Raw genomic sequence first — 138,887 nt, forward strand, 5'->3', positions numbered from 1 at the left:
ACCTATTTGAATTACTATTTTTGAACTTAAAATTGAAGTAGTTCTAGGCCCAATGAAATCCAAAGAAGGCCCAACTCGAAAACCCAAATTTCTGACCCATAAGTTATAAGGAAAATGACGGCGGATGACGTGTTTTGATAATTAATACCCTCTAAGAACATGCTAAAAACAATTGTTAATGCTGTAAATGTTCTTGACGGGCATTAATTATCAAAACATGTCATTGGCCGTCATTTTCTCTAAGTTATACGTTGAGGCCATGAGGTTGTACTTGGTGGTTTGCGGCCAAAGCCTAATTTTGCGGTTTTAGTGCAAAAGTTTGCAGACACAATGTGAAAGTACGAGGTCATAGTGTCAAAAATTGTAGTTGTAGCGTAAAGGTTTGCAGCTATAATGTGCAAAAATTTGCAGGTATGACATAAAAATCTGCGGTTAGAATGCAAAAATTTGCAGCCACGATGATGTATTAAAACGAGCAAATAGGATCTAAAATTTGACTCAAATCTAAGTAGGAATTTAGTCGGGGGCCTGAACCAAAAAAAACAAACGTTCCAAAAAATTTTAGACTGGTCCTACGGTGCGGCCCTCCATTTTCTAGTCTCTGACTCTCTCTCTCTCTCTCTCTCTCTCTCTCCTCGCAAATTCCAACCGACGACTCTCCTCAGCTTCACCAAAATCGATCCTTGATCATCTCTTCTCCTTCGCTGATAACCGTGTGTTCCTTCTTCGCAAAATGGTACCCTCGATTGCACTTTCCGTTTTTTTTTTTTTCTTTTTGAAGAATCTCTTAAATTAGTAATTTTGTTTTTTCCTTTTTTGTGAATGAGGCAGATCCGGTTCATACTGCTGCAGAACAGGCAAGGCAAGACTCGGCTGGCGAAGTACTACATTCCTCTCGAGGAATCCGAGAAGCACAAGGTCGAATTCGAGGTAAAATTCGTCCTTATTGGATTTTTTTGTCTTTCCTTAATTATTTGTTTTTCTTGGTTCCAAGAATTAGGGTTTGAGATTTCTTTTCTTTTTGTTGGTAGGTTCATCGGTTGGTTGTCAACAGAGATCCCAAGTTCACCAATTTCGTTGAGGTATGTTTTGAATGACTGTGTTAAGCATAGGACTAATAAATGAGCCGAGCAATGGATTTTCAGGCTTGGTTTGAAAACTTAACAAGCTTGAAATCTATGTTTAAGCTTGCCTTGTTTAATTGATGCACAGGTTTTGAACGAGTTTTATTATCGAACCGATCAAAATTCACGAGCTGATCTCGAGTAGCTTCAATTTCGTAAACATCCTAAGTCAAACGAGCCAAGTAGTAGCTTGCTTAATTGATGCACAGGTTTTGAACGAGTTTTATTATCGAACCGATCACAATTCACGAACTGAACTTGAGTAGCTTCAATTTCGTAAACATCCAAAGTCAAACGAGCAGAGTAGTAGCTTGATTAAGCTTGTCTTGTTTAATTGATGCACAGAACGAGTTTTATTATCGAACCGATCACGAGTAGCTTCAACTTTGTAAACATCCCAAGTCAAACTGTGTCGAATAGTAGCTTGTTCATTCTTGGTTTGTTTAGGTTGCAAGCTGATGTTGGACAAAATTTTAACAAATCGAACACAAGATTGTACTCGAATGGCTTGATTTGGTTATCAGTCGTGGTTAAGCAGTGTAGTTATGCAAGCATTCCAGTAAAGTACATATATTCTACCTCAAATCTATCTTACACCATAGTTTCACAGCTAATACCTCGTCCATTTTTCTTGAAATTGAACACTAATACCTTGATTCAAAATCCACATCTATCCATATAGAGCCTCAGTTTAAATCTGAAAATGAAGCAATGATTGGTTGTCTTATAATCTCGATATGATCTCTCTTAACTCATTGGTTGGATTATGCTTTGGATGGTTTCAGAAGTACATTGGCTGCTGAGTTAACCAGTGTAGTGACTCTTTTCTGAACTCACTTCCTCTTTGCTTTTTTGGCTCACATAGTCATCAGTGCTATGCGGGTATACTCATGGAATGAAGTATAGGTTCATGCTTTATGAAGTACCATCGTTGGTGCTGTTTCTTCACTAGGATTTTAATTTATTGCAAAAGGTTTCCAGCATTTGTTTTTTTTATAAAAGTGTACATAATGTTTTCACTCAGGTGCTTCTTGTTAGCTATGTAAGTTGTGTTTAATTTTTGTTGCAGTTCCGTACACACAAAGTTATCTACAGGAGATATGCTGGATTATTTTTCTCATTGTGTGTTGATATAACGGATAATGAGTTGGCATATTTGGAGTCTATCCACTTGTTTGTGGAGATATTGGATCACTTCTTCAGCAATGTCTGCGAGCTAGATTTGGTATTTAATTTTCACAAGGTTTGTTCCTCTCTTCGATTTTCGTTCCATGCTTGTGTCATAATTTATTTTTATATACTGTGATCAATGTCGTGATTTCTTTTGCATTCCCATATGCTACTGAATTGGTGCTTCTTATTGAGTTTCTAGATAATAAGTTGTTGCCACAATGCCACTTTAGCAATTTTTTCATGACCTGAGCTCTTGTTTTGTTTTCTAGGGAGCGTATTTCCCAAAATTTCCCCAATTATGTTTGTCAGAGGTCCAAACTATGTAATGACGAATGATATCTGAGTTAAGCTAATTTCTATCCTGCATGTGTGTGTGCCTTGTATTGGCCCTACTCCTCTCAATTTTCATGTTAAAAATTTATTTCATGCTGCTGTTTATTTGCACTTGTTGTGGCTCTTTGCAAAACTTGTTCCTTAGCCTTAGATTCCATTTTTGTCTGTCTGGATTAGACATGCAAGTTGTATAAATTTACTAACTTGGAATTTGATATTTTGGGTGTTTAGACAGTAAGAACCAGCATTGGCTGGTGTTCCCTGATTTTGGGGGATTTCTTATGGCTTAACATCTTTTTTTTTCAAGTTGCTATTACTGTTGTATACGTACTTTCCGGTAACTTAGCCAAACAAATTTGACAGTTGCTCATGTTGTATGAAGAATTATTTAAAGGTTGTAACAAACATGAATTTGAAATTTCGTTAGTAAATGGCTTGATCACGGTGGTTAGATTTGTGTTTCACCAATGTGAGTGGATGGTAGCATGACGTTGTGCGTAAGCTATTTGTGGCATTTTTCTCTACTGTGGGCTTAGATTACGCGATTTTCATGCAACCGAGGGAATTACTATCCTGCTGGAATGGAACTGCTGATGCTGGGTCGAAGACTTAGTTATATCATTATATATTGTAATTAAAGAGCTCAATTTGTGCGCTAAATTTCTGTTTAATTCTGCATTCTGTTTCATGTGTCTGTTTTTGCCTTGGCTTCTTGTTCTGATCCCCGGCTCTTTTGAAATAGGTATATCTGATACTGGACGAGTTCATTCTTGCCGGGGAGCTCCAAGAAACAAGCAAGCGGGTATGTGGTTATCGTGTCTGTAATTGCTTATTGATCGTCAGTTACTATTTTGATTTCAATTCACCAATAGTTTGTAAAGGGGAGCAGAATGTCTATCCTATGTCTGTCTCAAAAGTCGGGAAGGCTTTTGATTGTAAAATACCAATTTTGGAATCATCGGGGCTGTGCTTTGTTTAAAACTGCAGGCAATTATAGAGAGAATGGGAGAGTTGGAAAAGCTGGAGTAAAGAATTCTAGCAGCAGCCATATCATGTTCGTGGACCGACGTTTCTCGATCTTCCATCTTTTGTGCCTCGACTTTTGTATTTCTTTCACTACATCTGCCATAATTGTTTGATTCCTCTTATACATGGACAAGATTGTTTGCGATATGCTTATGATGTTGAGCTTTTTTTTAATCAGTTTTGTTGTTGAGTTCATATGATCACATTGTTTACGAATTCTCTGTTTTTCCCCCCTCACGGATTTAGTACTCTTTCTAGCAGCATTTCTTCTGGAAAGGATACTGAAGTTTGAGTTGGTTTAACTCATTTGTCATTTGAATCGTCTCTACTGTTACACTCTCTCAGTAATCTACTTAGCAGGGAGGATCAGCGGCAAAAGCTGGGAATTTTGGCTTGAGAGAGAGAGATGTCCAAGTGCAGTTTTATGAGAGAGAGAGAGAGAGAGAGAGAGAGAGAGAGAGAGAGAGAGATGTCCAAGTTCAGTTTTATACCAACAGAGAGAGAGAGATGTCCAAGTGCAGTTTTATACCAACTTGTTTGCGTTTCTGTTTTTTATTGAACTTATAACTTGTTTGGTTGTGGTTGACCAATGATTGGTAGTAGAAGCTGGAAGGGCTATATTCAACTATACAAGCTTTTAGCTCCCATGCCCAGGGTTTTAATAGACCAAAGGTGACTCATCAGAAACTTACTGTCAAAAACTCATTTTCAAACTTTTGGGAGACCTAAAAATGTTTTTTGAAAATTGGGAGACCTAGCTGTTTTACTCGTAAACTTTCTTCAACCTTCATCCCATCCGTCACTCGTCAAAGAATGTGCAATAGCTCACAATAATTGCCGATCAGAAAAAAAATAGCTCGCAATAATTGGGAACTGCTGCATTAAGTGCTACTATTTTCCTTCTGAATATGTAACCAATGCAAGGGTTTGTGAAAGAAATCTGTTCGGTTTTGGTTTTGAAGGAGGTTTTTGAGAGGTCAATCAAAAAAAAAGAGGAAGGTTTTTGAGAGTAATGAGTGGAGGTATATAAATGGAGAAAATTTATTGAACACCATGCACAGGGGTTTTGAGACCCCAAAACGAAGAAGTTAATAAACATGTGTATGTCTCGCTTCTATTCCTTGCCTTCTTACTTTTACTGGGTAAGTAAATTCCACTGATGTCATTTGCTTTAGAACAACATGAAATTGTAGCTAGACAACCTTAAACGAACCTGAGCCTAGCAAAGATTGTTAAAGATTAAAATACACATCCATATTGTATGCCTCTCTGTATATATCAGTAGGAGACTTCCACACCTAATGGCGCAGCTAATCAATCCTTCGATGCTGAAGATGCTAAATGATCAGACATCATAAAACTGCGACATCAACTTACTGCTCGGAAAGTCATCATATGGAGCTCAAGCATCTCATATTCTACTATGAAAGGATGTTACCCATTCTTCGGACGTGAAGCATCGTCAGCCCCCTTAACTGTGATAGTCCCGAGTCCTTACTTAAAGGTGCTCATGGCACAGTAATTGCTGTTGAGAGATGGGCGAATACTTGGGGCCGAGTACTTCTAGTGAAGAAGAATGTGAAGGTGGGAGGATGAATTGAGCATAATGTAATCCATACGGGTCGTATCTTCCATCATGCCAATTCGGAAAATGGGTAGCAGCAACTCCCGTGGGCCTGTACTGAGTTGCCCAAATCCGTTGCTGCTGCTCTTGTTTTGGTGAGGCCGAGAAACCCAATCTATGACCCAAAAGTGGGGTGCCCACATGTGGAGTTGGTGGTATCTGGACCTGTTATCAATGAAAGAAGAATTTCTTGATGTTACATAATGGTGATGGTATGCAGTAGAATGGAATGCATGAATTGTAGATAATAATGCCTGAGGTATACTAATTGGAAATTGTAAATGCCTGAGGTACTGATATAGAGTCCTTAACCCATACAGACAATAATGGCTGCGAAACTTAAAAGTTTGGTATCCCATCAACTTTTGTACTGAATCTCCCTAATTTGGATAATTCATTGAACCACATCGACATATGTAAATTATTGAGTACAGGGATGAAGCAAGGATTGCCAAAGTTGCACATGATTTCCTATGTCATGAACATCTAAATGCAAAATACATGCCAAATCTTTCCTTCAAGAATACGATACACCGAACCAACCCTTGGGTATGAAAATATAAAGTTTCTGATGTTCCCATGCCAAAGCCAAAATTTGGCATCAAGAATGGGAAAAACCCTCTCCACCCTTGTTCCATTCTCAATGCCAAAATTTGGCAATGCCATTCTTGGTGCCAAATTTGGCATCTAATTTGGTAATTGCCAAACTTGCCACATCATCCAAGCCATTTAATTTTCATCGAATAATGAGATGGGTTTAATTCAATGGTTTGGAGTTGGCTAAAATAGCATCAAACCGGTGTAGCGACAATGCTATTTTTTGGCCTTTTGACATTGTAGCAAGCCATAAAATCACTTTGGCAATGCAATAAAATCACTTTGGCAATGTCATTTTGGCACCAACGGGTGGACGTGCTCTAAACATGTTAGTGCAAACTAATGCCAAATATCAATAATTCTAGATGCTAAGTACTCATTCGATGAGGTTGTGTGTTCTAACTCCTGTAGAGAGGCAGTTGATACACTTATTCATGGGTTGGGAACTTGGGATGGAGTCAGTAGTTTAGATTCTTCTAACATGTGACAATAAAAAAGCCTTTATTCAATGATTTCCTTCGAAAGTGCAAATCTCAAATTATGAGTGGTAAAAGGGCATTAACCCTAAATGTTGGACAACCACTATATTAAACGAACGAAAGGTTTTTCCGCGCTATATAATAGATTAACAGATATACTTGTATGAATATTCCAAGATCAAGGGGAGCCATGGACCCCCTCTCTCCCCCAAAAAGGTTTCACTGCAGTAGGATGAGAGATACAAAGAATAGACATTGCAAAACCATGCTTCAATTCCATGGTCCGTGAAAATTAAAAAGCAGCTAATATAGCAAGAATGGAGAGAAACCAAATCACCTGCTTTGTTGCAGCCGATGGAGGGTTGTCAGCAAAAGGAGTGGAGCAAAACCGAATTTGGGGCATAGAGAAAGGCAGTACAGTTTGATTTTGCACAAGTGAGTTCAGGTAAGGAATATGAAACTGTGTCAATGGCTCGGGCACATTCCCCACTTTGTTAGTACTATTAGACGCTTCCAATCCACCACTTCCAGTTGAGAGTGACAAGAAATCAAAACACTGCAAAAAACAAAAATTTCAGATTTAGACGAAAGAACAAATTACCAGCGATAGAAAAATGAGCTCACCTGTTTCTGTGTAGGACCCTGTTGCTGATCTTGAAGGAGCCTCTTGTGCAAAAGAATGGCATTCCATATTTCGTTTGGATTTTTCTCAGCAATTACGGTGTGTGAAGAAACAGCTCCATTCGAACCACTTTCTTTTGATCCTTCGTTTGGTGTTAACAGAGTAGGCTGAAAAGGTGACCCATCTTCTCTCCCAGCAATTTCCAAGTCCTTTATTAGATGACAAATGTACATATGAGCTGAACATCCCGTCCATGTCTTCTTTCCACCAACTGGAGCTATAGAATCCTGTATAATCAACAAAAACCGAGGACCCCGTCAATATCAGACAAATGGTGAAATGTTTTGACTTGATATTATTCGTTAGAACAGCCACAGGGTGAAAGAACTGTAATCCATTCGAACCTCTGGGAAAGAGAGAATATAAGAAAGATTTCAGGACTTACTAAACTAACAGGGAATGAAGGAAGGGAAGCTACCATACTACAAGCAGGAAAGAAAGAGATACATAGAAGGGATCATTAGGCATTATATATTGCTCTAAACCTAAAATAAGATGCAAAGACGAAAGATGAGAAGACAAAAGAACGAGCGTATTATCTTGATATAGTAAACACAGGAGGATAGAATTATATTCACATCAATAGCAGAATTGACTTCTTAACCTCAAGTAAGTAAGAAAAACCTCCCTTACCTTATCTGTCAAAACACCATTATCCAAGGAACCAGGTTGGGCTAAAGAAGAAGCCACATGCAAACAGCCAGGAGTTTTTGCAGTTGATGACCTAAAACAGCAAACAGTGAAACCCAGATTTAAAGAACAGGAATTAAGATTACCCAAAAGGTCTAATACCATTAAGTTAAGAAAATTACTCCATGGTAGGTCCCTGGGGGAAAGAACCAGGCGATTGTGCTGAAAGTAAGCCTGGCCACAATGCAGAACCTTAAGACCAAAGAAACAAGGTTAATAGCTTTTCAAGGTATTAATAGATGGACAATAATAAGATTCTATATGCTACGCAAGTATCATTCTATATGAAGCAAAAATATTACATTCAGGTGAGAAGTATACCACTATTCTTCCTCCCCTGGAGGGTATATTGAACTTCGTGTTTGGTGCTGACAGCAGTAGTCTGAGAATAACCTCAAAAAAAATTACCCCTCCTTAAGTCATGGGTTATGCACTAGAGAATATATGTGACCAGTGACCTGCATTTAGAAAAGAAACTCACCGGTTTTGAAAAGAAACCCACTGGTTTTCCAGTGGAAATCGTGGCTTCCTCGTGCTTGGGATGTTTAGAGCTGTCAGCAGATCAATGTCGTGTAAGAAATTAAGAAAACAAATAGTAGGAAATATAGAAATTTATTCACATAAGCCGAATGCTACCCACCCACTTCCCAGGCTTAGGTCAGATTGAACCTTGCAACCAACAGAACTCCAGGATGGTTTCCCGTCAATGTTTTCACTTTTTGATAAGAGAGACAATGGTTGGAGATTTCTTTGAGAAATGGTATTATCTAACTTGTTCTGGTACTTGGTCGAACATTCAACTTGTAAAGTTTCTAGAGCTGACCCTTCCAGTAACGAAGAATTTGCAGCCTCTGCAGCAGTTGAGGGACAATTTGAATTTGAGTCCTCTTCCTTTTCAGGAGCTGTGGGATCTGATAAAATAAATACTTTAGCATACCCGAAGTCCACAAGAAGGGAAAATACTGTAGAATGTAACAACATATACTGAAAACCTTGAAATGTAGGCCTTGGGATATCTCCCTCTAGCAAAGGCGAAGATTTTTCATTAACCAATTTACAGTCAAAATCGTTCTGCTCATTGGTAGGAAAGCCAAACATCGCAGACAAAGCACTCAGAGTCTCTACTACTTCCTCCTCATCTTTCGTGATTGGCCCTTCCATTGTCTGACCTAGAGATCCTTCTAAGTCTCCTTGTTGCTGCAATTGCAATCCATTATCCTCACTAGATGCCTTAAGGAAAAACCGTAAAAGAACAACAGGAACTTGGAGAAAATATATATTTTTTATCAGTAGGAAGTTGGAGAAAGAGATGATCTACTACATGCGATTTTTTGCTTTTCTTTATGGCATCCTTTCTAGGTAATTGGACTCCAATGATCACACGGTCCTTCTTCTTCTTATGTGATAATGGTGGAGAAATGGATGCGTGATTGCGCTTCTTCGTGGCTGTAATATGAAACAATACATTCCGAGCATTAAAATCTAAATGAAAACAATTTACCAAGCATTGAGCAATACGACTATGAAATCAATCAAGCATTGTGTTTTCTCTTGTTTCTTCCAAACCAAAACCTTTCTCATTCATTAAAAGCTCAAACATCCTTTAGAAAAGTGAAGTTTATCAAATTCAAGAAAGGCAACATTCTACATACACATCATGAAAATCGCATCAGGCAAATAGTGAGAAAGAAAAAACCCATGATAAGTACATATTGGGAAAAAAAATTAAGAATCTTTCACCCGCGGAAAGAAGGAAAGGAAAAGGCAAAGGCCTCACTCAGTTTTGTCCCACCATAGCAAAGTACTATAGTACAATTATAAACATATCCTCCATATAGAACCTAATTATAAACTGTCAGCTCAAACTAACTGCCCCGCAAAATCACACACACACACACACACACTACATTTGACAGGAATTAAAGGAGAGTTCCAAATTCCATTTTTTTACCCAATTACACACCTGAACGTAGCTTCCGAGGGATGGAGGCATGATCAACTGTGTTGCAGTCATCGAAAAACTGCTTTAAAAAGAAAACAAAAACAGGATTAGCTCCAATCCAACATCGAAGACAAGTTGCTCTAATTTACAAATAAGAATGTGAAAGCAATTACCTTTCTCGGAAGCTTAAATCTCTTGCTAATACTAGCAGTGGGACGTCGAAGCTTATCTTCACCGTCAGACCCACCAAAACCCATTTCGCAATTTTTGTTGCTTGAACTTTTTCTATGGATCGCACTCAATCTTTCAGTCTCTTTCTTCGAATCATTCATGCCAACAATTTGGAACTTCAAGACATATGTCTATGCACTATCATAGTTGAAGAAACTTTTTGTGCTCAACCAACGCCGAATGACGGTTAGCATTTTCCTATTTTACAAAACCAGACAAATTGATGTCAAGAACAATCCAAAAATAGGGAAGATAATAAGAAGACACGCTGCAAATTCTGATCACAAACCCAAATACCAACAAATTTTAGAGACAACCAGATAGATGGGTTTTGTTCTTTAGTCAACAATAAAGTAAATTCAATGGGAATTCAAGGACGACTTTGTCAATTTAACATCGCCTAATTATCGGATTGCCTTCACAGGTGTTCCTCCACACCTCATGATGTCTCAACTCTTGTCCATATTTCTTGGACTGCATACACGTATATCGAATAGAACCTAAAATGGATCATAACCCACCCCGAGAAATCCTTTGATCTTTGGTTTGTCTCAGCAATTAGACTTTGTGCAAAAAGATAGAAGGAGAAATCCAGGGTTTAAGAAAGTAAACGTTCTGCTAATCCCAGTCCACCAGGCAGTAGATAATGCACACAAAATGTACACACAAAAATAGATATTCAAGACATTTTCTCAAATAATACGCTTTTAGAGATATACAACACTCACATATATCCATGGACTTTTTACATTAATGACTGTCTAATTAGCGGTGATTAGCATTTTCCATGAAGCAAAGAGTACAGAGAGAGGATATAAGAACAGAAGGCGAGTTGGGAGGGGAGAAGATCGATTGGTTGGAATCAGCATTTTGTGTTTTTCGTTCTTACCGTAAAGTCGGCCGGAAAAGAGGAGCGAGAAAGAGGGGGCCGGGGGGTATTCCTCTATTCTTAATTAAAGGGAGTAAAAATAGATAGTTCAATTTAATTCCCAGATATTTCTGCGCCTCTCTCTCTCTCTCTCTCTCTCTCTCTCTCTCTCTCTCTCTCTCTCTCTCTAATGGAGCTATCTGATATCCCCGGAAAGGAAAACGAAACAGAAGGTGAAGGAACAGAGAGAAAGACAAAAGTACGAGTATTAAAGAGGTTAAAAGAGGAGAAAGAAAAGCTGATTCGTCCTTTTATGATCAGGGAATCAGGTTCCTCACCAAAAAAAGCGCACCCACATACGAGAGAGAGAGAGAGAGAGAGAGAGAGAGAGAGAGAGAGAGAGATGAACAGAATAAAGCAGAGAAGAGACCATGGAAAAGAAACTTGAATTCAGTGGATCTCGTTCATTCAATACTACCACCTTATTCGTATAAGGACTCCTTATTAAGGAGTGTTAGAATATAATTGGAAATATACCCATGAATTCAGGAATCTCGTAGAACTAGATCATTAAATTCATAGTCACTCAAAGTAGATATTCCCACAACATATTTTTTTTATTAAAAAAAAAAAAAACTGCTTTGTTCTTCAATTGATTGGAGGAGAACAAACCCAGTTGAAAAGCAATTGAAACTTTCATTTTCTTGTGAAGAACCGTAATCAAGTTTTGACTGAAACCCATTTTTCGATTGAAAAAGAAAACATTGGAAAATTTGGTGAGAATCTAAGGCATCAGAAGATAGAAGACAATTGGAACAAGTAATTAAGCAAACAGTCTTTGCTATTACCCCTTATCAAGAGTATTAGTACTAACCTTCAATGTTCGTTCCAATTAGAGTGAAGAAGAATCATGAGTTAAGCAAGAGTTGTGTGAAGCTCAATTCTCTCTCTCTCTCTCTCTCTCTCTCTCTCTCTCTCTCTCTCTCTCTCTCTCTCTTTTCAGAATTTGCTAACTGTCATAATCACTCCCACAACAGACGTAAAAACCGAAGCTTTTGTTCTGCAAAATGAAATGAATGCTTCCCAAAACGGCCTCTCTCTCTCTCTCTCTCTCTCTCTCTCTCTCTCTTCACATTTACACGCCCAGGGAGACCCTTTTCTCGTGTCGTTGCACGATCGACGGTTTTGAAGCGGTTGTTGTTCACAGCCGTTGGATCGTCGCGCCAAGTCCTACGGGGAAGCCAAATCAGCAAAGCCACTACTTTCCAGCGTGTACAATGTCCATGTCATCCATTTTTTAACTCAAATGTTTGCACTAGCTCACGCAGGGACTGAACCAGAATTTTGTAAACGCGGGGGCCGAACTATGGATAAGATTTTGAAATTTCAAGGTTCGGAAATCTATAGTTTGTTTGGTTTAGATTTTGAAGGAGGTTTTTTGAGTAGTATGTAGGGAGGGATAAAAAGAGAAATAAGATAAATAATTGAAGGAAAAACTTATGGGAGACCGTGACGCAAAAAGAAAAATTGGGTTTTGGATCCAAAACGAACACATTTTTAAAGAATTTAAATGTCTAAATAGCACTTAATACAAAATACAATATTTAGGTGTTACTAACAAAAAAAAATGCTAATATTAATATTAAAATTAAAAAAAAAACTCACCCGAAAGGACTCGGGGGCCGTGGCCCCCATATGACCACACATAGATTCGTCATTGAGCTCACGTGCGTCTCGATTAATTCTGTGAGCTCAATCCCACCGCTAATTTGCGGGGAGCCCATTTGAAGCTGGAGCATTTGCTCCGTATGGACTGATCTTCAAAAGAATTAATAGCACGAGAATCGAAATTCGTTCTCAATCAACAATCTTAAACACGTGGCACGGAAAATAAAAATGTGGGCCAGGATTAAAGGAGAGAGAGTCATCTATGTTTGGTGGCTCTCTACTTCCTTCCACTTTCAATTAGGGAGTGTTCCATAACCAACAAATTGTGGATTAGTACAATTTTTTGGTTCTATTTTTATTTAATTTTTTTTATATTTGTTAGTTTTGCGTTAAATTTTTATGTATCATTAATTCGTCTAAACGAGAGGAGTAGGAAAAGTAAAAAATTATGACTTTTGCATAAAGATTTTTGAAAATATTTGAAGGAAAAATCTCAAAAAATTGACTCTCAAAAAACTTGTGTAAAAGTCATGATTTTCTATTTTTTCGGGTTCTATCGTTAAAACGAACCAATATTACATAAAAATTTGGAACAAAATTAACAAACACAAATAAAACTTGAATAGGACAAAATCTAAAAATTGTGGTCCACGACTTGTTGATTAATAGAAACATCCCTAAGTATAGTCGAATTTCTCATTTTAGGCCTTCATTGAAGGAAGAAGACAAGTGTATAGGTGGGAAAATTATTAGTGTATAGGTGGGAAAATTATTACTTGTTCTGGGATTACTGTCACGTCGTACTCCACGGGCCTTCTTGACCACTAAAGTGTGGCTCCAACTCCAATGTGTGTTTGAAATCCTTGGAACTACTTAACAGTGCTCCAAGGGCTCGATTGGATACAGTATTAAATTTAGAGGTATTATTTAAGAAGGGGGATTAGATAGTATGGGTATTATGTAAGAAGGGTGGGCCTACATTGATATGATAGAGGGATTAAATAATACTTAGTTTGGATGAGAGAAAAAATGGAGGGATAATGTTTTGTAGTTGAAATGGAAGAGAGATGGGGTATTAGGAGGGGAGATTCCACAATGCCAGCTCAAACCCTAGCCATATGTAAGCTCCCCTCAGGGGGTATTCGGGGGGGGGGGGGGGGGGTGGTTATGGAGGAGGGGGTATTATCAAATCTCCCCGGTTTTTGTCTTCCCGAACCACGCCATAGAACCGGCCCCACGGATTAGAAGGGGGATTGGACAATACCCCTTCATAGTGTGGCATCCAAACGAGCCCCAAGAGCACTAAATAACCACTCGTATAAGTGGAACCATAAGAGTGATATACGAGATGGTGAGATTATTTTTCCCTGAAAAATCTATGACCACACACAAATTCTTTGTTTGGTTTTTATTTTTGAGAATTTTTTTTGATGTAATGAATGATAATGAGTACAGAGAGATAGATATAGAAATTTATTGAGAATCATGCAAAGAGTAAAAAATATTTCTTAAAACTTGTAAAAGAATATAAAAGAATAAAGTGAAAATGCACACATTTATAAAAAAAATAAATACCACCACCAGTGTGTGGTCCCACAAGTTTATGTGTGTTATTATTTATTTAAATTGTGTGTAATTTGGATGTGACTGTGAATTTTTTTTTAACATGAGGTTTTGGAGGATTTCAGGTTGGTGCTATGCAGTGAGATGCACAGCACCGTGCTGCACACTTCCGAGCCGTCCAATCGTGCATCCGACGGCTAGGATCTCATCTCGGCAACCAACGATCGAGAGCCGTTCATTGCTGAGATGAGATCCGAGCCTTCGGATGCACGATCCGATGGCTTGGAGATACTCAGCACAGTACTGCGCACATCACTGCACAACACTGTCCCCTAATTCGGTTTTGGATCCTCATACCAACTCATCAAAAAGAATATCAACTCCTTTAAGAATTGTAATAATCACCAACCAATAAATGTATTCTAAAGTTTCTCAACCATGTGGCTAGCTATATATGAATGGTTGATTAACTTGAGTTCTTACAATATTGCCTGGTCGACGAGCCCAAGTGCCCAACACAATAAACACTTTAGATGGAATCAAATGCAACCGATTGAGCTCGTCAATCTTAACTCACTGAAGTGCTTCGCGCGCGCGATGTTCCTGCTCAACAATATGTTCGATTGTCGATTGTTGATGTCCTACCCATCTACTATGTGATTTGTCTAACATTACCGCGTGAAAATGTCGCATGATAATTCGAAAACGTTTAATATATAATGGCCATGAGGGATGAGTTATGGGTTGGAAACTTATGGCGGACCCTCAACACTTGGAAAACCAGTGGGAAACAAGATGGGCTTTTGACCCACACAACGTCAAGTCGAATCCCGTAACGCCCACAATTTTTTTCATAACGGAATGTCTGAATTAGCTTGCGCATTTTCAGAGCCCTAAAATATTACGGGACAAATCATCCCGTGACCCTTGGGTTTAGAATGTTGGACCTCTATAAGATATAATGCCCACAATTTTGCTTGTTGAAATAGTTTCTCTTCACTTCAGGTTGGGCATTTTGCTTTTGAGGTTCCTAGTAACGTTCTTGTTTCGTGTTTCGGTTTGTTTTGGGTTTTCCGTGTTGGAGGTTGCTTCTTTTCATCTTAGGCTATTTGGTTTTGAGGTGCTGGTTTAGGAGGTTTGGCTTGGGTGGTTTTTTTGTAGGATTTTTGCTTTTGATTGGCGTCTTATCTTCTTGGTTTTTTCCTCTGGGCTTCGGGTGGCACTAATCGTTGTGTCCTTAGTCCATTTAATCTTTATATCTCTTTTTCAAATATTAGTAAATTCCTTTTGCCGGGAAAAAGAAAAAAAAAAGTCTTTACCCATCTTTCAATGTTCTCTGTTTCGGTGTATTTTTCAGTAAAAAAAATTTGTTTAGAGATTGCCGCGTGATTTTGTGACCGAAAATTGCACCGATACATAAGTACATGTTTGACGATTTTCTAGTCCTAAGTTAATGGGTTACCCCGACGTAACATAATATCCGGTAAGACCGGAGTCGAATCCACACTTTTCTTTTTATAGTGCTACCAATTACTTGGCAGCCCTAAAATTCCCGAAAGAATTATTAATTCTAAAAACAATTCATTGACGTGGCCCACTGCCAAGTCATATGGCCAATTTCCAGATTCCAGTGCATCTCTATTGCAGTTAGGACTTTTATACGGTGCATCTCTTTCATTTATCTAGGAACTTGCATTGATAAATTTCATCGGCCCAATTTTACTTTGACACCAAATAGATTTCAAATTTGCACTTTAGCTCTAAATGTTATCCATCGGCATCGAGAGTCCTAAAACGCAATTAACAAATACCAAACCCCAAGTAACGTGCTAAACGGACACAACAAGCTTAAGTTAGGGGGCGTAAATAGACATATTTACGCACCTATCAATACACTGCTAAAATTTAGGTATAGAAGATTGGCCTATTTATTAAAAAAAATAAAAATAAAAGAGAAGAAAAAGATTGGCCTCAATTATGTCCCCTTCCGCTAAGGAAAATAAGTACTTATTTTTTGAATTAAATTGTTATATATTGTGAGAGAATGACATGTCTCGTAAAATAAAAAATAAGTATTTACAAAATAAAAACCTTAGCGAAACGGGATCTTTACTCTTGAGAAAAAAGAACTATAGATGGGTAATAAAGTGATAAACCAAACCAAACCAAACCAAACCGAGCCTTAAGTCTCAATCACTTGGGGTCGACTTCATGAATCCTTTTCAAAAAAAAGAGATCAAAGCAAGAAAATTCACTATCAAATTACATCAAACATATTTTATTCAAGTTACATCAAATACAAAGCCCACAAATTTGTACTTATTACTACAAAATAGTTTGATTCACAGTACAGTCAAGCATCGTACAGAAGTGCCATTTATTTTATTTTATTTTATTTATGATCGATTGATCGATCATATTTTTCTTTTGTCTCCACACCCTTTATTTTGTTTTTACCTGTCATTAATTAATTTTCACAATCAACTGAGTTCAATTATATAAATTACAGTAGGTTTCTAAGGGCACTTGCGCCTGCCGCCATGGGTAGTCATGTTGTAATAGCAGGGACAGAGCGCTTGGTTGCCAGAAGTCCCCGGCGGCACGCAGCTGCACCGGTAGCAGCAGGTCCCGCATGCCCTCTTGCACATTTTCTCCCTCGACGCTAACCGACACCTGAGAGCACATGCTTCCGTGCAACCTGAAGCCGTATAGTTATATGTTACTACAGTATATCCCTAATAGTAGCACATTTAATTATTTAACATAAAAGGGAGGGGTTGTGAATAAAATAATTAAGAACATGTAACGAAGATACTAAATAGAAATTATAAGAATACGACTTCTCGACAATTGGCACCCAGACTTCACGGTGAAGTCTGGCTGCCTAGGTCTCCCCCTGAGTCATCAGGGTCTCACCCTGATCCTGTTTGAATGACTCGAGAGCCATCTATTTTGTAAGACATAGTGAGTACGTATTTGTGCAAATTAACAAAAAGTCATTCCAATATGATATTGCTCATCACTTGATCCAATACATTAGTATTTCGAAGATCCAAACCGTCACTTTTTAGTGTGTAATTCATAATAGACACAAACTCATCCTGATCGCATGTTGTTAGTCTGATTATCATGCATGTTTGTCTTGTCGTACCTTTCATGTTTTTAAGACAAGGGTATTTGAATAAGTACTTAAAAGTATTCGATAAGGATTTAAGACAAGGGTATTTGAATAAGTACTTAAAAGTATTCGATAAGGATGATTTTTCGTGTCCTTGAACTACATAACTAGTCCGACAAAAACAGACGGCTCAACTACTCTAATAGGATCAGAGTGAGTCCGTGGAGTAATCCAAATGTCCAACTGTAAAAAAGCCGTGTCCTAGTTACAACTGCAAGAGATCACTTGGGAGTGTGAAGAAAATGCAAACGTACCGCTTCGGGGAACATAGGTACTCTGGGAAACGTTGGTGCTCGCCTGCAAACGTACATTTCATGTTTTTAAGACAAGGGTATTTGAATCAAGTACTTGTGTTCGATAAGAATGGTTTTGAAGGCTTGAAAGAAAAAGTTTATGTGAAAAACACGAAAAAATAAACTTTGTTCATAAGGCTTACTGTTATCGTAGACCTCTTTAAGACTTGGGCCACCTTGGTACATAATAAATGCAGGTTTTTTTTTGTTTATTTATTTTTTGGAATATAACTTTCAATTGTAGAAGAAGGATGACGCCGCGCTTACCGTTAATTCATCAGCTTCAACTAGGTGGAGAACAAGGAGAGACACGATGATTGAAGCAATTAGAACCTTAGAGATGGCCATGGTCTGAAGAATACTACTATAGGAGTACTTATTTTGTTTGAACTTGAGAGTTTGATGTGTAAAGTGCAAGCAATGAGTGTTCTATTTATAGAGAGAGAGAGAGAGAGAGAGAGAGAGAGAGAGAGAGAGAGAGAGAGAGAGAGAGAGAGAGAGAGAGAGATAAACAGGGTAGGTGGGAGCTGGGAAGGGAACAATTTCTCAAAAATGGGATCGATCGATCTGATCTAGACTAGGGGCTGTGGGAATATTTGGTGGAGGAGAGTTCGAAGAATTATTAGAATGATGATCATCTGGAAATATAGGATAATATATTTTGAACATCCATCTTGTAGTGTATTCATCTAATTTTAGTTTAGTGTGAAAAGTTGTGTTATGTTTGAAATTTGGAACACTGAATTCGAACTCTTTTTTGAAACTACATAATATATCAATCGATATTCTACAAGCATCATTTTTGGTGCGGAGATACTAGTCTAGAGTTTAGATAGAATCTTAAAAAGCGAATGATTCCAATCGTCTAAGTTCATGGACTCGAGAAAGACCCATACTGAGAGACCGAAGAGAATGCCAAATAAATATATAACCAACTTTCCTTGCACAACTTTGCTAGTTGTATGATGGTGAGTAGAGAAAGATTAGAAATGGTTTTCATGCCGCTCTCCTTGATTCGTTAATCTTTGTATCCTGTTCAAAGATTAATAAAAAAAATTTTGCCGTTCAAAAAAAAGAAAAGGTACGTATTTAACTAGTTGAGTTGTGTTTGCTCACTCACCTAACCTTGAGCTGTATTCGCTTTTATTAAAAAAAAAAAATGGAAAGTAAGAAAAATACACTTCAAACAGAACTTGAATCAAGATTTAAATACGAAATGAATGTGTGCGTTCATTATCCATGCACCAAAATAGGATACTGTCTAGTTCTCGAGAAATGACTCGCAGTCTTGTCCAGTTAGTTTATATTAAGAGAAATTGGTTTCAATATAGTAATATTTTAAGCTTCATTTTTTCAGAATAATGATTTTGAAAACATATCACTCGATCGATCGATACTTGAAAAACAAGATTTTGGCATGATTGATTTTCTCGACAAGTCAGCTAAACAGAACCTCGATCATCAAAATAGGCTCCAAAATGACCAGCAAACGAATAGAACAAAACCATTCAGCTACCCAAAAGCCCTACGAAGAACTGGAGAGCATTCCATATTAATTGAAAGTTTCATAACAGAAAATGACCTCTCCACGACTCATTAGGGTGCAGATCGATCTTCGAATTATGCTTGCCACGAATCTCCTGTCGATGACCCGAGCTAGCTAACCAACTATGCAAAACATCCAATTGATTAATTACTTGTTGATAACTACATGACTAGACGAACATTTGTCCTAAACACATTGAACGGTCTCTTAATGTTGATTGTCTACTATTCTCGAGATAAGTTTGTATAACGTGCATTACTGCAAATCGATATACAACCATCCAGATTGTCTCTCCCCAACAACGTAACATTTTGTAAAAACAAATTGTTAAGTTTATCAACATGGAATAATGCACGTACGGCTCAGATGATTTTCCTGGGCTTAGTCCCTTTTGGTATTTTATATCAACCTTTGGTTGATTTTCCTTTCCTCTCCTCCCACTTGATGTGTCTATTGTCAAATTTTCCTAATAAAATTTTGCCGTTTTTAAAAAAAAGAAAAAGAAAAAGGTATGGCTGCCGATATTCGACCATTTCCATTGACTCTATTCAAAGAATATGTCAAAAGAAATAATTCAGTTCATCAATTTAGAATCGCGATAGGATAGAAAATCGCCCCTTCAAATTTCCAACTCGGGAGAGGCCATGCACGTCCTTAAAATATCGGACATCTTACTTTACAGACAATGTACTTTAATAAAACCACGAACTAGCATGGGTTAGGAACCTGAGAATTATTAGTGTTGAGATGAGAATAATAAATGTAAAGGAAAATGCTAACCAACCTCCGCCCATCAGGCGGAGGATAATGTGTGCGGAGGATAATGTGTAAAAAATATATCGATATCCGAAATAAGTATGTTAATATCCGAAAAATATGTATTAATATCTAAACTTATTTTTTTATTACCATTCACTTATTATAATTCGCCTAACGGATGAAAATTAGCAAGACCGAATTGTAAATTATGTTCACGAGGACGATCTGGTGTCGTGGAGTTGTGTGTGAAACGAAGCTGTACTCCACTCATTCAAAAGGACAGGGTAGGCGGCCAAAACTAAAAGAGAGCTATCCTAGGATTTTTGGGAGTGCTAATAATTGTCTTCTTATGAATAATATGGGCCAACTACTTTGGGGTCCACGGTTTTTTGTCCCTCAGCCAGCCGAATAGAAGACGATCAGATCAGATCAAACCACGATATCATCTCTTGGGCTAGCTTCGAACACTTCGATTAATTCAAGAGCAATCAATTTCTTCGTTCGCTAACTAAATTATTTAAAGTCAAAATAAAAACCGTTGGAATTTGCCCCACAAGAGTTGATTGCAATTGGAGGATTTTGAACTTGAAACCTTAACAGCGAGCAAACCCCGAAGTCTAAGATGTCTCGCAAGATTTCAGACTTATTTTGATGATTTCAATAATTTGCAGCAAAATTAATTGAGGTTATGAACGAAACCATAAACACTCATACAAGGCGAAAATTACAAAAATACAGCTCAGCCATAATTGTTCCAAGCAGGGGCAAAGCTATGTTGGGGCCGGGGCCCCAGCTTCCCGAGTGTTCGAGTTTAAAAATTTTTATTTTGTACATATCTAAATTTGAATATTATTGATAATTATTCGTGTATTTACTTATAATCTTAATAATTTTGGTTTGATTTGATAAAAAACGGTTATTTTACATTCTTATTTCTCAATTTCTTTTATAAATAAAAAAATAAGCACATAACAATTAAAGTAGCCTAAAGAAAAAAAATAAAATGATTAGTATACTTTAACTACATTAGGCTATAATCATTTTGATTGGTATATATTCGGATAAAAAATATATATCTATTAAATCGGTCTCCCGATCCTTCGGAGTTCAAAATCCTAGCTCCACCACTTGTTCCAAGTGATGCGATTAATTGGAGAGATTTTCTAACCTACAAAACAAGCCTCTTGATGAACCTTGTCGATGGAAAAATAATTGCATGTTCCATTGGTAAGGTTTTTACTTGCTTTTAGCTTTACCTTCTAATTTCTTTAATGATGCTTTCAGTTTTCTATGTGCTTCAACCACTAAAGGCCAGTCAACCCAAGCGGTGAGAAAGCAACTAAAAGGCCCCGTTCCAGAAATTTTCTTAAAAAATAAATAGTTTATTTAATATTTTTAATTAAAAAATAATATAAATAAAAAATAATTTTTCAATTTTTTTTTGCATTGTATAAAAGATCTTTCAAATAAGATCCATATTACATACTTTTAGATTTTAATAAGTCTATAATTTTTGAGCTTGAAATTGCCTTCTTAAACAATAAAGACTTTTTTTGCGTTCTGAAATGAGTCCTAAGGCCTTGTTTGATAAATGTATTGGATTAGTAAGGAAATGGGATTGAGATGAGATTCGTAAGGAGATACGATTATGGAGTGGGATTCGTAAAGGGATGGAATTAGTAATATTACGTTTGTTTCCCACACGTAGGATAGGATTGGAAGATTGATGTTCCAACATTACCCTTGCGCAAAAAATGTACGAAAATAATGGATATTTTTAATTTACTCTTCAAAAATGGACTGATGCATTAATAATCTAATTTTTACACGGCAAATATCATACTCATTATATTAGTGGTAATTTCCGGTAGTTTTTTGGTGCACGGGTGAGATTTCAAGGGTAATTGCATAATTTATCCAAATGACCAAAGGTAATTGGGTCAATGTAATTAAATTTCATGGGACAGGATTATTAATATCTAGTCCCCCAAGGTATTACTAATCCTCCTTAGTGAGGGGATTGCCCATCTCATGGGATTACTAATCCCCTTTCATTTTGTGCAATCAAACCTAGAATTAGGGGACCCATAGAATTAGTAATCCTATCCCACCCTCTAACTCACTTGTCAAACAAGGCCAAAGAGTTGTCTACCAAGATGTCGCAAGTTCAAATTTTACGAATGCCAAAAATAAACGTTATGGCCACATGAGATTTGCTCGGCCATTAATTTCAAGACCCTGAAATAAGTTGAGGTGCGCGCAAGCTGACTCGGATATCCGAATATATTTTAAAAAAACACACACGCTAAAGCCGGTTTGACTACTACTGAAGTTCGAAGATAATAACGGTCTTGTTATTGTCAGCCTATTGGGCTGACGATAAGTACACTAGAAAACAAGAAGGGAAAATGACGGCCAATGACGTGTTTAGATAATTAATACCCACTAAGGACATTTTCAGCATTAACAATTGTTCTTAGCATATCCTTGACGGGTATTAATTATCAAAACACATCCTGGGCTGTCATTTTCCCAAACAAGAAAAACACGTAATTCTGTGTATTTTTTGCACCATTTAATATACATTCATACACTTATTATTGTCAGCCCATTGAGTTGATTTAAAAAATTTTCAAAAAATAAAAATTTATTCAGCCCAAAGAGATAAAAATTAATTGGAAGGTAAAAGTACCGACCGAGTTAACAGAGGAGTCAACTCGGAGAGGGGACCTGCGGAGCGTGCGACTCGCCTGCGAACAGCCACTTACCAACACACTCGGGGTGAAAACAGAAATGGGAGGGGCTATAGATGCACCTGCCGCACTACACCATAAAAACAATGTCTGCAATTCGGCAACACCGTTACTTTCTCACCATCCCCAGTCACTCCTAGGCATATACAGCACTCCCGGCCATTCATCGACAGCTTTCATTGCCGATGACCATCATGACCTGTGCGGGTGCGGCACAGCCGCAAGCAACACAATTGAAAAGCTCCTCCCTTCCTCTAAATTAAGGGGGTGTTTCCGGTAGGCAACAGAATTGAAAAGCTCTTCGGGCTGAGACGGCGGCGCGTGGGTAATGTGGCGGGATGGAGTGTGGGCGGCGTGGCCGTAGCGGCAGGCGGCAACGGGAGTAGAGGAAGAGGAAAAGTGATTACGAGAGGATGGCGAAGGATTCGGTTCCGTGAGATCCCATAATAACATTGGGTTTGATACAGTATGATCAAGTCTATTTTCATAAAAATAAATATATTCCGACCGCCTCTGATTATAAACTAATTGGTGTTCGATTGACATGAACTTCACCATGATTTATCTTCTCAATAAGCTCTACTACTTGAACAGTTTCGATCGTAAAAGTAAACCTGAATGAGCTCACAATTTATGGATTAAACTCGGCAGTCCGGAGCTTTAATTGGGCCGATGTCGTTTCGAAGAAAAAATGCGATTTTCCAATAAAACAGCTCCGCTCCGGTGCGGCCAAGTCTATTTTCCAAGAAAAAAACTCACACTGATCATCTCCGATTACAAGTCAATCAGGAATCGATTGATATGATCTTTTTCCCAGTTTATCTTCTCAAAACTATCTACATTTTGAACAGTTTCGATCGTAAAAATAAACTGAAATGAGCTCACAATTTACCAATTACGCCGTTCTAAGGACTTCTCAGGTTGAAGATAAGAAGTCACTATGAAACCTAGCGACGTCGTTTTCAGGTACCTCGCGTCTCTTAAGCGCGAGTTTGTTATGGGTACTTAACCGAACACCAGTCGTCGTCGTCTTCATTTGCCCCGAGATTTATCAAACAGAGCTACTGCTCCGGCGACGATGGGCGGCCGCCGATAAGAACAGGTACACTTCATTTAACATAACTCATCTTTACTTGTGGAGGTTCGGTAATGAAAATGAAGCACTTTGCGTTGAAGTGATCTGAACGAGAGAATTGCTGGTTCCCTCAGCTACCTCAGAATGGTTGAACTTCAGCCGCGTAGGAAGATATATGCTCCATAAGCAATCAAAATTCAGAATTGGCACCTTTAGTTTTGAACTGTTTATTGGTAAAGGTTAAGAGCAATGTGAACCTGTTTAAAGCGAGCTAAAAGAATCAGCCAAAGGTAATTATCTTAGCAAGATTTACTAATACCCCCTTTGAAATGGAGTGATCTCATGAGAAAAGAGAAGAAAGGGTTGTTGTTTCTAGCCCAATTACTCATTTGGATTGAGTATTTTGGCGAAAAAAAGTACAAAATTACCCTTCCCTCTCTCACCCAATCTCACAAAAAATGGTGAGATTTGGGGAGAAAGGGCCCCGTGATGCGTGCGCGGGGGTCTTTGATATAGCATGTTTAGAAACAATTCCTTTCTTATCTCATCATTTTCTAACCATCCAAAGGGGCTGTAAGTTCTATGTTTGTCGGAACATTTCTTAAAGATTTGCTATCTATTGATTTAATAATTAGTTTATATAGTAGACGTAAGCTAGGTATTTTATTTTCCAGAGACATAGGATGTTAAATAACAAAGTTCGAAATTTCTCTTGATGACCTTTTGATTTCACCAGCTGAATGTTGGCCATGCACAATCACTCGCTGAATCTTGGGTTTTTGATAAGGTTGCACGTCATCAAGGCTGCAACACATGTCAATATCAATTGGCTTTTCCATGTAGTTGTGTCCTTGTGGAGGGATCAGTAAATTGTCATGTAATGGCTTTAGGTAATGGCTGCAACTGATTTTAGAAGCATGAAACTTGCAACTAATCCCATGGTTTTAAAATGGATTTGTTGATGGTTACCGCTCGACTCCCATGTGGAGGTGGTGTGGCATTTGATGGAGCACAATGTGTTTAAACTAAGCTTGACATTCTAAATAAACCAGTTCTATGGCGAGACATTCTCATCAACTCTAGAGTCTAGATACTTCAGTTCAGTTGTGCTTAGATTATGAAACTTATGTACTGTTGATTCACTTCATGGGGTGAACCTAAATTGTGATGTAATGGCTGCCCCTATTTTTAGAAGTATGAAACGTGCACAAAATAGATTTTGAGGGTTACCATTTGACCCCCACTTAGAGGTGGCATGATATTTGACAAAGCACAATGTATTTAACCTAAACTTGACACTCTAAAAATCAGTTATATGATGCTACATTCTGCTCAACTCTGGATACATCAGTTCAGCTTAGAAAATTTAGTTTGTGTATCACTACAAGGAGTGAGCCTTTGTGTTTGTTGATAAGCAAGGGGTTCCCGATCTAAAATTAATTCCTTTATCTCTCCCTCCAAATATGGTTTTTTCTTGTATCACTTCTGAAATTTTTTTTAGCTGGTAGTGGCTTAGACTTTAAAGAACAACTTTCTGCATGATTCAATAAATTGCTTGGGTGGTTTCCCATGTTTTCTTTAATGTTTTGTTGGACACATTGCATGAAGTATAATGCTAAGGAGGAACATAAACCTTTTCTATCTTTGTTGCCTTTCAAACTGTGATTTGGACTATCCAATGGTAGTTGATCAATGGTTGGCTTTATGTTGCAATTTATGCCAGGGACTATCCAATGGTAGAAGAGGGGTTGTTTGATTTTGCTGATTAACAGATAGTTTGTTTTCAGGGGAAAGTTAAGCAAATTGTGGGGTCTACCATTCAGGATTTGAAGGAGGGTAGTTCCACTCTAGTAACCAATTTTGAATCAGATAAGTCAGCCGCAGAGTATGCAAACATATAAAGACATATACAAAGAAGATGGGCTTACTGGTGGTCATGTCATCATGATTGGAGCTGATCCTTTGAGCAAATCTGCAGCCATGGAAGCACTACATGCTTATCCTGGTAGACAACTACTGCTTTCTTCGTATGTATTATTCTTCGCATTGAGTGGTCTTGTTATATATTCTCTCTATGTTTTGCATGGCAGTTACAACAAGTATAAAGCTACACACAAGAAGTTGTCTTACTCATTGAGTAATACAAACTAGTGGTGGAGAGTAAGAACCCTATGCATCTGGGTTATTTTCATAGTTTCCATTGAAAAAACATCTATCAAAAAGTTGGTTATAAGTACAGAGTGGAACATTGGAATGTTTCGTAGGACTCTGCTGGTCCTATAAGCAATACTTGTTAGCACATAGGTACATAGTAATCGAGATTCTTAATTTATTGGGGATTCCCAATTATGCGCTTGTATTTCGGTTTCATCCTTGAAGTGAATTGTTTTAGTTTTCTTTACTGTGATCTTCACCTTCCTTCTGCTCTTCTTAATCATCAGACTGCATATGTAGTTTGATAATGCACCTTATTTGCAATTTATATAGGCCCGTATAGGAGTATGTGTGCTTATACATTTATGTTGAGACTTGAGATATATACCAATAACTTCTGGTAGTAGTTAATCCATCAGTACGCTACGGATAACCTTCTTGTAGTCCAAGAGGCAGGTGTTGTATTAGTCCCATGTTGTCTTTCCTATCACCCAAAGTTCTATGTTTAAACTTATAGACTTCCTCTGCTGAACTTGCCGCGAGGACCGATTACATCCAGGCGGTTTTCATATTGGAGGTGGGATCAATCCAGAAATGCTTTGAGCCACATTGAAGAAGGAGCCAGCCATGTCATTATCCCATCAATATGTTTTCAGTTTTTGCTTTTGTCAAGATTCGTTAAAAGTAGCTCAGCAATACTTAGTTACTTACATAGGCATGTGCTTCGGTCTGTGACTTTATGTGACGTATAATCAGAATAGTTACCAAGTTAACTGTCATCCTTGTTCCCCTATCTATCCTCAATCCACACTCACCCCCATATTCTTGGATTTTTGTGAAATTTCCTATAAATCCAGCAATATGATTCGTTACAACTCAGACTACTTCTAGATTCTCGATTAAGATGCTGCTTGTTCCTGTACAGTGTGCTAATCCAAAAAGTCTTCTGAATGCCATATAATTTTTTCACTAGGGAGTTGGTGAGGACCTTCAGTAAGTCTTGCAACTATCAAACCAACTAGTATTATTTTTGTTATTTTGTGATAACCAGTTATACTGACATGTGATCCTATGATAATAGACCATCTTGCTCAAATATCTGTGTTTTGAGCATTTTTCTTTCTGATTGCAGTATGTAGTCAATAATGGCCAAATGGAGCTTTAGAGGCTTAAAGAACTTGCCCATGTTGTTGGAAAACGGAGGCTTGTGTTGGATCTAAGCTGCAGAAAGAAGGCATGGAAGTTTTTGACATTCAGTAGCATGTACCATTGGGAATTAGAGAGGCGCTGACTATATTACGTTCCTTTACAGTGGTTTCTGTTATGTACAGGCATCTTCAACCCTTAAACGGAGCTAAACTGAGTTGTTTCACCCTACAAATTAAGAAAACATACATACCGATATTCGTTGGAGCTGATTTTTTACAAGGCCCCATAGAAAATATTATTTTTAAATTTTTGGATATTTTTTGTGTTTTGTGGGCCCAGAATGGGCCCAATAGGCGTGCGGTGGGCGTAGCATTATTTTAAAAAAAATATCTTTGGACTAGCTTTGAACACTTATGATCACCGCATGGGATGCGGGGTACTGGTGTGAGGAGAGTGGAAAGCCGAGAGATAGGAATGATGTTGCGTTTGAGGTTTTTGCTGAGAGGAAGAAGTGGATGAGGTGCCCACACTGTCACCATTGTGTTGAGCTCATTGATGGTTGCTCCGTTGTTAAGTGCAGATGTGGGAGCAGCTTCTGCTACAAGTGTGGAGGGAATCTGCATCGACAACAGCGGTATTTGCCACCATAAAGCTCTGTGTGCAGACAAATCATATTTTGTGTATTGGGATGTGTGCTTGTATAGCTTTCCGTATTCTAGTGTTTGGGACCACAAGAACTTGCCCTACAAGAGCCGATGGCAATTGGAAGATTTCGAATTTGAAACCTTAATAGCGAGCATTAATAGCAAACCTACCAAGTCTTAGATGTCGCATGTCGATTGGGAGGTTTCACGACTTATTTTGATGATCCCAATAATTCACTTTGCTAACAATCATTGGGTTAGTTATAAATTTGCAGCAAAATTAATTTGAGGTTATGAATGAAACCTATAATTGTTCAAGTGATACGATTGAATTGGAGAGATTTTCTAACCTTCATAACAGGCCTCTTGATGACGCTGTCTACGGAAACATAACCAATTATGTTCCATTGTAAGAGGAACCAAAGAGAAGGTGTATTTTGCTAAAACATTAGCCACCCTATACGGTCACGGGGAACAAAATTAAACAAACACAAATTGAAAGAACTTCCTGAATGAAAAGAACTTGTTTTCTTTTGTAGCATCCTAGTCACAGATTGTGCATCTCCATCGACGATGAGATTTCCTTCTGGTGGAAAATGTTGGGTCGAGACCCCGACCCCGATTCACACCTCCAAGCACAAGCACGAAAATAAACCAAGCACAAAACGAGAGATATCCGAGGAAAAACTCCACTATGTATAAGTCACATATACAAGTATGAAAAAACCTCTCCGGGATAGCCACAAACCGGCTTCCCCACTCCTCTCTCTCTCCCTCACTCCGGTGGCTCTCCGACGGAGTATCCGAGCATCTCCGAGGAGCACCGCTCCCCCGGACGGGGGAGCCTCACGCTCACACTCTCTCTGCTCTCTCTCACGTCTCTTGCACACACACACTCAGTGCACACAGTGCACTCTTTATACAAGGGGAGTGATCCCCTACACTCACACCCACCACACGAGGGTGTACCCCAACAATCACCCCCTACACCCGAGTGGGGTAATCGCTGAATCCGCAGCGCTGTCCGGCTGCAATCCGCCACTCTAGCACCACAGCTATCCCCTGCTCACACCAGAGGCTCCACTCGCCAGATAATTTCACACATCACCTGCGAGGAGGCTAAAACAACCCAGCTAGATATCCGTGGCTCATATCGGCAACACCGCCGATACACCGCACCCCCTCAACCGAGTGCTCCGCATCCAAACCCGGATGCTCCACATCTCAATCCCGAGATGTCCGCAGCAAAGTCCATTTCTATCCGCGCTCCTCTGCTGCCTGAGCGCCCGCATCACCCCCTGGATGCTGTAATCCGCGTCCATCAATTCTGTTCTGCCCCTCTAGTCAAGCGCCTGTGTCACTGCTAGCCATCAGAAGTTTCACCACCCCCACACCGGAAGTGTATCTACCAACTGACCGAGTGTCTCCTTGCAAGACCAGATCTTCCGCGGCTGAACCCCGAACGCACCGTGCCCAATCACCGGACACAATCCGTGACTCCATCTCTCCAACTCATGTGGCCACATATCCTGGAGAGGATCCAGTCACCAAATCCCAGAAGGAAGAGAATCCTGCGATGCGTCGTCGCGTCTCCATCTCAATCCCCCTGTCCGGAGCTCCAACGAACACCCCCGCAAGCAGTAGCAATCATCACCCAGCCGGTATCCCGCACACATCCTGATTCGTATCCTGGCACACACATCCGTACGTATCAGGTCGCGACTCCTCGTACTTCGTGCCTATCCCATGTGCGTCTGCAACTGCTGCTCATCCTGTTCATTGTCGATAAACCCATACTGCTTGTTCCGTACCAAGCATCAGCTCCATCTGCTTGTACGCTCCACAAGCCCGTATCGGTTGCCCGTCATCCATTAGATCGGAAGTCACATCCGATCAGCTCATCCTGCAGCCCGAATCACAAACTGCATCTCCGGATAATAGGACTTCGAACCCGATTGAACCAGACTGCCTCCGATCACTGTCAATCATCTCCGCAAACCGATGCACTAGTGAGCGCCTGTGTCACTACCAACCCGAGTGTATCCTTGCTCACTAGCTTCGCGCATGTTTGCCCCGATCAACCTCCGATCTCCGCAAGTCTGCTCCGTCAATCGTCTTTCTGCCACTTTCCGTCAGCTCCCTGCACTCCCGTCAGCTCTCCCCGGGTCTTCTCCCTGCCACTCGTCCATTCTCGTTCCATTCCCGGCTTTCCCCAGCATCCTGGATCTCCATCGGAATCGATCTATCACTCCAATAAGCGCCTGTGTCATTACCAGACGAGCAACCCAGCCCGAATGTAATGTATCCTTGCCTACCAGCTCCGTAACAGATTATCACCGACTGTCCTTGCTGCAACAAACCGTAAGCGCCTGTGTCATTACCAGACGAACAAACCCGCTCGAATGTAATGTATCCTTGCTTACAAGCCAAGCCTCCGCGCAACCCAAACCGCCCCCAAACTCGCGTTTTCTGCTCCACTAAGCACTCGCACCGGCCTAGGAGCACCCGATCCAAAAACGAAGAGTGCGATTGCGTCCGGAACGTCGAGATAGTCAAAATCGACTACTCATACGCGAAAAACGGAGTCCGAACGGCCCCGAAATCGCAAAAAACCAAATCTGGCAGTTTGACCGTTGACCAGCCACTGTACCACTGACTGGACTGCCACGTCATCGTTGACCGGCTGACGTGGACAGTTGACCGATGACGTGTCACCAAAATTGGGACCCTTTCCTGCTGACGTGGCACTGCCACGTGTCCATAACGTGGCATGCTGACTGGGCCGCTGACTCATCGCCTAGTCAGCGTTGACCGCCCATGTGGCGTTGACCGGCACACGCTCTCCACACGCCAGCGTGTGCTCTCCGCGTGCCAGCGTGCGCTATCCACGCGCGCGCGCAGATCTGACGCGCTCCGACGCCCCACCTTTGACCGGCGCGTGCTCGCTCCTCCGGCCACCTCCGGCGACGTTCCGACCACCGTTGTGATCGTCTCTTCAAGCCCCATCCGACCCTGTGCTCCAAACTTCAATTCGAGCAACCACCGCCTCGGGCTTTTCAAAACCGTGCTCGCCGCCATTCCGCCGCTTTTGACCGGCCATTGCCGCCACCTCCGAGCTCCTCCGGCGACGTGCTACCCCAATCCGTGATCGTCTCCTCGAGGTGAACACAACCCAGTGCTCAAAACTCGTCTTCGATCATCCACGACCTCGGGCTTTTCAAAAACAGCCTCTCTGCCCGTCGCCGACTCCGCCCACTGCGATCGAATGGCTCCCGAGCCTTCATCCGGTAACGAAACTCGACCCCGTCACCTCCTGTAGACTCGTCTCAGTGAGGTACACAACCCTTACTGGTCCGATTGAGTTTTCAGACGGCTCAACCGAGAACCCAGCTTAGGCCATGCTCCGTGCTTTCCTTCCAACGGGCTGTCCGTGCTTCTCCGGTGACCCCGAACCAGCAACTCCGGCTCTGATACCACTGTTGGGTCGAGACCCCGACCCCGATTCACACCTCCAAGCACAAGCACGAAAATAAACCAAGCACAAAACGAGAGATATCCGAGGAAAAACTCCACTATGTATAAGTCACATATACAAGTATGAAAAAACCTCTCCGGGATAGCCACAAACCGGCTTCCCCACTCCTCTCTCTCTCCCTCACTCCGGTGGCTCTCCGACGGAGTATCCGAGCATCTCCGAGGAGCACCGCTCCCCCGGACGGGGGAGCCTCACGCTCACACTCTCTCTGCTCTCTCTCACGTCTCTTGCACACACACACTCAGTGCACACAGTGCACTCTTTATACAAGGGGAGTGATCCCCTACACTCACACCCACCACACGAGGGTGTACCCCAACAGAAAATCCACTCGGTTTCTCGCTATCCAAATATGCCAACAAATTGTTACGAGTCTTGAGAACAGCCCACATCCCGGCCGGAGAAATTATCCCTCCTTGCTGCCTCATCCCATTCCATTCGGTCATAAGTGTCCAGCACATCTTTTATTTCTTCGCATTCCTCCCTTGGCCTTGCAAAAAAACCAACGAATCATCTGCAAAAAGAAGGTGTGATCGATACAGCAGGACCATTATGGCAAATTTTAGTTCCCTTGAGTTTCCCTTGTCTCGCTTTCTTATTCAATAGGCTCGAGAAACCTTCAGCGTATAGAAGGAACAAGCGCGGGGAAAGAGGGTCTCCCTGCCTTGTTCCCCTTTGAGGTTCAATAAACCCATACTGTTGGCCGTTGATTGTGACCGAATATGAAATCGTCGACACACAATTCGTAATCCACTGCTATCCATTTCAAGTCAAAACCCATTTGCATCATCACTTTTTTCCAAAGAAATCCATTCAGACTCGATCATAAGCTTTAGCAATGTCCAACTTCTACGCCATGTAACCATCTCTCCCACTCCTTTTATTCTTTTAAGAAATGCACTATTTCATGAGCTATCGAAATCTTATCCGAAATCTATCTTGTACAAAGGCACTCTGATTAAGACTTGTGATATTTGGGAGGATCTTCCTTAATCGATTTGCCATGGCCTTGGCTACGATTTTATAAAGCACAGAGCATAGAGATATGGATCTAAATTGGGATACCTGCAATGGTGTAGCAATGGGGCAGGGAGAACTTTATGAATTTGCCCGTACAAGAAAGCAACTAATGGGTTGTCTCCCAAGATGTCGCATTGACAAGAAATCTCAGCAGAGTAACGAGATGGGTATTTGGTGTTTTGATCCAAAACCAGAGCCCAGGAGGAGCAAATTCCATTTAGTTTAGTAGAAGCGCACACTAAATTTCGGATGGATCTAGCCCTTTGGGTTGAGACGGCGGCGCGTCGGTAATGTGGCGGGATGGAGTGTGGGCAGCGTGGCGGTGGCGGCAGCGGCAACTTGAGGAGAGGAAGAGGAAGGAGATTACGGGGAGGATGGCGAAGGATTTGGTTCCGTGAGATCCCATAATAACATTGGACTTGATCCAGTGTGATCATATCTATTTTAATAAAAATAAATTTACAGCGATCACCTCCGATTATAAACTAATTCGCATTCGATTGATAGGAACTTCAACAAGATTTATCTTCTCGACGAGCTTTACAACTTGAACAGTTTCGATCGTAAAAGTATACTTGAATGAGCTCAAAATTTACCGATGAAACTTTGCAGTCCGGAGCTTAATGGGTCCGACGTCGTTTCCAAAGTCATCGCATGTTCAAGATGCGATGTAAAGTCGCTCCGGTGCGACCTGGTCTATTCTCTGAAAAAAAAACTCACATCGATCGCTTCCGATTATAAACCAATTCGCAATCGATTGATATGATCTTATTCCCATTTTATCTTCTCAACAAGATCTACAATCTGAACAGTTTTGATCGTAAAAATAAATCGAAACGTGTTTACAATTTACCAATTACATGGCCAGTCCGGAGCTCTGAAGACTTCTCATGTTGAAGATGCGAAGTCTTAATGAAACATGGCGACGTCGTTTTACTGCACCTCCGCTGTTCAAGCTGTGCGCGAGGTCTCAGACTCTCATCAGTGAACTCCGCTGGAAGTCGTTTGCTGAACCCAATTCCCTTTCTCTCTCTCTCTAAAAAGCTTCGTGCCACTGCTCCGGCGACGATAGGCGGCCGCCGATAAGAAAAAGGTACCTCTCCCTCGCCTCTCTATCTCTGATCGTCTATTAGTTGTTTTCTATGGGTAATTTATATGCCTATTGTTTTCGGGGGTCAAGTAATATTATTGTTGAATTGAACCAACAGCAGCGAAGCGGCATAAATATGCGGTTCGATTCCACTTACCTCATTCCTCTGGGGGATAAAAAGAAGTGGTGGAGGAGGTTTGGTAATGGAAATGAAGCTTTTTGCGTTAAAGTGATCTCAAATAAATTTGAACTAGAAGTGTTAATTGCCTCAAAATGGTTGAGCTTCAGCTCCGTAGGAAGATATATGCTCCATAAGCAAACAAAATTCAGAATTGGCTAATGCCATGCCGGAGCCGAAATTCGGCATCAAGTATTAAAAACCCTCTTCACCTTTGTTCTGCAAATTTGGCAATTTTCAAACTTGCTCCATCACCTTCAAAGTGTTATACCAAAATGGCATTACAGTGGCGGAGCAACCCTGACATTTTCATTGACAACACGACACTGTAGCTAGCCAGAAAAATGGCTTCGGCAATGCCATTTTTGCACCAAAGGGTAGACTTGCTCTAAGTTAGGTTTCCAAACTAAATTTAGGGAAGATCACTAGGAACACATAATCCACATCAGGATATTGTTATTCTATCGTGATCATCAACAAGGTGAGCTTGATGTGCTCTTTTCTCTCGACAGATATATGGAACCTATCAAGTAGACATCATCTTTATAATCTCCAATTTGTGTTTGACAAGTTCAGCTACATCATCTTTTATCATATTCCAACATTACAGTTTGGGATCGAGTCCGTTTAAAGAAAAAGGGCTTATCTATTCAATGCGGAGTGAAAGAAGTTCATTATTGACGTCAACAAGATAGCAGAAAGGAAACCGTCCGATACACAAGGCTACAGACCTGCTGAATATGGAAAAGCCACTCAAGAAGACTGCCTTGAAAATTCTCCCCTAGCTAGTTAGCATTGCCATTTTGTTAACACTCTCATGCATCTGATTAAGTTAGGTATCTCGTGCGTAAATTGCTTGACTTTTTGGTTGGATTGAACATGTTTGATACCAAGCTGATTTTATTTTTAGACTCCTTACAAACTCTGGAAGTGTTCAAATACATCATAATTCGGTCTGGTAACTTAATAGAACATATAATTGATTATCATTGATTCATTGTTGCGGAAACTGACAAAGTTCACTTTCGCTACCGTGGTATTGAAATAGCAAAGTTACCATTTCGGCGACTGGACCTTTTCGAAAACCTTGTAATCTGCTTTTATGGCATTTTTAATTTTCATTAAGTGATTCTAATTTATTTGTACAGGCTGGGAATTGATGAAGAGCTCGTGACATTGCTTGGCAGCCATTCACCTGTATGTAACACCTTATCTTCTCCGTGTCCCTATGTTTCTACATGTCATTTTCCTCGGAGGCTATCAACTTTTTGTTTTTTCTTACTCATTAATTTCTTATCTACTTTCTGGCAAAAAGAAATTTAGTATTGGCATTCACCCTTCACATTTTACTACTTACACTCCACCTTGTCAATTAGAAAAAGTGGCGTGTCAAAAGGGGTTCCCAGCTGTGTTTTATCTAGTCTATATCTCATCAAGTAGGGCAGGCTGAACTTAAACACAGCAATCAGCACTCTTCGTTAGTATTACTAATTTTTATTGTGATGATTGAGAAAACTTTATGGAAAGCTATCCAAGAACATGATTGATGCAACCCTAGGTTTCCAGTCATGAATTATGATGACTGTAATGGAGAATTTCACTAAACAAGCATCGAAAACAGAAAATCCAACCAGCATAGCATACCTCCACCAAATGGACGCAAATAAGTCAATTAAGATCCTCAGATGTCGCAGAATGTGTAGTAGATAACAAGCCACATGAACTTAATTCAGAATGGAGAAGGATGCAGTGGAGAGAAGAAGAAAGGAACTCAAGCGATGTAATCTGCAGAGACTGAAATGGAGAAGAGCAGAAAGGTGGCGGAGAAATACTTGAAGATATTTAGAGAACAGAGCGTTAAGATGCAACAGTGAAGCGCCAGTAGAGAAGCAGAAAATCCAGTGAGGGGAGAGAAGAACCAGCAGCAAGGGCTTTATATTCATATGGTTTTTCAAAGAAACTGCAGGATGGGTTTTTATTGGGAACATCAAGTAGCCCTACTGCTCCCTTGCTATGTTTCACCTTTATATTGGTGGTGAACAAGTGTGGGGGGACAGTGAGGAGGTCGGTGTGTCCGATTTGTAAGAGGCTGTTTTGCTCCTTCTGCAAGTTGCCTTGGCACACAGGGTACTGGTGCGAGGAAAGTGGGAAGCTGAGAGAGAGGAATGATGTTGCGTTTGAGGTTCTTGCTGAGAGGAAGAAGTGGACGAGGTGCCCACACTGTCACCACTGTGTTGAGCACGTTGATGGTTGCTCCATTGTTAAGTGCAGATGTGGGAGCAACTTCTGCTACAAGTGTGGAAGAAGGAAGGTGCATCGACAACCGCTGTATTTGCCACTATAAAGCTCTGTGCAGATCATACTTTGTATTGGGATGTGTGCTTGTATAGCTTTCCCTGTTCTAGTGTTAGGGACCCTTTTTTATCATTGTTACTTAACTTATTATCCGTAAGTAATTTTGAGCTTATCGTTTTAATAACTTGTGACATGTTTCGATGATACGTGATGATACTGTCATCAACACTCTACTCTTTTCCTGGAGCTTCAGACCTTGTGTTTTGGTTTTATAACAAATAAGAGGAATCAATTCCATAGTCCATAACAGGAGTTATTTAAAGTCGAAACAAAACACCACATAAACTAGCCCCACAAGAGCCGATGACACCTAGAAGATTTCGAATTTGAAACCTTAATAGCGAGCATTAATAGCCAACCCCAAAGTCTTAGATGTTGCCTGTTGATTGGGAGGTTTCACAACTTCTTCTTTTTTTTGATAGGCAGGTTCACGACTTTTTTTGATGATCCCAATAATTCACTTTGCTAACTATCATTGGGTTAGTTATAATTTGCAGCAAAATTAATCTGAGGTTATGAACGACACCTATAATTGTTCAAGTGATACGATTGAATTGGAGAGATTTTCTAACCTACAAAACAAGCCTCTTGATGAATGTTCTCGATGGAAACATAATTGCATGTTCGATTGATAAGGGGTTTTTTTTTTTTTTTCCCTGTGTCGCGGGTTTGAGATAATAAAACATCGTCGATCCAAAATCGTAGCCCTTCGCCCATCCGCAATCCACCCTTGCCAACCTCTTCCCACCACTTCTTTACTCGCCAAAGAGCTTTGCCATGCCCACGAAGAAGCCGGCTTAGCTTGGGCTTCCAAAAAGGACGTATTGCGGAAGTACTTTGCCTTGTACAATCTGTAGAACAAAGAATTATCACCATTTAGAAATCGCCACCATTGTTTAGCAAGCACAGCAAGGTTGAAGGCTTCTAAATCTCTTAACCGGCCCCAACCCTCCTTTTCCTTTAACTTCTGTCATTTTGCCCCAGCTTAGCCAATGAATTTTCCTTCGATCCTCAACACCACAATAGAAAAAATTCGCAATCGTGGATTTAGTTTTTTGCACATACCTCGTGGGATTTTAACACAAGCCATAGCATAAGTTGGCATCGCAAACAGTACAGACTTGATGAGCACCTCCATTCCAGCCCGGATTATTGAAGCTTCCTTCCAATTGCTTTATCTTGTTTGTCACACACTCTTCAACAAACTTAAGGCTGCTTTCTTTGACCTCCCAATAACATACGGCATCCCCAGATATACACTTCCCTCCTTCGGCACTATTCATGAAGCCTACAATCGATTCTCTGCGATTCCGGAGTATTGTGACTAAAAAGTATGGATGATTTTTAGACATTTACAAACTGCCCCGACACCTTCTTATAAGTGTCCAGCACATCTTTTATTTCTTTGCATTCCTCCCTTAGCCTTGCAAAAAAACGCAACAAATCATCTGCAAAAAGAAGGTGTGATGCAGCAGGACTATTACGGCAAATGTTAATTCCCTTGAGTTTCCTTTGTCTCGCTTTCTGATTCAATAGGCTCGAGAAACCTTCAGCGCATAGAAGGAACAAGTGCGGGGAAAGAGGGTCTCCCTGCCTTATTCCCCTTTCAGGTTTAATAAACCCATACTGTTGGGCGTTGGTTGTGACCGAATATGAAACCGTCGACACCAATTCGTAATCCACTGTTATCCATTTCAAGTCAAAGCCCATTTGCATCATCACTTTTTCCAAATAATTCCATTTGACTCGATCATAAGCTTTAGTAACGTCCAACTTCAACGCCACGTAACCATCTCTTCCACTCCGTTTATTCTTCAAGACAAGAAATGCACTATTTCACGAGCTATCGAAATGTTATCCGAAATCTGTCTATCCTGTACAAAGGCACTCTGATTTAAGACTTAAGATATTTGTGAGGGTCTGTCTTAATCGATTTGCCATTGCCTTGGCTACGGTTTTATAAAGCACAGAGCTTTATGAATTGGGATACCTGCAATGGTGTAGCAATGAGGCAGGGAGAACATTATGAATTTGCCCGTACAAGAAAGCAACTAATGGGTTTGTCTCCCAAGATGTCGCAATAGCAAGAAATCTCAGCAGAGTAACGAGATGGGTATTTGGTGTTTTGATCCAAAACCAGAGCCCAGGAGGAGCTAATTCCATTTAGTTTAGCGGAAGCGCACACTAAATTTCGGATGGATCGAGCCCTTCGGATTGAGACGTTGGCGCGTGGGTTATGTGGCGGGATGGAGTGTGGGCGGCGTGGTGGTGGCGGCAGCGGCAGCGGTAACGGCAACGGGAGGAGAGGAAGAGGAAGAGGAAGGAGATTACGGGGAGGATGGCGAAGGATTCGGATCCGGGAGATCCCATAATAACATTGGAATTGATCCAGTGTTATCATATCTATTTTAATAAAAATAAATTTACTCCGATCACCTCCGATTATGAACTAATTCCCATTTTATTGATACAAACTTCAATACAATTTATCTTCTCGACAAGCTTTACAACTTGAACAGTTTTGATCGTAAAAGTATACTTGAATGAGCTCACAATTTACCGATGAAACTTTGCAGTCCGGAGCTTAATGGGTCCGACGTCGTTTCCAAACTCATCGCATGTTCAAGATGCGATGTAATGTCGCTCCGGTGCGGCCGAGTCCATTCTCTTAAAAAAAAATTCACATCGATCGCCTCCGATTATAAACCAATTCGCAATCGATTGATATAATATTATTTTCGTTTTATCTTCTCAACAAGATCTACAATCTGAACAGTTTCGATCGTAAAAATAAACCAGAATGAGTTCACAATTTACCAATTACACGGCCAGTCCGGAGGTCTGAAGACTTCTCACGTTGAAGATGCGAAGTATTAATGAAACATGGCGACGTCGTTTTACTGGACCTCCGCTGTTCAAGCCGTGCGCGAGGTCTCAGACTCTCATCAGTGAAATCCGCTGGAAGTCGTTTGCTGAACCCAATTCCCTTTCTCTCTCTCTCTAAAAAGCTTCGTGCCACTGCTCCGGCAACGATAGGCGGCCGCCGATATGTGAAAGGTACCTCTCCCTCGCCTCTCTCTCTCTCTCTCTCTCTCTCTCTCTCTCTGATCGTCTATTAGTTGTTTTCTATGGGTAATTTAGATGCCTATTGTTTTCGGGGTCAAGTAATTTTATTGTTGAATTGAACCAACAGCAGCGAAGCGGCATAAATATGCGGTTCGATTCCACTTACCTCATTCCTCTGGGGGATTAAAAGAAGTGGTGGAGGAGGTTTGGTTATGGAAGTGAAGCTCTTTGCGTTAAAGTGATCTCAAATAAATTTGAACTAGAAGTGTTAATTGCCTCAAAATGGTTGAGCTTCAGCTCCGTAGGAAGATATATGCTCCATAAGCAAACAAAATTCAGAATTGGCTAATGCCATGCCAAAGCCGAAATTCGGCATCAAGTATTAAAAACCCTCTTCACCTTTGTTCTGAGAATTTGGCAATTTTCAAACTTGCTTCATCACCTTCAAAGTGTTAGAACAGAGGGGAAGAAGGGTGGTTACACCAAAATGGCATTACAGTGGTGGAGCTACCCTGACAATTTTAATTTTTTTTGACACCACGACACTGTTGCTAGCCAAAAAATGGCTTTGGCAATGCCATTTTTGCACCAACGGGTAGACAAATGGCTGGGTGAAAATCCAGGTTTCCAAACTAAATTTAGGGAAGATAAATGGCTGGGTGAAAATCCAGTCAACTTAGATTTCCCGGAACTTCAATTTCTACACGGGAGTGGGTGAATTTATGTTACAATAAGCAAATCAAGAACTGAAATTCAGAAGAGCTCCATTTGCATTGGAAGAACAATTGGAAGTGCTAAGGGAGAAGCTATGGGTCTCTACATTATGTCTTCATAAGTTTTCCTCCTCCAATAAATGTGCTTCGCAAACGCAAGGATACATTTTGTCACCTTTTCTTATAATATGTAATGACTTGGGCCATCTGACAGTTGTTGCAGTTTTAGTATTGTAGTAACTAGATTTTCTTACTTAGAACATATTTGACAATCAAGATAGTTATATTAAATTGCTGGTTGCCGATAATTTGACGTAAGGTGGGGAAGGTGAGGGGGCTCCAACGAGAGAGTGAGGAGTTCGATGGTGGGAAAGTGAGGAGAACATGAATATTGGAGTACATGTGTAGGTTGTCCAAATTTACGATGACGAGTACTTGGTTTAATGATCTAGGTTTCCAACCTGTGAAATATCTTTTCAGCTGTCAAGCTACTCATTCTACGTTATCCATTTACATGGTAGTTTCCCATTAGACGTCATAAGCTGAAATAGACTCCTCACTCTGAGGATATAATCTAGGTCACAGAATCCTCCAGTATGACCCTCCACGCCACTCTCAATCCTCGCTCTATGCACTATGCTCCGGCTCTTAGTCCTCGCTCTCATGAATCTTAGTAGTTTGGAATGTTTTCAAATGGCACTTTCATGCTCTTGCTCCCGCTTTTATCATTTCCATGCACGCTTAGATCTCCCGCTTTCATCATTTTCACACACACATTATGTGGTTTAGGACAGAAGATGAAATCATTAGTTTGAGAGCCAGATAAAGAAATTTTAAGTGATTCGAAAATAGACCCAAAAACTGAAAAATATTCGCCCCGGTGTAGATTCCGGGTCAAGAGTGGGTTGCCCAAGTCTGAGCCTTCATATGAAGCCATAACTAATGCTTTGTACTTTGTAGTCTTTGTCTACCAAATTGTGATCACAACAAGCAGTTTGGGAATTGTTGACCTAGAATGAGAGTTCACAGCCTCAGAGCCACCACATCCTCATCAGGCCTCAGTTCGTTTTCTGCAATCTACAACGGCAATAACAACAATCATCAAAAGTATCTGGGGACTGTACCTTCATCTATCTCCAGTATGCCTGCTTCCATTTCGTTTGCTTCATTGGTGCATCTAGATATGTATGTTTATATCTTGTTGAAGGATTTTGTTTTATGCTTCATGCAGGACCTCGTCGTGGACTGTGCATCCAATGTGGAGTTCGGTTCCGCCCTTGTATTGACATACACAAGGTTGGACTTCTTCACAAGTACCATTCGTGTTTTCATATCTCTTTGTGTTCATTTGTGTTTGAGAGTTTCCCCCCTTTATTTACCATATGTATCATGACATATTGACATCCATTCCATCTTATTAAATTCCTGCCTTTTAGCCAGTGGGTTTAATTGAGACATGGAAATGTGAACCTGTTTAAGTAGGGCGAAAAGAATCAGCCAAAGTTAAGTATCCTAGCAAGATTTACTAAGCTCTATGTTTCATGGAACATTTGTTAAAGATTTGCTATCTATTGATTTAATAATAAGTTTAGTGGACTTAAGCTAGGTATATTATTTTCCAGAGACATAGGATGTTAAATAACAAAGCTTGCAATTTCTCTTGATGACCTTTTAACTTCACAAGCTGAATGTTGGCCATGCACAATAACTCGCTGATTCTTGGGGTTTTGACAAGGTTGCAGGTCACCAAGGCTGCAACACATGACAATGTCAATTGGCTATTCCACTTGGTTATTCTTCTGGAGGAATCAGTAAATTGTCATGTAATGGCTTTAGGTAATGGCTGCAACTGATTTTTAGAAGCGTGAGCCTTGCAACAAACCTCATGGTTTTAAAATGAATTTTTGATGGTTACCACTCGACTCCCACTTGGAGGTGGCATCGCATTCACAATGTGTTTAACGCAAGCTTGACACTCCAAATAAACCAGTTCTATGACGAGACATTCTCATGAACTCTAGAGTCTAGATACTTCAGTTGACCTTAGATTATGAAACTTATGTACTGGTAGATTCGCTTCATGGAGTGGACCTAGATTGTGATGTAATGGCTGCAACTATTTTTAGAAGCGTGAAACTTGCACAAAATCTCATGCTTTTAAAATAAATTTTGAGGGTTACCATTTAGCTCCCACTAAGAGGTGGCATGTATAATTCTGAAGTACCAAAAAAAAGAAAAGAAAAGAGGTGGCTTGATTTTTGACGAAGCACAATGTATTTAACCTAAACTAGACACACTAGAAATCAGTTATAGGACGCTACATTCTGCTCTAGTCTGGATACATCAGTTCAGCTTAGAAAATTAGTTTATGTATCACTGCATTGAGTGGACCTTTGTGTTTGTTAATAAGCCAGGGGTTTCCAATCCCTCTTCCACCTGATATGGTTATTTCTTGTATCACTTCTGAAACTTTTTTTAGCTGGTAGTGGTTTAAACTTTAATGAACAACTTTCTGCATGATTCAATAAACCTTTGTTGCTTGGGTGGGTTTCCCATTTTTGCTTCAATGTTTGTGACGCATTGCATGGAGTGTAATGCTAAGGAGGAGCAAAAACCTTTTCTATCTTTGTCACCTTCAAACTGTGATTTGGATTATCCTATGGTAGTTGATCAATGGTTGGTTTCCGTGTTACAATCTATGCTAGGGACCTACAGTTTTGATTCATGGGTTTGATTTTTTTATTTTATTTTTGAACCGCAAGGCACTTAGAAGAGGGTTTGTTTGTATTTTTCGTCATTAACAGAGAGTTTATTTTCAGGGGAAAGTTAAGCAAATTGTGGGGTCTACCATTCAGGATTTGAAGGAGGGTAGTTTCACTCCAGTAACCAATTTTGAATCAGATAAGTCAGCCGCAGAGTATGCAAACATATACAAAGAAGATGGGCTTACAGGTGGTCATGTCATCATGATTGGAGCTGATCCTTTGAGCAAATCTGCTGCCATGGAAGCGCTGCATGCTTATCCTGGTAGACAACTATTACTTTCTTCGTATGTATCATTCTTCGCATTGCATGGTCTTGTTATATATTCTCTCTTAAGTTATGCATGGCATTTGGAGCAAAATAAAGCTACACACAAGAAGGTGTCTTACTCATTGAGTAACCGATCTATTTTGTTGTGAATTCATATCTAAATGGTGGAGAGTTACAACCATATGCATCTTGGTTATTTTCATAGTTTCCATTGAAAGAACATCTATCAAAAAGTCGGTTATAAGAAGTACAGAGTGGAACATTGGAATGTTCCTAGAAATTATTACCTCTGCTTGTCCTGTTAGCGATACTTGTTTGCACATAGGTACATAGTAACCGAGATTCTTAACTTATTGGGGATTCCCAATTATGTGCTTGTTTTTGGGTATATATCTTCACCCTTGAAGTGAACTCTTTATGTTTTGTTTACCGTGATCTTCACCTTCCTTCTGCTCTTCTTAATCGTCAGACTGCATATGTAGTTTCATAACGCACCTTATTTGCAATTTATATAGGCCCGTATAGATGTGTGCTTGTACATTTTTATTGAGACATATACCAATACCATCTAGTATTTAACCTTCTTGTAGTCTACGAGGCAGGTTTTATATCAGTACAATGTGTTCTTTCCAGTCACCCAAAGTTCTATGTTTAAACTTATAGACTTCCTCTGCTGACTTTCTGCGAGGACTGATAACATCCAGGCGGTTTACATGTTGGAGGTGGGATCAATCCAGACAATGCTTTGAGTTACATTGAAGAAGGAGCCAGCCATGTCATTATCACATCAGTATGTTTTCAGTTTTTGCTTTTTTCAAGTTCATCAAAAGCAGCTCAGCCATATTTACATAGGCATGTGCTTCAGTCTGTGACTCTGTCAGGTGACGTATAATCAGAATAATCACAAGTTAATTGTCATCCTTGTTCCCCTATCTATCCTCGATCCACGCTCACACTCACCCCATATTGTTGGGTATTTGTGAAATTTCGTACAAGTCCAGCTATCTGATTCGTCATAACTCAGACTACTTCTAGATTCTCAATTAAGATGCTGTTTGTTCCTGTGCGCTAATCCGAAAAATCTTTTGACATTGGATGCCGTGTAATTTTTTCACTAGGGAGTTGTTGAGGACCTTTAGTAAGGCCTGCAGTTATCAAACCAACTACTATTTTATGTTATTTTTTGATAACCAGTTATACTGACACCGAGTCTCTTCTAGATTTGTGTGATCCTATAGTAATAAATAGCTCAACTATCTGTGTTGAGAGCTTTTTTCTTTCTGGTCGCAGTATGTATTCAATAATGGCCAAATGGAACTTCAGAGGCTTAAAGAACTTGCCCGTGTTGTTGGAAAACAGAGGCTCGTGTTGGATCTAAGCTGCAGAAAGAAGGTAGGGATGTTTTTGATGTTAGATACTATGTACTGTCGAGATTTGGGAAGAGACGCCGACTGAATTTCATTCCTTTACAGTGGCTTCTATTATGTATATTGTATGGGCATCTCCGAACCTTAATGAAAGTCAACGTTAATGAAAATTGGTAAAAGTAACTCCAATCCTTTCATCAAACTTGTATCAAATCAAGGGAGAACCAAACCCCTCAGCGAATCAAGGATGAACAGGATCCTTTATCAAATCTGTAAATGCTTTAATTTTCAATCATAGCTGATGAAATCTGTAAAAGATTAATGTCTGGAGATGATTTTCTTTCATATAATTTGGTTTTCGGGATAATGTGGGAATCTTTTCAAGAAGATTCAATGGGGAAAACAGAAAAGGATTGGAGTGCTTCATTCAGATAGAGCTTTTAACCAAGTTTCCTTCCAAATCAGATGAAGAAATAGAGTACAGATTGGAGATGGCCCAAGTTAAAGTGCTATCAATTATTTGTTCTCAATATATTTTAATTGAATCTAAATTGTACTAAGAATCTAGTGATGTTTTGAACGTTTCAATTGGGAACATGACATTGTAACCCACCTTTTCTCTACTAGTTATTGAGCGGAACAGATTTTTAGCACTGATATCTTGTGTATGACCTCCCTTGTTCTTTTAAGTCTCGTGCTGCTCATTCATGGTGGTGCATTAACCATGGTTATGAAATCAGAGGAAAGAAAGGGGCTTTTGAAAGGGCGGACGATATGGGAATGTACTGACATGTTATTAAGAATGAAGACCAGTCACTCTGTGAAAGTTCTCTATTGCCTCTTTTCTTCTTCTCTCCTACTAATTCTTTTAAGTACCGTGACATGCAGGAAGGAAAATATGCAATTGTCACTGACAGGTGGCAGAAATTTACTGATGTATTTCTTGATGAGAAGATAATGAAATTTCTTGCAACGTATGCTGACGAGTTTCTTGTCCATGGTGTTGACGTTGAAGGGAAAAAGTAAGTTGTAAGACTGTCTTTTGTTCTTTCTTGTTGCGACTTTCGTATGTGCATTATGTGTTGATGTCCACAAAATGTTTTGTTTTCAAGTTCGTTCATTTTTAAGAAAAAATCATTGATCCAGTAGGATGGGACATTGATGCTTTAACTCATTATTTCAAACCATCATGAGTTCCACTCTTTGTCGAGGCGGGTTTTTGTTTTCTCAAGTTAATCTTCTTCATTCAGTTCTCCCATTCCCTTATTGTGCTAACTGCTTGGCCTTATACCTCTCAGATTTGATTGTGTTGCATTTGTTTGATTTTACTAATGTGGCAAGAAAATTAGTACCTAGAATATTTACAAATGAAATAGTACCTAATACCATCAGAGGACATTTGGGTGCTTTGTCATGAAAAAGTAAGTGTTTTCCTTTGGTCTATTTTTTCATAAAATCACTCGGAACACATAATCCACATCAGGATATTGTTATTCTATCGTAATCATCAACAAAGTGAGCTTGATGTGCTCTTTTCTCTCGACAGATAAATGGAACTTTTCAAGTAGGACATATATTAATTCTCAAAGAATTGAAATAAGGTTTTCTTTATAATCTCCAATTTGTGTTTGACAAGTTCAGCTACATCATCCTATATCATTTTCCAACATTATAGTTTGGATCCAGTCCATTTAAGGAAAAGGGCTTATCTATTTAAAGTTCATTGTTGAAGTTAACTAGATAGCAGAAAGGAAACCGTCCCATGCACAAGGCTACGGACCTGCTGGATATGGAAAAGCCACTCAAGATGACAGCCTTGAAAATTCTCCCCTAGCTAGTTAGCATTGCCATTTTGTTAACACTTTCATGCATCTGATTAAGTTAGGTATCTCGTGGGTAAATTGCATAACTTTTTGGTAGGATTGAACATGTTTGATACCGAGCAGATTTAATTTTTAGACTCCTTACAAACTCTGGAAGTGTTCAAATACATCAAAATTTGGTTTAGTTACTTAATAGAACGTATAATTGATTATCATTATTGCGGAAACTGAAAAAGTTCACTTTCGCTACCTTTGTATTGAAATAGCAAAGTTACCATTTCAGCGACTGGACCCTTTCGAAAACCTTGTAATCTGCTTTTATGGCTTTTTTTAATTTTCATTAGGTGATTCTAATTTATTTGTACAGGCTGGGAATTGATGAAGAGCTCGTGACATTGCTTGGCAGCCATTCACCTGTATGTAACACATTATCTTCTCCATGTCTCTATGTTTCTACATGTCATTTTCCTCGGAGGCTATCAACTTTTTGTTTTTTCTTACTTATTAATTTCTTATCTACTTCTTGGCAAAAAGAAATTGAGAATTGGCATTCACCCGTCACATTTTACTTCTTACACTACTCCACCTTGTCAATTAGAAAAAGTGGCATGTCAAAAGGGGTTCCCAGCTGTGTTTTATCTAGTTTATCTCATCAAGTAGGGCAGGCTGAACTTAAACGCAGCAATCAGCACTCTTTGTTAGTATTACTATTTTTTATTATGATGAGTGAGAAAACTTTATGAAAAGTTCTCCAATAACATGATTGATGCAGCCCTAGGTTTCCAGTCATGAATTCTGATGACTGTAATGGAGAATTTCACTTAATAAGCATCGAAAACAGAAAATCCACCCAGCATACCTCAACCAAATGGACGCATGGTGTTTCTTAGTAACCCTGCACTTCGTGCCATATAACATAGCTTGCCTTTTACTATAGAATTTATCCTTCAACTTCGCAGGTATCCTATGGTTGCATCGACACTCGCGAAGCACTGTTTCATGTGCTATCCATCCAACAGTATATATTGGTCCAAGAACATAACAAAATATGTGGACCTCTCCCCCACATTATAGGCAAAATAAACCCATAAACATGATCCAAATAAAATGGAACAAAATAAGATAACTAAATGTCAAAAATATCTTTGAACTACATCTTTGATGCTACTGGTGGCTAACATCAACCCTAATTGAGATCACAAAAATCCTCTCCCATTTGGGTTCCAATTGTAAAGTTGATTTCAAACCCTGCCAATATGATGCACATCAAACAAGATTGATCAACTTTCCAGCTCTTCCTTCTACCCCGTCCCCACTCATTCCAGTCCAGCAATGCATAAGCTCTATCACCTTCTCGGGGACACCCCCTGGAAGCCAATTGAAGACAAAACCAAAGATCATGTTTTTAGTACCCGCCTTACATGGATGATGACGTGGTTAACTGATTATGCATCTGCTCTGCACGTATCTATTCACAGTAGACTGCTTATAGTCATTCAAATGTAATGATTTTTGCATGAGCCACTGCCTACGAAAAAGGCGTATGTTATTTACATCTGGTCTTCTATTGCTGAAGGTTTTCTTGTGTTCTTCTTTTTGCTTTTCTTTACAGTTTGTTCCCTTTTCCTCTTTTGGTATGTTGTTGCGGGTAGAAGCTTGTGGATCTTATACTTCACTGCAAGCTATAGGTTTAAAAGGCCCCGGTGGACATGATGCTGGATACTTGTTAAATACTTAAATTTATAGCATGCAGAAGCACTCTAATTTTTGTAAAGATACCTCTCGTGGAAGTAACTAGGCTGGTTTATGTAGCCATCCACGCATATAGCTTGTTTTTCATATTGTTGATTCACTGCCGTTGGCTTGTCAGATTCCGGTGACTTATGCTGGTGGTGTCACAGTGATGGCCGATTTAGAGAGGATAAAAGCTGCAGGGATGGAGCGAGTCGATGTCACTGTGGGTAGTGCTTTGGATATTTTTGGAGGCAACTTGGCATACAAAGATGTTGTCGGGTGGCATGCCCAACAGCAGGCTCTGGCAGTTTAGTGCCACCCACCTTGCCTCTTGTATGTTTTTCTTAAACTGTCTTCAGTATTGTTTATGACTTGATTCGTCTACTCATTGAGGGATTGGAATTGAATTTTACCTCATGTTTAACATGCAACTTCTAACAAAAGGAGTAAAATGCTGATTTTAAAATGTTGGAAGTGTCTGTTGTTATGTGCTGCAGTTGCAGCAGGCAGCTGCTTAGGCCCTTGAAAACTATTAGGTTATTTTTCTTGAGGCTTTTGAATTAGTAGACTATTACATTGTTAGATTACATACTAGACTCGATATTGTATATACTACAACTATAAGGTTAGTTCTTTGTTGGGCAAAGACTGCCTAATATTGTCACATCAATGTGTTAGTTAGAGGGGTCTAGGGCACCATAGTGTCCCAGGAGCAATGGATTGTTTTGTCAGTCACACCCTAACGCAAACCCAAACCCTCACCTGACCACAGCAATTATCGTCATCAATGGCCGCCTGTCAACCTCACCTCCAATTTGGACGAAGAGCTTGGGAGTTTGCTTCCGTCTATTCGAATCACGAATTGAGGGTTTCTCGAGTCTCCGACTCCGGAGTTGTAGCCACGACCAGCCGCTGAGGAAATCAGCTGCCAGATCCAAAAGGTGATTATCCTGTCTGTTTCCGAATAGTTTCAATGCCAATGAGTCGAATAAATTCGGAAAGCACTTTTCAAAATATTTGGAAATCACTAAACTCGTCAAAATTGAGATTGAGAGTGGGAGCATAGAGTAATAATCAAAAGTGGGAGCAGATAGGCCAACCGGAGAGTGCCCATGTTTTCTTCATCAGATGAATACCATATGGAAACATACAGATGAGTTTTGGCTCGTACTGATGGAGTGTTTCCACTAACCAATAAATCAATTTTATTGATTCATGGAAACATGCTGTTTTGACTTATTGATTAGTGGAAACACTGATAAAAACTTCAGGCTTTCATGCCCGTCATAACCCCACGCTATTACTAACCATAACATCTACTTCATCGTCTATCAGTCAATGCACGTGGTTGTCGGTTGAAAGATTAGCTACCCTCGCGTGACATGGGGGATGGGAAGCCACTAGCAGCCGATACAAGCGAAAGACTCTCCGTTTCTACCAAACCCAATAACTCATCACCTTATGAGTATATTTATCTTCGGATCATTGTTTCAAATGGATTGCAATTCAGTGTTACACATTTCTCCTCTCAAACTTAATGCATTTCAAAATTGTATCAAACGATATCTGATTAATATGATTTTTGACGTGATCAATGTTCTCAACGAATTCTAAAAGATTAACTGTTTTAATCATTTTTGTGGGTCCAGAAAGAGCCCACAAATGATCCAAATTGGTTGCAACTTGGACCCTTGTCCAAAATCACTCACATGCAATCAACTCTTTCAAGTCTAATCCGTACAAAATTTTGCTCTTATTCTAATTAAGATTCTCGCAAATGGACGGTGAGATTAATTTATAAATTTATTTGAAATGTGCTTAAACTATCTCGAACCTAATTATAAATAATAATAATAATAACTTATGTTTTTGTAGTGTGAGAAAAACTGCCCGTACGGTGGAGGGAGGGGTAGTTGCAACGAGGGGTTGTTGAGTACCCACATGAAAGCACTGCACCACACCATCTCCCCTTCCCTCCCCCCGGCCGCATCCTACAAATACCCCACACCATGCAATCTTTCTCTAAGCCCCAACTAAAACTGTAGAGAGAGAGAGAGAGAGAGAGAGAGAGAGAGAGATGGCGCCAACGACCACCACGCTGACTGCACTAGCAGAGGAAAAGACCCTTCAGACGAAGTTCGTGAGGGACGAGGACGAGCGTCCGAAGGTGGCGTACAACGAGTTCAGCAGCGAGATCCCGGTGATATCGCTCGCCGGGATCGACGAGGTCGAGGGCCGGCGGTCGGAGATTTGCCGGAAGATCGTGGAGGCGTGCGAGGACTGGGGGATATTCCAGGTGGTGGATCACGACGTGGATGCGGGTCTGATTTCCGAGATGACGGGGCTGGCCCGCGAGTTCTTTGCGCTGCCGCCGGAGGAGAAGCTCCGGTTCGATATGTCCGGCGGGAAGAAGGGTGGGTTCATCGTTTCCAGTCATCTTCAGGTAACGTCTTTTTCATTGAATTCGGCAGTTGGCGAGGAATACTAAATGAGTGGATATTAATTGCTGTTTTTACCTATTTAGACCGTTCACGCCTAACATTCTGGGATGACGACCCTGGTTGAATGGAAGGTCAAGATGGGGAGACTTTAGATTGAATGAGAAACCGAGGTTGGTGAAGTTGGTTGTGTCATGTCCTCCCGTGAAAGCCTGAGTTCTCCCGTGAAAGCCTGAGTTCGAGCCCAAAGAGTGAGATTGGAGTTCAGGAATATGGATAGCCTCTAAATCTCTGTTAACTAACATACTAAGACTCCGCTAATTCCAATTGATCTATAAAGTGGGGGAAAAAATTGTTACAGAAGGATGCGTTCTCACTAAACTAAATAGATTATAGGTTAATGGTAATAGTCAAGTTGTTTTCGCTAAATCCTATTTTAGATAATTTGTGAACGGAAATACACCCTAATATGACAACCCTAAGTTGAATGGATGGTCAAGATTCGAGAGATTGAATATTTTTTTACATTTTTGGTTTCGGTATTTTTGTTCAAGTCTATTTTGAATTTATGTTAATTTTTTGTTACATTAGTCATTCGTCTTAGCATTAGATATTTTAAGGAATTAAAATTGTGACGCGAAATCACGAAAATTCTCAAAAACAAAAGAATTCTAATAAGGATTTAGAGAGACAATTGTGATGTTTTTTGTCCATCTTTTGTGATTTATTCTAAATTTCAATTCATACTTTTACACATTTCTGATTTCTCTTGTCGGCAATTCCATAACCTCCAATAAAAAAGCATCAAAAGCAATTGCTTAAACGTTGAATAGACCAACTGCCTTTGTTAGTAACTAAATTTAGGAAAAACTCCCTTTAAAGATTTGCTCCCTCATTACGCTTGAAATTTTGTGAAGTCGTTCACTATTTTGCACCGACTTTAAATAAGATTCTTGTGGGAGTTTCAATAATTAGGTGTTGTTTGTGTTAGCTAATCCGAACTTCCTGATTTATTAAAAATATGTACAATAGAGACCTGAGTGAAAATCTAAAATATCCTCAAGAATGGGTCAATTGTAATTGGAATGAAGTAGGAGGTCCAAGCAACCATATTGGAACTTGAGGGTCCAGAGTGAACTCTAACTGTAACAGCGAGGTCCAATGGTGTAATTTACCCAACACTTGGAATTAAAATAACTCCCGTTTAATTGTACATTTTGATAGGCTCTTTGGCTCAATATTTTGGGGCTTTATATCCAATAATCTCATCATTATACGCAGGGGGAAGCAGTGCAAGACTGGAGGGAAATAGTGACCTACTTCTCATACCCGATCCGTGCCCGAGACTACTCAAGATGGCCCGACAAGCCAGACGGTTGGAGGGCTGTTACGCAGTCCTACAGTGAGAACTTAATGGGTCTGGCCTGTAAGTTGCTGGGGGTTTTATCTGAGGCTATGGGCCTTGAGACCGAGGCTCTAACAAATGCCTGTGTTGATATGGACCAGAAAGTGGTGGTCAATTTCTACCCGAAATGCCCACAACCCGACCTCACTCTTGGCCTCAAGCGACACACAGATCCGGGTACCATAACCCTGTTGCTTCAGGACCAGGTTGGTGGGCTCCAGGCCACTAGAGATGGTGGAAAGACTTGGATCACGGTTCAGCCCATTGAAGGAGCTTTTGTTGTCAATTTGGGCGACCATGGTCATGTGAGTAACAACTTCAATTATTTCCTTTCTTAAACCTGGCTACAATGCTCTTTTCTAGTAATATTGTAACAATGTTTATCTCCATTGATGTGGTAATAGTCAGAATAGCCAAATATTAGGGCCAATTAGGCATACGATTTTGCAATACCATTTTTCATGTGAGAGATCAATGGTTGACTAGAAATAATGGTAGTTTTGCCTAAATAGCATGGGCACCCGGATTTCTAGAATTTGGCATCTCTATTGTAAGAGGTAGTATAGCATTGGTTAGATATCTTTTCATCACACCATGAGATCAAGAGGTCAAATCTTGCCGAATTCAAGAAATTATCAGTTGTCGTTATTTCTTAGGTTGTTTTGTATGTGATTTAAGTGTCAATTGAGTAGCATTCTGTTATTGTATCTCTTCCAAAGCATGGCATCCCAGAGATAATATCATTTCCTTGTAAATTGTAAGAGGAAGTAGCATCTCCAATGCTTCTCAGACGCTATATTGAGCTTTTGTTTTTCTCGAAGTACTAAATGCACGAATGTTCGGAATTTGATGATTATGCGTTGTGATCTTTGCAGTATCTAAGCAACGGGAGGTTCAAGAACGCGGATCACCAAGCAGTGGTGAACTCCAACTACAGCCGACTGTCGATCGCCACGTTCCAAAATCCAGCCCCTGAGGCAACAGTGTACCCTTTGAAGATCAGGGAGGGAGAGAAGCCAGTTCTGGACGAGCCAATGACGTTCATGGAGATGTACAAGAAGAAGATGAGCAAGGATCTTGAGCTTGCAAGGTTGAAGAAACTGGCCAAAGAGAAGGTCTTGGAGGAGCAACAACTGGAGAAGGCCAAAGGAGATGAAGAGATTTTTGCTTAGAACTAGTGTGTTTCAGTATTGATACCACGGTGTGGATGGATGCATTTCAAAATTCTAAGTGATTGGTTGGCTTATGAGGTGTATTTATTGTATGTTTAATTTCATGGTGGTGTATTTAGTAACACGTTAAGGTTTGGTTCCATCATATATTCACATTTAGTGATTGAATGTCAACGGTACAAGTTATGAAAAAATATTTATTTATTTGGAAACCATATGGCAAAAAGTATCAAAATGAAATTTCTCATAAGGGTTGGGAAAGAAAGTAAACAAGGGTTTATAATACGGTTCATTGAATTTCCAGCAAATCAAAAAAGAAAATAATGTGGTTCATGGAGTAGAACGTCAACGTAAAGTATTGGCAAACCTTAGATAGATAAATCTTTTGATTTATTGTATATGAATTTTTCTTGACTTCGTGAATTTAGAAGGTAAAAATTTATAGAAGGTTCACTAGAGATGAAGTAGATAAATTTTTTTAATTTGCCGTATATGAATTTTTAAATAGTTTCATTGATTTTCATCAATATTTGTTTATTCTTGTCAATATGTACAATGCAAATCTTTTACCAAATAGAGCGTTCGGTAATCTTTTTGTTTTCAATTTTTGGTTTTTGTTTTTCATAAACTTTTTTAGAGATTTTGTAAACTATGAAAACTACAAAAAGATGTTTTTTCCTATTTTTTTTGAGAAACATAAATATTACCAAACATTTTCTTATTTTTATTTTTATGAAAACATAAACCTGTTTCTATTTCTAGTTTCTTAAAAATTAAAAACCGAAAAGGTCACCAAACGCACGAAAATAAATCTCAATTTCCACATTAATTGACTAATTTATTTTCGGGAGTATTTATAAGGATGGGCTTTATTTAGCCCTAGCCCTTGGCCAATGCGTAGAGGTAGGGTTGCAACTTGCAAATGAAACTAACATCTCGCGAGCTCAACTCGGCTCAGCTCGTTAAAGCTCGATCCGTTAGTAAACGAGCGGAGCTCCAGCTTGAGTTTTTGGTTCGTTTGGTAAACTCGATTCGTTTGACAAAAATTTGGCTTATTAAGAGAAGCTCAACTCGATTAAAAAAATTTGTTTAGTAAATGACTAAGCTCAGCTCGTTAAGACTCAAGCCGAACTTGAGCTCAAATTTTTAGCTCAGTTAGTTAATGAGTCAGAGCTCGAGTTTGACTCGGCTCGACTCGTTTGCAACCTTACGTTGAAGCAAACAAAGGAGTTGCGGGTTTCCATACCCGGAACCGAAACCCGGATTGCTTTCTTTTCAGTGAGAAAGCAAAGAAGAGGGGAAAACAGCGCCACAAAACCACCGTGAATTGCCTCTCCAAATCTCTCCACTTCACTGTTGTTTCCTTCCAATTTTCCTCCCTTCATCAGACATCTGTGCACCCAAACATGCCTTCTGAAGACTCGAAGCCGGTGAAGAAAGAGGTGGAAGAAAACGATGAGAAACCCAACAATGGGAAGAATAATCCCAAATCGAACGAAGAAGCCAAAGCGAAGAAAGAACCAGTTAACGACAACGATGGTGGTTCAGAAAAACCCACTGGTAAGAAGAAGCCCAACAGTGCGAATACTCCCAAAGTGAAGAAAGAAGAATCTAAGAAGAAACCCAACAATGCGACGACTCCCAAATCGGGGTCCACCAAGAAAACCCAAGCGAAGAAAGAAGAGGATTACGACAGCGATGACGAGAAACCCATTTCTAAGAAGAAACCCAACGACGTTGACAAGGTTTGTAATGCTTACCTGCTGTTGTTTTTCTTAGAAAGGCTGAGATAGAAAAAAAGAAGGCGAAATCCTATCACTTGTTTTGGATAACCAATGGTCCCTTTGGATTGAGGGATTCGGTTAGGAAAGAAAAGAAAAGAAAGGGTCAGATTTTCTTGCCTAATCGCTCATTTGGATTGAGTACTTTGGTGAGAAATTGAGAGAAAAATATAAAAATAACATTTTGGTGAAATTTGATAAGAAAGGGCTCCACCTTCTTATCACATCCTTTCTCACAATCCAAAGGGGGTGGAAAAGATGTGTAAAATGGTGAGAAAGGACGAGAAATGAAGAGAAAATATAGGTTTTAATGGTCTATTTTTGTTTCTCACTTTTTGGTGAGATTATTGATTGCCAGTTTAGTTACTAAAATGATGAGTTTTTTTGGTTGTTGATGTCTTGGCTTATGTGGGTTTATGGTGCAGAAAAAGAACAAGGTAAAGAAGGAGGAGGAGGAAAAGAAAATTTGGGGCAAAGAAGCTGAGAATGGTAAGAAAAGGGAAAAGAAGGTTTATGATTTGCTTGGTCAGAAGCGAGACCCTCCCGAGGAAGTATGTTTCCTTGCTTGCTTGCTTAGGTGCTTATATTTGCAGTAAGTTGTGGGATTACAGTGGGTAACTTTTTGCAATGTTGATTTTCAGAGAGACCCACTGAGGATTTTCTACAAAACTTTGTATGAGCAAATGCCTGGTAGCGAAATGGCAGCTTTCTGGTAAGGAACTTCAATGGTTTCCTTCTTAAATTTAATCTGCACATATTACAAACTTTTACAAACTAAGACCCTTTTGGATTGTTTTGCTTCTGTGTTTTGATATTTGGTACTCAACCCTATGGTAATTTTGGGTTTGATGCAAGATGTGAACTACCCTGACTTCAATATTGAACATTCGGGTTGTTTGAATTTTCAGTCATGTTTCTGTTAGATGTTGCATAATGTGTTATCTTTAGTGCCATAATAGTCGTATACGCTGGCTCATTGTAAAACCAACCGAGGTAATATCAGCTGGAGGCATTTTTAGTATGAGATGAAAGCCTAAAGGCAGAGTCAGGCAACAGAAAGGACATTCTGATGTGAGAATATCAGGATCAAAAGTTGGTTTAGTGGCTACTCTGTAACGTCGTAAGTTTCACTTCACGGGTTGAATACTCCACACTAAATGTTGCAATATCATGACTGAAGCATTTTACTTGACTTGATTTTATCAGAATTGGCTATTCACCATCCAAAGCCTTTCTGTGCCATGTTACCTAGGTAATTTTTACTGCATTTGAGAAAGTCGGAAACCAAGCAATTAAGTCTCAAAATCGACTATGCCATATTAAGCTAGCCTCTAAGAGATAAAATGTAGGAGTAATCGATTGCTGTTGTGTTCTGGTCATGAAACCTAAACACTGAACACCATTTTCAGATTGTTGTGTTCCAAGATTCCCGATTGTTGCCACCGAAAATTGGCTGCTTTCTGGTGTAGTTGATTTCTGTGACATCAATCAAGAGAAACACAAGTAGTGTGGTGGAAGGCATGCTTGGTTTCACATATTTCACCTTGCAATATAAGTGACTGGATGACTGGATGTTGTAATGCCTATAGAGGCACGTAAAAATTTCATAAATTTTGGACCTCTGAAGTCTGTCTATTCCTTGTCAAAAAAAAAGTCTGTCATTTCAAACTGCTGTCTCAACCATAGCAGTTATTTGGTGGTTTTCAGTTTCTACTCAAAGATAGAACAGCACTACTGATTAAGTGCATTGAGGACTTTCGTCATAGCGACCTTGCTTTATTTTGTGGATTATCCATTAGATTATACTGCAGTAGATATGGGATGTTTTGTTGAGATATTACCGCATCGGAGGACTTCATTGTTTGAGTGCTGCCCTTTGCTCTCAGACTTTGTATCCAACTGTATATTTTTTTTGTTTTCTTTGGCTGGAGGTTTATTATAGACCAAAGATCTATCTACTGTTAGGAGAACGCATTTCGATAATTTTATTCTCCTGACCTTTTGGCATTGCTATTATCGAACATCCCATTTTCTATTATTACTTTTTAGTATTTTTGTATGTAATGCCAATTTCAAATATGATGAATCCTTTACTATTTATTTACTTTGTTTCCAATTTGAGCTGCTTATGGTTGTTAAGGCACTGTTGTCGAGTTAGGAGGAGAGTTTTAAACTCTTTGATGTCAACTGCATGGAATTAGGGATTCAAATCCTGCCAAGAGCATGCACCGTCTGCAGTTATTGGCATTGAAATGGTTCTTTTTCTTGGCATGGAGTGGCTTTTGTATTTTGTGTGACTGGCCAACGTTGGTCAGAACCCTTTGTTAGTTATGTCTTTTCGTTCTCTTAACCAAAGAGTACAATGCCTCCTTATTGCCTTAATAATTCATGTCTATTACTTATAACAGCCGCATGAGTGAGAGAGTTGCATATCTCATTCTAATGCCTGCTTTCAGTAGGGCATGTTCTGTCCTGTGCAGCATGCACGAGGTGATCACCTTACTTTGTGATGTATATTTAAGCTACACCATTCTGGCAGGGTGGGATCTTTGAACCAAGTTCATATAGGAATGCAGATATCTAAGCAGGTGTCGTATCGGTATTTGTTGCTCTCTGCTATATAATGTGCTGATCTTTCAAATTACCTTATTGTTGGGTCTGTAGTGACTCTGTACCATGCCGTATCTATATCGGAACTTATGTCTGTGCTTCTTAGCAGCTCATGTTATGTGAGAAAAAGACGAACATCTTAAGTATCTAGCTTGAAATGATAAGAGTCAAATTTGTTGTCATCTGTTCTATTGCCTATGATAGCCATTTTGTTCAGCTAGAGGCAAGACTTGTCATCATATTCTGTATTTGTTCCAAACATCTGAAGAGGTGAGTTTGGTCCGCTTTTCACTACCTAGTACCTTGTGTTTGTGGAGAAGTAGAAGTAGATGTAATTGTCGTAAAAAAATGTTTTATCTTTCTCTCTCCCCTCTAAACTTATTTCACTTGATCTTCCAGCCATGTCTTTAAGAAGCCATTGGACACCTGCATCCTCTTAGTGCATCTCCAATGATTTAGCCATTTAGGACATATTTTGAATCGTCTTTTCTTTTCTTTGATTGAATTTAGTTTCTTGTTCATGCTTATGTTTATTTGAGGTGCTGCAGCTACATAGATGCTCCAGTGGACAATCAATTAGTTTCTTCTTCTTTTTTTTGGTAACTCAACCATTTCAATGCACACAAACCAACCCAAACATAAGGCATAGCCTTTACAAGCAGTCATGCCAAAAAGGCCAAAGCAAAGTAAGAAAGCAAACAATGCTAAGCAACAGTACTCAACTCCTAGGCAAGACTAACTCAAAGCCAGAATACTGAAATGCACATTCCAGCTCCTGACCAGCAGCCTATTCTCATCGTTGGACTTTATCTTCTTCCAAGAACACATACAAGCTCTAACTTCATCTGCAATCTTGGACCACAAACTTTCAGCAGAAGTGCTAATTCCTTGGAACACCCTAGCATTCCTCTCCCTTCATAGATGCGTGTTTAATTCAGTATCTGAAAGCATTCGTGGATCTTGGACTCGTTAGACCGTAGTGTGGGGTGGTGTTCTAGTTGGATCTCCTCTCGTGGATCTCTTCTGGTCAGATGTGAACTGAGCTCCTTCTTCCCAACCTAGCGCTGCAAAACAGAAAACCACATTAGTGCCTAGTCGGCTGGAGTCGACCGGTAGGCACTCCAATCGCTAAATCCCAGTTGAAGGAAGGGAAGTACAGAGCTTAGAGTAAGGACAGCGTACCTCTTTTAGAGTTTGGACTGTACCTTGTATATATAGGGAGTTACTTGCCTTGGCCTCCAAGGTAGCTCGTGACGAGCACGTGCCCCATGTAACGTCACAAGTAACCGCCTCTAGGTTTGATGTCGTGCATGACGATTGTCGAGTACCATGCTATTACACGTGGTCTCCAAGACCCCACCCGACACCTTGACCAGCCTGTGAAGTCCCCGGGTGACCCGTCTGGTCGCCAATGGGTGTTGGCTGTCGAGTTTGATTGGGCTTTCCACGGATTGGGCCCGTTGGCAACCCAAGTGCCCGACCCGCATTCTGGTCCACTCCACGTAGTTTTAACAGTTTTGATATATAAAGTCAACTATTCTCATGTAAATTCTATCTTAGCAAAGTTTGTGAGGTACCAGAATTCACTAAATTTGCTTGCAATACGAATCTGAGTAAAATTCACTGGTGTTAATGTTAATGCAGGTTGATGGAGTGTGGTTTGCTTCCCGAGGAGGTGGCAAAGAAAGTTTTTGAGAAGAAACAGAAGAAGAATCCGCTGCAAAAGCTTGGTTCGCCAATGAAAACTGTTGTCACCGTGAACAAAACCTCCAAGTCTGTTACATCGAAGAAGGAAACATTGTCCTCCCCTGTTTCTTCACAGAAAAAGAAGAAGACGCCAGATTCCAAAGTCGCGTCGAAGCAGACCAAGAAACGCAAGATTGAGGATGGTAGTTGTTCTGAAGATGGATCGGACGACGACTTTGTTTTGTCAACGAAAGTGGCCAAGAGACAGAAAGTTGCTTAGTTTACTAAAAAAGAACAGTCATTAACAGCAAAAGCTCATCTTATCATTCCATTGTACTTGGATAACTGATCTGTGCTGGATTTCTTATGTTTGGATGGTGAATTGAACTATTCTCTGATTTGACTAAATTTTCATCAGTTTATGCTAATTTTGGTGTGCATTTTGAATTTTTGAGGGTCCGTTTGGTTATCATATAGCTTATTTTCTTATATTTTGTCTAAATCTGGACACATAACCGAACAGGTTGGCAGAAGCCGGTATTTTTTTTTTTTTTTTGTTAAACGGGAAGCTTAAATTAAATTACTAGTACCAAGTTTTTTTTTTTTTTTTGATCAGACATTACTAGTACCAAGTTCGGAGATAAAAAAAACACCACTCATGTCCTCCATCAATTGGAGTTTAATACAATTAGGAATAGACGGATAGAGCAGCAATGGGATTTGACGTCTATAGCGAGTAAGTCGGCACATTTGCTTCCCTCCCTCATGACGGTTGATCGCCCATCTCTGGGAGTATGGGTCTGTAATTGGTTATCAAAGTGCAGGGGCGGCTCCGCATGGTGTTGAGAGGGTTCACTTGAACCCCGTAGACTCAAAAATGTACTAAAATTTTGTATTTTTTAACATATATTTTGATTTTTTTTTCTTATTGTCGGCATTGAATTGTTCATAAGTAGTCAAAGTAGAAAAAAAAAAGTTTCACTTAAATTTGTGAGTATGTAGATAATGTAATTTGTCGACATTGAATTGTTCATGAGTAGTCAAACCCCTTGCACAGTGTGGAAGTGTGGTTGATGGAGTTGAAACTCTCGTTAGATTTCTATGGTTTTTACCCTTTTGTAGCAATGAACTCACTTATGTGGCCTCTAAACTACCACAAACCATAAAAATTTTAAATGCATCGAAACTCATAAAATGGAGTGGTATTTTCTAAATTTGAGATGGGATCCGGATCCTCTTCTGTCCAAAGGTTTGGACCAGACGAGACAGTTCACATCGCGACCGTCCATTGCTATATAATCAATGGTTCGGATTTATTCAAAAATTCTTTCATGAAAAACTCTTCTATGGAAGACTTTTTAAACAAATCTCAACCTTTAAGCAAATAGACAACTGCGATGTGGATTGCCTCATCCAATTTAAATGTTGGACCACAGAGAATCCGAATCCGTGATAATATAAATAAATACGGAGTAAATAAAATCGTTACCTATAGGGCGAAAACCATTCCCCAACACACATTTGAGTTTCACTAAGGAATATATACACTTATACATACACCCTTACTTCTTTTTTTAACTCAGAGTTAATACATATACTTTCTAAAACTTTTTTTTTTTTCCCTGTTACGCATAAATGCTTATTACTTCTTTGCTCACTAAATCAAACCGAGTCTTATATCTCAATGATTTGGAGTCGGCTACATGAATTATTTTTCTCCATTGAGCTCTGTCAAGGATCATTTGTTCACACAAACCTACTATACTTATATCGTTGCGCACCACAGCATCTGATGTCAATTTAGGTCTACCCCTCCTCGCAGCATTGCTACCCAAAGCTATCTTATTTGCTCTCTTAACTACTGCATCTCCTGGTCTACGGTAGACATGCTCAAACCACCTTAGCCTATTTTCTCTCAACTTCTCTTTTATGGGTGCTACACCTACCATCTCACGAACCGTTTCATTTCTAATTCTGTCTTGTCTTGTCTTATCACACGTCCACCTCAACATTCTCATTTCTGCTACACTCATCTTATTCACCTATTATTTTTTAATAGGCCAACATTTTGTCCCGTAAAGCATCGCTGGTCTTATGGCAATTCCATAGAATTTGTCCTTCAATTTTATGGGTACCCTCTTGTCACACAGTACAATAGAATTTTTCCTTCAATTTTATGAGTACCCTCTTGTCACACAGTACGCCAGTACCACTCCTCCACTTGAGCCACCCCACTTGGATCCTATAGGTCACATCATCGGCAAACTCTCCATCTCTACAATAATTGAGTCTAAGTACCTAAAATAATCACTCTTAAGTATCTCTTGATTTTGGATCATCACTCTTTTTTTGTGCGCACTGCTGGTACCACTAAACTTGTACACTACATACTCAGTGTTACTCCTACTTATCCGAAAAAACTTTGACTCTAATGTTTCCCTCTAAATTTCTAATTTCATATTAACACCTCTAGCGGTTTCATCTACGAAAACAATATTATCTACAAATATCATATACCATGGGATATCCTCTTGAAATTATCTAGTCAATTCATCCATAACTAAGACAAAGAAGTACGGGCTCAAGGCTGACCCTTGATGCAATTCTATAGTAATTGAAAATTCACTCATTTTTCCTACTGGTGATCGAATGGTAGCAACGGTACCTTCATACATGTCTCTAATCACCTCGATATATATACCATTTGATCACTCCCTTTCTCTCCAGAACCCACCATATGATGTCTCTAAGCACCCTATCATAAGCCTTTTTATAAGTTTATGAAAACCATATAGAGATCATTCTTCTTTGCTCTGTGTTTTTCTATCATTCTCCTTAATATGTAAATAGCTTTCATGGTTGATTTTTCAGGCATGAACCCAAACTTTTTCTCTGACACTGTAGTCACCATTCTCAAGCGATACTCAATAACTCTTTCCCACAATTTTATCGTATGACTCATTAATTTAATATTACCTCCGTCCCAATTTGTTTGTCCAGTTCGCAAAACGATAACTTAAAAATAAAATTTTTTGTACAAATTAAAAATACTCATTGATATCTAGTAAATTGTTGAAAAATTTTTAATTTTTTCTTGCAAAAATTATATTATTTTTAACACTTCATTTTGCAGACCGAACAAATATTTTGAGACAAAGAGAGTACTTCCTTAAACACCAAGTAACTAAGATATACAGCCAAAGAGACTAAAAAGGTGAAAACCTCACAATATTATCTTCATTTCCCATTTTGAAGCCTGTAAATTGCTTCCTAGAACATGCTAGGAGCACATCACTTTAGGGGCACATCAACCACACCCTTCTCACATACAGGTGGGTTTCGTTTCAGTAGGACTCACCTGTATGTGAGAAAGGTATAATTGATGCGTCTCTAGGTGATGCGTCTCTAGCATTTTTGTTACTTAAATGACACGCCATTAAATAAATTTTATATTTACACCGCACATAACCCTTGGCCTAACCCGTCCCCCAAACATACCTCGATCATTACAATGTCGACACGTGGCACAGCCACAACTCACCCCCTCCATTGATTTTCCTTATTCGCATCGGCAACGTCTTTGTTGCAAGCAGCACTCTCTCTCTCTCTCTCTCTCTCTCTCTCTGTAGCTCCTTCTGTGCTTGAGTGAAATCAATCAAGAAAGCTTCAATCAGTATTAGTTAGAGAAAACAATGGAACAGAGCGCAATTAGCAGTAGAAGCAGAACAGAGAGCTATCTCCCAACCTTTTCGGTCCTAAAGAAATAGAAGTCTCCCAAATACTACTCGACATCCCTAACCTAATCCGACGGGAATTCCCATCTCAATTTCACGTCATATGGGGTGGGAAAAGAAAGAGATCTGCAATCGACTTGAGCCCTTCACAAGGAGAAGAAGAGAGAGAAACGGAGAAAAGACTCAAAATCAAGATTGAAGCCTCGAGTCCAACCACACTGTTTTCTTTCTCTCCAACTGAAGAATCTGATGAGAAATCAAAACTCTCTCTCAGAGAAATCATCCGCCAAAACGGTATCTGCTTGTTCCCCTGTTTTTTTTTTTTTTTGGCTCTCTTTCACTAAGGCTCCGTTCAGTTGTCGAGAAAGTTGTGTGAAAAATTGATTCCCAGAAAAAGTAAAGTGAGGTGAAGTAAAAGAAAAAAAAAATTATTTTCCTGTGTGTGTTCATTTGACAAAAGAATTTTGCAAGAATAATTAAGGTTTAGTTGTTCATTTATCAGGAAAAAGAAACTTTCGGAAAAATTTTGTGAGTGTTCACTCATTTTCCTTTTCTCGCGACGCAAAATCCTGTGTTTTTTGCAGGATCACTTTTGCAGGAAAGTAATTCCTGCAGGAAAACTTAAAAACATGTTTCTCACTACTTTCCTGCCAACTGAACACTACAAAAATCATGGAAAAGTTGATTTTCCCATCATTTCCTGTACTTTCTTGGCAACTAAACGGGGCCTAAGATGTTTCTTGGGCTATACACGGAAACGCTCAGTATCGGTCGTCCAAAAAAAATCTAGACGGTTAAGATTGAGCTCTGTAATAACTCCGTGAATAAGTTTTTTTTTGGTAAACCCGTGAATAAGTTATTCTCCGCTTTAATCCTCATATTGATTGTTGCTATTGATCCTCATATTGATTGTTGCTATTGATTCTGCAGACAAGAGAGGAACGCTTGGAAATGATAGACGAATTGACTCAGCACAGAGAATTGCTAAAAGGGGTGAGTTTGTAAATCTGTCACTGTGTTTTTTTCTTTTTCTTTTTTAATTTCCCTTCAGTGTCTCTGTCCATGCATTATCTGCGATTCTTTTTTTTTTTTTGTTCAAAAAAATTACCCATTAGTCATTTTATTTTATAAAATTCTCACATAATTTAAACAGCTTATATTTTAAATCCGAACTAAGACCAAAATTTTATGTATTTCTTTAATCAATGAGAAAACAAGCTCCCATTTCAAAGCATTTTTGAACAAACTAAGGCCCCATTAGTATTATTTATTTTTTGAATTAAAGGTGATATATTGTAAATGAATGAAACGAGCCTAATTATTCTCTTCCTGTGTAAATTTCAAGCAGGAGATCGAGGCTGTGAAGAGTTACTACAATACGCTAAAGGTCATTAATTGGGATCTGAAAGAAACGAAACGAGAGGTAATTTGGATATTCTCGCTCATATTTTTACTGATTTTTCCTGAGTTAATTGGTCTCTTATCTCTGGTTTTTTTTTTAATACAGATGGAGATGTGCAAGAAATTTGGGGTGGAATTAGGCAAATTTAACATGGTGGAAAATCAAAGATTATTTTAATTACATGCTCCATCAGCAACCGTCCAATGTGGATCAGACGGTGTATGGATCACAACCAAGTGAGAAATATCCACAATACCCATGGGGCAAAATTGTCATGCGGGTCTGGATCAGGTAAGATCAAGCGAAGGGGCCCATTCTGCATTCCTGATATCAACGAATCAAGAGAGGAGACTTTTGGCGTGGACTTTTGGCAGCCGTTGGATTCTAGCCGAGCTCTAGTTGTGGCAGTAGGTGATCACAAAGCCAAATCTGCAGAAGCAAGGAGGAGAAGGATGAGTAAAATGAAAAAGGAGCTCTTTTGCCTCTAACAAATCCCTCAAGTGTAGATAACGTTTTTAGATGTGTTTATCATATCCTCTATGGTATTTATTAGTAGAACCCAAGTCATATATTGTTTGTTCGGGTGTGAGAGCACGAACACAAAATAATTTGTGAATACGAGGATTGAGAACGCGGGCATAATGCAAGTTTAAAGGATTAAGGTTGAACCCATCTCTTAAAGGGTTGTTTTTGCCTTTATGTTGTGCGGTAATTATTGTTGACATTTTTGTCTCATAATGACATGATCTATGGACAGTTGATTTCATCATGTATTTGGAAAAGCTGTGGATACATTTGGCCTGATTTTTTCAGCTTGTTCTTTTCTACTATTGTAGCTTTATTGGATTATGATGATTGTAATTGAAGGAGAATTTTTCATTGTGTTGTGAGGCAATTTACCGTTTAAGTACTTATTTTATGAATTGAATATGATGCATCATAAGAGAATGACATATTTTATAAAGTGAAAAAATATGCACTTAAAAAATAAAAAAAAATTGGCAGAACAGGTCGTTAGAAGATTTGACGGAATTATTGTTCTCATGGGAGAGACACTTTGGAAAGGCAATAAACGACTTGAGTCATGCCATGTTCAAGTTTGTTTCTAAAATTGTTGCCGAGCTTGAGTTCGAGTTTGTTTCAAAAACAAATTTAATTGTTTCTTAAAAGAAAGTATTGTTGTATTTAAGTGCTTGTCTTGCGGGGCGGAAAAACATTTTCGAGACGTAGGGAGTATTTCAGTTTTTCTACATAAAAAAAAGGATATATACAATTATACATACGCTTTGTAATCTTTTTTTCCCCCCTGTTACGCCTATATATGTTTATTACTTGGACAGCAAGTAAGCAATGCGATAAAAAAAAAAAAAAGTGAAAACAATATCTTCGCAAAATCAGACAATTAATATCTTAATTTCCTAGTTTTGAAGCCCCGAAATTACCAAAATGGACACGCCATTACAACTCACACCCAATAGTGACGATACACATATCAACTGGCATAAACCCTAGACCAAACCTCCATCCTTAATTCCTCGACACGTGGCACAGCCACACTCACCCCCCTCCAGAGATTTTCCTTATTAGCAACCTCTCTGCCCGACTGGCTGGTTCCAAGCAACACCCCATCCTCATCTCTCTCTCTCTCTCTCTCTCTCTAAACTCTCTAAAATCAATCCCTTTTCTTTTCTCTCACTCATCCTCTCTGTCTAGATTTTGTACTTGACTGAAACCAATCAAGAAAGCTTCAATCAGTATCAGAGGAAACAATGGAACAGAGCACGAGTAGTAGGAGAAACAAAACAGAGAGCTATCTCCCAACCCTTTTCGGTCCTAATGAAATAGAAGTCTCCCAAATACTACTCGATATTCCTAACCTAATCCAACTCGAATTCCCGTCTCAATTTCACGTCATATGGGGCGGCAAAAGAAAGAGATCTGCAATCGATTCGAGCCCTTCGCAAGAAGAAGAGAAAAGACCCAAGGAAGATCGAGAGAGTGAGAAAAGACCCAAAGTCAAGGTCGAAGCCTTAAGTCCCACGACGCCGTTCTCTTTCTCTCCGAGCGAGTCTGATGAGAAATCGAAACTCTCTCTCAAGAAACCGTCATCGAGAACGGTATTTCCTTGTTCCCCTGTTTTCTTGTTTTCTGGGTTTCGTTTAGTTTGGTCTTTCCTGTTTATATTTTCAATTAATCTTTTGTTTTCTTTTGATGGGTTATTTTTTTTATGTTTTTCAAGTGTTTTCTGATATGGGTTTCTATTTTTTCGGAGTTTTTTTAACCCAAACGTTTTGTTCGCCGTTTAACTTCAATGTCTTGAATTTTTAGAATTTTCTGTAATGGGTTTTTATTTTCCTGGTGTGGGTTTTGCTCTCCATTTAATGTCTCCTGTTTTTTTAATTTAGATTGATAAGTATTCATAAATTTAAATATTCATATTATGATTTTGCAGACAAGAGAGGAACGCTTGGAGATCATAGAGGAATTAACTCAGCGCAGAGAATTGCTAAAAGGGGTGAGTTTGTAAATATTTTATTATGGTTTTGTTTGGCTTTTCTTCTTTAATTCCCCTCCAATGTCTCTGTCAATACATTATCTTCTACCACCTCCGTCCCAATTTAATTGTCACTTTTTAGAGTTCGTGTCACTTTTCAATTGATTATATTTTGTAATTTATAATGTTTTAAATGATTTTGAAAACATTGTATTATAGAACAAATCGAGATTTATCAAACAAGATCCATATTTGATATAAAATTTATTATCAATTTAAAAATATAACTAATTTTTTTATCCAATTAGAAAAGAACTGAGACAAGTAAATTGAGAATGAGGGAGTACTTTTGCACCTTGGAAACAATTTTCACTTCCCAGTTTTAAAGAGCACTCTGTTTCTCGTCCGTCAAATTACCCACTTGTCATTTTTTGTTTTAAATGATTTTGAACAGATTAGACTGCAAATTCGCAAGTTTATATAAGTAAGACAAAAATACATGATTGTATTTCTTGAATGAATGAGAAAACAAGCTTAATTTCTCTTGTTTCCAAGCAGGAGATTGAGTCTGTGAAGAGTTACTATAACAAGCTAAAGGCCATTAATTTGGACTTGAAAGCCAAGAAACGAGAGGTATAATCTCGATATTCTCTCTCATATCTTTTGATTTCATTTTTCTGCATTTCTTTCTGTGCTGGTCTCTTATCTCTGTTTTTTGCTGTTTACAGCTGGAGAAATTTGGGATCGAATTATGGGAATTTAACAGGGTCGAGAATCAAGATTATTATTACATGCTCCATCAGCAGCCGTCCAATGTGGATCAGAAGGCATACGGATCACAAACAATTGAGAATTCTCAGCAACGCCCATATGGCCAAATCTCTCCATTTTTGTCATCTGGGTCTGGATCGGGTGAGGTCAAGGAAATGGGCCCACTCTGCATTCCTGACCTCAACGCATCAGCTTCGGGGGAGACTTTTGGTGTGGGCTCTTCGCATCCGTTGGATCGTAGCAGAGGTCTAGTAGTGGTAGAACTAGATGATAATAAAGCCAGAGCTTCAGAAGCAAGGAGGAGAAGGATGATTAAAATGAAAGAGATGAAGGGGTCTTTTGTCTCGATCAAATCACTCAAGTGCAGATGACGTTGGATATGCTTCACCATTTCCTCTATGGTACTATTGGGCCACTTGTATGATACCGCCTCTCCGGGCGGTGGAACTGGACTCCAATAATTAGTTGAGGTGACCCGTAACGACACATGAGTTATGAAAAAACATACTCTTTTATGTGTCGTCTTATTGTATTATTATTTGTGGTGTTTTAAAACTACTCGGGCATTTATTAGTTGATAAACCCAACTCCTAGAGGGTCATTTTTGTCTTTCTATTGCGGTAGTATTATGGGCCATTTTTGTCTTGTGATCCTTGATTTTATGATGAGCCTAGACAAACAATCATCTTGATTTGGGTATCAAACATGTGTTGGAAAAGCTATGTGGAGACACTTTGACCCAATTGTTTCAGTTTGGATGTTTTCAAACCTTTTTGGGCTCGAGGCTTCGTTCCAGAACGCGTTTTAAGCTCTTAGTTTTTAAGAAAATAATTTCAAGCTCAAAAATTATAGACTTATTAAAATCTAAAAATATGCAATATGGATCTTGTTTGATAGATCTTATTGAGATCTTTAATACGATGCAAAAAAAAATTTGAAAAATTATTTTTCATTTACCTTATTTTTGAGTTTGAAAATGTGAAATAAGTACTTATTTTTTAAGAAGGTGTTCTGGAACGGGACCTAAGTAATGTTGGTGCAATTGAAGGGTGAAATCCCATTGCATATTGGGGCTTACTGTGTCTATAATGGAGGTCACATGTGTTACATGGATGGAGTAACATCCGCTTGCGGTAATAACTTAGGCTGCGTTCCGTTAAGATTTTTATTTTTTATTAATTACTACTTATTTCGGCTCTAATTAGGCTCTCCTCAAGTGAATTGTAAGATTGAGTCTTCAGAATTAGTCAAGATGCTCGTAAGGTGACCCGAAGACTTGAGTTAAAAAAAAAATCAGGCTGCTGATTTTGTCACTTCTTTTTTTGTTAATGTCACTCCCCTGCAAGTGTATTTTTTGTGAAAAAATACACTTGCAAGGGGAGTGGCGTTAACAACAAAAAATACACTTGCAGGGGGAGTGGCATTAACAAAAAAGAAAGTGGTAAAATCATTTCCCAAAAATCATCTGCATATTACTCTAGCGAAAAGGAGTACAATTTTTTGTATGCATTGTAGCTATCTCCAGCATTTGGCAATGAGAAAGTTGGTGATTCATAGAAATTGGTGCACTTGAAAGACTCTAGATAAAGAGATCCTCTCTCATGAGATGTTTCCACATGCAATCCCTCATGTGACGTCAAAACGGAACAATTACGGGTTCATTTGACGATGTAAAATGTTTATTTTGTAAGTTTTGATGTGTTTAAGGTCTATGCAAATAAATCAAGTTCATCGAACATCGATATTCTTTCAATTTATCATATTATCCAACTCTGACCCACTTATTTCTCTTTAGAAAAATAGGATTCCATCAAACTTTTATTGATGTTCGATCAACTTGTTTTGTTCCTGCTATGACGTTTATGCCCTTGGCATTGTGCGAAATTGGCAAATCCCCTCCTAGATCCATATCTTCCTTTCGAGAAATTTTTCAGTTCCGAGCGGGTATCATGTGGTGCTCGCTCGGTACATACAGGCCATCCATTTCGATTTGGACGGCTCGAATTTGGAAAGAAAAAGAGGAGAGAGAGTGTGGAGTAGAGAGGAGAAAGAGTGTTTCAATCTGAGCCGTTCAGTATATTTTTAGACAGCTTGAATGTATGAGCTCGGACACCACGTCAACCATGTGACGTGGTACCCACCCGACATTCAAAAATTTCACATGTGACTCTTTTATGCGGGTGTAATGGTGTAAAAAAAGACCAATAGGATTCTGACACTCGATATTCCTTTTTGTTTACCCATACTATTTGTCATAGACAGTCCAAAAAAAAAAAAAAAAACAGACAGTCACAGATGAATCAATCCTGAGCGTCCATCGGAAATAGGGTTTGAGACGCAGCTGCAAATTTCCGATTATAAAAGCGAAGAGAAGCTCTCTTCTTCCCAAACCCACTTGGGATTACGCCACTCAACCCCCAGTCAAATACTACTATTATTCTAATCACTCTCTCTCTCTCTCTCTCTCTCTCTCTCTCTCTCCTACTAGTGTTTGATGTGTTTTGTGCAAGTGATGAGGCTAATTTCGGATGATGAGAAGCTCGTTAATTAAGGGCGAGCGATGTTCGTTCCTCATACTTCCATGACTCTGATGCCTATCTCTCTCTCTCTAAATATAAATAGCCGTATACGATACTATACTCCTAGTTTAGTATGAAATCTCATGAAAATACTCTCATGCTTTCATCAATTTTCAGTCTTCACTTGGGTATTTTCTCAGTAAATTCCTTTCTTTATATTACTAGTAGTTCCGTACGTTTAATTATTAGTTTTTCCACTGAAATTGATTCTCTCTTTGAATAGATCACCTTTTCCTCTAATAATTCTGCCTTCGCGTAACTGTGTTCTTGCGTGCTTTGCATATTCTATGTAGGCGTAATTTAAATAGTATTAGAAGATACTTAAAATTTAGATATTTTTTTCGATAACAGAGAAACAACTCTACAGCTAGACCACTAAATAGAGTTGACTATGCATATGGGTAGCATTCGATTTTTTTAAGTACCCAAACTCCTCTCTAAATCACTTAGAATATAATAGAATAGATTATGATTAACGAACGACAAAAAAAATCTTTTATTTTAGAAGGGAATCTTTTTTCACCCCTCATTTAACGAAGTTTAATCATTCCCATTCTAATCTGACAAAACTTACCAAAATGAACCAAACCACATGACAAAGCCTTTAACCGGTTGCCAGACTTGGGATGCACATGACTTGAGTTGTGCCTTTAGAATCTCTGTTGAAAGTTAAAAGAGAAAGGAAAATGATTTTCACACTTGCCATTCAGCCACTCACATTCTTTTTTTTTTGGTTTTTATTCACATAAATTAACAATAGTGTCTATAAATGTGTGAAAAAATGTATTGAATAAAAGACAAGATAGTAAATTCAAATTGATAATTACAAAAAAAAAAAGTGCAGGTGGCTAAAAAGAGAGTGTGAAAATCAATTCTTGAAAAGGAAGAAAGGGGAAAATTTTCGAAATCCTAAAGCAAGTCGGAGGAGTATTTTTCGACGTTTACTTTGCAAACGAAAGAAAATGAGGGAAAATGTTTTTGACAAAAATGTTACTAGTAAATATAAAACTAGAAACTGATAAAGGAAAAGAATAACATAAAGAGTAAAAGAAAAACTAGAAGAGAGAGTGACGAAGTAATTTTCCCAGGTAGGTTTGGAATAAATGGAAAGAAAACTAAAAAAAATTCCTCCCCATGTTTTATTTAGAAATAAAATCAAGTTTTGAGCACAATAATATATTCTCCTCACATTTTTCCTTAACTAAATTTTCTTTTTCTTTCCTTTTTTTTTTCCACAAGTTCCAAACGGACGGATATTGTTTTCTCGCATCCATTCATAAAAAATTCTCAGGAGGAAAGAAACTTGAGCTGTTGCTCGCTTGCGGGAAAAGACCAGTTCACAAAATAGAAGGAATTTCTACAGGAACAGGAACAAGAATATATCACTCTGGCTTCATTCTACAATAGCAAATCTTACTGGCCCAAATGAATTAATAAAAACAAACAATGACATCCAAATCGCCAATAGGGAAAGTATAATAACAACGAGAAAACCACATGTTTGACAGGAAAAGATGATGAAAATGGAACAGAACCCAAAACCAACAAAGGAAAAAGAAAGACGCCCAGATGGATAGCAGTACTAGTAGAGTAGTAGATAAAGCAAAAACTTAGGAAATCAAATTCCATTGTTGCAGCTCTCACGCCTCATAATTCTCTTCCATACCCTCCTCGTACTCTCCCTCGTCCTCCGCCGTAGCATCCTGATACTGCTGATACTCCGCCACCAAATCATTCATGTTACTCTCGGCCTCCGTGAACTCCATCTCATCCATCCCTTCCCCAGTGTACCAATGCAGAAACGCCTTGCGCCTGAACATAGCAGTGAACTGCTCGCTCACCCTCCTGAACATCTCTTGAATTGAGGTCGAGTTGCCCACAAACGTGGATGCCATTTTCATTCCGATAGGGGGGATATCACAAACGCTCGACTTCACGTTGTTCGGGATCCACTCCACGAAGTAGGACGAGTTCTTGTTCTGGACGTTGATCATTTGCTCGTCGACTTCTTTGGTGCTCATTTTCCCACGGAACATGGCGGAGGCAGTGAGGTAGCGGCCATGGCGGGGGTCAGCGGCGCACATCATGTTCTTGGCGTCCCACATTTGCTGAGTCAGTTCTGGGACAGAGAGGGAGGCGTACTGCTGGGACCTACGGGAAGTGAGGGGTGCGAATCCCACCATGAAGAAGTGAAGGCGTGGGAATGGGATTAGGTTCACGGCTAGCTTTCGGAGGTCGGAGTTCAGCTGGCCGGGGAATCGAAGGCAGCAAGTTACCCCACTCATGGTTGAAGAGATCAAGTGGTTAAGATCCCCAACTGCAAAGAGAAAATGCAACAAATAAATTTCTTAGCATGCTCTGGGTTGGTGACAGTTATACACTCTCTTCAACCCATATTTCTCAAGTCTTTTGAAAACTCGAACTTCTTAAGGAGATGTACTATAATTTCAAGAATATTCAAGCTGAACTGTATTGGGATGAATATGATAATAGCCATCAATAAGCATAGTTTTGAAAAATTAAAACAGTTCAAAACACTGGCTTCCAATAAAACCAACAATCTGGGAATTGGGACATTTAGAAATCCCACTTAGAAATGAAGAGAAGACTGCATAAGTGGGGTGAATGGAATTTGACAAGGTGTGTGTGGTGACTTAAGAAAATCTCAGAAACCAAACTACTGATTTCCCCGCAACACTCAAGTATTTTAGTTAATTCCTATTTTTCTACTTCAAATAGCGTTTAGTTTTTTCTATGCTAGTATCGAGTATACACAAGAGAGTACTCACAGCTTGGATTGCTGAGCTTTAATGTCCTGAAACAAATATCATAGAGTGCCTCGTTGTCAAGGACCATGCATTCATCAGCATTCTCTACCAGCTGGTGCACCGAGAGGGTGGCATTGTAGGGTTCAACAACCGTGTCGGAAACCTTTGGTGAAGGGAAAACAGAGAATGTGAGCATCATTCTGTCTGGGTATTCCTCCCTTATCTTCGAGATCAACAGGGTTCCCATGCCCGAACCGGTGCCTCCTCCAAGCGAGTGACATACCTGGAAACCTGGCCATGTACAACAGACATTAGGCAATTTAACAAGATGTAAACATAAAAGCTCGGCTTCCCTTTCCCATGTCTAGAATTGCAACTCTGCATCTATGCATATTGATTAAACCTGTATTGTTCTACTCATGAACATAGCTGGACCATTGAAAATGTCCAAGCGAACACATCTCCTTCTGAACCACATCAACCATATCCAATATCTAGTGTAAGATAAGTCAAGAAAAGGAGGAACCACTATGTACTGAAAGACATCCAAGTAACATTGCTCGCAGCATAACTGCATAAGATTGCTGCATGCCAATGATAAACTTCTAGACCATTAGACAATTATAAATATAGTACTATAGTGATCAAAACCTTAATGCATGATTTTAATATGTCACGTGTGGTGATACACAAAACGAGCGTCAAGGCCAAACTGGCGGGGACCATAACAGGGCTCGGCCTTATCAACACATATTTAACATACCAAAAAGGGACTGCCAATAAAAGAACAGATGGTGCCATCAGCTATTAATTGCAGCATTGGTATGCAGAGCAGTTTGAGATGGATTCCAGCAACGCGCTGCAACAGGGCAACGAGTAATTATTTGTGATCTTGGGGCACCACAGCCTGTTGCCCCAGTAATTATTCATGTGAGAAGCATACATTAGTCCTCGACTCCACGTGAATGTATGGTTCTCAAGGGTTGGGGCACCACGTGATACTGCTTCAAAGCACCCAATAATTTTTCCCTCAAAACAGTGAAGTCTAGTACATTAATAGATACTAGTCAAATATATTAGAGAATACAATAATACAATTCTAGAGCAAAACCAAGATGCACATAAGAAGATTGAAAAGTGGGGAAAGGGGTAAAAACAGCATTGCATATCATCGCTTTTGGCTTAAAAATAAACCATTATTCCAACTGCAATCAATGATGATAATGCACCAGTCTAGCTTCCAGTTCAAAACATTGGCCCAAAAAAATGAATAAAAAAAAGATTCCTTAATTAGTTTATTATCATTGAAGTCCAAGAACTGAACTATCCATCTGACAAAGAAATGAATAGGACCGAATACAAAATTCTATCAGCATATGTGGTCCGGTCGTGGGACGTGGCAACAGAGTATGATAATTATTAATTGATACAGAGGATGGAACGTGGAAGGGAGAGAGAGATTTCAGAACCGTACACAGGCTTAAATCAAGGGTAAAAGAAGGCATGATACAGACTCAGATCTTGACAACCACGAGATCTGCTAAAATGGTAAGTAGAATCCAATGAAATCACATGATCCTTGCCAAAATATATAATTCCAGAAACAAAATGCCCCTTGAAGTTTAGCGTCTTAATCAAATCGGTATTACAATCGGACTATTTTTTTTTATAACTCAAGTGTCTAGACCAGTATCATCAAAGTATTTCACGCACGGGCAAGGCGCTAGTTAATTAAATGCGTCACGAACTCAAAAAACAAGCATAAATATCCATAGTCCATACATTGCGTAGATACACACATACACGCATAGGCATGTATAAGATGGATAGAGAGGAATCGAATCCATAAATATGCAATGAAGTCGAGGTAAAAGAAGCCATGACATACATCTCGAAATTGACAACCACCAATAAATTGCAATGCATTTAAAAAGGTAACTTGAATCAAACAGAAAACACATGATCCGGCAAGATTTCAATTCCATGAATGGGATACCGTCTATAGACTTCAGACCTCAATCAGATCAATGTAACTAACAGAATCTTGTTATCATTATCATACCAAAATGACCTAATATTTTAATGCATAAACGAGCCTGACAGAGAACTCGTATCCTCCAAAATATTAATTCCATTAACAAAATAGAACCAACCAAGTGACAGAGATAATAATGAGCATATTAATCAAAATGTACATGTGAAGAACGCAAACCTAAATATATATCCATACATGGCATACATGATACATATCTCCGCATAATCCATCACGTACAAGTCTAACTACAGACACAGAAAAATATCTACATCTCCATACATTTCTTACACAAGCTACATGGCTAGATGCATACAGCCATAAATACAAATGTTTATATCCATTTTTGGCACCAACAATAAATCAATCATGGGAAGTCTATTCACAGCCCCATTTTAAAACCAATTTGTCACATTAGCATATAGGTTCCATCATTTTGATGATCGAAACGTTCACCTCATCAAGCGTCGAAAATATTAGTCATGCCAAAATTCATATTTATCTGATTTTGATACTACATGATCAGGACATATTTATTTGTTGTGTGAGTTAGTTTGTTTTCAGTTTTGATCATATATTTATCGACATTCTGTAAACATGAATGTTCATATTCTTATTATTTTCGACGTGCTCTATAATGTGAACGTTTTCAATTATCAAAATGATATACCCTATATATTAATGTGACAAATTGGTTGCAAGTTTGGTTGCAAAAACGGGAGTGTCACTAGACTTCACGATAAATTGTGAATCGAGTAATAGAGATATAATAGCAAGCATACAAAAATCAAATTGTACATGAGATGTGAACACACACGGACATATACACATCCCCATACAACGCATACATGATAACCTACATATATGATCATAACAATCCATCATCTACATGTCCATTAACAATACATAAACACACAATTATCCACACCTCCATGAATTTCATATGCGCACACATACTTACATCCATCCATACATACATACAAACATACGTAAGTGATGATGAAACGAAGAAAATAACAAAAATCACCTTGCAAGCAATCACAATTCTCGGCCTCCTTCCTGACAACATCAAGCACCGAGTCGATCAACTCCGCGCCCTCCGTATAGTGCCCCTTGGCCCAATTATTCCCCGCTCCGGACTGCCCAAACACAAAGTTATCGGGACGGAAGATCTTCCCGTACGGGCCGGATCTGATGCTGTCCATGGTGCCCGGCTCGAGATCCATGAGCACGGCCCGGGGCACGTACCGCCCGTTGGACGCCTCGTTGTAGTACACGTTGATCCGCTCCAGCTGGAGTTCCGACGTGTGGTCGGCGTCGAGGGACTTGTACTGGCCATCGGGCTCGATGCCGTGCTCGCCGCAGATAACCTCCCAGAACTTGGACCCGATTTGGTTCCCGCATTGGCCGCCTTGGATGTGGAGGATCTCTCTCATCGTTAATTTGTTGTTGTTCTGGGCGCTTGAGATTCAGATGGAGATTGTGTATGTATAGGAATGGGATGAGAATATAGAGAGAGAGGGAAATAGAGAGAGAGAAAGGGAGTTGTAGAGAGAGAGAGAGAGAGAGAGAGAGGGGAAGCGGGGAGGACGTGAGGGAGGGAGGGAGAGTCGGAGTGTTTATTTTAAGTGCGCCATAACCGTTCACGGAGTGGGGGAGGGAGGGAAGGGGGTGGTGGGGAAAAATTATTCAGTGCTTCTTGTCGCCACCATGTGGTGTGCCTTAAGTGGTGTAGGGTCCAAAATTAAGCACATAAATTGAATTTCAAAACAATGTGAGGTGAATTTCAAAACAATGTGAATTTCGACATTCGCATTACGTTTGCGTTCTCAATCCTCATTATCCCAGATTTTAGTAATTCAGGATCTTTTTCAAAAACTCTTTCACAATCACCCTTTGTGCTCTCGCTGCCGCACCATCACGCATATTATGTGACTTGAATTTGGACACAAACGAAAGATTATTTAATGTTCCTAGTACACTAAATAATTTCTTTGGTGGTGGGGCATGTTACAGGAGAGGGTGAGGGCCACGGTGGCAGGGATCTTGTGGTGGCATTTATTTTTAGTGGGTAATTTTTTTTGTTTGTTTGTTTTTACTTTCTCCGTCTTATTTTTTTTTCTTTTTTAAAGTTTATGTCTATTTTCAATTGTTTATATTTTTTGAATAATTTTTAAAAATATTTATTGTAGATCTTGTTTGATAATTTTTAATTATATTTATAATACGAAATTTTTAAAATTATACAAAATATTATAAATTGATAAATATAAGCGTCTAAAAAATAACACAAATAACAAAAAAAAAAGGACGGAAAATGGGACGTCCGGAAGTACAGTATTTATTTATGGTATGGTGGGGTTTTGATTTGGGATTTAACGCGCTGGAGTTTCACGATTTCAACGGAGGGACTGCCGACGGACTGCCTGTTGACAGTTGGCTGAAAAAGTAGGGTGTCAATTTTGGACTGTATCGGTTTATTTCACTAAAATATTCGAAAAACCACTCAATTTTTTAAAAAAGGTTGCGTCTAATGCATTTTTGACACGAACACGAATATGATACTATTCACCGCATGATGAAAATCAAACAAGAGGAATACTGGTTGGATCCGTGAAACTCGATAAGAATACAAATAACTATACAATTTTATTGTGGGGAAAATTAGACATAAGGACGATAAAATAGTTTTTATTTAGAGAAAGAATACCTGCAAAATAGTTTTTAGTGAAGGTTTTTCAACTTTTTAAATTTTTTAGCCATAAGGCCAAAATATGTTTGGACACTCTTGTAGGGTTTTAGAGTGTACTTTCTTATTATATGATTTTAGTGATTTAGACACTTTCATAGGTTACCCAAGGGTTTTAGGTACTTTCATATATAGAATATCCTAGGGTTTTAGGCACATTTATCCTTATGTTTGATTGCAAGAGATGCTTATCCTTAAGCTCAAAAAATGTAAATATGATAGAATTTTTTGTTAAGTCTCCCATTTATTGTGTCGGCCCATTAATCCGAAATGACGCGACTGGACACAATGCAATGACGCTAACTACGTGCCATGATTTGGCCGGCATTTTTGAAATGAAGGTAGCAAATTTATATACTAGCAATAGATTTGATGCTTTATGTTGCAAGTTGAAAAACCACTTGCAACATGTGCTCGATGAGGGGTTCTTCAAATCCTAAGTTTTGTACTACTCTTTTGACTTCGAGGGATTCACCCTGTCAAAAAAATTGATTAATTCGCCAATCATAAGTACTGTAATTGCTAATGTAACATGTGAACAGTTATTTCTCGAGTGAGTTACACTAAAATGGTGCAGTAAGTTTACTGTACCTCCCTTGGACTGCCTTTTGCATGAAATAGCACCGTAAAAAATAAAGTTGAGCAAACATAAGTAATTGGGTAAGTGAATTACGTTTGTTTTGGGTAAATGAACATCAAATATGATTTAGTAAATACTACATATCGAGATAATTTGGTTCAATTGTAAGCTATTGATATCCGACCAACTTGAATTTTAGGCTGAAGGGTATCATTTGGATGACACAACAGACCATCTCATTTCCATCTAATGCTCGAAATTTTAGGGATATAATTGTCAGGAGATGCACTGTCAAAAAGAATTGTCAAAATTGCAAACAAGAATTCAAAACTTTTATGGATATATACAGAAATTTCTTGGTTTCCATACTACCTTTTTACTAATTTTTTGCTTGATAAGGAAGAGCACAGTACAAAAGCAATATGGTATAAAGAAAAATGAAATAAAGATAACGAACGAAATTTTGTGTTGTTACATGCATACAAGGAAGGCAAAAATCTAGGTATCACGTCCTCTCAAAATTGAAGGAACCTTGTTTTCTCGGTCTATTTTAGACTTGCTAAGATAGTTGAACCTTTTTAATTTTATAGGATTCTATTGAGAAAAATGTATCAATTTACAAAATGTGATGATCAGATATTATGGAACTCTGATTACTGATAAATATTTTGGCTTAATTTCGTCTAATAGAAAAGAATGTAATAATGAACGCGGGTCTTCTTCTTTTTTTTTATTTATAATGGGGCCTCATTTACAACCGAGAGCTACATGGGCCAAATTTGGCATGGGATGCACAGAACGAACCGGCCCAGTTTGGTCTGAAATTATTAGGGAAAATGATAGTTCAGGACGTATTTTGATAATTAATACCCTCTAAAGACATGCTAAGAACAATTGTTAATGCTGAAAACGTCATTGGCGGGTATTATTTCGAACCCCATGACAATGCAAATCCCGGCCCTGTTTGGGCTGAAATTATTAATCCAATGGCAAAGCAAGATTTCCACAATCTTTGCTAACACGTGAATTTTTTTTTTTCTCTATATAACTCAGATGTCCGGACCAGCTTACGTGCTACTCGCATAATTTGGGGATCAATTCCACCGATCATTTGTGGGAGTCCCAATGTATGGACTAATCCTAAAAGAGTTGATAATACCTGATAAATTTCAAACTTGAGAACTTAAGATAGAGTTAACCCCATGAGTAAGATTATGTGAACAAATAATTTGTAATAGATTATACGCAATTTTGCAATAAGTTTTCATAGTTCTGCTGAACTACAAGTTGTAGACTACAACTTTTTGTTTCGTGTTTATATAATTTTTTTTGGGTATTTGTTAGTTTTGCGCCAAATATTTATGTATTATTAGTTCGTTTCGACAAGAGGAATCGAAAAAGTAAAAAATTATGACTTTTATACAAGTATTCTTAAAAGTATCCAAGAAAAGGTTTATAAAAATACATTGATAGCTTTTATAGATATGTCCGCGCGTGCTCGTTGGTTTATTTAATGCGGCAAAATTTTTTTTACGACGTCACACCAAATTTTATTCCACCAAATTTTATTCCATACTCGATTGTGTGCTCGAGTATCCGGCGAGTGATTTTTCCTAGTGTGCGCACGTGTTGCACTGGATCATTTTATCCTTCCCTTTTTTTTTAGTGACCACATCCCTCGTTTTACTCCTCCTTTCCCTCCCAATTTGACACATCATTTTTACTCATGAGTTATTATCTCCCATACAACCCAAACCCATTTTATACTCCTGCTTCCCTTTTGTTCTCACCACGGCAGAGAGAGAAAGAGAAAGAGATTTATTTCTCACCTCCTTCTCCATTTCTTCTACCACCATTTCCCCCTACTGTCACAACCGAACTCACCCAATCCAAGTTCTAAAAATCAGCCCGTTACAGCCTCGTTCCAACTCCGTTTAAGCACCAAAACAGCTCGTGAAATACCAGTTCCGAACAGCTCCTTTCGATCGGCCCTTAAAAACAGCCGATTTCAGCTCTCATAACAGCTCCAAACTGTCCCGATGACGGAACTCCTTCACCGTACGTTTGATCAACCAACTCGCCGTCGCTTTCCGCTAGAACTACCAGACCGAGGTAGTTAAATCCTATCTCCCTAAGTATATTTATTTTTACGCGTGTATATATAGTTTGCTGATGTAGAATTGGAATATTTTGTACATGTTTAATTTATCGGATTACAAATGACTGAAGCATAATGGATGAGCACCATAAAAGAGAAAGAGGAAAAGAATTGGTTTAGTGTTGAAATGTGAGGTTTTTTGACGTGATTGATTGTTAAATACGAGTAGGAAAGATAATAATGTTTAAGAATTAGTCTTATGCTTAAGCGATGTGGGTGAATTAGACTTCCTATCGTCGATATGAGATTTGTGATCACGACTGACATTTGGACTCATTTTATATCAACTAAAAGTTTGGACTCATGTTTTCTCAACTAAAAGATCGTAAGGGAAAGATCATATTAACTAGTTTGATTAACAATTGTCATTATTATTAATGTTGTGTTTGTATGTTACCCGTTATTTGTTACGAGAACTTAGAACGGACATTAGGTTCATAGGGAATTGGTGTACGTAGATAGAAGATCACATAGACGATTTTTAAGTTAAAGGAAATCGGAAGATAGGAGATGATGTGATTGACGGTTGGCCAAAAGAAAGATAACGTTTAGAGAAATTTTCAACAATCTATAGACTATACAGTATATTAAAAAATAGGATTAAAAAGTTAAGTGCTCTAATTTTTAATCCGTTTGAACCCATGCGAAAATCTTATTTTTATAATAATTTTATTCTAAGGGGTCATAAATAATTTTTGACTCTAGGGCTCTCGTTGGTTAGCCCTAAGAAAGTTGTAGAATCAAATATATCTTAGGACTAACTAAGGAGAGTCCTAGAGTCAAAAATTAATTATAACCCTTTAACATAAAATACTAAAAAAAAAAAAAATTTCGCACTGATTCAAACGAATTAAAAATTAGAGCACTTAATTTTTTTTCCTCTCCTTTTCACCAAACAGGACCCCATTTTTTCCACTTCTTTTTGCCGCAAAATGCCACCGTTTTGACCCACTACAACCCTGTGTCACCACAGGCCTCCCGAGTCTGTATATGGGATGTTGAGGCCCTTAGGATGTTTTTGGGCTTTACCCTCGAGTGTTTGGGCTTGGCCCGTGTTTTCAGGTAATGTCTTTCAAGTGTTTGGGCCTCGGTCTATTTTCTAACTTTTAGTTGGATTTCATTCCCTTCTCCTCCGCTTAATGTACCCTATCAAGTTTTTTAATAAATTTTTGTTGTTTAAAAAAAAAATACTCTTCATTATAAATAGCATCCTACAAAATAGTATTACTTTCTATCTCCTCTTTTTTTTTTTTTTTTTTTTTCATTTTTCTTTGTCACCACATAAAACAAAGGAAGTGCGTAGCTAGATTATGGGAAGAAAATTGATAAAATAATGAATACGTTGAACGGTGCCTCAACAATTCTAGAGAGGCACTGTAGCTAGATGTTTTTTACCTAGACTTTTGTTGAGCTGCTGGAGAGTTGTGTTTCTTGTTTTTTCCTAGATAATTATTTTATTTTTTAATCGGTCTTGCTATTATCAGTCCACTGGGTTGACGATAAACACATTAGAAGACAAGAAAAATTCGTATTTCTGTGTACTTTTTATACTATTTAATGCACATTCACACATTCATTATTGTCAGCCCATTGGACTGATTTTAGAATTTTCCCTTTTTAATTAACTAAAAGGCTTGTTTTGCTAGGTTGCTAGCTGCATATGCTCGAATAGTATATTGGAGCTGATTTCTTACCTGTTGTCCCCTTATGAACTTCACAAATTTGAAGAGAGTCATATTCATATATGCAAGATGCTAATAATAAAGCGTAAAATAAAGATTCCGTAAAGTCCAAAGTTTTGCCTCTTTGTTTGAGTTTTGGGCGATCATTTCACCCCATTGTTCGCGCGTGGACCGAGTCAATTACTAGTATATCAGTCCACTTCCATTTTTGAAACATCTAGAGAGGGACGTAGGAATTTAATATTAGATAAGCGATTTTACGACAACTAAAAACAATTGCTACAACTTGTAAAATCAAACGAGAACATATTCAACTTGCAATAAAAAAAAATACATTAAACTTATGACTAAGTTCTACTATAATAATGTTTCAGGGGTTCGTCGGCAATGAGATTTCACGTCATCACACAAAGCTTGGATTTTTTTTTTTTGCTATTTTGATGGCATCTTTTCAAGGATTTTTTTTTTTCCGGATCTAACATCTTGCATCATGTTTTTCCTTTTCGCTTTCCTCGACGTACCCTTATCGAGATATTATCAATAATATTTCACCGACCAAAAAAAAATTCCAAATATCCAATGGTGTGAATGTTTGGTTGGGTTTTTTCGGTCGGCGTCTAGATTGTCTGCGAAATAGATTGGTATGCCACGGTGCAGCCAATAAGAACTGACCACGTACGCAAAGAACAATCTCACGGCACGACCGCCTGACAAAAACCCGCGAAGACTTTTTGTCGCATTATTTAAAATCCCCGAAGTGGAACTTTTCAATTCAAAAAACCAAACTACTCCGTGAGAAACACAAGTATTGAAAATCTCTCCCCTAGAAGGTCGACGACCGAGACAAGTCGCAAATGGTGATCACATTAGATGACGGTTATGCCCTCTATTTGCTTAACACCACTTGTAATTGCGCTCGAGTAGGACTGTAAACAAATCGAACAGTTTGCAAGCTCGACTCGACTGTTTTGGTAAACGAGTTGAGCTTGAGTTTTCAGCTTGTTTAGTAAACGAGTTTTCGGAGCTCGGCTTGTTAAGGTAGGCTCGGCTCGATTAAAAAGGCTCGTTTGGTAAATAACTAAACTTGGATCGTTAAGGGATCAGTTCGTTAAGACTCGAGCCGAGGTTGAGCTTAAATTTTTGGGGCGTTTAGTCGTTTAGTAAATGAGTGGAGCTCGAAAAATCAAGTTTGTCAAGTTGGTTGTCTCATTTCTTTCCCAGTGGTGACCTGAGTTCGAGTCTCATGAGGAACAGATTTGAGGTTCAGGGCTATGGATAGCTTATGAACCTCCCGTTGACTAATATATTAACATACCGCTGATGTATATACCACATGACCAAAAAAAAAACAAAAAAAACAAAACGAGCTGAGCTCGAGCTCGACAAAGCTTGGCTCGTTTACAGCCCTCCGCTCGAGTAAGATCCTTCGGTCTTGCTATACGCTCCTGCTCCCGATCCTTGTTATCGCGAATTTTGATAATTTTCACAATTGTGCATGAGCATTATGTGACTAGAAGTTTATCACCACACATTTTGATTTATCCTTTGGAGTACTCAAAATCTTTGTTTGAGAAAAAGAAGAAGGTGTTTTTTGTATAGAAAAAGACAAGATCGATTTCAAAAAGTCAAACTAAGTGTTCCCACATTAAATGTAAATCAGTAAATCCAACCAAAAAGTTTGTTAGAATCGTGCTGGCCCACAGAAAATGACGGAAAGCAAATTAGATTTTTTCAATATCGATCCATGTTTTTATATTTTTTTGATTCGTTTTGTTGAAACGAACAATTAAATTCAAAAATTACGATGATAAGATAAAAAAAAATTGCAAAAAGTAAAAAATATCCAAATAAATTTCAGACTTCTAAATTTACAAAAACATAATCTAAATGAGAAATTTTTGAGTGCCGGATGGGTACCACTCCGTTCGACGCAACCGGCCCGTCTATTTCTGTTTTGAATGGCTTGAATTTAGAGAGAGAAAGAAGAGAGAGAGTGGAAGGGTAAGAGGAGAGAGAGTGTTTTAATCTTGACCGTCCAACACACTTTTAGACGGTCCGAATGGGCTGCTTGGACACCAACACACACGTGTACCCACTTGGCACCCAAAAATTTCTCCTTATCTCATACAGTACTATATATATACTCCGCTCTCACATTTTAATTTCAGTCGTGACTTTTATACACCCAACCCCAAAAAAAATCTAGAGCGAGAGAGAGAGAGAGAGAGAGAGAGAGAGAGAGAGAGAGCGCAAATAGTCAAAGCGTTTCTGCTACAATACCACCCGTGTTCGTTCAGTTGCCGCTTTGTGGCGTCGTCCCTCTCTCTCATCGAAATTCAATTCAATTCAATTCCGTCAATCCACACGAGATTCGTCATGCTCATCACATAACGCGGTATTTCATTTTACTACTATTTACTTAGTCAAATCTCTCTCTCTCTCTCTCTCTCTGTGTTTCCTCTTCAATCATTTCCACATTCTCGGAACCTACAATCAATCCCTTTAGATTTAGAGATTAGAATTTCCTTCGTTTTTTGTGTGTTTTGTTTCCTGTTTGCGCTGCTCTAGAATCAATCGTACGTCGCTGTGCTGAATTTCGTTTTCAGAGGTAGCTGCTTCCGTTATCTAAATAGATTTCCTTCCCAATCTTTTTGCTTGCTAACAAAATTATTGAAGAAGATTACACCGATTTTTTCGTAATTTCCAAGTGAATTCCGGCCTTGTGGCCAAGGCCTGAGATTAAGTGTTTGCCAGTCTCACGGGTTTGAATTCTCACAAGGGCTATCAACTCATTTGGGGCCGGTCATACGGGGCTTTAATTGAGCCTCAGCTACTGGAGGGTGGGAGTAGTCCCAAAGATTAGTCGTGTTTCAATTGTTTCGAAACCTCACAAGTGTGTTATCAACTTATTTGGGGCTAGTTGTATGGGGCTTTGCCTTGGCTGTAATTGAGCATCCGCTGGTGGAGGGTGGGATTGGTCCCAGAGATTAGTTGACGTGCACGTAAGTTGGCAGGACACATGAGTTATAAAATGACAAGTGAATTCCTGTTCCAATTGTTTTGATGCTTTAATTGAGCCTCGCTAGTGGACGGTATGATTGGTCAATTGTTCTGATGCTTAATTGAGCCCTGCTTGTGGGTGGTAGGATAGGCCCTGACGGTAGGATTGGTTGGTTGAGGGGCACAATTGTTTTGATGCTTCAATCGAGCCTTGCTGGTGGATGGTAGGATTGGTTAATTGTTCTGATGCTTATTGAGCCCTGTTAGTGGGCAGTAGGATAGGCCCTGATGGTAGGATTGGTTGGTTGAGGGGCACAATTGTTTTGATGCTTTATTAGAGCCTCGCTAGTGGACGGTAGGATTGCTCAATTGTTGTGATGCTTAATTGAGCCCAGCTAGTTGGCGGTTGGATAAGCCCGTACAGTAGGATTGGTTAGTGGAGGTGCACGTAAGCCTGCCTGGACACTTGAGTTATAAAAATACAGTCAACTCACGTTTCAATTGTTTTGAAAGCTTCTTTTCTAGGTTTTATCACCTCCTGTTTAGATACAAAGAAAATGAAAGGATACATTTTGATTGTACTATCTATGATTTTTTTGTTTCAGTGGCGATATTAATTCCGGTCAGAATTTGGGTTTTTTTTTTTTTTATGTAGTTTGTGAGTGTTTGAAGTAGAATTTGGTTACAAAGTCAATCAAAGAATATTCTGCGATTTTGCTGTTTTCGTGCAATCAAATGGATTCCTGTTTCAATTGCTTTGATATCTTATTTTTTCTAGGTTTTATTACCTCCTGTTTAGTTACAACTTACGAAGAAACTGCAAGGATAAACTTGGATTATACATTTCACGAGTATGTGTTTCAGCAGCTAATAAATTCCTGTTTGAATTCGTTGTTAGGTATAATTTTCTTGAGGGTTTGAAGTAGCACTTGGTTGGAAGCACAATGGGAGGGGTGTGCTCAGGCGGGGCAGTGAAGCCGAAAGATGAGTACCGAGAGGTGAAGAGTTCGGGGTTTTCAGGGAAGCTCAAGTCGATGGGGAGCTTTGGTGGAAAGCATAAGAAGGATGATGATTCTTATCCTTCTTACCCCGATGATTCTTATCTTTATGATTCAGGCGAGCTTCAGTTCTCCATTTCCCGTGAACTCAAGCCGTCAACACCTGCTAGGACCGGGACAACCAAGGTATTTTCTACTCCATGTATATGCATCTTATTTGTAGGCAAACTGTTGATTTCTGTGTAGGTGTTAATCAGGCAGAAAAAAAATGTATATGAAAGAACTCCTGTTTAATCTGGTTGAATTTGGTTCCCAATTCTTTTGGTACCGAGGCAGCCCTGTAAAGCAGCGCCACTGTGGCCTCCAGTTGCTGGATAAGTTAAAGGCATTGGAATGTTGTCACCTGATTTGCAGATAGCAAGTGCAAACAGGTGTCTTTTCTTCCTAGTTTCAAAGCAAATATGGGAGGGAGGATGAAGATGGTACGAGATAATATGAAATGGAGACTCTAGTTGCAAAAACCTTTTTGAGTTTCAAGTTGTAGTGACATCAGTGCAAGAAAAACAAGGATAATTGCATACTCCATTAATCAATAGCGAATAAGAGGCGGTGAAATTGGAGCATTATTGTTTTGCAGAAATAGAAGAATGTTTAGACATCAGGTGCCCTCAATATGGTGAGATAAGAGCAATGAGAGGATATTGGAAGGAACTAGGGAACTTGTCTATTTGTCTAGACTTTCTTATGTTCTGCATTTCGATCCCAGAAGAATGTCAATGTTTCTCTCTGGTATTTGAGTCCCTAATATATTTGGGATGGAATATTGTTTGCGATGATTTTCATTGGCCAGTAACAATGAGTAAACATGCATCAGATGAGAACTGATCAAGAGCAGGTCACGAACAGTGTAACTCATGTAAAGAGGTCAGCCATGCAGAAATTCCCTTTGCCTGACTAAAGCATGTCTTGGAAAGGGGAGACTACCGCTGAATAAATATACTACCTAGTAACAATGTTGAATGACCCAAATCAGGACATTGGATCAGCCCAATACAGATGGTGCTTATCTGGTATTTTTGGGATCTTATGTTAATGTAGGGAAACATAGACTGGCTGAGTACTAAAGCACTTTGACCCAGCTGCAACAACCAGAAGCTACAGTGAATCTTGGGAGATAGTGTTTCAGAAGTAGAAATGCAGGACTCAACCCTGGGACCCCACAAAGAGATCATTTCTGCACATGCGTAAGGACTAAGGACGATGGTAGTGAAAATCAGATTAGTTTGCCGTAACCTGACATAGTTTACATGCTTCGTCTCTTGCCTTTGCTTTGAGATTATGGAACAGTAGTTTAAAATTTTACATTGTTCATGTAGACCAAGCAAGGCATGCTGATTGAACAGTTACCTTTGATCTTTTAAATTTTTAAACTATCATTAACCTAACAAATGAGAGGAGTCAGATGTATTATATTCTCTCAATTCGATAGGGGATCGTGCTATTACCATCTTAGGACATTGTACAAGGGCAGATAACTTCTGAGCTAAGCTGCAGCAAATACATTCTTAGAATGTTATTGTGATTGTCTGCCTTAGACGGGAGTACAGTTGCTTGAATGTAAATTGGATATGGTCAAATCTGTGGTCCTTACTGCTAGTAAACAATTTTATTTTCTAAGCCTGTGTCAACTGAATAGTTCATGTTTTTGGAGCCCTTTTCTCTGCTGGCATCTGGTAGTCAACTCATTACTTTTCAGTGTCTGTATCAAGACAGTCATAAAGCTCTTAATATGGTGAAATTTTGGCAATTGCTCATAATTCCGAAATGTAACTTTTTGCATTGTGATATCCTTTGAGCCTCTGGTTTTATAGGTGCCTCAGGTGAGCTCATTCTTGGGAAGAGCTGGAATTGTGGGCCTGGACAGGGCAGTGGAAGTTCTAGACACTCTAGGAAGTAGCGTGTCAAATTTGAATTCCAACAGTGGGTTTATCTCAGGCATGGCTTCCAGAGGGAATAGAATATCTATATTGGCCTTTGAAATTGCTAATACAATCTCCAAAGGTGCAAATTTGGTGCAATCTTTATCTGAAGAGAATGTCCAGTTCCTGAAAAATGATGTTTTAAAGTCAGAAGGAGTGCAGCAGTTAGTTTCTTCAGACATGAAAGAGTTGCTAAGTATTGCCGCTGCAGACAAAAGGTATTCTGGTTTATTGATAAAATGCTTCACCCGTGATTCCCTTTCATTTTTCAATTCCCCTTTTTTCCTGGTCTGTTTTGAAGTGCTTTGCCCTTGCTTTACTTACTTGCTGCGCCATGCAATAGCGTCTTTCGCAGCATTTTACTTCATCTTATGTTTTTTCATTTTCACTGAAATTTGTAGGGAGGAATTTGATGTTTTTTCCCGGGAAGTAGTTAGATTTGGAGATCTATGCAAAGATCCACAATGGCACAACATGGGCCGTTTTTTCTCAAGGTAAGCAAGATGCTTTATAACCTTTATAATTTACAATAGTGAATTTGCTGTTGTTTACTAGCTTTTGATGGGAATTCGTTGACGCATTTGTTATTTCTTAGATTAGAATTAGATCAAGCAACCCAAAAGCAACAAAGAGAAGAGGCAGAAATGACAATGCAAGAATTGACTAGCTTGTCTCAACATACTTCTGTAAGTTGACTTATTTTAAATGATATCTCATACATAATAATTTTTTGCTTTGATTATTTGACTAATGAGTGCTGCAACTTATTGGGCTCACTTTTTACTATCAGGCTCACTTTTTACTTTCACACTTGATATATTTATGAAGCTAACTCCTATGTCATGTGCAGGAATTATATCATGAGCTGAATTCCATGGACAGATTTGAGCAAGATTATCGGAGGAAGATTGAAGAACTGGAGTCCTTACATCTCCCTCGTAAAGGTTAGAAATGGTTTATCTTTTGCTCTGATTTAACCGTGCTTAGATAGTAAAGGAATTTTGGAGGTGAAATGTTATCTCATTTTCTTCTTTCTATTGAGAGCCTTTTATGGTTGCCGAATGAATCGGAGGCGCAATAATATCAGGGGAAAGAATTGTGTGATACATGCAGACATGATGTATGTACTACACAGCGGAATATTCTCCTATTCCTCTATTTGTTTTATTGAAGGTCTAAATTTGTTTCATCAGTGGATTTGTTTTGCAAATTTTTTTTCTTCTCAAACTGGCTCTAGTGTTCCTTTATGTGTTGATGGACTCAACACGATTATGAAAGGAGGCCATGTTTACTGTGCCTCCTCGGATCTGTCTTTATAAGAGATGGTTATCATTTTCATTTTGTGCATACCGATGCTCTGGACTATCAATGAAGGAAGCATGGTAATGTGCACGTAAATTGATTTGGGTCTCTAGGCTTGCCCTCTCTGATGCCATTTGGCTTTGATTTGAGGGCATGGTTTTACAAAAAACGTCCTTGTAGCTCCTCGGTTCTTGGAGGTTTAGGGGGGCCACTGTTTTAGTGGTATTCTGAGAGCAGCCACTTTGTGCATATATTGCCAAAGGTTAGGTCTGTCTCCAATCATCCCCCGCCCATACCCCCAATGATTGGGGACTAGATGGGTTATGTTATGTTGTTGTTGTTGTTGTATTCAAGTTTGCTTGTGTTAGCAGTGAAATGCAAAAAGCTAACTGGTGTTATTAGTTGGAGGTTGAGAATCAAGGCCCCCAATAAAGGACCGTATTGCTCTTTGAAGCCTTTTGTTTAACTAGAAGTTGTAAAATATTTTGCTTCAGGAACCTATCTTTATCAAGATCAGAAGTACTGTTTCTCCTTTTGTTTTCTCCAATCAAGTTGGACGTTTCATTTATATAAAATTGTGAATTGTATTTTGATCAGATCTGGTAGTTTGCAGAGTTTCTACTTTTTAATGGGATTAAGTATAGCGTCTGTAGAGACGTGGTTGGTTTTTATTTCAATGAGATGATGCCTACTGTGTAAGTTTTGAATCCAAGTCTATTCACGAGGACATGGGTGTGAAATGGGACACAGTTGTTCTTCATTCTTTCCAACATTCAGATTTTAGGGGTGATTTAGTATTTCGTCTAATAGTACCTACCGCGCTTGGCTCCTGCTTACCACAGGTTTAGAGATTTCTGTTTTACGATCAACTGTTGTTGTTCTCTTCCTAACTAAATGAGTTTCATTTAATGTATGTCAATCTTCAGTGGATATTAACAGATCTGTGCTGTCGGTTTTAGCACTAGGATTGTGATATCTGGTACTCGAAGATAGATTGTCCTCATTAACCCGCATTGCATTGTTATTGTAGGAGAGAGTGTCACGATGTTACAAAGTGAGCTAAAACATCAAAGAAAACTTGTAAGGAGCTTGAAAAAGAAATCTCTGTGGGCTAAGAGCTTGGAGGAGGTACGTGGTTGAACAATACTTTTATTTACAGATGGTGAAAATTTTGGAAATACTTACCTAATTCAAATCATTGTTATTGATGCATTTTGCTTTAGAAGTTGGAGTTTTTTTTTTTCCTGTCAATTTTTGATATATGGTCCTTTCATCTCTCAAACTCATATTCTGCTGCCTTTCTAGTTGCAGATGGCGGTGTCTCTGTACACTTTTTATCTTGTATTTACTCCTTCCATAGGAGACAAATGTAACTGAATGCATTTAGTCTTTCTTGATGTTTGACACTCAATGGGTTTTATTTTCCATTTAAGCATGTAAAAGCCCGTTTAACTCATATTAGTTTTGTAGGTTGTGGAGAAGCTTGTTGATATCGTCACCTTCATACATCAGGAGATCTTGGAAGCATTTGGAGATAATGGTATGGACTAGATAGCACAACAAAGCAACCATGAATCTCTGTCACATATATCTGCATACGGCATTTAATAGCTTGGTAGGATCGCATATGAACTTAAAGACAGATGGAAGAATAAATTTAGGCTTCAGCCTTTAGGCACCTAATTAGTGCTATGATCCATAGGGTAACTGAATGCCAGGCCAATTCAGGCTAGAAGCATTTGAATTCCACTTTAATCACCATGGTTGGTCAAACGGTGTTTTTGACTTTATGTGTTTCCAATCCTGAATGGTTGTTAGTCTGGGTTACACACTGTTATGATTTCTCAACTAACACTCAAGGTTTGAGAATGCGATTTTCTTTTCCTTTGTTTATGTTGTAGTTGGTCATGGAAATGTGTTTACTATTTATTTTCCATTATTCGCTACTCTATCAATTCATGCAGGTTTGCCACCGGTGGGCAAAGAGCCTGTTAACAAACCTGAAAGACTTGGCGCAGCTGGTCTTGCTCTGCACTATGCTAACGTGATCAATCAGATAGACAACATTGTAAGTTCAATTTAACTCTCAGTCCTGGTTTTTTTCACCATATGATTGGCATAGCATAACCAATTCTTCATGATTTTCTAATGGCAAGTTAATCTACTTGATACAAGGTATCTCGGCCTACCTCCCTTCCTCCTAATATGAGAGACCAATTATATCATGGGCTGCCAAACAGTGTCAAGATTGCTTTACGTACTCGGTGTCAACCTGTTGATGTCAATGAAGAGGTATGTTCTTATCTGGAATACTGATTTCAAATGAATTTTGTTTGTGCAATCTGGCTTGAGTATGACTGGCCCTTCTTTTAGCAGACTAATAGTGGAGTAGTATATGATCCTTTATCCCATATATGTAATCCTATCAGACTTAAAGTGGTGGGATTAATAATACCCCACCCAATGTTATTGTATAATCCTCACGTTGTGGGATTATATTTCCGATGCATGAAATTTAGACCATAAATATTTTAACCAAATACCAAATATGTAGCCACGTTGGATATATAGCCCAATCTATGCACAGGTCCGGTCGAAACATACGGGCCCTTAGTTTTCCTTATCCCGAAATCTATGCAAGAAGTCTTTCTATTTCCATCTGTTTCCTAAGCACTTCAACATTGTCTTTGTGCAGCTCACAATTCCTAAAATCAAAGCTGAAATGGAGAAAACACTCCAATGGCTTGTTCCAGTGGCTACAAGTACTTCAAAGTACGGTAAATCGGAGTGCCAACTGGGTTTTTCTCATCTTTCTGCTTTACTTATGCTGGCATATGAAAACAAGCAATATTTTGTGTCCTAATCTTTACTGGCTCTTAAAATGGATTTTCACGATCTTTCATGTGTTTTTTTTTTCTCCTGGCACTTCCAAACAGAGTGCATCAAGGTTTTGGGTGGGTTGGAGAGTGGGCAAACACCGGGTTAGTCATTTACCTCTTATTGTGCTCGTGGTTTTTGTTATAATAATTTCCGTAAATAATTTATTTTCTTTCTTTTGACAAAAAAAAAATTATGAGATTAATAACCGGTTATTTCTTTTATTACAGTACTGAATTTAGCAAGAAGGGGGCAACACAAACTACACCAATCCGCCTTCAAACGCTTTATCACGCAGATAAGCAAAAAACAGATATGTGCATCCTTGAATTGGCCATATGGCTTCACCGTCTAATCAGTGTAGTAAGAAAGAGAGATAATGGAATCAGAATATTTCCCGCTAAATCTCTGAATTGCCCGGGAGTCAATTTGCAGCCTCCAAAAACCAGTAGCGTCCAATTGTCCCCAGAGGATAAAAATTTGTTGGAACAGGTAATGAGCAGGAGAAGGTTGGTTCCTGGCATCAGCAAAAGCCAGGAATTTCCATTTGGGAAGGGTGGGAGCAAAGTTTGGGATGTGAGCAGAAGCACTGGGAATTCTCCAACCAAGCGGTTGGATCGTCCGAAGTCTAGTAGTGTTTTGGATGTAATGGATGGGTTAGGCACACCATTTTGAGATATCCTTCGTCGTATTTCATCCCAAGAACTTTTGCCTCATTAACTTAATTTTTTTTAGGTCCTTTCGTCATATTCATATAACGTATATATATGATATATATGCATATTTATGTATGATCATAAGTTTGATCGTATTGATATTTAGTGTTGAAATTTTTGTTGGAAATGGGGGGAAAAGGGAGAATGTGCCGGAAAGAATGAAGTTCAATATTCATTAGCATCTTTTTGCTGGTTTTGTTCTTTACAGTCCTTGTTTTGGATGTGGTCCTCTTGCAAGATCAATGCTAACATCATAATTTAAAACACATAAACTGACTAATTGCGTTCGAAGCCGGTCGATGCATTTGGAGCTACATGCATCTAATGATTCCGGACACAACCGCGTTGATCTTTCGTTAGTAACGTCTTGGCTTATTCGAGACTTGTGGCTTTTAGTTGCAGATCTTCGAGATATATGCTAGTATATGGGTGGGTCCAAAATGATCCTATCTTGAAGGATTTCCTCTTGCTAGTTGTCATTTGAGAAGGATATAGGTTTGGTGATCTCATCCGATTAACCAATTCCTCAGAGTTGATGGTTTAATGGTCATTAGTAAAATAGGGGCTCTCTTTTAAACATGTCCTTAAAATTGGAATGGAGGTTTGCACAAAATTAAGCACTATCAACGGAATATACCAGGTGGGAATGACAACAGTGTAGGACGGAATCAAGGTTTCACTTCTCGTGTTCTTGAAACCCAAAATTTTTGTACCTCAAAACCACCCCAATTTTCATCCCAGAATTTTAGGGAAAATGACAGCGACGTGTTTTGATAATTAATATCTTTTAAGGACATGCTAAGAACATTTGTTAATGAACAAAATGTCATTTGCGAATATTAATTATCAAAACACGTTCTTGGCCATCATTTTCCCAAAATTTTTATACCTCAGAACCGCTCTGATTTTCATCACAGAATTTTTAGTACTAAATCCATGCTCGAAACAGGGATCGGAAGTGTTCAAAAAAAATCAAGTAAACTTTTCTCGTCTAACCTTTACCCACTACTCTAGGCATTTGAAAAATTAATCATCCACAGTATATTTTTGGCAAACATAATTCATAAAAACCGAGTCTACCCAAGCTACGCCTTAGAGAGCCAGGCCCTATTTTTTAACGAGGGAGCCAAAGGCAACGTAAAAGGCCATAAAACAAGTCAACCCAAGCTACTACTACACCTTAGACAGTCAGCCCAACATAAGGCATAAAAATGAGTGAGCCAAGGGGGCAATATGGGGCCGTAAAACAAGTCAACTCAAGCTACGCTTTAGAGAGCCCAGCCTCAAGCTGCTTGGTTAGCAGCAACCCTATTGAAAAAATTTGAAATTGTTTTGTGGGGTGGGGTGGGGGTGTTTTTCCTTCAAGAGAGAGAGGGATCAGATTGGTTCAAGATGAGAGTGCCCATGGTTGTCGTAACCAGGCATGGGCTGTGACACCCTTCTCGCATCTTTTACTATTGCGAGAGCTGACCACTCATCACATCCCCTTAAGACTGCCTGAAGGATCATGCTCTCTCACTCCTCCTCTCTCTCTTCTTATACTAATCTCTTTGCCTTCGCTTCTTTCCCTTCTCCCCGATGTGGGATTCCCTCACTTTACTGACATTCCTCCCTCCCACTAAGCACATAACGCTTCTTAACTACTTCTTAATCATATCATATGCTAATCAAATGAATATGAAGGGCGAGTTCGAACAAACTTTTGAGGGACTTTTTCGTACGGTTTTTGTGGTTGTTCTCTCTCAATTCATATAAGATTTGGGTATAATTTTTACATTATATTTTTTATCGTCGAGATAGTACATAAGAACATAGACCAAAGTCGAGAAAAAGTCCAAATAAAGCAGCAGAAATTAAAGGACCAAAAATGACAAGGAAAAATACCTCAAAAGTTTGTCCAAATTCACCCCAACAAAGATTAATGCATCTTTATCAGATTTTTCACAAATGGGTATATTAACAGCAAAGTCGTGAATAATTATTTACAGAGCCAATCGCGATCGTTCAAAAGTATTTTGGATGGTGTCCAGATATTTAAAAAACTTTTTCAGGTGAAGAGTTAAACTTTTCTCCGGAAAAGTTTTATTAAAATTCGGACCGTCCAGAATACTTTTGGACAGTCACGATTGACTGCTATTGAAAAAAACTTATTCACGGCTGAGCCGTGAATAAATTTCTCTCTAAATTCTATAATTCACAAATATTGGGTCGGGGTTGTACAGCTACAAATCCATGGTGAACACACCCATGTTGTACAGCTACAAATCTCTCTCTCTCTCTCTCTCTCTCTCTCTCTCTCTCTCTCTCTCTCTCTCTCTCTCCCCTTTCATTCTGAAATTAACGGAACTGTCCCGTACGTACTTTCTTCTCATCACGTCTCTCCCCTCCTCTCTCTACAAGATAGGCACTAAAGATTTCGATGGAGCATTTTTCAATCATGCAATTGTCTCTCTAATGTCTAAACTGACACACTCAAATGAAAATCTAAACTCTAAAAAAAGTAAAGGGTCTAGAGGGTGGGATGGAAATTCTCTATAGAAAGTACTTCATGAAACGATTTTGGCCAGTTTAGAACACACGAGGCCGAACATGAATGAGTGAGTCGACGATAACTGTACGTCAGCGCACCGCATCTGTCACTGTTTCACAAAATCCTTTCTCGAACACTCTACATAATCCCTTACATTGTACGTAGCATATTGATGTATGAGGTTCTACCCAAGTTCCTCGTCACGTTGCCGCATGAGGAAGTCAAAGAAAATGGCCCCAGAGGATGGCAACATATATACGTAATAACGACAAGAAAATCTTTTAACGGAGGGTTTTGTGAACAGTTATTTATGAAGATAAAACGCAAGTGTTTTGAACGGTCCAAATGTTAATGAAACTTTTCCGGAGAAGAGATTAAACTCTTTCCTGAAAAAGTTTCATTTAAATCCGGATCATCCAAAGCCGAAACGGACGGCCGAAATCGCGCAAACTCCATGAACCGTCTGTTTATAACAGTTCCGTGAATAAGTGTATCTCAATATCGACATCTTTGTCTTTATTGAAAGACAATGAGGCAGAAGAATTTTAAATTTGCATCATTTTGGATATTGTATGGGCTCAAATTTTGACAATTTTGTTTGCCTTTTCGCATCAGCTGATGGGATTAGGAATTGAGGGGTGCACATCAACGTTTCTTAAATAATCATCAACTCATCTGATAAATTTGGGTGTGTTTGCGATAGCTGTGGATACAAATTTTAGGTTTTAGCTTCGGGTTCTGCTACAAATTTTAGATTCCAAATATTCGTAGAAACTGAGAAACCAGTTTGTTACATCTTCGAGATTATCGGCGTGTTTGCGTTAGATGGTTAGGTACTTGGCCAAGAACTGCCGGAGAAAGCTCTAGTAATGTGAGTTGAAAAGACAAAAAGACCCACAAAACGTCTCAACAGAATAGTCCAGTTCCTTTTCAACCAAAGAAATCCCCCCCACACAAAGTGAACACAAGTAGTGGTGTTTTCGGCTACTTGATAAAAATTAAAGCTTGAAATTTCTTATAATGAGAATCCGATGCTTGGTATGGCAAATGTTGACTTTTCTGTGGATTTTTTTCTCACGCATAAAAAATCTGAGTCGGGAACTTGACACTCAAATGAGCGTATAAAGATTTGCAAGTTGAACCCTCACTACCAGCAAAAAAGCTCTTTGGACCATTATAAATTTGTCCGATCGTTAATAACAAAACCCTAAATCAGTCGAGATTTACATAATCTAGTCTGAACACCCGGTTATATGAGAATGCGAAATTTTGTCGACAGACATTCACTTTGCAAGCTCATGTTGGAAACTTGGATAACAAAAATAACATTTTCCCGTATTTTCCTGTATTTTTTTTTTTTTTTTTGGTTTTGATTTCTCTCATCTATTTAGAATCTTATTAGTTTTTATATTGGAATGGAAATTTAAGAAGAGCTAACTATACATGAAAGTCTTTTATTTGTTAATCTACTACTATGATGCAGTTACTTAATCTAGCTAGAAAAAAGACAACAAATTGGGAGGAGAGAGTAGTATCGGGGAACTCGTACTTCAGCGTATGTTTAGTGCTTTTGAACTATTCCCATAATGCTTTGTTGAATTTTTAGGTTTCCATTAGGTTTGTTCTTAATTCTTTCATACATATTCCACAATAACGGCGAAATTAATAATTGCCCATTAATATCTCCAATAGTGTTCATTGATATTTTTTCCTATCCCAGATTTTTTCCCTGGAAAAGGGGGATGATCCTACCTAGAGTCATAATGACGGGTGGCTTTTTCACTTATAGAAAAAGGATATGACAATTTATTCATGCATTAATCAGCCGAAAGTAATGTGTTATGGCTAGCGTAATTCCTACATCTATCTCTCATTCTTCCTAACTTTTTCGTCTTTTCGGTTTTGATATTTTGTTCGTCTTTTTGAATTTTTCTTATTACATTTTCATTCTATTTTTTGGATTAATTATTTGTCTGGGAACAGGGGATTTAGAGGGGGCGACCGCCACGATAAGAATTTCAGAAAATGCAATTATTATTTGTAAAAAAAAAATTATGTCCAACTTATATAGTCTCGTCATCACTGAATTTTTTTAGTATACATTTCGCCACTACTTAGGTAAAATCTTAATTCCGTTCTTGTCAACAAGAGTAATCTAAAAGCACAAAATTATGACCAAATTTTTTGAAAAAAAAATCACTAAAGATGAAAAAATACCAAACAAATGATGATTATTATTATTTTTTGTCTATAGTGTCTTACATGATCCCTCTTCAACTTCAATCAACATTTTTCTATTTTTCAGATTTGTCTCGTTGAGACGAATGGTTAATTTTAACAATTACAACCAAAAATTACGAAAAATAAAAATACTAAAAAAAGTTACTACAAAACAGCTAGGAATAAAGCTAGGGGAAAAAAGTAGGAGGCCATCTGTTAAGACCTTTTTCCTTATCATGATAAAAAGGACATTGACAATCAAAAGATTCCAACCCAACGGTTCTGGTCCTCTTACGATAAAGAGGTCAGGATTCGAGCCTTGTTAAAAATATTTGTTTTTTGGGAGTTCAGGGCTATAGACAGCTTCTGAACCCATGTTGACTAACTAATTAATTCTCCCGCTAACCCATCACTGATGTGTACTTCCTCCGTCTCTTTTTAAGTGTCCCGCTTCGTAATTTCAATTTATTAAAAAAACATCATAATTATATCTTTCATATTAACTTTTACCTCCACTTTCCCTCTTTACCCTCTACGGAGACATCATCATTATATTTTTACTCACTAACGTTTTAAAAAGGAATTTACTTTTAGGGGCAAAATGAAAATTTCATAAATTTTTACCCACTAACTTTACAAAATGGATAATTATTAAAGGACAATCCAAAATAAAATACTAGACTCTAAAAAAAGGACGGAGGGAGTACAATATTGGTACTCCAGTAATTAAAAAAAAGGACATTGACACCTTTCTAATAAGACAATCATATCTTGAGGTGACTCCATATACGGACAAAGACTAGTGGAATTGAAATTTTCATTTTTCATATCATGGTTCATGAAGATGGTTTTAACTGTTTTTTTTTTTTTTTAATACGGGCAGGTAACATAAGGGTTTATCACACACCAGGAATTGCTCTAATGGTAAAGGTGGGGTTGCTCTAATGGTAAAGGTGAGTGCCAGACTTAGGGAGTAATTTCCTTGATCTGAGGCTGTAGTTAGTGTGCTGTAACTAACTTTTCCCGATGTTTGAGTTACGCAGTCATGTCTACTTAGTGGCATGACTGTACGGTTGTTTCTCGATTTAACAACAAAAAAAAAACCATGAGGGTTTATCAAGAGTCAAAAACTTGGTTATATCAGTAAGATTTGTGGGTCCTAAGTTTTACCTTTGGGGCTCAGGAAAGAAACTGTTTTTACTTGTACCTCAGAAAAAACTTGTCTGTTCCTTTCATGGGGGCCATCACAAATTTGGAGATGTTAAAATGACCCGTAAGTCTTCAATAAAATATGGTATCTTCGATAATTCGATGTCGAATCCTTAGTTTTGAAGTATAAAACACCTACTTTTTGAATTTGAAGCAAATGGTGTGGAGCCAAATTCACGTTCGGATTAACACTCCGTTTGACATCTAGATTGGATCAAAAAAGGATGTCAAGAGTTACCGTTTCTACCCCATGTAGGATTTGAAGGCATCCGTTGGACGTTGGTGATGCTTACGAAGCATTATTTTTTCAGTCCCTACTGCTAGTATATTACCGCATCACATTTGTTTGGAATAAGATTGATGATCTATTTTCGAAGAGCATGAATCAAGCAGATTTTTTCATTATCGATGGTCTATCTATCCGGGCCAATAATGTGAACAATTCAAGTCAAAATAAATAAAAACCAATGGAGTACCATAATTAGACAAAACAATATGGTTCGGTCCGATCCAGTTTATTCAACAAGATCGGACTAGCTGACAATTGATTTTATGTGGGCTTTTTTCGTCTCTTCACATAAACAATGAATGGTGTTCTAGACGCGGTCATGTCCATCAAACACATTGCATGATGCTATCTTAGGACGAAGTATTAAGTTGATTATGGGCATAAACACGCAACAGGGTCATCATCTTCAGCATGACGTTATCTTGGGATGAAGTATTAAATTGATTCCGAGCATAAATACACGGCAGGGTCATCGTCTTCAGAGTTCTGAAATTAGTTGAGGAGTGTGCAAGTTAGTCTGCACTCCCGATTATCAAATAATATTGAAAACCTCATTTTTGGCTACCATATAAGTAGACAAATGAAGCTTTCATTTCTTTCTTAACACCCTTTAGGATATGAATTTTGATCACGGACTGTCCAAATCCTAGAAAGAAATTAATTAAGGCTGCTTTCCCTGCCTGTCAAAATGGGAGGGGTTGTACTGCACCCGCCGCACTACACTGTGTAGTGCGACCGATCTGACCATCCATCTCGCCACGAACAGTTTGGATTTAATCCGAGCTTCTACAAATCCGAGCAGTCCATTGTTTTGATGAAAATTAGAGCTATCCGTTGCTGAAATGGTTGGCCGAATTGGCCGTAGTGCGAGAAGTGCACTACAGCACCCCGGGTCCCAGGCAGCCATATTGGTTCAACTACTTGGTGTTTGGTTGCAACTAAAACTCTCCAGAATTTAGACTTTTCTTCCTTTCGAAAACTATTTCAACATGAAATAAACGTTCAAGCTTACAAATTCAAGTGAAATTTGATCGTCAAAAGTGTATATCTTGTTTGATGTGAATGCAAATTAACCGGACAAAAATATCAGATTTGGCACGATAAGATTTGAAATTTCTTACGGATTTTGATGGATGGGACTAGCAACTCGAACCCTGACAAACACTTGTTAGGACATGTATGAACGATAGTCCCGCATTTCATGACTCTCTTTTTTCTAATGCCGAAGAAAATTTTCATTAATCACAAAGATGAAATCACAAAGGATCAAAAGATGAACTCAGTATAGTAGGAGAAGAAAAGCGTTTCTTGATTCCCAATATACATTTGATCGACTCATCACTTACAGTGACTACGGAGCTTAAATTTTCAAATAGGTATGGACTCCAATCAGTGTACGTTAAGTCCAGGTGCTATGGATGGACTCAGGTCTATTCCAGTGTGAATCACATTCAATCTGGTCTAGTTTCTGTTATTGTGGGCTCCTCTCGGACTCACAACAATGATCGTAATCGTTCATTGGATGTGATGGAATGAGATTCATATTGGACTGGACCTGAGTCCGCTATGGGCGCGGCCTCTACCATATCTCTCCGATGGCTGTAGCTGCTTTTGCACATTCGATTTTCTCTCTCTGATTGCAATTCCTAGCTAAAAACAAAATGTAGCATGCTATATATAGGTACTGGCGCATGTCCGTGCCTAAAGGTACGACTCGAACATTCATCACACGCAATCAAAATTTGCCCAAAATGGGAAATTTGCCAGTAGTATTTTACAAAAAAAACTAAGATACCTTGGCTCAACACGGGCTTTGACTCGGCTAGGTTCATTAGAATGAGCTCGATCAAGCCATTATTTCAAGCTCATCATGCAAAAGAGCCAAGGTTATCATCCAGCTTGCTCTAGAACGTAGATCTAGCTACAAAGAACAAGAGTGAGAGAGAAGCCCCTCGGCAAGGCTAGTAAAGCCAAAGTTCAGCTTGTCTCGGTTTGAGAAGTACAGTACTCGATAAATGATGGATAAAGACTCAGGCTCGATAAATGTCTACAATTCAAATTACATTTGTCACTTCAAATCAATAAAATAGGATAAAAATGGTTTTTTCATAGGAATGAACAAACATAAAAAGATCTCAAATTTGATCCCCAAAAAAATCAGAAAAAAGTACTTAAAGATCACAAATTATACGGGCCCACAAAGTTTATGCATTACACTTACCAACTCTCACTGCAACCGACTCTCCCCCCCTCCTCTGCTTTTATATAAACAGAGCATTTCCCCACTGCTTCACAGACATATGTCTGTATCCTCAATGGCTCAAATTAGCTTATTAATTTCTCTACTAACACTTACAATCCCCAATCTCTTCATTTCAGGTAAAACCCAGGAAAACCCATATCACTAAAATGATTTTATTATTGAGATCTTGCCATTTTTTCAGAATCTCATTTGTTTACTCCTCTGTTTTTCTAATCTTTCTAAGGAGTAATTGCTTCAGCAACATTTACAATGGTGAACAAGTGCGAGTACACCGTTTGGCCGGGCATTTTATCAAACGCTGGTGTTGCGCCGCTACCGACTACCGGTTTCGTCCTCCGAGAGGGCGAGTCTAAGGCCGTCGACGCTCCGTCGTCCTGGGGCGGCCGGTTTTGGGGCCGTACCATTTGCAGTGAGGATTCGGATGGGAAATTCAGCTGCGTCACGGGCGATTGCGGCTCGGGGAAGATAGAGTGCGCCGGGGCGAACGCTGCGCCGCCGGCCACCCTGGCGGAGTTCACGCTCGACGGAGACGGTGGGATGGACTTCTTCGACGTTAGCTTGGTGAGTTCCAAACGCTGCCTTACCAATCCCACACCGAAGACAAAAGGTGTAGTTTTCTAACAGGGTTGTCACCGACATAAAGTCCAACACAAAATTGGATAGGAAAGGAACTTTTCAATGCGTTCGGAACTTTTCGGTGCACGTAAATTTGTTTGGACAAAATGTGTTCGGAATTTTTCAATGCACGTAAAATTTAGGCACGTTAGACGACTCCAAACATAGCTGTGCCGGGTATTTGTGCTCCATATTGTTTTTCTATTTCCTAATATCCTTGCTTGCGTTACTTACCAAAAAAAAATATATCCTTGCTCGCGTTCAATTTCTTTTCGAGTTTATGATCGTAAGGCACAAGTTGAGTAGTTCCTTTTAAAATTGGATAGGAGTGGACATCGCTTCGTAATGTCTAATATTGTGTGGAAGATATGTCGTATTTAATTCTACAACAAGAGCAGTTTCAGATTTTAGTTCAATGGTGACGTATACAAAACACTATGTAAAAACAAGGACATTAATAAAATTATATTATTATGGTTGAAAACTTATCGGACCTATTTTTTCTATTGAGCTATATTGCTTACAAATCTAACTGAATTTTTATTTACTTTGACTTCATATTTTCATCCAGACAATAATACAAAAACAATCAAATTATGTAAAAAAAAAATTACTAAATTTTAGTGTATTTTGAATGGCATTAGTTTAGCCTTCCGTTACAAAGCGTAAATTATTAAGCAAAGAGTTCACATAAAATTATGTTACATTACTCATTTTATATTCTAGAAAGAACATCTCCAATTCACTTTTTAACTAAAAGTGTGCCCAAGTTAATCTTGACATACGGTACATCAAAAACTTTTTTTTTTTTTTACAAACAAGATAATCCATTTATATAGAATAAAAACAAAGTACAAAGAACCGGAATTTCATCCGTCCAAAAATAGAAGAAAACCAACAAAAATACACCAAAAAACAACAAAACAAAAAATACAACGGCAGTGTCGGAACTCAGGAGGAAGTTGGAGAGTCTATGAAATCCAGAGTGGTAAGCTTGTTCCCACTCCATTGGCCAGATGAAGACTGGAAGCTCGGAGCCAGATCAGCCGTCAAGGTTGGAGAACTTGAAAAAACCGTTGCCAAGCCGATCGGAGTCGCAAGCCAAAACCCAACAAGATATAAGTAATTTGTTTTCAACTTTCTTCCGAAATCATTAAATTCAAGATAGGTGAATTTCATCAAGAAAGAAAGAGAGGACAAGTACTCTATTTTCAAATTTTATAAATCAGCAATGCCAGGACACATCTAAACGTACATCCATTTTGGAACCGTAGGATTCTGCTCGTCCAATACTTGTTACAGTTGCTCTAACTTGTAAATTCTCTAACAGGTGGATGGGTACAACCTTCCGATGCTAGTCGTGCCCCAAGGCGGCACCGGAGTCAACTGTACAACCACGGGATGCGAGGTGGACTTAAACGACGAGTGCCCGTCGGAGCTGAAGGTGACGAGCACCACCGATGGAGCGAGCGTAGCGTGTAAGAGCGCGTGTGGGGCGTTCGGACAAGACCAGTATTGTTGCAGCGGCGCGTATAGTACGCCTGACACCTGCAAGCCCTCGTCGTACTCGGAGTTGTTCAAGAATGCCTGCCCAAACGCTTATAGTTATGCTTATGATGATAAGACCAGCACCTTCACTTGTGCTGGTGCCGACTATCATATCACGTTCTGCCCTTCGCCTAATACAAGGTAAATTTAGTCGAAACTCCATTAATGATTTCACATTTTCGGATAGAAGACTATACTTGGGGGGGGGGGGGGGGTGTAAAATTGTCAGTTTTGAAAATATGAAGCATGCTGGCAATAGAGAATGGAACACTTATATTAAACCGAACTCGTATGATGCGAGTGAATGTAAACTGTATCTTTCGGACACAGTTGTGCGTTTTTAAGTTTGTTGTTGAAAATCGTATGATACAAGTGGACGTATTGTATGTCTTCTGGACACTTGCAGACAAGGATATGTGTCTGAATTTGTCCTAACACATTTGTGTCTGGATACCTATGTGCTTATTTTCTTTGTATTTTGTGAAGGAAAATAAACCCATTTAACTCCGTAGAAAAACTCTGCCTTAATATGTTTAAATTGATTATGTGAGTTTTTTTTTTTTTAAACAAAATAAGTCCTGAAAGGGATATTTTAACCAAGCCAAGACTAGGTAATTAGGCATGTATGTACAGCTCAACGGCCTACTTTTTTAGGTGTGAAAAATAGGGTGGCAATAATTAATGGTTTATTGATTGTCTTGATAAATAATTGTGTGCTTATGTAGCTCTACGTCACTTTCATTCCAGAAAAGGTAAGATTGCCTCTAGGGACTTCTTTGTAGACTTGTAGTTGTCTCAGTTTGAAAGTAAGAGTATTAAATTGAAGATACTTTCGAGATTTGTACAAGCTGATCCGAATAGTTGAGTTTTCAAAAAAAAAAAAGTGCAAGCACCTTCACGTTATTTGATGGCTAACTTCAACGGCTTCTATTTTTATCAGGTAAAAAATTTCGACTAATAGTTTTAATTTCATCTATGGTGCAGCAAAAAATCATCGGAGGGACAAGTCCCGCTGGCTTCAAAATCACCGATAGCCGACAGCACGATGGTGTATGAGGGTGCAGCAGCATTGGAAGCGAGTGGTGCATCACCACCATCCACGTGTTGGTCTCAAGCGATCGCCTATGTTGTTGCTGCAATGATAGCGGCGACATGGTGGTGGTTTTAATTCTTCCAATTAGTTCCCACCATTACTAAGCTTTTTCCTTCCATTTCATCCGTTAGCTTCCAAACAAGAGAGATAATGTGCCAATCCCTCTGAGATTGCAATCCTCAGCAGCAGCAACCTATTCTCAGCCATTCCATAGGTTCCCAGAATCAAACTCCTCACAATCTCGGCAAACATCCTAGGCATCTCGGCCTCATTGACTTCAACATTCGTTGTCGTTCGTGCAGCTTATCGTTCTTATTGCATATTTGTGTGAGGTCTATATACTACAACGGAAGAGCCGCTGGGACATTGCCAGATAGCATTGATCAACTTTGTGGGATTAGTTGGTGTTCTAGCCCTTTCGCTTCTAGGGGCCTCATGACTCGGCCTGGACCCACGAGTGACGAGGAACCCAGTCGCATTGAAAATTATGGGTGTTGGTGGGTACAAGAAAATTGCAAATGGGAAATCACACACACCACATGGAGATTATTTATTTGGAGTGGGAATACTTTTATTGGAAAAGTGAAATTAATTAGGTTATCTTGAAAGGAGGGGATGAGATTATCATTTTCTGAAATATATGTAAACGCTACATTCGGTGCCAAAATTATAGAGTGGGAATTTTGTTATTTTGTATGTCTCTATCTTTTGTCTTCTTTTTTTTTTTTTTGGTATTGCAGGGTGTCCCGAGCAAGCTTGGGCGCACCTCGGACTAATCTTTATAGCCCTTCCACAGCTGTTTCGCACGCTTGTGGAGTGAGCTGACCCCAAAAATTGTTGGCGAAGCTTTGTTGATAAAAAAAGAGAGGAGGAGAATAGACCATAGGATGGAGCAAACATCTAAGTTCTAAGCCGAGACCTCTTGGCAACCCCTTTGGGTTCTATCTTTTGCCTTGTTTTTAATGTGCAAGATACCTCTAATAATTCTTTTTAAGAGTGATACTATCGAGATGCTACTTGGTGTGTAGATATCGTAAAATTTTTTTATCTGGAGTGAAGATATTGTATATTTTCGCTTGGCAAAAAAGAAGAAGATATTGTAAATAAATTTTTAGGATTGAAGACGTGGATGGTGATGCTTGCAATCGATTTAAGAGCTGTATAAAAACCAAAAACGAGAAACAGAAAATTAAACAATCTCCCCGAAATGAACCCCAATAAGGAATAAAACATGTGATAAACTTAGCTCTCATCATATGTGGCATGATGTCGCACCTTCCAACATACTACCCTATAAGCTTTGTGACTTTTGTCTTAGATTGGACTACACGTCCACAAGTGTCACCGTCCCTAATCAACTATGGTGGGTTTTTAGAATCAACTTAAAAGGATATGGGAATGTTAGCGAGTATCTCCCTACAGAGTCGTGCCGAGCAGTTGATTCGATCGTTTATCTTGGCATAAACAATTTAGATTGAATGTTGATTCGATCGTTTATCTTGGCATAAACAATTTAGACTGAATCTGAATGCATACAAATCTGAACCGTTAATTGCTTGATTAAAATCTAAGCCGTCGATTACCGAAATGAACGAGCTCTGCAATTGGTTTGCAGCTCATCAACATCCCCCATTCCCAACTTTAAGGGGAAAATTTAGATCCTCTCCCACCATATCAAATGAGTATCGAGACTCTGTTTGTTTTGTTTTAAAGCGCGTATTCTGGTTCGAACATCTGAATTATCAAGAAAGAAAAAACCTCCATTTGTTTTGCATTTGGTTGCAATCTCACAAAAGAGAGTACTAGAGTAAGTAGTGGGCTATAGCTGTGATGGTGGTGGTTACGCAAGTTGACTGATAGTGATTGTTAATAACCTTCTAGTTTATTCCTTTGGGCACATTCATGGGCCTGATAGTCATCTGAGACCAGATCATGCTTTGGGCCAGATATAGGCCTTACAGCCCCACAAAATGGTGACCCTCGTTTGGGAGAGCTCAAAATTCCTGCACAGCGTTTAAAAAAAAAAAAAAAAAAAAGAAGGAACGCCCAAATCTAGCTACAAGAAACAGCTTTATGGATCTAAATGACCTTCAAGCTTAAGATTTAATCCAAGGTCGTATCGAACACGTCGTGAGGGTTGCAAAAGATGAGATAGAAACAGCAATGCTTTGCGTAAGTAACATAAACACAGGTCCACTGAACTTCTAGTAAAACAAAATGCAGAGAGGCAAAATTTCTAGTGGTTATGTTACAGTTTTCTATGATTCAGCACTCGGGCGAATCTTCTTCAGTAGTTCTAATTGTCTCTCCAAAAGACTAGAAACAAGAAAAATACTCCTTGATGCAAGAAAAAGTTACCCGTTGATTTGAATAATCTACTACAGCTCATCCTTGAAATCAGAGGGTTCTTCTGTGTCTTCATCAGCTTCAGGCTTGGAACTAGATGTTTCGTCCTTCTTCTCTGACTCAATCTCGACTTCTTCTGAATAATCTTCCTCCTCAACTGCTGCGTCAGGGCTTATGCTTAGGCTACTCTTAACCGAGTCATAGATACGGGAGGCAAAGTCCTTGGGATCATTTAGGGTGAAGCCACTTTCCATCAGCGCTGTTTGGTAGATGAGTTGCGCTGTTTGCTTCACGCTCGAGTCCTGAAAAAGGAAATAAATCACCATTAATCATTCATGGGAAAAAGATTATTATTATTTTACATTAATTTTTGCAACCGTATAATGCAAGTCTCTTTTGCCAAGAAAGGCCTTTGCCCTTGGCAAATGACTCAAAGTTCAAAAGCCCTTAATTCCCCATATATGCGAGTCTATATCCTAAATTGTATCAAGAGGCATGGATTAATATCAGCATGCAGAGGAACTAAGAAAACAATAAAGTACCTCAGCATCCTTTACTACTCTTTCCCGGAGCTCCTTGATAATTGGATGCCTTGGATTGATTTCAAGCACCCTCTTGCCTTTCATGTATGCTTGCTTGTTGGCATCTGATAAAGTTTGCGATTGCATGATCCTTTCCATATTAGCACTCCAGCCAAACTTTGACGTCACAACTACACAAGGGGTGTCAGCCAAACGGTTGCTTATCTTCACATCATCCACATTCTCACTGGCAAGGGTAGTCTTCCACCATTTGGTCAAGTCCTTGAATGACTCCTTCAATTCCTTGTCTTTTGAGTCCTTGCCAAGTTTCAGGCCCTCCTTCGACACGTTCTGGAATTTCCTGTCTTCGTAATCCATCAAGTATTGCATCAGGTACTCGTCCACAGGATCCGTGAAGAAAATAACCTGAAGCAACATAGTCCAGACAACAAGAAGCAATTAGTAAAACAACCAAAACAAACAGAACATATACCTCATAATTCAGAAAAAGCAAACTATACCTCATAATTTTTCTTGGTAAGCCTCTCAAGGAATGGAGACTTCTCCAACTGCTCCTTGCTGGTTCCTGTAATGTAGAATATGTCCTTCTGCCCTGATTTCATCCTTGAGATGTACTGATCTAGGGAAGTTAATTTGCCTCCAGACCTCGTGCTAGGAAGAGAAACACGGAGAAGTAAGTACCTCTGATGTAGAGGTTTGATGCCTTATACGAATAAATGAATAAGCAACATCCAGGACTTCACAGAAAAGAGTTAGATACCTCTCGAATCTGAGAAGTTTCGCCAAGCGGTTTCTGTTGGCTGCATCCTCAATTATGCCAAGTTTAATGGATTTTCCAAACTCATTCCAGAACTTTGTATATTGACCTTTCTTCTCATCTTCTTCACTCAATTCTTCAACATCTGCAGCGTGATGAATCATCAAGACATACCAAAACAGCAGAGTAACAAAAATCCAGAATCTAAGGCAGGCAACTAGCTTGCACGACAGCAAGTGGTATGGGAATTGATCAGCAACTAAGCCAATAGGATTACAAACTACAGAGTGAATCTAGTACGTGAACGGAGCAGCAATTTTTATGTTCATCCTTCAGGTAATTCTAAATTGAGGATCTGATGGCTACCACACCTTTCTTGTCATTGGATTCCTCAGGGTCCTCCTCAGCAATCTTGCGAATCATATCAAGGGCCTTTCGAATGAGTTTCTTCTTGATTGTTTTCAAGCTGCTATGTTGTTGAAGCATTTCTCGAGATACATTTAGTGGTAAGGTGTCAGAATCAACAAGACCCTGGTAAACATGTCAACAATTAGAAGCCAAGCCCAATGCCCAGTACACTGTCAAGTTTACAGGATAAAACTTTACAAGAATTCCCAAAAGCCTTGATTACCTTCAAGAAGTTTAGGTACTTGGGTAAAAGCTCATCAAATTCATCTGAGATGAACACACGTCTGACATACAACTTCAAATTTGATTTGTTCGCGTTATAGTAGCTTTCGTATAAATCATGAGGAGCCTTAGGAGGCACAAATATTACAGCCTTAAACTCGACATCACCTTCAGCATTAAAGTGACTCCATCCCATGGGTTTCTCATCGCCGAAGTCCTGTTGAATGAAAGGAATAGATCAGATTGAAAGGGAACTCTGCTCCAAAAAGTTGTTTTTATCCAACATTCCGCAGCATGAGACATGGAAAACTTACCTTTGCTAAAGAATGGTAGAATTTCGTGTACTCTTCATCTGTCACCTCCTTTGGATTTCGTAACCATATAGCTTTCACGTCATTCAAAAGCTCCCACTCATAAGTTGTTTCCTTCACTTTCTTTGTCTTTGGTTTTTTCTCCCCTTCTTCATCTTCCTCTTTCTCTTCATCTTCTTTTTCTTCCTCAGAGGTTTCAGCTATTCATGACATTGGTAAGGAAAATGAGAGGACCAAAAATAAGATCCAATACCGCAAGTCACAAGTTATCTTAACTAAAAGTTTCAAAACCCAATTTAATTGGATGAATCATGCTTACTTGTTTCCTCTTCATCACTTGACTCATCTTCATCTGTAGGAACCTCCACATCAACCTCTTTGCTTGCCCAGAGGTTTATAGGAAAGTTGATGAACTCAGAGTATCTCTTCACCAATTCCTAAATTCGGAGAGATCAAAGCAAAAGATACGTGAAAAGCCTCACTTAAAATGAACCACCTACGGAAACAAGTCAATCTCTAGGTATTCTCTATCTGTGAAAGAGAACTCCAAAGAGGACTAAATATTAACAATCCAAGAGATGAATATAAGTACCATTCTAGAAATAACTTCAAGTAAAATGATTGAGAAACACAAAGCCAGATATCTAATGCAATCAATCTGGGACTCAAGCAAATCAGTGCATGATAAAACTACAGTGCTAGGGTGGGGTGGTCGTCCATGCTGATAAAAGAGAACTGTGGATGAAAGGAAGCTCCTATGGATATACAATTGTGGTGATTAAAGTGATCTCAATTGGTACAAGCTCACTGAAAGTATATGCAGTTGCATTGCTAGGAGATTATAGGTGCCCAAATAGAGACATTATTTGATGGGTGGATCAGGGAATGTTCCAGTAAGTTTTAAACCTTCTAGACTTATGAAAGTCGGAACAAAATTCTCCTTTTCCATTGAATATCATTGTTAGACAAGTAATATATACCAATGTGTACTGAATAAGCACCACACAAAAAAAAAAAGAACTATTGAGAACATGCCTAATTCACCCACCTTCAGTTTGCTCTCCTCCAAATATTCCCCAGCTTCCTCTCTAAGATGCAATCTGATTTCAGTTCCACGCCCAAGTGGTTCATTCCATGTATCCTCAGAAACTGCAAATGCGCCATCAGCCTTTGATTCCCAAACATACCTGGAAGCCAATGATTAAGATTTATACGACTAGCTTTCTGCATGGCAACTATTACCCAAGTTAACTAAGAAGAGGATAAGGATTCAGAGCTTCAGACACATACTGTATATCATCGTTATTTTTGCTAATGACTTCAACATAGTCAGCAACAAGATAGACTGAGTAGAATCCAACACCAAACTGGCCAATGAGATTAAAGTCTCCACTTGCCTGCATTTTCTCAACGAAAGCTGTACAACAGGAGAATTCAATTAGGACCATCAACCACCACAAAAGAAAGAAGGCAACTTCATGCTGTAACTTGGAAATAATGCAGCATTAACAAGAAAAATGATACCTGAAGTTCCAGACTTAGCTATGGTACCCAAGTTCTTGATCAAATCCTCCTTAGTCATACCTATACCTCTATCACGAATGGATAGAACCTTGTTTGCTTTGTCTAATTTAATCTGCATTTTTTTTCATATTATAAGCTTCAGAAACAAGTGAAGGAATCCAATTTTTATTTGACTTTCAGTTCATTGATTAGTGGTGGGAACAAATCATATTTCCATATGAATCCAATTTCAACATACTAACACATTTCATTGATAACAAATGTTCTACACCCATCACTGATTGAGACCATTATAAGACAGCAAAACCATAAGTAACTAACCTGAATTTCGAGCTTAGCATCATCACCTTCACCCAAAATCTCCTTATCTGTGAGTGACAGGAACCTAATCTTATCCAGCGCCTGAAAGTAAACAAAATAACTTCTATAATTAGTATGGAAAACTGATTTACATCACCATTTCATGTCATTGCGTACATTGACAGATACGATTCAAGTGGATTTTCAACTCACGTTATATTTATCAATCATGACACCAATCACAACTAGGTAAGCAATGACATAAAACAGTAACTAAAGGTGTACATGAAACACCATTTCTCATGCAAAAAGATTTTTTCTTGGACAAAATGAGGAAAGTTAATAACACGAATTTAGTAAGCCATTAAATTTCCAAGAAAATACACTTACATCAGAGGCATTGGAGATTAACTCCCTCAAGAATATATCTTTATTGCTGTAAAGTGAGTTGATAATGATGTCCATAAGCCGAGACACCTCAGCCTGGAACTCAAACTTCTCTGCATTACTACGGAGGGATTTCTTTGAGATTGACTCAGCTTCCCTGAACCACATAATGACAACACTACTTAGAATATCAAAATAACGCAAATACAAATAGGATAAACAATCCCAAACTAAGTGACCTAAACAATTGAGGTCAGCTACAGGATAACTTTTTGGCCATTCTTCTTAAGAAGAGCTATATAATTAATCAAGATTAACAAATTCACATCTTATTACCACAACATCTTAAATCAATTTAGGGCCTCCACTCCTAGCATTTCCAATAACAAAAATGTTCACTCTTTTCAGTGTCAAGATTAACAAGTTGATATCTTTTTTACCAGAGCATCTTAAATCAATTTACCCCCTCCAGTCCCTAGCATTTCCTATAACAAAAAGGTTCTCTTTTCTTAGAGTGAAGATTAACAAGTTGATATATTTATTACCACAACATCGTATACCAATATAGGCCCTCCACTCCCTTTGCATTTCCATTAACAATGTCTTTTCACTAAAGATAGGTACACTACCTTTTTACACTACATAGTTACACTACATCTTATGTGGAACCTATTTTGAGTCCCAAAAAAATACCAATAAATTTTAAAATATTGTTTTATGGGGTCCTATAAAAAATTAGCTCCAATGAATGTCGGTAAATACTACTTTTGGATTCACAGGGGTGAAATTGCTTAATTGCGCAGTTTCGCCATTACGAATCTAGAAATAATACTTACCAATATCCGTTGAAGATAATTTTTTACAGAGCCCCATAATATAATATTTTAGAATTTATGATTTTTTTTTTGAATTTTTTTGAAACCTGAAATGAGCTCCATATAAAATGTAGTGTAACTATGTAGTGTATGTAGCATCTCTCATTTCCTTTTTCTCTTTTATATTATGAAACAAAGACAATATGCAAACCTCTTGGCGACTTCAGAATCAGTGGATAAACCATTTGGAACAGCACCAATCTTGTCCTCAACCTTTGGTGGATTCACCAGGTCATCTGAATCACCTTCTGCATTTGCATGCAACTTCCTACCTACGCATACAAATTACACAAAGTGCAGCAAATATTAGCTAAAAACATGGAAATCAACACTGATTCACTGCAGTAAATTCAAATCTTGCACTGGAATATCATCGTATCAACTGTAAAATTACTAGAAATGCAAGTTGTGCACAAAGTGAAGCAAAAACCATAGGTCAAGTGGGTCACTTGACGCCACCGACCTCCACATTTACCCATTATTTTGGTAAAATTGTCATTATATTTTGTTGATTTGACCCCACAATTTCAATGAAATCGCTCCAAGTAAGAAGTTAAAACTATATTTGTCCTCTTCCTAACACTAGAATTTTACCAATCATGTAGATATTACTCACTGAATGCTGAAGAGGTTAGAATTTCAATACACATTTTTTACTTAAGAATACACATTTGCAAACTTCTACACAAAATTCATGAATATCAATTTTTTTTTTTGGCACAATACCCTGTCCCTTGCAAACATATACAAGTTTTGATTAGCAAATAGGAAAAAGATCGAGCATATAACAGTCAAGTAACTAGAAATGCAAATACTGGAGTCGAATTTCCTCGAATTAACAGTCAAGTAACTAGAAATGCAAGTTACAGAAAGTGAAGCAAATATCAGCTCAAGAAATACAAATCGACACCAAATCACCACAATAAACTCAAATCACTGCCTCAGTATCCTCGAAACTAACTGTAGAGTAACTAGAAATGCAAAAATTCTTCTTCATAAAATGCAGGATCGGCATTGAGCACATACACAGATCCACTAAACTCTCTCTCTCTCTCTCTCTCTCTCTCTCTCTCTCTCTCTCTCTCTCTCTCTCTCTCTCTCTCTCTCTCTCTCGCGACAAGCAGGTCGAAGAATTTCCTCCCATAATGCACGATCCAGAGATCCACCGTACACATAGACTCTCTCTCTCTCTCCAAGCAGGACGAATAATTTCTTCGCATTTTGCACGATCCGTAAAAACCAGAGATCCACTAACTAACATTAAACGCAGAGCACGATCACTATATATCCATTAAAGACGTACCTTGATCCGGAAGCAGAAAGAGGAGGCACACGAGGAACAGCACGGAAGGGATCGTCCACTTCCTCATCATCGACTAGCAGCTCTTCGATCTCCTCTCACTGAATAAATATTCGCCTTGTTACTCTTCGATCGGGTTTTCTCTGTATTTGCAGTCTCAGTAGCTTCGAATTTATAGTGAGCTGGAGCTCTGATCTGGTTCTCTATCCACGGTGATGGGCTCTCCCGATTGGCCCGTCGTTGCCAGCGTGGACGATCCAACGGTGGACGTGCGTGATTTGATACGTGGCGTTTTGGTATTGGATGGTGTAGACGTGGAGAGACCTAGCTTTGTAGGCCAATCGGAACGACGACTTGGTAGACCGAGAGGGGCTTGAGTGCGGTGGGTTCCATGCGTGTAAGCTACACCATCCAATTATGTCACGGAATTGTGAAACGTAGTGGATTTATATAGTAATTGTTGTGAGCTGGGTATTCCTCATTGGCCGTCCTGGTAATGAAATGTTTTTTTTTTTTTTGGTCAAAAGGAAATGAAATGTTACTACATCGCTCAAACCCCATACTCACGCTCAACTTTCTATGATCAACTTTCTTGGCGGAAGTTCAAAAAAATACTTTCTTGAGTGGCCGTGTGTAGTGAGTTTTTGGCTCGACTTAGGATCTAGATTTTAGTCTCGTCTCTTTGTTCTTGCACTTTTTGTGTATTTTTTTCTGATGGGTTGGCTGTAATTTTCCTTTTCATTGTTTTCGGATGAAATCGTTCTAAGTGCCGTTTGACATTTTTAATGAAATGTGCTTCGGATAAAGAAAAAATATTACCCGAGAGGTGAAATTGGTTGTCTCGCCGTGAAAAAAAAAAGAAAAAAAGGAAATTGGTTGTCTCATATCCGTCAGTGGAGACCTTAGTTGGAGCCCCACGAGGGGTGGATTTGAGATTCAGGACTATGGATTGCTTTTGAATCCTCTGTTGACTACCATACTAACACTCCAATGTGTATAAAGCGTGGCAAAAAGAAAAACTGACCCATAAAGGAAAATTCTCTCCCTAGAAAAATTACTCCATAAATTATCCATTTTCACTATCTGCACATTTACAAAAATTATTCACATCTTGAAATTTAAAATATTTCTTACAATTTTAAGAATTTTGTGTAATAAGATTAAGAAATCAATTGAACAAGATTTATATTACATATAAACAAATACAAGTTAAAATGTATAGCAATTTTATGAAATATGCGAACACCAAAAAATAGACATTTTTTATGGGATGGAGGGAGTATTTTCTTTTATTGTTATCTTACTTATCTAGTTTTCCAATGGGGATTGGACAATTGCCCCGTTGTTATCGCTTATAATTTAAAATTGTTTGATTCTAAACTTTTCAATTATTTACGTAAATGATTTAATATAAGTGGTAAACATATTTGAGGTAGCTTTTTTATAAGCACGATTACAAGTGTAACTTTTCAATACTAATAAGTGTTGATAAACGGGGCCTATCTATTTGAATAAACGGTAAATTGGGCTAAAGTCCATTTTGAAGGTGGTTTTGGACGTTTAGTCCAACCCAAATTGTAATAGTGGTGAAGGTCTGTTCCCGATCTGTGGTAATGTATCTCGCTTAGTCCAACGCAATCTCTGTGGTAATGTATTTCGCTTGCGATGTGTGACGATTTCTGACGATCTGCTCCCGATCTGTTCTTAGCAGCTTTTGTTTATCGCTCGTGATCTCTGTGGTGAAACTCTTACGGGCCAGTTTAGGGTTCACAATGAATGTTTTTACTGAGATAGCTTTATCTGTCACTCTATTTTGTAAAATATATTGACTGAGATACTATTATCTCTTTTAATTTTTGTGTTGATACAGATTTTATTGGTTGAGATAGTATTATCTCTGGCTTTATTCTGGTAAATTTTATTAGTTGAGATAACATTATCTCTTGCTTTTACTGGTTGAGATAGCATTAGCATGCGATGGTAACATTTATTTAAGACAACTAGAAAAAACGGCCTATGTGAAGATAACAGTATCTCAGACAAATAGAATTCACCTTCAGGTTAGTTACGATATAATGGCACACCAAGTAGTTACCTATATTGCAAATATTTTGGTTTAACGTCATCTTCCTTTACCTCTTTTACGTCCTCTTCCTCCTCATTTTCTTTTCTTTTTCCTCTTCCAGTTGTTATTCCTTTTGAGATAGCGTTATCTCTTTTAATTTTTGTGAAATTTACTGGCTGAAATGTATTGACTGAAATATTGTTAAAACAGATGAGATAACAATATCTTAGCTAATTCAATTCACAAATAAACTAAGATTTATAAATAAACTAAGAGATAACTCTATCTGCCAGAAATATAGTGTATCGGCAAAAATGAAGCAAGAGATAACAGTATCTCAGATAAATAGTGTTGGTATCTCACAAACTTAATAAAGAGATAATGTTACCTCATCGAAAATATTTTTTGATTGTATTTTACAACAAGGGATAAAGCAAGAGATAGTAATATCACAATATAAACACATGCAAATACCCCATTACACAATATTTAACATGTTATCTGTCATTTTTTCTGTTAAAACAGATGAGATAATAGTATCTCAGCCAATTTAATTCACAAATAAAGTAAGAGATAACTCTATTTGCCAAAAATATAGTGTATTGGCAAAAATAAAGCAAGAGATAACAGTATCTTAGATAAATAGTGTTGGTATCTCACAAACTGAATAAAGAGATAATGTTATCTCATCGAAAATATTTTCTGGTTGTATTTTACAACAAAGGATAAAGCAAAAGATAGTAATATCACAATGTAAATACACATGCAGAGACTCCATTACAATGATGACGATACCGACGGTGACAGAAACACGTGTATGCTGGGTATTTTTGGAACGCGTGTCCATATAAGGACCGAAACCACTATGAAAAGTTTAGGTGAACTAATTGCACGTTGAACCCTGTAGTGTATCCTTATCAACAACGCTCCCTTGAATAAATGGTGCAAAAGGCATCAATGAGGCCGGACAAGCATGGTTGACGCTGGCACAACTAAATATGGACCAACACAGCACCGCACTCATGTGGACTAGGGTAGCAGCGGCACGCTGCACGGGCGCGGATATAATGTTCTCATTAATGTGTAGCATGCTGTTTACTATCCAAATCCTGGAGATAAAATTATAGTCCAAGCTCAACTTCATGTTAGGAATCCAATTCCGGAGACAAAATCACAAAACTATTCCAACCAACTAATAAGTTCATGTGAGTGGACTATCCTAACTTCACGGGGTCCAAAAATAACAAGACATGGTATCCCATTCCTAATTCATTTTCTAACCAAACGAATAATCAAACATGAGCACACCAACGGTATGAGTGCATTATGTAACCAAACCGATAATCATGCAATTTATACAACATGGCCCGTGGGAGAGATCAAGACCAGAATCGGTCAAAGCTTATGGCTCAGAGAAATTGATTCAGTATACAAACACACTGTTCGTCCATACCAAGCTGAGTTTAGATTTACCGATTTTCGTTGGCTTTGTTAAGCATGGTGTCGGTCATTTCCAGATACTTGAGAAACCCTGAGCTTGGAGAGAAGCTAGCTTTTCAATATCAAACAGCAGCAGCAGAAACATAGAACACAATAATTTTCGACAATATTCAAAATCAATACAAGTACACTTTGCCCATTCAGGAGGATAATAACTAAGCAACTGCTATTGACAACCACTTTTCCCTGTACATGTATTACACAAGCTTCCATATCAATACTACCATTACCAGATGCATGAGCAGGAATAAAAGGATTCATTTCTAGTAATTTCGTTCATATAGTACACAAGAAAGAGGTTACAGCTACATGTAACAAGATTCGGACAGTAAAAAAGAACTGCTATGCAAGGAAACATAGAAACACTACATTGAAAAACAAATTATCTTCAGAGCTACATTCAGAATTTCCAGGCATCCTATTGAAGAACTTGACTGCCCACAAAAACCGTCGGAAGAGCTGTGCAATAAACCATATTGAACTTCAAATGTAAGAATGGCCAAGATCAAATTCGACACTGGCCATCAAAAAGGCATCAAAGCACGCAGTTTAGACAACAATGCGGGAGCAATCAAGACCATAATCTGTCAAACCTATGGCTTAAAGAAACTGTTAAAGTACGCAAACACACAGTTCTTCAATACAAAGCTGAGTTTCAGATTACCAGTGTGCCTAGGCTTTGTATTTCAATAGTTCCTCAATATCAAACATCAGCGGCAGTAACATGGAATACCTGAATTTTGCGCAATCTTCAAAATAAAAACAAATACAATTCGCCCATGCGGGAAGTTCATAAATAAGCAACTGCCATTATAACCACTTTTTCTGGCACACACATACTCCCATACAAGCTTCCATATCGATACCTATACCATTTATGTGAGCCGGAATAAGGTAAAAAATGATTCCTTTCTCTAAATTTCATTCATAGAGAGAGAGAGAGAGAGAGAGAGAGAGAGATTACAGCGAAATGTAACAAGTTTCCTACTGTAGCAAAGGACTGCTATGAAATGTAACATAGAAATACTTAATTAAGAAACAAACTGTGTATTTAAAACCTAACTTCCTTTCTTCTTAGGCAATGAATCAATCCCTTGAGTCACAGTAGCCAGGGAATGCAACATGTGACAAGCTTCCAACTATAGCAAAGGACTGCTGTGAAATGAAACATTGAAAATAATTAATTAAGAAACAAACTATTTTATAACCTAATTTCCTTTCCTTTTTTAACATTGAATCCCTTCACTCCCTGTATATCCACAATTCCCAATCTTATTCAGCTCTACCAAACTCCCCCTCCCTCCCAAAAATTTCAAGTTTCACCAGGCCCGCCTTCTCTGGATCATCTACAAGTAGAAAACTTCTGTTGTGTTTAGTTCCTAATAAACTGATCCAAAGAGAGAAAAACCAGACATAAGTACTCTATTTCCACTGTGGTTGATGTCTGTACCCAAATGGGTAGGGTTCCGACCCACCCTCTGGTTCCTTTCGTTTACCAGTGCCACCAGAATCCGAAGAAGGTAGCGAGTTGACCCTCAACTGCTCACCATTTAACCAGACCTCACCAGAATTGAAAATCTGCAGCACACCCTCAGATTCCTTGTTTCCCCCTTCAATCATAATGCCTGGGTTCAAATCAACGTTGGGCCTTGAAGGCCCAGCCTCCATTGAACCTGGATGTGTCCCCATCTTACTCGTTACAAACGGTGGTTGATAAGTGGACGCAGAATCCCAGGTTTGGGGTACAACCAGTGCTCCTTTTGAATCCACCATGCAAGGACTGTAACCAAATACAGGTGGACACGCATATGGCATTGGGGACTCCATGGCCGAAAAACCTCCTCTTCTTGCCAAACTATCATCCAATGAAGGTCCTAGAATCAACCCATTTGGCAAGGAACGAGATCGCGGAACAAAATCATTTTGATTGACCTTCACTCTGGTACCCATGATATAAATTACCGAATCGCCTGATTTGGTCCCTTCAGAACCATTTAAATTCAGTAGAGAAGATGACTTACCAAAATAGGGCTGGAGATTTGAAGAATCATTGCAGAGAGATGGTTGATCATTCAAATCAATGTTCCTCAACATTGATGATGTCGACGAGGAAGGAGGTGGGCTCAGATGACCGTTCTTGTGGTCACATATCCGTCCCTCTATGCTCCAGTCAGGAAGGGCATCATCATCGTCACTGATACGATTAAGATCCAACTTGAGCCCCTCTGATCTTCTCGGTCCCACTTCAACTGAGGATTCCCCAGATACCAGGATTTGTTTTCCTGGTATTAGATTAGCAATTTCATCCTCTGCTGAATCAGTCTTGTTCAGATCAAACCCAAGGAAGTCTTGCCGTCGCTGCCTTGGACTACTATGGGTCCCACCACCGACTTGAGTGTTGTCACTTTCAACAAATCTGCGAGGCGATACGGGGCGAAAAGCGCTGGTTGCAGAGGGTCCTTTCCAACCACGAGCACCCTCAAATTGCAAAGGGGCTAAAGGCAATCGAGGAGCCGCTGCAGCCCTTGAAGCGGAAACCACAAAGATATGGTTTGTGATTGCATTCGTTGGGCGATCCATTTCCTCAGAGCAAACTTCTTGATTCAGATCAAAATCACCTACACCTTTCTCTGTGTTAACTTCTGGTTCTCGTGCCGCCTCAGTAACCTGAAAGGACTCTTTATATTGTGCGCGATTTCCACTTTAGAATCTAGGGTTTTTTCCATGACTTAAAAGCTTTAAAGGTTCTTCCCCCTTTGTTGAAAAGTCTCGGCGGATAGATTTCCATCTGGCACCTCCTTAGATGCGGTCAATGGGTTGGATTTTATTACCATGTATAGACTCCGGGCTATTAGACTCGGAAGACTCCCTTCGATCCCCAAAATCTCTCCACTTCTATAGTAACTTGTCTAGCAACCTCCAGTGCATCTATTACGCCATACTCAAGCTCCAAATTAGAGCTTCTTCTGTCAGCACATCAGTACTTTTAACATTCATTTCCAGTTTCAAAATATTAGTAGTGTTATTTACCATATCCTCACTTTTGTCAGTAGCATATTCACTATCTCAGTTGATCTCCCACTCTCTTCAATGGAGAAAGAAGTATCTGACTCCTCCAATTTCACAATTTACCATCATTTCTGGTGGAGTCCACTGAAGTGGTAGAATTATAATCATGACCCTTATTTTGACAACACCTATGCTTCTGAATGACGCAAAGTTTCATCATCCATTCTGCTTTTCTTCTCCGACATATCCATTCCCCAAATTACCAAAGGGAAAATCCTTAGACAATAGTTGTCTTTGGATACCACAAGCATTTTGCATCTCAGGTTCCATCGCACATTCTTAGGCATTTCCAAAAGCATCACTTGATGGAGACACGGGTTCTATCAGACAGAAGCTCCCATTGCACCGAATCTGTTTGGGGAATTATGACTTGCATACTTCAATGCTTTGGTTTGGGACCAGCATATCCCTAGTCCAGTATAATCTATGTCTCCATCAAGTGATGCTTTTGGAAATCCTCCAAAAGGAGAAATAACCCTAACCCCAGCCTTGTCAACATCTTGGGGAACTACATCACTGTCACCATCTGGCTTCCATCTATCAAACAGAACCCTAGCTCTATCCTTGACTTTATCACTACAATGGCCAAAGAGATTGTTGACAGTCATCCATACTAAGATGAAGATTCTCCTTATCATACGCAGTACGATTGACTCTTCCAAAAAGTTGTCACTTGCGTCCTCACCAGAATTAGGAGCTTCCTTAAGCCACCTATTAACAAACAAGAGTCATCTAACTTTATAACAAGGCAAGGCAGTATTTTCTCATTGCTGGCCGATACGGTGCTTGCTACAATAGACCACTTCCATATGGCATCACCAACATTCTTTGCAATGCAATCTTTCTCCATCTGCATAACATTGGCCAGCTCACTAACCCTAGCAGTAGATGTGTGCCCATCCTTCATCTCAGTCAAGGTAAAGAAGTCCTTGACTGTCATAATGCTTCCAAAGCCACTTTTACTTTCAAGAGTCAATACCTTTGGACTGTGCTAATACATCATCCCACATCTTAACAAACAACAAAGGCAATTCAGCATAAGATAACATCATACCCTACAAAGCGTCGAATTGTAAAATGGGTCAACATACCAGAAAATTATCAAGACAAAATATGATATATTGAATGGGGAATCTTCAAGTTTCAAAACTAGATAAAGTAATAATGACTTATTACAATTGTCCATATCGGCAATGAATGATGTAGAGCAAACATTTGGGGACTTTAGAGAATATTTTGAAGACATTAATTACAGATTCATTAACAATCTAAATAATGCAAAAAAATCGCTACATTTATGCCTAATAAACCATGCAGATGAAACTCTTAAAACTGCTGCAGATGTTCCAAGCAAACGGCAAAAGACAATAAAGCATAAATCCGAATAAGCAAAGATTCATAAGACACTGCCAGGCAATATTATCTGCCTCGTATATTAATTAGGTAAAGATTGCATGGAAAGCTTGACAAAATCACAAGGACCAAAAAAAACATTTAGACAATTCTGCTAAAATCCACATGAGAATAGACATACAAGCATAGCTAGTAGATAATGGCTATATCGCGTACACGATTTGTACCATGAAATGCCACTAAGTAGGGAAAAATCCACCCCCCTAACACAAGCTGCAAAATACGGTTAAGAAATGAATAAGTATAACAATTACTAAATGGGAACGCCTAGAATACACACCCCTAAAAAGTGTATATTGCACGGCCACACCACAATGGTTTGTAACTGCACCACAATAGTTCGTAACTAACACAACAAAAGGTCACTAAAGTCTGACACGAAACTTCGTAACTTTTCTCACCACAAAGCCTCCATAACTTTATTATGGTACACCCTTTTCATTACTATACCACAATGATTTGCAACATTCGCCATAAAACTCATAACTCTTTGGTTCTGGTAATTGCCTAATTGAAATGTGGGTGTGTGTAGTGGCCAAATAGTGCAGCTCAATTAGGTCAGGTGGCTCAACAGCCTAACAGGACTCACCGGCCTAATCCTTTGGGCTGGACCGAACTACAATCCGGACCCCACAGTTCGGATCATGAAATTCGACCAGTCACGGTTCAGCGAACTGGATCTGGACCACGTAACTTGGAAGTTGTGCCTTATCGGTTCCGGCCGTTATGACCCGCGAAACTTACGGAACCCAGCTCACGCACGTGCACATAACTGACTGGCTCAATACGTCATTACTGACGTCAGCCGAAGCAATTACTGAGCACGCGTATACTTGGGGGGCAAGTCTAGAGGCTCTATACAAAGGGTAAAGATAAACCCCAGAGGGGTACGCCATTTCTCCTAACCCTTAAAGCTGTGTGCTTACCTCTCCACTTGTAACTTCCTACTTAACCATCTGAGTGCCTTGCCGGTCGACTCCAATAAGTTTGGGCACTAACAGTGGGTGTTGCTTGTGCAAGTCAGGCGACGGAGCAAGGTTAACCGATAGCTCAAACCAGAGGTCTGGTTGAGATCCATAGTTAGAATCACTACCCCACAGTGTGTATCATATATCCCTCCTGTAGTAAAGGACCCTAAGATAGTACTCCCATTATCACCTTTACTCTGCATAATGCCATAATCAAATTTTTTTACGAGCTAATAATCTCAGAGAAACAGGCATTTCAAATTCATTACAAAGATGAACAACTTCAAGTACAGATTGAGTGCCTCAAATGCCTAAGAAAAAGTAGATGGATGTCATGTATCATACTTAGGCATTGCATCAAACAGAACAAACTAGCAAAGGTGGACATGCACATAAAACCATGCAGGGTTATGAATTCACTCAAAACCATCACACAAAAAAAGACACTGAAGACTTACACATACTATCTTTCAAGCATTAATGTCAACAGAGGCATGCAAGTTTTCTTAAACAACAACAATAGCTATCCATGTTATACCCAACAGTTGTGCTATAGGTGCATACATTCACATACATACACCACATACATACGTATTTTGGACCCGTCTCAGGTCCTACAAAAATGATCTGAGCCACTCATTTTGTTTGAAATGAATGGTTTAGGGTCCCGGTAAAAAATCAACTTTTTCCGATATCAATAAAGGCGTTCCCAAAACATCCAACTTTGCTTTAGAGTCCATGCCTATATTCTAAAGCAAAGTGGGATGTTTCATAAACATTTTTACCGATATCCCAAGAAGTTCATTTTTTACAGGAACGCTAAGCAAAACATTTTGAACAAAATAATCGACTCGGATTATTTTTGTGGGACCTGAGATGGGCCCAAAACCGCATATGTACGCGGTGTATGTACATGAATGTATTTACTCATATTCTTTTTATCCCCAATCGATGGAGCTATGGGTGGGGAAAGACTAGAGATAGACCTAACTTTCGCAATAAAAGTACAAAGTCGCTGCTCTCATAGAGTTTTACCAGTAAAATAGCGGCTCCCGCCCCTGCCTCCGAAGTTCAAGGAATTAAATGGACGCATGCCCCCAAATTTCGCGGGGGGAGGGGAAGTTTTCATGCTGCTTATTCGAACATATTGCAGCATGAATGAAAAAAAAAATGAAGGTTTTCATGCTCTACAAAGTTCTCGTACGGCTTCCCTAACTTAAACCTTTCATGGATAGCTTGCCTAAGGTGATGAAACTCAGACCTAAATGACTTAGTTCAAATCTTCAAACAAGCATAGCAGGATCTTGAACCTTGGACAAACAAGAACGGGTTGGGACATAACACTTGAATGCTTAAGTACAGGAGCTTCCACTACGCTGATATTGACACCCATAAATATATATTTAGATTAACGACCATCATGATGAAATGAAGTGGCAATCCACTTGTTAGGGGGAAATAGGCAATACCACAATGGAGTACAATACAATGGCAACACTTTTGCAAACAAACCAGTTTCAGATGTATATAAAGAGAAAGTAAATAAAACAAAAGCCAACAAATGCAGCAGCTAACAAATGCAGAAGCCAACAACCACATTGAAAGTGTCGAATAGAAAAACCTATCAAGGTCGTTACATAACAGTTAATTTACCAGTTGTTCGGTGCAGTGTTTGTATACAGCCGTAAAATAACCGTTGACAGTGTCCAATCACTATGTCAATCCTGAAAAGGTAAAAGCAGAATACCACATACTAGTACTAGTAATTAGCTGAACGCAAAACACTAAAATCAAATCATAAAGAACAAAGCTTGATTCGATACCAATAGGGAAACTGAAAACACATTATTGATTTGCCCTAATTAAAGAGGGGGAGGGGGGGGGGGGGTGTGGGGAACACCGAGATAATCCGAAAAGACGAAGGATGTGATCTAGAGCCACATAGTAAATATTAATGCAGCAAACAAGTAAAATCAATAACCCGTACATAAAACATAATTGAATGGCATCTGAAAACACATCAATTCACACTAACAGACCTCCAAAGAATCAGAGCAAACAAAGGAACTAATCGGTTCGTACATGGGAACATAGAAGATATTTACTCATTTAGGGTTGCTCAACTTGCTCTGCACCTACGAAAGGAGAAAACTTTCTGGAGCGAATGGAAGGAGAAGGAAAGCGATTACCCGATTAGACGCGTTTCAAACCCTAGAATTCCGATTCCATCGAGACCTCGCGTTTTGAACGCCGGAGTTCAGTTAATACGACGTCGCCCTGGTTTCATGGGGACTTCGCAGTCTAACATGTGAATTTGTATAAAAAAACGACGCCGGACTTTTTCATGCTCCGGACTGCAACGTTTAATTAGTCAATTTGTGAATTCATTCCGGTTGATTTTTACGATCTGAACTGCTCAAGTTGTAAATCTTGTCAAGAAGATATACCATGTCGAAGATTTTATTGAGTGAAATCTGATTACTTCATAATCGGAGATGATAGAAGTGAATCTATTTTTAAGAAAATAGATTTCGCCAACACTGAATCAAACTATAATCTCACGAACCCAAACCCTGCCCACAGTTGGCGCTACATAGACACAATGTTGCAAAGGGCTGTAAAGGAGCCTTAGCTCGAGCTCAACTCGTTTAAACGAGCCAAAAATTTGTGTTCAAGTTTTAACGAGCTGAATTTAGCAATTTACTAAACAAAAGCCGAGCTTCCCTTAACGGTCGAACAAGCCGAGCTCCATTCGGAACTCGTTTATTAAACAAGCCAAAAACTAGAACTTGAGTTCAACTCATTTACTAAACGAGCAAAACCGAGCTGAACTCGCGAAGTACTTGAATCATTTATAAACCTAATGCCAACCATGCACCTTCAATCTACTGTGTCCCTCGTAGCAGCTCATCCTAATCCTGCAAAATTATTCACAACAGGGCTGGATCTAGTAGAGAAAGGAATTGAACCTCTCTTTCCACTTCTCTCTCTCTCTCTCTCTCTCTCTCTCTCTCTCTCTGTGCAGTGCGGAATTTATTTCCCTCTCTTTACAAATAGAAATACATTAAAAGAACCAAATGGGTATTTCAAGTTGGAGCCGTTTGCTTTGCAAAAAAAAAAATTTGGGGGATAGGGCAGTCATTTGATTTTCACAACATTTTTAAATTTTCATAACCCCTCCCTTTTTTTTTTTAAACTTATACGCTATAATTTACAAGATTAACATCTCGTTTGTATATTCTTTTACACTTGAGAGAAAAAACAAAATACCTAAGAAACTTGCATTAGCATTATCAAGCCCGTTTGGTAATCCTTGCATATTTGTTCAATTACTAATCAAGAAACCCATAATGCCCAAGAAACCTGCATCAACATCATCAACGAACATACATGTTAAATATTTTCTCCATTCGTAACCTTTTAAAGATACTTACAAGGAACTTGACATTAATAAATACATACATCATCTCCCACAGTCAAATGAAGTAACAAGCATTGAATTGCAAACTCGATACAATTCGCTTTTACAACTTCATCTGTAAAGAGCCATAAGTCCCCATAATATACATACATGGGTACATAACAATGCTTCAATAAAAATATACCCTCGCCCTCACCTATAGCACTAGAAACTTGTGATATGTTGGTGGACAAAAAGGAAAGTGGGGATTTACTCACACAAAAAGATGCCCCAACTATACAATACTATGAAATCTACACAAAAATTGGCATTGGGTTTACTAGACTAGAGATGAAGGTTGGTCCTAAGCAAACGAAGGAGAGAGATGCTACCCTGAGTCCTGTTTCTTTCTTCCAGAACCAACTTCTTTTCTCCTCTACCTCCCTGCAAATCAGTTGCTTCTTTATTAAAGGAGAATAGAGTCAAACTGCAAATCCAATCCTAAATCGTTTGGTATGTTTGCAATTACCAATCGGTTTCTTGTTTTCTTCTTGAGAAAGGTGAAAACAAGAGAGCTTTACGCATTATGCAAACGCAAAACATAAACAAAATTGAATCTGAGGGAATGGTACCGAGTTGGAGTGAATTACAAGATAAATAGCAAACTCCCTTAATCTCCAGTTCAACAGCAAGATCTTAGTCGAATTGGTTAAACTCATATCAAATCAGGCAGAACCTAGCTAATCAATCAAACGCAGTAAGACAGGTAACTTCACCTTTGGTTTTTCATACTCATCCTCAAATTCCAGAGTACTGATATTCTTTAACAAGATGGATGAAGCAGGCAGAAGTCTCCTGAGTATCAACAGACGTAAATTTGTATAAGAAAACAAAGCAATAAACCACAAACTGTTGATAATGATGAATCCACCCTACTGACCGTTTGGGTCGCTCCGCATTCAAAGCTCTGGAGGAAGAATTATCCTTTGAATCACTTTTTGTGGCGCTACTGGCATCGCATCTTGGGGGCAATTCTGCACCTTCCTCTGGCATTGTTGGTTGATCCAACCGTTTCTATATAAAGCACGAAAAAACCAAAATAGTTAGATCTTGCATTTGAAAACCTACATCAGCATCATAAAGTTCAAAACCACGTCAGAAATAGAAGAATAACATTCGATTCCAGCCATTATAACCAAACAATTTCTCTTTGTTAACAAATCCGTCTTCATCAAATCTAATTGCTGTTATGTAAAGTGTAAATTCCTCCAGTCAAGGTCAGTGATGAAGTGCTACAGCGATAACTATTAACCAATCACTACATCTAGTCTACTCTGATTAACAAGTCAGGCACTCGCAAAAATGATCTTTAGTTCTGCAATGTTAAGCATTCTCTGATCTCGCCGTACAGTAAACGAATGAACGCTGATGGAGAGTGATCAAGATTATCTTTTCATAAATTAAGAATTCATTGGGGATGAAGGAAAACTCGAAGAATGTCTTAAATTCACATACTGGAAAGCAAAAATATAATAATGGTGCTTTACATGGTAAAAACATTAAATGTAAAACAATATTCGAGGTCATTTTTTCTGCATGTATGCTTAAGAACAGAAGCTAAGCAAAAAAAAAAACAGTTTTAGACCATAAGGTACACCAATTATGGCAGACTTTTAAAACAAAGTAGTGATCATAAGGAGAGAGTAATAGGTAGAACACCAGTGACTCTCATGCAAAAAAATAAACCTTGTCCTCTTCGCTTTCCGATTTGGACCGTTCCACTGAGGAGCAGCTGTCACTTCTGATTTCGATAAGTGACTTAGGAGAGCTTACCACATACTCAGAAGGTCCTGAATCTGGAAATAACGCAAGTAGACAGTTATCTTACAAATGAGATATCCCAAACGAGAAATTCAGGAACCATGTCCATAAATAAGGGTCAATACAAAGTCGAACAGAAATAGAATGGTTTAGTGATTATCAATTACTTGATGTTTCTGTATGTGTTATACTTTAACTGCCCGTGCTTACGAACAATGTACTGTTTGTGTCTGACCACATTGACATCACATGATATTGGGAAATACAAATCTAGGCTGTTTTGACACATTTCATATGAGTGATGCATGCTTCACACGCGAAGGGGATGGATGTCTGAGCGAGTCAGTCTTGAAAACCGAAGTATTGATAGGAATACCGGGGGTTCAAATCCCTCTCCATCCGCAAGGTCATAAGTTCTCTCTTGACGTATCAATAGATAAGAACGAAGCGGATCAACTCGCATATAAGGCATTTCTTTTGTAACAAGGTTGTGAACATATTAACTCTTGCATCCTAGAAAAATGAATAGACCCTTTGAAATGAAGTGACGGATGATAATTAGCATCCAATTGCATCTAGTTATGGAAAGGTATATCTCCAATGCAGGACTTTTGTTAGCAACTGATCCTCACACAGATATTCTACATAGCTTCGTGAGTCAAGTTACTAAAAGCTTAATTAACTTCCAGTCAAAAGCTATTAAACTATGCAGTATCGATTTCCTGTCAAACCTGAACCGTTCCTGTCAAATTGAGTATCATCTGTACCCTCATCATTTGGATCTTCAGCAATGTTAACATCTCTAGGAAAGGCTTCGGATTCCTGATTAGTGAACTGCTGCACACAGCGATGTGCATAGCTGTTTTAGACCCAGAAAGAAAGAAACGTCCATCCCGATATCTCTAAACAATACTCCAATGTCCTGAACTAACATCTCCTAAAAAGTACCTGATAGCCCTGCTCTTCAAAATCTTCAACAGTTATGGAAGAGGCAATGACAACACCAGCATTGTTCACCTGACAAAAAAGTCTTAAATATCTAAATGAAAAGTAATCCTAATCAAACTGGAAACCATTATCCTATGTAGCACGGACACAGATACGGATACGGACACGGACAAGGACACGGGACATGGCAATTCTAAAAAAATGGGGATACGGACACAGCGGGGGACACGCCATGTGTATAAATAAATAAATATATATATATATATATAAATACATATATACATATATTTTTTCTTTTCTTCCACTGTTGATGAAGACATGTCCTATATGAATGTATAAGATTACCATGGTCCAAATAAAGGCATAATTACAAATTAACCCAAATATTTTTGAATAATTTCATATTAACCCCTCAAAATTAAAAATATATATTACATTTTAACCCTCAGCCGTGTCCCTGGCGTGTCCCCAGCCGTGTCCCCGGCGTGTCCCCCATCAAAAAATAATAAAAATTATTGGACACACCACAAAAGATATTTCTTCGTTGGCAATGCTCTCTGTTTCATCCAGTTCTAAATAAGAAACTCCTGCATTTACACTTAGAAGCATAGTACTATTTGACGAACTACACAAAAGATACCATGACCCCATAAATGAAATGAAAATCTCTGTCAAAGAAGCAAGTTCGAAACAATTGTCATAATCATAAAGTAACTGGATACAGATTTCAGACACAAATCATGCTCAACATGGTCCAGTAGATTTTACGTGAAATTTTGAGCCAGAGATAGTAAACAACTTAGCATACTATTAGGTGATTCTCCGAAATAAGAGGACTGAAGAAATCAGGAGTGGGTCCTAGAAAAAAATCAAATTACAGGCTAAAATATGAGTTGCATAAAAAGCAGTTGATTGAGCATGAAAGAAAACCCTGTAATAGAATTTGATCAACACTGATTGGAAATTGTAACAAGGAGCAAAGCAAGAGGAATCCATGCATTATGAAACATTAGGATTCTGATTTTGGATTAGAATTGCCATTAGAATACCTCGTGGTCGGACTGACATCCTTCCTGCTCTGCAGATGTATTGGTACTAGATTCAACCCTTTCTTTCAGGGAAGTTTCTTTCTTGTATAATAAGTTGGACTTTAAATCTTTCAATTCAATTTCAAGCCCTAAACTCCTTTCCTTTTCATCGGTGAGGCTTCTATTGAGAGTCTGAATCTGATTTTCAGCCACCTGTGCACATGCAACTTTGTTGACTTGATTTCCAAGGTTTCATCGGCACCAACAAACTTAAACGGCGCTAACAGGAACGGAAAGGGTAAGGCTAACAACATATCAGCTCCTATAATTACCTTAAGCTTTTCCTTATATTGCTTCAGGACATTCCATATAGCTTTGGCAAAGTTCTGCATAATCACATTCTTTCTTTCTTTTTCCAATTCAGTAGAGCCTTCCTCAAGGGATGTACCATCTTTAAGATCTGAATTAGTTGTTTTTCCAGGACGACCTGAACAATGCTCAGGTTTGATGATCTCTGGAGGAAGGGCCTCTGTTTCAAAAGAAGCCAAATGTATCATAAGTTCTCCATGACAGATGCCAAAGAGTAAAACTACCAAAGTGAAATGAAGCAACATCAGAACAGTCTGAACAACCTTCTTTAAGAAGTCTACATCCATCTCCAGCTCCATTCCCTTCATTTGTCTGAAAGAAAAGCCTTTAACATTAGTGATGAAGAATGTACACAAAAATAAGAACGTAGCTCTGCAGCATTACATTTGAAGTGCACATGATATGAATCAAGTAAAATTAATGGTTCCTTTCGCACGAATAAGCAGGAACATAAACTGATAGAACCAAAAACAACGCAATTATCTAGGACAACTGGCGGTATAGAATTTGTATTCAGAAGGGCAAGATGAAATACGTGAAATGCTTCAATGCTACTAAGCTTCGTCCTTTTGAGTCGCTCTACTCTTGGGAATGCCTGAAAACTCCTCTTTGTACTGACTAAATTCAGTGGCTCTTCAGCATTGTTGAACCTGTGACGCCAAAAAACATATGCATAACTTGTCCCAAGTGGGAGAATATTTGTTCATTGAGAAAGAACTATACTTGATCTTCATATAAGGAGAAGCCTGTCTTAGCAGAAAGGATGTATCCAGATAGTCTTCCACTCCTGATTTTACAGTTAGAATCTGCACAAAATTACGATGCTAAGTAGTAAACAATCAACATGACCAGCTCATGACATAACATACCAAGCAATAACAAACCAATGGGTTAACTTAAGAGATAAAAGGCATACCAAAGCCATTCGCCTTTTGCCTTCCAAATAATCTCGTAAATACCGAGTTAACTGTTCAAAAAAATTACCACCAAAGTCAAATTCTGTCTTGCATGAAATGCATCTAAATACGCTATCCCTTGTCATTAGAAACCGATGGTAGCATTTACTCGAGGCGCGAAAAGAACCAACAGGTCGCATAATTGAACAAGAAAATCGAAAGAAACTGAAATGATGCAGTAGCAACTGAAACAAATGAAATGCCATTACCAAAGAGTTCTGGAAGTGTTTCTGCAATGGCTTCTTGGGGTTCTTCTGGTGCTCCAGCAATGACTGAAAGTAAACAAAAGCACAAATGTGGGCCATATAGCTCGAGGGAAACAACATAAAAAGATCACGTCCATAAAATCATAAAGCAACATACTCTTAAGCACAGACCAAAAACCATTGATGTGTTGTTGATGAAGTTACTTTCTAGCAATCTAGCCCCCTGTAAAAAGTAGTTGCATGATATCTTTCTCATTACAAAAGGAGTATGGACAAATCTAAGACGATAATGCCCATAAAACAGAGATCAAGATTACAACTGGATAATGTATCCAAGAAACCTTAGAGCAAACCCAACTTGACAAAGAACGAAAGTGCAATATAGAGGTCTCAACATGTTGGACAGAAGGTTGGTACCTGATTCCCTGTTCTTTTCTCTCTTTCTGCTCCAGCAAGGTCAACAACAGTGAAGACAGCACTGTGAGGGGAACCCCTAATGTTGATTATGCATTGTGAACGGCTGGAAGACAAAACAAATCATTAGTACATAAAAGAACAACAGAAACATCAATACTATAAGCCACAATATTATTTTTAAGGTTGAAATTAGACATACCTAACAGGGGGTTTCTGACTATTATGGGGACACTTCATTGACCGATGGTTAATTAACACGGAGCAAGAATTTTGACCCTCTAAACATCTTAAAATACCCATTTGAATCAAACAAACACCAAAAAAAAACGTCTATCCTCATAGAAGTTCACTTAATTTTGTGGAGCAGCAAAATAGTTTCTGATTCATCATAAAAGTATTGTCCATGCCAACAGTTATGAAAAATAATAATAAAGCCTGGTGGAAAGTAAATGCATCCAAGTTTTTTCCACGTTATGTAAGAATATCTTGCTGCGAACTCAAACCGAATTTTAACTGCAACAAACCTGGACTGATTATTAGAATTCGTTCTAGCCGTTGCCCGTTTTAACGTTCCACATGCAACTAAGGATTCAGCCTGCTGCACATTAGTGACGCTGACCTGTTTATACAAATCATATAGTTACAGAATAAATCATTAGAATCTTATGCACCTGTATGGCAGCCTAACATAACCAGAACACCATATAGAAACTGGTAGTAACCTCTTGAACCCCTTTGACAGTTGATTGTTGCATGCATAAATCACCAACATCTTGGAATAGATCAATTAACCGCTCTGCTTTACCTCTTTCCGAACATATTTCAAACATTGATAGGTAAAATATCCTGCTCACAAGGTATAATGAAAAGGGATTGTTCAAAAACGACTAACTAATTGAAATAGAAGAGTTTGCGACAAATATATAAATACTGTTAGTTATAAACAACAATTCTCCTTTTGAATGCATTTCAATTTCCATAGATTGCTTGGCATGTTGTAAGGGACGCATCCAGTTGTACTTCATGGATTTCTTGGGATTTGTTTTCATTTGGTACTCAAGTTGCTTGAGGGTTGGATAAACTAGCTTCATGATACCACAACGGAAGTCAACCATGTGCACAATGGTGTGTTAACATATGAATAAGGCTCATAAATTTGATACCATACCACCCCAATTATATAGTCCCACTTCATTTATTTGTTAGAGAAAAAAGGTGGACTTTCCAATGTTTGTCCCGCCCCATCTGATACAATGTGCGTCCATAAGCAAAAGTTGGAGAAAAAGCATATGATTCGTATCTTCCATAGGTTGAGAGTTTGTTGCAATCATCTGCAGTTTAAAACTTAAAAGCGACTCAAAAATGGTAACTCGTGCAAAATAAATTAATAGTTTCTCATGATCCTTTTTTCCTTTTGTGAAAGGAAGAGTCTGCATGACGCAATCTCATACCATAGAAAAGGTAAATATGATTCAATGGTGATAACGACAAACTATTATTGTGTAGTTGTGAAGCCCTAGTTATGACTTCCTGTCGTTGTTTTATGTACAGAAATAAATGCCCTACCTATGAAGCTCTGTCGTTGTTTTATGAATTTACGTTGGCGAGGCATTGGGACGAGATAATGTTAGGAGGCTTTGTGGTGTCGTTGTTACGACCTTTTATGGTATTAGTTATGAACAGTTGTGATGTAATTACAAATGGGTATTTTGGGAGTGTTATAACTTATAATGGCAAATCTATCTTTTGCTATAAAGAAATAAAATCAATACTTGCATCAGTTTGAAGAACTATAAAACAACATTTATGCACTTTACAATTGAAAAGATCCAGCTAAAACAATCAACACAAACAATTAGAGCTACAAGGAGGGTTTGAGTGAGTTCAGGAAAAGTAAGCATTACCTAGACAACTGAGTTTCGCAGCCTTCTGTTCTCGAAAAGATCCGACGCAGGGTGAGAGGAACCATACCAGGTTCCCTAGGAGAGCCAAAAACGGTGTGCGTCTTCCCAGAACCACTTGGCCCCAACGCAGCCAACATTCCACTCTTTCCCCGGAGGAACTCCTCTACCAGTGGATTCACCATCTTTGCATATACTTCGTCCTAATAAGATTTCAATGCTAAATTAGTAAAACTCAAGCTATAAGCGGTGATTTTTGTTACCAAAAGGACAAGATAACAATGAGGCTCATGTCACCACTGGAAAAGTGTTACGGCTTCAAAAGAAGCAACAAATGGCCAGTCCAAAGGCAAAAGGAAAGCTACCCTTGATAGAGACATGCACAGCTCAGGAAATGGCCAAGGATACTAACTCACTCAATTCCACAACTCAAGGAGCCATCATGGCACACATGGCTGAAAATCAGTCTGCTATAATTTTTTTCTTTCTTAAATTTCTGCAAACACACAACTGTGATGAAGGCATGAAGCTACACATTTGTAACTGGTTACCCCATCCTTTCTATATACATATCACCCTAACAGCAAGCATGAAGCAAGTCATTCAACTAATGAGGATTTCCCTCAGGCCCCTTTGTTTGACAAGACTAATAACGAACCAAAGGATATGTAATCCCACCGGACTAATTGTGATGAGATTACTAGTACCGTACGAAACTACCCATGGTTCTGTATAACCACACTTCGTAAATTTATAAATTGGAGGTATATTAAATCCGAGCCGTAGAAAAATTTACCCACCCACCGGATAGGTCAACCAAAAAAATACAAACGCTCTCACAACCAAAGAGGCTAGGTTAGCAAAAGAAATAGGCTGAAAATAGCAATGTAAAGCATAGCCCATAGAAAGATATATAGGAAAATAAGATAACCAACAATGCCCAACTCTGACCAAGGTTTTCAATATCAGCTGTTACGCCACGTTAACAGCCGGTGCATAATGGTTTTTGAGCCTTCCGATACTGTTACACCCTCATATACCAGTCAGATAGAAATCACTTGCACATCGGCTGGCTCCTGTTATGCATTGGTCCGTTTCCAATTCACAGAATGGTTCACGGCCATTATTAGACGGTCAAGGGTGATTTAAGCAATGTAATTTTTTTAAACAAAATGACTTTTAAAGTTCACAACAGCTACAATCGATTCCATTATGAATCGTTCAACACTCCCAATACCGTCACACCGCAACCATTACCATGCCCAATGCCCTTACTTAAACCTTGACTCCGAGTCAGTGTTCCAATAAAGCTGCAACGAAAACAGGAAAAGATCACATATATTTACCTGAGTCGACTCAGCGGAAAACACCTGCGAAAACCCTCCATACACTTCAGTCTTGACACGCTTCCCCTCTTGCAGTGACGCCGGAGGACTCACCGTAACAGATTTATAATCGTTACCCGAGACACAAATCTCGGTTCTCTTCTTCGCTTTTTCCCTCGAGCCGTGCTTAGATTTCGGCCACCCGTTTTTGCAGTGTTGCTTGTTGATCTGAACTCCTCCGTTCGGAGCGAGGGGTCGGATTCTAAGGAAGACTCTAAGGTTCTCGGATTCTGGTGCGGAAAGTGAGTCTGAAGGGGAGAGATTGTTAGGGTTTGGGGGGAGTTGGATGGAGAGGATTTCGTCGGTAGGGAAGGAAGGGATGTTGTGTGAGATTGAGGAGGGAGATAAGGGCATGGGGATAGGGGCGACGGAGGAAGGCGTGGGTCGAGCCCGCCGGTGAGGGTTACGGCGGATGGTGACTGTTTTTGGACACGGCGGTGGGCTACTCGTCTCATCCATTCTCGCTTTCTCTCTGAACTGTGTGTGGAAATGGAAATGGCTCTCTCTCTCTCTCTCTCTCTCTCTCTCTCTCTCTCTCTCTCTCTCTGAACTCTCTGTGTGGAAATGGAATGGCGGAAAGGATTTGAATATGGAAGAGTTGTGAAGGAGGGAAAGATTGAGATGGGCGGATTCATTTATTACGGGTCGAATCTACGGGTTGCGGCCTCTAACCCGTGTTAAGCCCAACTGGGGTTTCTCACGATTGACCCAACCCATCTTTCTATTTCTCTTTTAATACTTTTTTTTTTTTAGAAGAACCCATCTTTTCTAAGGCCGCTCAAAAAATTCGGTGAATCGTGAAACTAGTCCGGACCGAATCTATCCATACCTTTTAGATTTTTTCTATGGATTAATAGTCTGAAAACAGATTGACAACTTGGAAAACCGTGACTCACGGATCCGTCCACGAATTTTCATTATGAAATCGTGGATTAACCAAACCGGACCGTTAGATATTTATTTTATATAAATAAATAATAAATATATATATATAAATGGTAGTGATAATACCAAAAACTGTTTTTGCTGGTGCCAAAATTACAGTGTACTAAAATTGGTAGAAAAAAATTTTAACATTACTAACAATTAATTACTCCTATATAAATACACATATATTTATATAGGGAAAATGACAATGCCAGAACTATTTTTGTTAGTACCAAAACTCCAGTACATAAAAGACTTGTACTATGCGTAGTGTACAAATCTTTTATGCACTGAAGTTTTCTCACTAACAAAATCAGTTTTTGCATTATCATTTCCCATTTAGTATTTCATCTTAATAATGAGATATAGTATAGATGTACATAAAATATAGAGTGTACATCTGAGTTTTTTTTATAAGTTACGGATAACCCTAGTTCAGTTTCCGTAGTTTGTTTCTTTTCTAGTTTTTTTTTTAAAATTTTATGTTATGCATCGTAATGATACAATTTACTAGTGTTTAGATTCTTTTGAATCTGATTTGTGAAGTAGGCCTTTGGTAGTTTATATAACAAAGTACTTTATAGTGGTGTTTAACTTAATTCTGAGTGTAACCTTCTTCCCTTTTAGTATGGGATATATGCTTGAACTTTATTTTTTGCTAAAATTTGTGGACAAAATCGTAACCGATTTGTGAGTCACGGGTTGGATTGGAACCGGACCGTAAGACTTTTGGTCTGGACACAACTTTCATTTTGTAAAAATCATAACTTGCGGTTTGGTCCTCAAATTCCTAGAAATTCGAACCAAACCGGACCGCGAGCCGTCCTAATCTTTTTCTACTTTTTTTGTGTGGATAAGTCTAATATTTTTCTACTTAAAAGAAGAAAAATGCGTGTGTTTAGTGGTTTTTATTTCTCATTGATGCACAATTTAACATCGAATGTGAATGGAATTGAAAGAGTAATAGGCGAGCGGAATTGTCAATTGAGAGAGAGATTGGAAAAAAAATTCATTTAACACCGAGAAAACAGTTATAAGGCCGGTTTGGTTACTTGCCTTCTTACTATCTCCATCCCAAAATGTGTGTCCAGATCGCAAAAACAAGAACTTTAAAATAATAGTACGATTTTTTCAAAAAATTTTAAAAAAATTCAACAATTTACTAGATATCATTGGCTTCTTTTAATTTATGATGAAAAAAAGAGTATGAACTTTTCTTTAGATTATTGTCTTATTTTCAAGTACTCGTTTTAAAGATTGTACAAATATTTTGAGACGTGGGACGGGAGAGTGTCTTGTTGTGGAGTAATGGCTCAAATCAGAGCTCAAAAAACAGTGGCAGAGATCACACATAGCTTTTAAATGCTCCTGTAAATATTGTTGTACTCTTGTAATCCGAAAGTGGTGAAAATGAGAGAGAGAGAGAGCAATCAGGTTAGGATCTCATCCAGTTTGTTAATATCCATTTTGGTCCGGTCAACGGTTGTGATTAACTCAACTAAATCCAAAGCTTCACCTCATGCCACGTCCAAATCTCAGACTTTATTCTCAAAAGAGAAGCGAATGATAATAACGAAAGTTTGTCCACTTTAAAAACTTTTTTTCTGTAATACGTTCATCTAAGCTTTTTGGCCTTGTTTAGCTTAAGCTAGCTTCTTTTCTTTTATTTTTTTATAAAAATTCACATATTTATGTATTAGTTAGTTTTTTTTGACTTAGTTTAATGTTGGGATCGGGCCACCGAGATAACTTGAGATGCGTGTAAGCTGACCCAAGCAGTTGAGTTATCAAAAAAATTTGTGAATTATTGGTTGTCTCGATGAGAAGAATAAAAAAAGTAAAAAAAGAAAGAAAGATACAAACACAATTTTATTTTTTTTAAAAAGAAGTCGCTAAATTTGTTTAACATTACACAAACACGTTCTAATAGAGAGTTGTCAAACAAAAACCTAGAAGATGAGAATTGTGTTATGTTGATGAGCCTACCTAGATTGCAAAATTAATAATTGAATGTTGTCGAATAAGGTTTGAATGGTGTTGGTATTACCCATTAAGTAATGATCGTTTAATAATATGACCAGGTAATATTACACTTGAGCAACTTTTTTTTTTTTTTTAATTTTGTGTTGGGATTTTTTTTTTATTTGCCTTTTCAATTCCTCTCATTCAGACAACCAATAATTCACTTTTTTTTTGATAACTCAAGTGTTTGGATCAGCTAACGCGCACCTCAATTAATCTTGGGGGCCCAATTCTACCACCTACTTACAGGGTATTCAACTAAAGTCGGAGCAAAGTTTCGTATGAACTGGCCCCAAATGATAATTCACGAAAACTTAACTAACAAATACAGCAAAAAATAAACTAGGACAAAAAAATTAACAAATACAAAGATATTTGAATTAGTCTAAAAAATAAGGTGGCTTATTAAGCCAAACATGGCGTAGCGCTTAGCTGGACGTTTTAGAGCAAGCACACTAGATGAGCAAAAATACATTTTTTGCTATTTTACCTAAGAGAAACATAAAAAATAGTCCGCACCAAATGAGCTAAAAAAGGAGCTAAAATGCATTTGTGAATAGTTGTTCTCTATTTTTACCTATGTACTATTCATACTCCTCTCTTTTTTTATTATTTCTTTCTCTCTCTCCTCCCTCCTTTCTCCTCTTTTAAATAATAAAGATAATAAAAAAATGAGTAAAAAATATATATTTTAATTGGAGTTAGGTAAAATAAATAATATTGGTGTAGTGTTGAGAGAGATGTGAGTAGGTAAAATGAAAAGACTGCACTGTTGATCAGCATTTTTACATTTTTATTGGTGTACATGCTCTTGGAGAAAGAAGTTCTTAGCTGGACGTTTTAGAGAAAGAAGTTCTTCAAGTGGGACAAACTTCCGTTTAACATTCGTTATTACTTTTGAGAGTAAAGTCTGAGAGTTGGACGTGGCATGAGATGAAGTTTTGGATTTTAGTTGAGTTAATCACAGTCGTTGACTGGACCAAAATGGACATTAACCATTTACAATTAACCATTTCACAACATAGGAGTATTAGCTTACAAAAGTTCAAAACGAAACAGAGATCAGCACATCTACATAAAATGGCTACGGACATTACCACCCCAAACTACCTGCTTTGGGTCTGCAAATCAAAATTATTAACAACACCATTTTCCATTATTAGTCCCAAAATACCTCTTAAAAAAAACCACAATACCCAAGATATTAAAGCGTGAGAAGAGGCGGTGCCGCGGCAGACTGAGGAGGATTGGTGAGCATGTGCACGACTTCCCTCATCGTAGGCCTCTCGACGCTCTCGTCCTCGACGCACATCATAGCAATCTTGAACAGGTTCACGACGCTTGTTAGTGGGTACCCGTTGAGCCTTTGATCGAT

At 38.7% G+C, this 138,887-nt stretch overlaps 15 protein-coding genes, 1 long non-coding RNA gene and 2 other non-coding genes across 34 annotated transcripts in view; 9 read left to right on the forward strand and 9 right to left on the reverse strand.

The window, feature by feature from the left end:
• The first annotated feature begins 495 nt into the window (after window positions 1–495).
• Window positions 496–3,851, forward strand: LOC131334458 (AP-2 complex subunit sigma). 2 transcript variants are annotated; one of them, XM_058369478.1, is made up of 6 exons: window positions 496–736; window positions 832–930; window positions 1,032–1,082; window positions 2,194–2,367; window positions 3,373–3,432; window positions 3,618–3,851. In XM_058369478.1, the coding sequence occupies exons 1-6, from the start codon at window positions 734–736 to the stop codon at window positions 3,657–3,659; spliced, it is 429 nt and encodes a 142-aa protein (XP_058225461.1). In that variant the 5' UTR covers window positions 496–733; the 3' UTR covers window positions 3,660–3,851. The 2 variants fall into 2 exon arrangements, with proteins under 2 accessions (XP_058225461.1, XP_058225460.1); XM_058369477.1 differs by having other exon boundaries at window positions 532–736; window positions 3,373–3,851.
• Window positions 3,852–4,744: 893 nt separating this feature from the next.
• LOC131334459 (uncharacterized) lies at window positions 4,745–11,893 on the reverse strand. 7 transcript variants are annotated; one of them, XM_058369483.1, is made up of 14 exons: window positions 11,644–11,893; window positions 9,844–10,099; window positions 9,692–9,752; window positions 9,050–9,174; window positions 8,721–8,925; window positions 8,369–8,639; window positions 8,210–8,279; window positions 8,050–8,110; window positions 7,851–7,920; window positions 7,672–7,762; window positions 6,981–7,265; window positions 6,694–6,912; window positions 5,410–5,445; window positions 4,745–5,373 (listed from the first exon to the last, which is right to left on the reverse strand). In XM_058369483.1, the coding sequence occupies exons 2-14, from the start codon at window positions 10,000–10,002 to the stop codon at window positions 5,155–5,157; spliced, it is 1,872 nt and encodes a 623-aa protein (XP_058225466.1). In that variant the 5' UTR covers window positions 10,003–10,099; window positions 11,644–11,893; the 3' UTR covers window positions 4,745–5,154. The 7 variants fall into 7 exon arrangements, with proteins under 7 accessions (XP_058225466.1, XP_058225467.1, XP_058225465.1 ...); XM_058369484.1 differs by having other exon boundaries at window positions 4,745–5,366; window positions 5,403–5,445; XM_058369482.1 differs by having other exon boundaries at window positions 4,745–5,445; window positions 9,692–9,749.
• A 4,542-nt stretch (window positions 11,894–16,435) lies between these two features.
• LOC131334460 (gibberellin-regulated protein 1-like) lies at window positions 16,436–17,862 on the reverse strand. Its single transcript, XM_058369486.1, has 3 exons — window positions 17,739–17,862; window positions 17,433–17,475; window positions 16,436–16,698 (listed from the first exon to the last, which is right to left on the reverse strand). The coding sequence occupies exons 1-3, from the start codon at window positions 17,817–17,819 to the stop codon at window positions 16,517–16,519; spliced, it is 306 nt and encodes a 101-aa protein (XP_058225469.1). The 5' UTR covers window positions 17,820–17,862; the 3' UTR covers window positions 16,436–16,516.
• Window positions 17,863–33,066: 15,204 nt separating this feature from the next.
• On the forward strand, window positions 33,067–47,931 carry LOC131334462 (1-(5-phosphoribosyl)-5-[(5-phosphoribosylamino)methylideneamino] imidazole-4-carboxamide isomerase, chloroplastic-like). Of its 2 annotated transcripts, none has more exons than XM_058369487.1 (9): window positions 33,067–33,199; window positions 40,469–40,647; window positions 40,740–40,804; window positions 42,328–42,535; window positions 43,246–43,331; window positions 43,832–43,933; window positions 44,797–44,930; window positions 46,099–46,147; window positions 47,602–47,931. In XM_058369487.1, the coding sequence occupies exons 2-9, from the start codon at window positions 40,524–40,526 to the stop codon at window positions 47,776–47,778; spliced, it is 945 nt and encodes a 314-aa protein (XP_058225470.1). In that variant the 5' UTR covers window positions 33,067–33,199; window positions 40,469–40,523; the 3' UTR covers window positions 47,779–47,931. The 2 variants fall into 2 exon arrangements, with proteins under 2 accessions (XP_058225470.1, XP_058225471.1); XM_058369488.1 differs by lacking the exon at window positions 33,067–33,199 and adding an exon at window positions 38,650–38,786.
• An 874-nt stretch (window positions 47,932–48,805) lies between these two features.
• On the forward strand, window positions 48,806–52,692 carry LOC131334463 (naringenin,2-oxoglutarate 3-dioxygenase). The gene is made up of 3 exons (XM_058369489.1): window positions 48,806–49,908; window positions 51,185–51,613; window positions 52,184–52,692. Exons 1-3 carry the CDS (start codon window positions 49,543–49,545, stop codon window positions 52,478–52,480), a joined length of 1,092 nt encoding a protein of 363 aa, XP_058225472.1. The 5' UTR covers window positions 48,806–49,542; the 3' UTR covers window positions 52,481–52,692.
• Window positions 52,693–53,402: 710 nt separating this feature from the next.
• LOC131333016 (uncharacterized) lies at window positions 53,403–58,852 on the forward strand. The gene is made up of 5 exons (XM_058367317.1): window positions 53,403–53,514; window positions 53,699–54,225; window positions 54,687–54,812; window positions 54,903–54,973; window positions 58,516–58,852. Exons 1-5 carry the CDS (start codon window positions 53,403–53,405, stop codon window positions 58,835–58,837), a joined length of 1,158 nt encoding a protein of 385 aa, XP_058223300.1. The 3' UTR covers window positions 58,838–58,852.
• A 3,252-nt stretch (window positions 58,853–62,104) lies between these two features.
• LOC131334464 (uncharacterized) lies at window positions 62,105–64,475 on the forward strand. Of its 2 annotated transcripts, XM_058369492.1 has the most exons (4): window positions 62,105–62,585; window positions 63,222–63,284; window positions 63,640–63,714; window positions 63,799–64,475. In XM_058369492.1, the coding sequence occupies exons 1-4, from the start codon at window positions 62,541–62,543 to the stop codon at window positions 63,868–63,870; spliced, it is 255 nt and encodes an 84-aa protein (XP_058225475.1). In that variant the 5' UTR covers window positions 62,105–62,540; the 3' UTR covers window positions 63,871–64,475. The 2 variants fall into 2 exon arrangements, with proteins under 2 accessions (XP_058225475.1, XP_058225474.1); XM_058369491.1 differs by having other exon boundaries at window positions 62,128–62,585; window positions 63,640–64,475.
• Window positions 64,476–65,307: 832 nt separating this feature from the next.
• Window positions 65,308–67,571, forward strand: LOC131334465 (uncharacterized). Its single transcript, XM_058369493.1, has 4 exons — window positions 65,308–65,810; window positions 66,146–66,208; window positions 66,746–66,820; window positions 66,916–67,571. The coding sequence occupies exons 1-4, from the start codon at window positions 65,463–65,465 to the stop codon at window positions 67,327–67,329; spliced, it is 900 nt and encodes a 299-aa protein (XP_058225476.1). The 5' UTR covers window positions 65,308–65,462; the 3' UTR covers window positions 67,330–67,571.
• Window positions 67,572–70,873: 3,302 nt separating this feature from the next.
• Window positions 70,874–76,154, reverse strand: LOC131334466 (tubulin beta chain-like). Its single transcript, XM_058369494.1, has 3 exons — window positions 75,365–76,154; window positions 72,327–72,596; window positions 70,874–71,854 (listed from the first exon to the last, which is right to left on the reverse strand). The coding sequence occupies exons 1-3, from the start codon at window positions 75,771–75,773 to the stop codon at window positions 71,178–71,180; spliced, it is 1,356 nt and encodes a 451-aa protein (XP_058225477.1). The 5' UTR covers window positions 75,774–76,154; the 3' UTR covers window positions 70,874–71,177.
• A 7,518-nt stretch (window positions 76,155–83,672) lies between these two features.
• LOC131334468 (protein PSK SIMULATOR 2) lies at window positions 83,673–92,581 on the forward strand. Of its 2 annotated transcripts, none has more exons than XM_058369496.1 (13): window positions 83,673–83,901; window positions 85,405–85,690; window positions 87,376–87,701; window positions 87,885–87,977; window positions 88,079–88,169; window positions 88,334–88,427; window positions 89,816–89,913; window positions 90,256–90,325; window positions 90,750–90,853; window positions 90,961–91,077; window positions 91,481–91,557; window positions 91,722–91,766; window positions 91,893–92,581. In XM_058369496.1, the coding sequence occupies exons 2-13, from the start codon at window positions 85,451–85,453 to the stop codon at window positions 92,335–92,337; spliced, it is 1,800 nt and encodes a 599-aa protein (XP_058225479.1). In that variant the 5' UTR covers window positions 83,673–83,901; window positions 85,405–85,450; the 3' UTR covers window positions 92,338–92,581. The 2 variants fall into 2 exon arrangements, with proteins under 2 accessions (XP_058225479.1, XP_058225480.1); XM_058369497.1 differs by lacking the exon at window positions 83,673–83,901 and adding an exon at window positions 83,962–84,114.
• LOC131335020 (small nucleolar RNA snoR100) lies at window positions 88,850–88,957 on the forward strand. Its single transcript, XR_009202413.1, has one exon. It is a non-coding gene; the product is annotated as a small nucleolar RNA snoR100 (small nucleolar RNA).
• A 1,170-nt stretch (window positions 92,582–93,751) lies between the features above and the next one.
• Window positions 93,752–93,864, reverse strand: LOC131335007 (small nucleolar RNA Z279/snoR105/snoR108). Its single transcript, XR_009202401.1, has one exon. It is a non-coding gene; the product is annotated as a small nucleolar RNA Z279/snoR105/snoR108 (small nucleolar RNA).
• A 7,012-nt stretch (window positions 93,865–100,876) lies between these two features.
• On the forward strand, window positions 100,877–104,838 carry LOC131334471 (thaumatin-like protein 1b). The gene is made up of 4 exons (XM_058369502.1): window positions 100,877–101,005; window positions 101,113–101,450; window positions 102,835–103,193; window positions 104,037–104,838. Exons 1-4 carry the CDS (start codon window positions 100,927–100,929, stop codon window positions 104,218–104,220), a joined length of 960 nt encoding a protein of 319 aa, XP_058225485.1. The 5' UTR covers window positions 100,877–100,926; the 3' UTR covers window positions 104,221–104,838.
• A 1,438-nt stretch (window positions 104,839–106,276) lies between these two features.
• On the reverse strand, window positions 106,277–113,295 carry LOC131334467 (endoplasmin homolog). The gene is made up of 15 exons (XM_058369495.1): window positions 113,121–113,295; window positions 111,969–112,089; window positions 110,946–111,099; window positions 110,577–110,657; window positions 110,256–110,367; window positions 110,022–110,148; window positions 109,780–109,918; window positions 109,051–109,168; window positions 108,735–108,931; window positions 108,422–108,637; window positions 108,162–108,321; window positions 107,794–107,935; window positions 107,534–107,684; window positions 107,034–107,438; window positions 106,277–106,793 (listed from the first exon to the last, which is right to left on the reverse strand). Exons 1-15 carry the CDS (start codon window positions 113,188–113,190, stop codon window positions 106,524–106,526), a joined length of 2,463 nt encoding a protein of 820 aa, XP_058225478.1. The 5' UTR covers window positions 113,191–113,295; the 3' UTR covers window positions 106,277–106,523.
• Window positions 112,620–113,114, reverse strand: LOC131334472 (uncharacterized). The gene is made up of 2 exons (XR_009202167.1): window positions 112,936–113,114; window positions 112,620–112,893 (listed from the first exon to the last, which is right to left on the reverse strand). It is a non-coding gene; the product is annotated as an uncharacterized LOC131334472 (long non-coding RNA).
• Window positions 113,296–117,181: 3,886 nt separating the features above from the next.
• LOC131334469 (uncharacterized) lies at window positions 117,182–124,400 on the reverse strand. 4 transcript variants are annotated; one of them, XM_058369499.1, is made up of 3 exons: window positions 124,322–124,392; window positions 123,786–123,856; window positions 117,182–120,806 (listed from the first exon to the last, which is right to left on the reverse strand). In XM_058369499.1, the coding sequence occupies exon 3, from the start codon at window positions 119,260–119,262 to the stop codon at window positions 118,105–118,107; it is 1,158 nt and encodes a 385-aa protein (XP_058225482.1). In that variant the 5' UTR covers window positions 119,263–120,806; window positions 123,786–123,856; window positions 124,322–124,392; the 3' UTR covers window positions 117,182–118,104. The 4 variants fall into 4 exon arrangements, with proteins under 4 accessions (XP_058225482.1, XP_058225483.1, XP_058225484.1 ...); XM_058369500.1 differs by lacking the exon at window positions 124,322–124,392 and adding an exon at window positions 124,172–124,266; XM_058369501.1 differs by lacking the exon at window positions 123,786–123,856 and having other exon boundaries at window positions 124,322–124,400.
• A 1,173-nt stretch (window positions 124,401–125,573) lies between these two features.
• On the reverse strand, window positions 125,574–135,131 carry LOC131334473 (kinesin-like protein KIN-6). 4 transcript variants are annotated; one of them, XM_058369506.1, is made up of 19 exons: window positions 134,525–135,131; window positions 133,182–133,381; window positions 132,000–132,123; window positions 131,802–131,896; window positions 131,278–131,380; window positions 131,018–131,083; window positions 130,864–130,926; window positions 130,615–130,665; window positions 130,422–130,504; window positions 130,234–130,348; window positions 129,962–130,010; window positions 129,662–129,858; window positions 129,351–129,542; window positions 128,302–128,370; window positions 128,085–128,190; window positions 127,279–127,388; window positions 126,473–126,606; window positions 126,309–126,387; window positions 125,574–125,976 (listed from the first exon to the last, which is right to left on the reverse strand). In XM_058369506.1, the coding sequence occupies exons 1-19, from the start codon at window positions 135,020–135,022 to the stop codon at window positions 125,878–125,880; spliced, it is 2,433 nt and encodes an 810-aa protein (XP_058225489.1). In that variant the 5' UTR covers window positions 135,023–135,131; the 3' UTR covers window positions 125,574–125,877. The 4 variants fall into 4 exon arrangements, with proteins under 4 accessions (XP_058225489.1, XP_058225487.1, XP_058225490.1 ...); XM_058369504.1 differs by having other exon boundaries at window positions 126,464–126,606; XM_058369507.1 differs by having other exon boundaries at window positions 128,085–128,187; window positions 134,525–135,103.
• Window positions 135,132–138,512: 3,381 nt separating this feature from the next.
• LOC131334474 (receptor protein kinase CLAVATA1) overlaps window positions 138,513–138,887 on the reverse strand; it is a 3,433-nt gene continuing 3,058 nt past the window's right edge. Inside the window, exon 2 of the mRNA XM_058369508.1 lies at window positions 138,513–138,887. This exon is cut by the window's right edge and continues 188 nt beyond it. Coding sequence (XP_058225491.1) covers window positions 138,717–138,887 — 171 coding nt within the window. The 3' untranslated portion in view covers window positions 138,513–138,716.

This window comes from Rhododendron vialii, chromosome 7a, assembly GCF_030253575.1.
Source record: "Rhododendron vialii isolate Sample 1 chromosome 7a, ASM3025357v1".
Taxonomy (NCBI): Eukaryota; Viridiplantae; Streptophyta; class Magnoliopsida; order Ericales; family Ericaceae; genus Rhododendron; species Rhododendron vialii.

Coding starts and splice junctions, on each gene's coding strand:
- LOC131333016 (XM_058367317.1), top strand. CDS start 53,403: ATGAAACTAACATCTCGCGAGCTCAACTCGGCTCAGCTCGTTAAAGCT. Junction 54,226..54,686: donor AACCCAACGACGTTGACAAG/GTTTGTAATGCT, acceptor TTTATGGTGCAG/AAAAAGAACAAGGTAAAGAA. Junction 54,974..58,515: donor AGCGAAATGGCAGCTTTCTG/GTAAGGAACTTC, acceptor ATGTTAATGCAG/GTTGATGGAGTGTGGTTTGC.
- LOC131334463 (XM_058369489.1), top strand. CDS start 49,543: ATGGCGCCAACGACCACCACGCTGACTGCACTAGCAGAGGAAAAGACC. Junction 49,909..51,184: donor TCGTTTCCAGTCATCTTCAG/GTAACGTCTTTT, acceptor CATTATACGCAG/GGGGAAGCAGTGCAAGACTG. Junction 51,614..52,183: donor ATTTGGGCGACCATGGTCAT/GTGAGTAACAAC, acceptor TGATCTTTGCAG/TATCTAAGCAACGGGAGGTT.
- LOC131334464 (XM_058369491.1), top strand. CDS start 62,541: ATGAGAAATCAAAACTCTCTCTCAGAGAAATCATCCGCCAAAACG. Junction 62,586..63,221: donor AGAAATCATCCGCCAAAACG/GTATCTGCTTGT, acceptor TTGATTCTGCAG/ACAAGAGAGGAACGCTTGGA. Junction 63,285..63,639: donor ACAGAGAATTGCTAAAAGGG/GTGAGTTTGTAA, acceptor AATTTCAAGCAG/GAGATCGAGGCTGTGAAGAG.
- LOC131334471 (XM_058369502.1), top strand. CDS start 100,927: ATGTCTGTATCCTCAATGGCTCAAATTAGCTTATTAATTTCTCTACTA. Junction 101,006..101,112: donor CCCCAATCTCTTCATTTCAG/GTAAAACCCAGG, acceptor AATCTTTCTAAG/GAGTAATTGCTTCAGCAACA. Junction 103,194..104,036: donor TGCCCTTCGCCTAATACAAG/GTAAATTTAGTC, acceptor TCTATGGTGCAG/CAAAAAATCATCGGAGGGAC.
- LOC131334460 (XM_058369486.1), bottom strand. CDS start 17,819: ATGGCCATCTCTAAGGTTCTAATTGCTTCAATCATCGTGTCTCTCCTT. Junction 17,476..17,738: donor TTGAAGCTGATGAATTAACG/GTAAGCGCGGCG, acceptor GTACGTTTGCAG/GCGAGCACCAACGTTTCCCA. Junction 16,699..17,432: donor TACCTATGTTCCCCGAAGCG/GTACGTTTGCAT, acceptor ATACGGCTTCAG/GTTGCACGGAAGCATGTGCT.
- LOC131334469 (XM_058369501.1), bottom strand. CDS start 119,262: ATGGATCGCCCAACGAATGCAATCACAAACCATATCTTTGTGGTTTCC.
- LOC131334465 (XM_058369493.1), top strand. CDS start 65,463: ATGGAACAGAGCACGAGTAGTAGGAGAAACAAAACAGAGAGCTATCTC. Junction 66,209..66,745: donor GCAGAGAATTGCTAAAAGGG/GTGAGTTTGTAA, acceptor GTTTCCAAGCAG/GAGATTGAGTCTGTGAAGAG. Junction 66,821..66,915: donor TGAAAGCCAAGAAACGAGAG/GTATAATCTCGA, acceptor TGCTGTTTACAG/CTGGAGAAATTTGGGATCGA.
- LOC131334468 (XM_058369496.1), top strand. CDS start 85,451: ATGGGAGGGGTGTGCTCAGGCGGGGCAGTGAAGCCGAAAGATGAGTAC. Junction 87,702..87,884: donor ATTGCCGCTGCAGACAAAAG/GTATTCTGGTTT, acceptor TGAAATTTGTAG/GGAGGAATTTGATGTTTTTT. Junction 88,170..88,333: donor GCTTGTCTCAACATACTTCT/GTAAGTTGACTT, acceptor TGTCATGTGCAG/GAATTATATCATGAGCTGAA.
- LOC131334458 (XM_058369477.1), top strand. Junction 931..1,031: donor AGCACAAGGTCGAATTCGAG/GTAAAATTCGTC, acceptor TTTTGTTGGTAG/GTTCATCGGTTGGTTGTCAA. Junction 2,368..3,372: donor TGGTATTTAATTTTCACAAG/GTTTGTTCCTCT, acceptor CTTTTGAAATAG/GTATATCTGATACTGGACGA.
- LOC131334466 (XM_058369494.1), bottom strand. CDS start 75,773: ATGAGAGAGATCCTCCACATCCAAGGCGGCCAATGCGGGAACCAAATC. Junction 72,597..75,364: donor GAATTGTGATTGCTTGCAAG/GTGATTTTTGTT, acceptor GTACATGGCCAG/GTTTCCAGGTATGTCACTCG. Junction 71,855..72,326: donor AAAGCTCAGCAATCCAAGCT/GTGAGTACTCTC, acceptor TTCTCTTTGCAG/TTGGGGATCTTAACCACTTG.
- LOC131334467 (XM_058369495.1), bottom strand. CDS start 113,190: ATGATGAGGAAGTGGACGATCCCTTCCGTGCTGTTCCTCGTGTGCCTC. Junction 112,090..113,120: donor CTTTCTGCTTCCGGATCAAG/GTACGTCTTTAA, acceptor TTGTATGCGTAG/GTAGGAAGTTGCATGCAAAT. Junction 110,368..110,576: donor ATGCTAAGCTCGAAATTCAG/GTTAGTTACTTA, acceptor AAAAAAATGCAG/ATTAAATTAGACAAAGCAAA.
- LOC131334462 (XM_058369487.1), top strand. CDS start 40,524: ATGAGAGTTCACAGCCTCAGAGCCACCACATCCTCATCAGGCCTCAGT. Junction 43,332..43,831: donor GCCATGTCATTATCACATCA/GTATGTTTTCAG, acceptor TTCTGGTCGCAG/TATGTATTCAATAATGGCCA. Junction 46,148..47,601: donor TGCTTGGCAGCCATTCACCT/GTATGTAACACA, acceptor TTGGCTTGTCAG/ATTCCGGTGACTTATGCTGG.
- LOC131334459 (XM_058369479.1), bottom strand. CDS start 10,002: ATGAATGATTCGAAGAAAGAGACTGAAAGATTGAGTGCGATCCATAGA. Junction 8,640..8,720: donor CCCAAGGCCTACATTTCAAG/GTTTTCAGTATA, acceptor TTATTTTATCAG/ATCCCACAGCTCCTGAAAAG. Junction 7,266..7,671: donor ATGGTGTTTTGACAGATAAG/GTAAGGGAGGTT, acceptor TTGATTATACAG/GATTCTATAGCTCCAGTTGG.
- LOC131334473 (XM_058369504.1), bottom strand. CDS start 135,022: ATGGATGAGACGAGTAGCCCACCGCCGTGTCCAAAAACAGTCACCATC. Junction 131,897..131,999: donor CTGTCAAAGGGGTTCAAGAG/GTTACTACCAGT, acceptor TTGTATAAACAG/GTCAGCGTCACTAATGTGCA. Junction 130,666..130,863: donor AACACTTCCAGAACTCTTTG/GTAATGGCATTT, acceptor TTTTTTGAACAG/TTAACTCGGTATTTACGAGA.